We start from the raw sequence: 144,179 nt of genomic DNA on the forward strand, positions 1-144,179 counted from the left end.
CTGTTCTCCTGGCTTATCTGCAAACATGCCAATTAACTAAGTGTATTTGTTTCATGAAAGAAGTGCCTTCCCTAGTTTTCTTAACTCAGCCAGACACAGTAGAAACCAAACTGAATGTAAATGAACTGTGTGTAAAGTGTGATGTAGAACTAGAATTCCTCTTTTTCTACCACTTTACAGTATTCTGTCACTGTCACCAGAAGATGGTGCTGATTCTTCACAAATATCAACTGAAACCTGTGTTAGCTCCTGCTGTGTGTAGTGGTGGCTCTGGTCCTGCTGGTATCCCCTCTATCTTATCTACTCAGAGAGCGGTAGCTGAGAGTAACGCAGCACAGAAAACCAGCAGGATTCTGGACGACAACCATCATGTACCAGGAGGTTTTTCACTTCAGTCCAGCACTTCAGCAGGTGTTTTCACTAATTAGTTCGTCCTCTGAAATCACACGATGTAATGTTTGAAATAAAACATGCAGCTTGTCAGCAGTTAGTGGCACACGGTACTTTAAAGACTTCTCATTAAACGATCAGAAAAAAATGTCTCACTTCTGTAATTAATACAAACATCAGTAAAAGGAAGGGGAAAAAAGCAATGACACACAGTTTGGCAGACAGTATAAACCAACTCCTTTTTTCTGTAGTATTTTTGATGTCACATCACAAACTGTTATATTTCAGAAAAACATAGAGACCCAGAGTGTCTTTTTATACTTTTAAGTGGAGTATCATTAGGCAAAACATTATAATATTTTCAATAATAGTTTACTTTTCTGTTCAGCATCTCATTTCTACAATTATAATAGAATACAATTATACAATTTTTTTTTTTTACTTATTACTTGTTAATATATAATATCAATGTACACTAATCAACATTCACACAAATGTAAATGTACCCGAGTTAGCTGAAAGGGTTGTTTATCGTCAGTCTCTTCGCCTGGTGTTGTTAGGCATCATGGAATAATAAAAAAAATAATGTAGTTACAATACAGGTAAACAACATGAGAATATCCAAATAGCAGATGATGCAGTATGAGTACATTACTGGTGGATAAAAATAGCATCAGTGTTGACATTGTTTGTTCTCAATTAGCCATTTCTTAACATTACACTTAAATTAATAATATAATGAGCCCTCTGTGATTGATTGTGGTACTGAATTTCATTGATGTGATGCTCTGAGGGAAAAGACGGCCTGGCTAAATGCAGTTTTTCTCAGTGGGATTGTGCAGTCCCCCTAGCTGCACCTCGAGTAGCTCTGTTTGTGATTTGAAATTAATGAAACCAGACAGAGGAAGAGGAGCTAAAGCATGCATAATCTTATGAACTAGGCAGACATATTGGTATTTGATGTGGTTTTTCCAGCTAAGATTATATTTCTTCAGAATATGGCAATAATGAAAACTGAATGTCTTATTGTCTAAAGTTTAAGGTGCTTTAAAGGTATAATATGCAGTATTTTACTAAAAAAGCAATGTTCAGACTAATACAAAAGTAATTCCTCTCAATCATCATTTATGACCCACTAGAAGTGTGTGGTGGTGTCTGTATCTGCAGAGACCCTGCCGTCTGCCTGGAGTTTCTCCTATATTATCATTTTGCTGTGTGCGGGACGTTTCTGGGCATCAACGAAGAGCCTTTGGGCTTCACGTGGGTGTGTAACCCCCAGCCAATAACAGCCACAGGTTGTGCAGCCCGTTCTCATTTCCAACCAATGCTTAGTCACGCCCCTTGGCTTCTGATTCCGACACACAGCCGCAGACGGGAAGAAGCTTTGCATTCACACAAAATCCAGCAATGGTTCTACTTCCCAAGGTGTGTGTGTGTGTGTGTGTGCGTGTGTGTGTTTATTTGTGCTTTAGAACATAACCGCCATGAAACAATCAGTAAATAACATTTTATTTTTCTGATCCACTGCTGTTTTCTTGCTAATGCTGCTCCATCTTTATTCACTCTAGCTCACTCGACCATCTCTCTCTCTCTCTCTCTCTCTCTGACCAATAACATTGATTTATGAAAAAATTACAAAATATGGAGATTTAAGGTTTCTGTCGACAGCGATGATATTAGACTGTTAAAGGCAGGACAGGAAACAAAGAGTACTCTGGGTTGTTTGATAAACTAATTTCAGACTGCAATATACATATAGCTTAGAGCAATATTGTAATTTTAACAATTATTGACTATGAGTATGAATAATGATTTTTCATTTACTCATGGTTTGGATTTGACTTTAATCTATGTAAATATTCATGATATGGACATTTCTGCATGTTTGCACTGATCATACTGTATTTTTTACTTTTTTGATGATATCAACCAGTTGAGGTGGAAGAAACTGTTTGAAATTGAGAAAATATGGACAAAATAGACATTGTACTATAGTGACAAGTTTCTCAATTAGTGGTTCCAAGGTCAAGAATGAACTTTGACCCTTAGCAGTTCTAACTATCTAAAAGATCTAAAAACAAAAAGTTGTACATATGTGATGACTGGTGAGAAGAAAGAGGTTTTTAAAGTGTGCAATTTTGATAAATGCCTAAGCTTTTCTTTAATGTCATATGATGTGTTAGTGACTATGAAAACAGTCCTTACCTAAAAGCAAAAGTGCCAAATCTGTTCCCAAAAGTGAAGTAGTGGCACGTTGACATTTCACAAAAGCATTTCTCATATGAAGAGCGGCGTTCATCATCACTTAACATGTCAGTTGAAATGTTAAGAGTTTGATTGTGCAGCTACAGTATGTGTTTTACAAGAGTTGCATCTCATCTTTCTTTATTCTGTGTCTTCTCATGTTGTTCCAGGAGAAGCATTCTGACATGAATGATGTTTTATCAGTGAAGAACAGGGGATTAAAGCTGGTCACTTCTGACCTTTGGGCCTGGAGTAATTTCCCCCAACCGAGACATTACTCTAGTTTGACAGTCAAACAGAAAGACATTACTGTGATTCATCAGCAAAGAGAGTAAACCACAGTGACTAATTTGAGTCATTACAACAACTCTAATAACAGCTGCTCTCTACCATTAATTATTAAGGAACTCTAATTAGTTTTGGATGCTTGTTGGACAGCAGCTTTTCTATTTTTATGTGTCACTGTAAATGATAGGAGGAAAATAATAAAAACATCACAGCTAATGTTAGATGACTTATAGGAAAAATGGAAAGCCGTCCTATCAGATGTTTAGTGGGTTGGTAATGTCACATGAGCACATCACCTGCCTTGGATTGGTTTTGTAGTGAATTATTCAATTAATTAAAATCAATAATTATGTAACACAGTATCCAACATAAGTCCTGTATGAGGTTTAATTGGACTCGGACAGATACAGCTACGAACGTGGGCTGTTTTTTCTCAGGTGGTTGAAGGGGTGGGTCGGAAGGTCGCTGGTCCGATCCCTGGCCCCTACAGCAAACTGGGAAAACTATTTATTTATGGAGCTGGCTTTGTGCACAAAGGCATGTTTGAATAAACTGTTGCCACAAAGTTGGAAGAACACTGTTGTCTAAAATCCATTGTACGCTGTAGCATTAATATTTCCTTTCATGGGAACTAAGAGGTCCAAACCATCACAAACAACCCCACAACAAAAGTACACAAACATATGTGGACTGACCAGATAGCCTATATGTAGGATTTTGGGGATGATGTACAGCCTTGCTAGCCTGGCTCCGCCCTCCTACGTACTTCCGCTCAATTGTCATTTTCCTTCAGTCAGTCCCTCCAGGATGTCGCGATGTCGTGATCGTGCCAATTCACGCAAATTCAACCAATCACCTCGAATTTGGTGCGACTCACAATTTTGACCAATCACCGCAACTTTTCCGCAAATTTGACCAATAACCTGAAGTTTCCCGCGACTTCAACCAAACCCAGCAGTACCACGTGCACTCTGAGAGCCAATGACCAAGCGGGAGTGAGAACCGGTTGATCATTTCCTTGTTTGTGATATGAAGACGAGACGTGTGTGACTCGAACATCTCACATTTACCAACAAAACGTACAGCGAAAGACCGTGCAAAACATTTCAGACCGTCCTGCCAACCTGTATACATTTTAACATCAATGTACGCTGTAACAATTTAAAAGTCGCTGAAGTTGCTGCCGTTTCAATCCCGCTCTCTGCAGCGGGTGGGGCTGCTGCTCCGTTCCCCCCGCGACTGACGTGCGCAGGGGCGGTTCTACATTGAATTACACCCAGGGCAAGACCCCCTTCGAGCGTGCCCCCCCCAACAACATAAATGAAAGAGAAAATTATATTTCTCAATTGCACAAATCCTTCATTAGAGCATTTGAAAAACACACTTAAGAGAATCCAGTTATTTAACTATTGCAATTACAACAGGAAACACACTTTTTAAGGTGAACAATCTCCACAATGAACACAATTCTGCACAAAATATGACAGTATAGGTTATCAGAACTTAAAATAAATATATACTATATACATAAATGTTCCAACAATATAGAACAAACAAGATTAAATAATAATAATCTTAATTAAACAAGATTAATAAATTAATAAAAAGGTATACTCCTCATGAATCATAAAACAAGCTATATATATATATATATATAAATTTTTTTTTTTATCATTTCAAGAGGTCCTGTGCTTTAATTTGAAGAGGTCTATCATGAGTTTTTGTCTGCCTAAGCAGATAGAAAAGCTACAATTCTCGTTAAGAAAGTTTGCATGATGTGCAACGTTTATATAGGCTACTAATCAATCATACAGTAAAGAATGCCTACGTCTTTTATTGTTGTAGTGTTTTGTCCACCACTCAGTTTTTGGCTCAGTTTTATCAAGGGGCAAAGTGTTTTAAGGGGAGTTGTGCTTATCGCAGGTTCTAGCCTCACTCCCTCATCTCTGTCTCTCTCCTCCTGAGTCTCCTCCTCACTGTGCATGCCACTGCCACTGCTATCGACACCACCACCACTATCATCAGCCACGGGAGCTGATGAAGTTCCTGCTACTGCCGAAAACATGTCTTTTCGCTTTTTTCTTTTATGTGAGCCGCTTGGGTAACTTTGTTTCATTTTCGCGTTTAGACCATTGACATAAAAGAAAGGTTTAGACTCGTCTTGCTCCGTCTCTGTGTACTTCCGAGTTCTCCTGTCACCGTGTGTTTATCTTTCGCGCCGGCCCCGCACCTTTACGGACTAGTCCATTTCATTGTGAAAGTAGGGGGTGCAAGCAGGGCGCCTGCAGCTGCAAGGAGGGCACCGATTTGCCAATTCCCCACATTGTGATACAGTGAATCCCCCGAACCTCCCCCCCCTTGTCCGACCGTTCCATTGGGTGACCCAAAGGTGAACTGTCCCCCACGCACCCCTCGTACGCACACACACACAAACACACACACGGTGGGTGCAGGAAAAACCGGAGATGAGACGATGACCTACGCTCGTTATTGTAAGTGCAATGATAAGTTAAAGTCTGTATTTTATGTGTGTCCCAGTCCAGGCCAGGATAGGAAATTAACTATCAATGTAAAGATCAACAAGCCACTGACAGTGACACATATGTTCAAATTTGATTGATTCAATAAATTATTATTTTTTGTCTTAAATCCACCAGCCATTTTTCATATTATACCAACATTTACAGCATCCTGAGCCTTTTTGGTAAGGTTACTAGGAAATCTCAGCCCAGAGTAGTTTTATTCTCCCCAAAACAAGTTTCCTTTTGATTTTTAAAGAACTATACAAAAAAACTAATCGCAACTTTTTTTGCAACTTTCACTGTCTCCCGCAACTTCATTGCAACAAAAGACATCACAACTTTTATCGCAATTTCTTACAAAAGCTCCCGCGAAATCAGGCATTGGGCCGCAACAATCTCAAAAAAAGGCAGCGAAATTCTGGAGGGACTGTTCAGTACTACGTCTGGGTTTGCGGTGTATTCTTGGGTTTTCTCTAGTCAAATCTTTACCGGTCCAATCAGCGAACAGAGGGAGTGGCTGAGAACAATGACGTTGAGGTTCGGTAACCTTAGGTGAGTTCCGTAATGGTGGCGGAGAAAGATGCGAGCGAAGCCATTCGGTCTGTTGTGGCAACGCTGCCGAATATCCAGAAGTTAAAGCCCGAGCAAGAACAATCTTTGCTGAGTTTTGTTGGTGGCCATGATGTCGTGGCCTTCCTCTCCACGGGGTTCGGGAACAGTTTGATTTTCCAGCTCGCTCCGTTAGTGGTGAAGGAGTTGGCTAAGGCTAACGCTAGCAATGCTAAGCCGACGTCACGACCAAATGTTAGCGGTTGGTTATGGCAGATCCAGAGTGGCTCTGGCCAGATCCAATAGTTTTAAACTTCAACAGAGTACCCGCCTTCAAGGAAGACTTGTCAATGGAGAGTGGCCAGACTCTCTGTACAAATGAAATGTACGAGTCTAGGAGGACCAGGCTACAGCCTGGCAGGAAGTGTTAGCTATTTAGCTAATTTAAAGTTTGGCTGGAGTCAGTGGGCCAAGCAGGTTCATTCATCATACTATCTTTTCCTTTGTTCTATTTCAGTCCATGAAGGCAGTAAACCTAAATGTTTCTTACCTTTGGTGACAGTCTGTGTGGATTGACAACCAAAGCACACCGTTGGCCTGATTGCAGCTGATGGTCGGCACTCTTGGAGATGTTATGGTACCAGAGGACTGAGTGTGAACTGACATTATGCCAAAGATCGCTGCCAGTTTTGTTTTTCATTTCACATTTACTAAAAAAAAATTGACGTGTTTTCCCATAAAAATGGATGCTGCATTAAGGAGAAAGAAAACGAAACAAAAGCACACAAAGTCATCGGACTGTTGAACCAAATCATGTGATCGTTTTCTGCTGAAGACAGAAATCAATGACCTATACCACATTTCTTCAGATTAATAAAAATAAATTTTTATGGCACTGGTCTCTTTATGGCTGGCATATTTGAGCTCCAAGCTTTTGTTCAGACCTTGCACCAAGAAATGGATCAGTGTATATGGGCTAACTGTGGTACATCATAGAGCTTGTCCAGCTACCCAGACATTTTGGGTACCTGGGAGGAGGAAATGTGAAGAGTTTTCTGGACCACTGATCCCCAGGCTTTTTCCACCCTGCCTCTCTGAGGTAACATGATGACGAATCCATGTTAGCAGGTTTTTTTTCAGCGGTTAAACCTCTCAGGATCAACAAAAATACCTTTCAGAGAGCCATTTAGAATGAAGAACAAGCTAAAAGCATGAGTAGAAAAGTGAACTACTTGCAAAGTCTGTGTTTCCATCATTAGGAGTCAGAAGTGAGCGTCAGCATATTTTGTTTTACATGTTTCCTGAGTTGAGATTACAGTTTGAAGAGGGGAACTTTTGTCATATTATAAACGTCTAACTTGGGCTCAAAAGCTCAGGAGAGTCTATAACTTTTCTCATCAGTTAACTTTAGGAAAAAAAGTTTGACATTTTGGTAATTACTTATCACATGGAAACGTCTTCTGGACATAAAGGATTAAGTAAGCTTGCCTGTATTTGTCCACACTTATTATTGGCATGATAATTACAAAAGCTTTGTATATGGCAAAGCTTGGCTAAATCTGATCAAATCCCTGCATCCAACCACCACCAGTATCAGATGTGTTATCTATCACACATGTAAATCATGCAGTGGATGCTTTGAATTCATCTCAAACCTGGTAGTCTTTTTTTTCATTATTTAAATGTGTTTATTCCACAACAACATCCCTTTAAGCAGCCAATTGTCAACACACACGTAGTCTTGCATTGCCAGACCTTTCTCCACAGCGCTGCTGAGGAGGGTCTGGCTAGTCCACACAGCATCCCGGGATGGGAGAAAAACATGCTCTGGTTTATTGACATTTTTTTCAAACCAATCACAATCGTCTTGGGCGGTGCTAAGCGCAATGACGGTACCTCTGCAAAATAGCCTCAGGAAGGAACTTGTTTTAGTGGAACGTGTACATTCAAAGGTTGTTTTAGCCTTTATATATAAAGTATATATAAATTATATACCTCAATCATCAGTAACGAGTTGGTAGAATTGGACAAGCAATTCCAAGGGCCTGCATCCATACAGTGCAGTACTGTCAATACAGTAAATAGTCTCAAAGGTGGTACATGGGACCATAGAAACAGTGTCTGATAAACAGTAGTACATTACAGTAAAGGTAGTACATGGGACCATAGAAACAGTGTCTGATAAACAGTAGTACATTACAGTAAAGGTAGTACATGGGACCATAGAAACAGTGTCTGATAAACAGTAGTACATTACAGTAAAGAATGATGATGAAATATTACATCCATAGATAATGTAGTCTAATTGTAATGAATCTCGTTATCTTGAAACTTTCATGATCTAAACATATTGAATATTGGAATATTGTTTGTCTGTTTCCATACAACTATGCATTAAGAGTAATGCAACAGTTACTTATCATTTTGAGTAGTTGTATCGATTGATAGTTAGATCATTGTAATGGAATGAATAGACAATCATCTGAAATGTAATGTGTGAATTGCTTTTTGAAATAGTAGTACTTTGATGTTAAGTTGTGTCATATTGAACAGGTGATCTTTGTTAAATGAACAGATGATCTTTGGTTTATGGGTATTGTATCCAAGCAATTGAAAAAAGTGTTAGAGTTTTGAAAATTGTGTATTTTGATCATTGGTTGTGATTTTTGTGTCTAGAGTTTTGAAAAATGACGTCAAGGTTCTGAAATTAGTACCAAAGTGATTGTAAAAAACTGTATTTGAGAAAATGTTTGAAAATGACAACCTCCTTATCAAAATGAAGCCTGGTGAAGACATTCAGTCTTCCAGCCTGTTTGGATCTTTTCTTCCATGTGACCTCCCTTGTCACTTTGAGTTGCCACGTTATGGCTGTGAAAAGCCTGGAATAGTTCAGACATTATTGATTTTTTTCTCCTCTCTCCCTATCTTAAGCGGCAATCAATGGCTTTGTATCTCCGTCTGACAACGACAGAAACTTCAGATTGCAATTGATTTAAGTCCCAGTAGTATGTAAGATACTACAAAGATTTAATAGTTCATCAGTTTGTTATATAACATGAAACTAATTGTGCCCCTTGTCCAAAAATCCTGTGTGCAGGTTGACACTGATCCTGAATCAGCTAAAGGGAGCTGACGTCACTTTGTGTGGCTAGTATCAAAACATACATACTAGTGAATACAACTAGTGATTGTTATCATCAGTCGGTTACAAGCCTGGATCAACGGAAGAACATTTCCAGGATAAAGCCTGACAGCGGAATTAAGGAGACAAAGTATAAAAGTGCCAAATTCCTCATAAGGAGGCAGGTTTTGGGTGGTGGATGAGTCAGGAGACTCAGGAGACGTGCACATCACGTGCATAACCGGAAGTGAACATCTGATTTGAACCAAAACCACAATCTTTTTCTAAACTTCACTAATTAGTTTTGGTAACCAAATAGTCTTTGTGCCTGAACCTAACCAAACAGTGACTGTTTCACAACGTTAACGTGTCTCAAACCGTGACCATTACATTCTCTGTTTAGATATGAGGAGAGAAAACGCTCGTGTGGGTCGTATTAGAGGGTAGGAATAAACTACCTAAATTGCCGGTGGGTTTGGAGGACTTGTTGGTTCCATCAGAGATAAATGCAACAACAAATATCATATAGAAAAATGAATATCATATTATTTATCAAAGACAAACTCAAAAACCTAATGCCAGTGTGAGCTGTTAAGCAATATTATATGTGTGGTTGTGTGTGTGTGTGTGTGTGTGTGTGTGTGTGTGTGTGTGTGTGTGTGTGTGTGTGTGTGTGTGTGTGTGTGTGTGTGTGTGTGTGTGTGTGTGTGTGTGTTTCTGTTGGTGTGCCCTTGTGTATTTGTGTTTTTGGCACATGTCTTTGCATTCCTGGAAACACACACACACACACACACACACACACACACACACACACACACACACACACAGGACACGTGCAGAGAAGCAGCAGAGATGAGAGAAATTCTTATCATTGCTGCAAAAACTGTCACCGAACTGTTTCTCTACACTGCAATTACAGAAGCGAGAACAGCGTGCATTATTTAAGGACAAATGTAAGCAGTGTAGGCAGACAGAAGCAGAAAAGTCCCGAACCCACAACCCTTAATTACTTCACAGTGACGCACAAGAGCGCCTCTGAAGGACGCCGGGCTGGCTGACAGAGTGAACTTGTCCAAGTGTATGTTATTTACCGATCCAGTGAACTCAGAGCTGCGCCTTTTGTCCTGGGGGTTCAAAAGGAAAAGGGCGGAGTAAGGTACTTCTCTTCATGAATACGTTATTATTCAAAGCAATGTCATTATTATTCCTCTTATTTGATAGTCTGCTCTTTAATATTCTTTTCTCTCAGTTCATAAAAGTTGAAATATTAATCCCAGTGAGGGAAGATCAAAGCTGCTTCATCATCCCTTTAACACGCTTGAAATGTTCTGCATCATGACAGACAGTTTAAAAACGGACTTCTGCAGCCCACGCTGGAAATATCTTGTGTTTTCAGAGTACCGGGCAGCCTTTAAGGTTTTTAGCATTAGAATGTAATGGTAGGAACTGACAGGATTTTGTATTAATCATCTCTTCCACCCACACAGGTTTGATGCTTTTTTTTGTTTCCCCCTGCATGTTAATGATGCAGATTGTGTCGAATAAACCAGGAGAGTTTAAAGAGGGTGTAGAGAAGGGAAAAGTATATATGTGACAGATCAAGTGAAGGGATTCATTGTGACAGGAGGCAATCAGCAGCTGCTTGAGCGCCTAAATTGTGCCGGGGGGGGTTTCTGCAAAGCTGGTTGAGAGCAAATAAAGAAAGAGTGAGGATAGTGAAAGAGGTCAGAAAAGTTGTTCGGGCATGTTATGAAATCTAAAATTAGGATTTCATTTTAGAATGACCTGCACTGTTTGGACTATAGGACGTTAGAAGCCTGATGCGTTCTTTGCACTGGCTTCCTGTCCCTCAAAGAATTGATTTCAAAATACTGGATGTAAATCACCAAACAGTTTTGGGCTAAAATACATTTCTGATCTGCTGCTACACTATGAACCACCCAGACCTCCCAGGTCGTCTGGGACAGGTCTGCTTGCTGTCCCCAGAGTCAGAACTAAACAGGGGGAAAGTTATTCTCGTATTTTATCTGTTTTTATATCTGTTTTGTTATTGAAGTTACATTGTTGAAAATTGGAACTGTATGACAATCTATGTAAGCATATAATGAGAATTAAAAAGTCCAGTGTGACTGTGACTGTAACCCAACTGTATACTACTGTCTACACTGCACTATATTTCTTGTCCTGTCTATGCAGCACCCGTCTATACCTGTCTACTCTATACTTTGTATATCGCATTGCACTTTTCTGCTCTTTTTGCACTTCTGGTTGGACGCAAACTGCATTTCATTGTCTTTGTACTTGTACTCTGCACAAAAAGTTGAATTTAATCTAATCTAATCTAACCGGTCGTTTTTGGAACGGCAAGGATTGCCGGTGGATTACGTGTACATGGCAACGGCGTATACATTGTCCCATACTAAAATCTTGTATTTTCTGTTTTTATATGTATTTGCTATTGTTTTTAACTGCTCTTTAATGTTTTATGTAAAGCACTTTGAATTTACAATGTTGCTGAAATGTGCTAAATAAAGCTGCCTTGCCTTGCTTTGCCTTTCACTCGGGTCTGATATTGGCCGGGTGTTGTAACTCTTTAAGGTCATTGATACAGAAAATCAATCAGTAAATCAGTCAGATAATTCTGAGCATGGTGTGAACAGAGGAGCTGCCTCCTGCTGAGTTAAACACATCTTAATTACACCTGGACGCACAGCTCATTGACCCTTGAAGGCTCTGATTTATCTGCAATAATCATCATCAACCTTACAGGCAGCTCGCTCAAAGTTGTACACTGAGTCTTGTTTTGTTTTTTAAATCATGCTATTAATTCTTTCTTTTATAAATTGTCTTATTTTCTGTTTTATTTGTTTCATATGTTTATGCTTTTATGATTTATGTTAAGCACTTTCAATTGCCTTTGTGTATGAAATGTGCGGTATAAATGAACTTGCTTTGCCTTGTTTAAAAGATAAGAAAAGACAAACTGGTACCACGTTCTAATAAGTTTATAAGTTGTAGCTAATGGCTTTGTCAGTAAATAATGTCTGAGTGCTTTGTAGATCAGTTATAAGCTGTTAGGAAGAAAACATTTTGGTTGAAATTTTGGTGAAAAATCCCTTTGATTAATTTGATCCCCACCTGCTGGAAAATGGCTGCAGAGACTCTGGACCTGAATCGAGTCTTTAACAACGTATTAACAAGCATGTTTGAATGGATTACAAACAGGTATACCAGCTCTGTCACTAAATAGAAAAAATCATAGGCGTAATTTACAATAATCAAAACGGGCCAGTGCATCCCCCCCAAAAAAAATAAAAAAATAAAACTATTATAATTTCCTTTACATAAATAAAGACATTTGTGCTATAAATTGATGCAGAAAAGGCACAAATTGTTGCAGAAAAAATTCCCAGAATGCAGAAAATGAAGTGATACAGATCAACTTTATTGGTCTCACGCAAGGAAACTGAAGAGTCAATAGCAGCAACATTGAGCAGAAAAAACATTATGCATGTTGAGTGAAATTATTACATCATCTACCAAACACAGTCAAACTGCAACAACGTGAAATCACTAACCAACAGGTGTAAGATCAACACATACAGCATATACAGTGTGTTCTAACACATGCAGCCTAAAATGAGAATAGTAAATGCTTTGTGAAGAGTTTATGTTACAGTATGTCCATGCACCTGATATGTCCATGTACTATAGAGATGTCCTCTGGGAGAAGTTTTCTGAAGAAGAATTCACTTAAAGTCCCCCTACAGACACATTTTTAAAGTACGTAAAAATACTCTACGCGATGATTAATATTTTGTCCAACATGACATGCCGACAAAAACGTAAGAAATAGGCTTGTGTACGTTTAAAAGTAGTTTTAGTCGTGCGACAGAAAACTCAGATTGGACAGATAGTCTAGCTAGCTGTCTGGATTTACCCTGCAGAGATCTGAGAAAAGGTTAACCATGGTCCTCACATATCGACCGGAGTTTAAACACAACACAAAACACAAAGGAAGCCCAAGGCAACGGATATCCGGCCTAAATGAGTGAAATCCAGCAATCCCAGAAGTGGAACGTCAAGAATATAGACTACACACTCACTGACAGTCCGCTCTGCGCTGAATGTTTCATGATTTTTTTCTGACTTTTGCATATTAGACCCAAGTGAAAAAGTGCCCAGACATCTCCTTCTTCAGGAGAGAAATGTGAAGCGCCTCTCTAGTGACAAACTTTGCACAGATACGAGTCAGTATAGTCTATATCAGACATTGTAGGGAATGTAAACATATGAAAAAAAAACATATCTCAGAGGAGGGGATGTTAAACTTATTGAATGTGGCACACAGTATGTTGTGCAGTTTGAGACGGAGGAAGATCCCATGAAAGCGCTCCACACCGACGACAGTTACATCGATGACTCACTCAGTCATTAAATTAGATGCGACAGAAACCTGTGGATTCCAATTCAGAGAGCAGGGTTGTGTTTTAAAGACATGGCTTTATATCTCAGCAGTACAGTAATGATGCTCATTAATCATGGTCTTATTCCACACAGATGACTTGAGACTCCAGATACAGCAATTATTGATGAGTCACCACAGGAATTAACACCCGACCCTGATGGTTCTTCGCTGCCGGAGCCAACTGGTACGCCATCTAATGACCAATCAAAAACCAGCACTGAAGAAGACATCCTTGGATTTCTGTGTGTGTGTGTGTGTGTGTGTGTGTGTGTGTGTGTGTGTGTGTGTGTGTGTGTGTGTGTGTGAGAGACAGAGAGAGAGAGAGAGAGAGAGAGAGATACAGAATAGCTCTGATGTAATCCTCTTATATCTCCTCATCTTCCTTCCTTCCGTCCGCCTCAACTCTCCATTTGAGGTGTTTTCCGGAAAGAAGATGCTCTTTGCTAACAAGACAGCTCAGCAGCAGTCGTATTGGTGTTTGTGTGTAATTAAGGCCGGGCTGTGCAGATAGATGCCTCACTGCCACTGAACGGAGATCCCCCCCACCTCTATCAGTCTGCCCTCTCTTTTCTTTACTGCTCTCTTCCCTTTTATGTAAAACTCCTAATTTAACCAAACAAGATCTCAAACTGCTTCTCAAAAAAACAATACAGATGTAGACCGGGGAGTAATTATGCTCCAGAGATGTACTGTTGCAACTAGAGATGCAAAGATGAATCGATTAATTGATAAGTTATCAACTATTGAATTAATCGCCAACTATTTGTAAAAATCGATTAGTCTGGTTGAGTCATTATTAGGGCTGTCAGTGTTAACGCGTTAAATGCGATTAAGGGCCGACATGATGCGATTAATTTTTTTAATCGCATTAATCACATGCCGGCATTTATTAATTTATTTTACACTTCACTCTGCTTTGCGTCGTGCCTAACAGGCTACTATTTTGACCCTTTGCAGCACCGTTACTTATCATCAAGCTGCCACTTCCTCATAACACATCCTGCTGCTGCAGGCTGCAGGCATGATGGAGAAACACAGCAGCAATAACTCTGAATGGAACTTTTTATTTTCCAAAACTCCCGGACGGCTCGTAGACAAGTCCAAAGCCATATGCACGTTGTGTAAAGCTGAATTAAAATATCACGAAGCACATCAAGCTTGAGCTACCACCTACGAGCTAAGCATAGTAGTACAGTTAACGTGATGCTACCCGCTAGCATGCGGACTAACTGCAGACCTGTCAGCATCGTAGAGGACTCAGGTCTTAAAGACGTACGACGGTTGGCGTGTTCTGACCTGTCTCGTTGCCGTCGAGGGGGACAGTAGTTTTCACGGATACACAGCCTTTACGACACGGAGAAAGCAGCCACACTGGAACTGCTGCAAGGTGCTGCCAACGCTGTCTCATTAACCGCTGATCACTGGACGTCAGTGAGGAATCAACATTATTTAGGAGTTACTAAACACTATATTGACTCTGGTAAGGATAGAGATTTTTAGTTTTTTAGTTAGGTACTTGGAGGAATTGTGCAATAATGACAGATTCACACATTTTTCTTTTGTTTACAGTAAATTAATAATTACAAATCTTAAAATCAAGTTCATAAAGTAGCTTTCTTTGCATTCATTTGATTCAAGATACACTGGTAAGAATTGCTTTCAATTGTTAATATGTACTTAAAAACTGTTCTGAAATGCAAAATAATAGAATTTTAATCATGTGATAAAATATGTGATTAACTATAGAACTTGAATGGTTTGACAGCCCTAGTCATTTTTTAGAATCAGAAAAATCTGAATAAAAAAAACAGCAAAGTAAGTGACACTTACGTGGACTTTGCCTTGGTATTTGGTGCATACACAAACATATTGAACATTAAAAAGAATAAACAATAAATACTGAAAGAGAAACAAATGTATACAAAATAGCTGTTTAGCATAGAAAAAGGAGGCCAAATGGGATGAGTGCAGAATGTAAAAAAAATATGTATTAAGTGCAATAGGCAGATGTATAGCCCAGGATGAAGGTTAGTGCAAAGTGTAGTGCTTAGGTGTTTGGTGGGGGGGGGCATTGAAAGTCGATGACAAGATTCTCTGATTCCAGCTTCTTAAATGTGAATATTTTCTAATTTCGTCACTTCTCTGACAGTAAACGGAATATCTTTGAGCTGTGGACAAAACAAGACATTTCTGGCATTTTTTAGACCAAACAACTAATCGAATTACCAAGAAAATAATTTACAGATTAATCGACAATGAAAATAACGAGTTAGTTGCAGCCCTAGCTGTACCTTAACAGAGGAAAATATATTATATAATCAGAATCTATTACTATAAGGAAGGAAATGAGCTGGACTATAATCCTCATTCTATTACCTTTACCTGAGCAAATGACGGATTTCATAACACCACCTACTCTCACTTATGTTACATGGCATTATTGGATAAATCTTTTGGACATGCGGGGGGAAAAAAGCGCGGCAGTCAAGCCGAAACCAAGCACGCTATTTTTAACTTTGGAAACATTTTGGAGATAAGAGACCATGATATGAGGTTTTTTATCTGATACTGCCAGACAAAAGGGGCGGAGTGCCATCATGGACCAGGCCGGGGGAAAAACCCAACATTTGAAAAGATAAAAAAAGAAGAGGAAATGAGAACTCCAGAAGCATGCACATAACTAATACACACACAGAGACTCACACGTATACACACACCTTGATTAGATGCCTCTTGAACTAATAGCTATTGGAGATATCGGGGAAAAAAAGAACTCATTAGCGGGCAGGGTGACACAGGGCAGCGTTTAAGCTGATTAACCTGATGGGGAAACCACAGAAAAATTGAAGGAAAATCCTGAATAAGTGAGTGCAGTCGATACCATAGAGGACACACAGCGGGTCACTGCATTGGTTCGCTCAGTATGAAAATGATGTGAATCATATGCTTTGGTCTTCACATTCTCCAGCTCCAAACCTACTCCTGTGGGAGATTTTGGAGCGGCTAAGACAGCACTTTCCACCGCCGACATCAAAACACCAAAAGAAGGAATATTTTGGAAGAATGCTGTTCAGTCCTCAAGTAGAGTTCAGACACTTTGAGAGGATATGACAAGGATCTTTGAAGCTGTTCTGGAGACTTACTAAGAAACTTAATGATTTTCCTTTTTTAATTAGTCTCCCATCTGTGTCTTACATAACATAAAACATTTTTTTTACCATGATGGATTTTGATACCATGCTGAGGAAGATTAAAAAGCAAAGGATAAAGATAAGATGAAACTTAACTTATCCCGAGAGAAATTGCTGTGCAACAGTTGCAATACAAAGCGGGAAGAGTGCAAATATAAGAGTCTAACATAACAATCATGCTTGGATCAGGTTAGTCCATTTTATTTGCATGGCCCAAAATCACACATTTGCCTCAGGGTCTTTCACAACAAATGACTCCCTCTATCCTTTGACCCTCTGTTCCAATAAGACAAAACCTTTGACGAGAGAAAAAAAAGAAGTAATAGAGGAACAAAGCAGGGATCCTGCTGCCGCAGCCCCGCCATCAGAGGGGTCAAAGGGTACAGATGACCCCGGCCCAGGCTCGGTGAGAGGGGGGGCCCATGCAAAGGTCTGGGGTTGAACCTCTAAAACGGGATCAAGTCGCTGACAATACAAGTTATATGTATTTACATGATAAATAAATGTATTGTTATCATTAAAACACATTTCAACTTGCAGCCTTGCCTTTACTTGCTTTTGTTTTAAAGTGCTCCGGAGCAAATTTCATTAATTAACAACTTATTAATAAGCATGTATTAATGATTACCAACATGTATTACTGCTTTGTTACCAAATAGAAAGCATAAACAACAGCCAAAGGGAATCTCCCTTCATTCAGGGAATATCCCTTCTAAGCCAAAACCTATATTCTTATTATTATCTTACAACTAATCTCGTTTTGCCAGACCATCCTCCAGCGCTGTGGAGGAGGGTCTGGCTAGTCCACACAGCATTCTGGGATGGGAGAAAAACGTGCTCTGGTTTATTGGCATTTCTTTAAACCAATCACAATCGCCTTGGGCGGTGCTTAATGTCGGAAAGAGAAGATAGGAATCTGTATTGTCATTGCACATCAGGTATACAATGAAATTGCAGTGCTTCTTATTCATGTTGAGTAAAATTATTATGACCACCACATAGTATATGAAGAAGATGGATCTGGCAAGATATTTCCAGGTTCCATCAAAACTATGAGTAAGTGCAGAGCAAAAAACGTTGATATGCGACTTTGTTGTTCTGAAGCCGCCTCCTCAGCTCCGTGTCACGTCACATATACCCAACACATCTGTTACTGCTGTTTTTCCTTCCTGCTGTTTGTTGTCAACAGTACATTCTCCTCTATCAGCAGAGCAACAGGTGGGCTGCAACTGCTGTCAGGAGATAACTGAATCTGGATCCTCACAGAGACACACGGAATACCCAAGTGGGTAAAAGCCAACAAATTCAACTATCAGGTGTTATAAATGATTATTTGTTTAAACCTACATTGTGTAATTTTTTGAGTTAATTCTTAGCAAAAACCCCTTTGTTCTTTCACGAATATGTGCTCATTCATGTGTAATTACTTCCACCAACTAATCAAAGTATTCTCGTAAGCGTAGAATCTGACATTTAGAATCATTCACAATACATACGAGCGAGTCGCTCGAATGACGGCCGCCATGTTACGCCTCCATCTTTAAAATACATTAGCCAAAGAGGGACATACCTCCGCCTTTCGCCCTCTTACACTCAGTGGCACCGTGATGAATGCCAGGGGGAGATTACTCGCCAGAGAAGCGAAAAAGAGAATTAAAAACAACAACGCGACAGGCAAAGCAACAAGACCAAAGTTAATATTGGAGTGGCTAGAACAGCTGGGTGTCAGGCTACAATTTCACCGCTAGATGGGAGAAATTCTTACACAATGTAGCTTTAAGTTAGTTGCTGTCAATGAAGTTTTATCTTTTGCGGATATTTGAGCTTTATTATTTTGATGCAAATGGCCAGATCACAGTAGTTTTACATGTGGACATCTTTCACATCCTCCACATCTTTTGGATGTATTTTTCAACACTGTTAGTAAAGGGTCGGCAGGGTGGCTTTAACCAGTAAACAGGAGCTTGGAAAGTCTGTTTCAGATATGCGGCTCCATCTGCATGGAAGCATTTACAACTCGAAGCTGATACTCTGCTGTCTCTTGGTTGTTTCTCTCACAGAGGGCATAATTAAAGGTGCAGTAGGTAAAACTTCGACACACACCTGGAGCCGCGTAGGTTATTTGACTAAAACGTTAGTAAGTTGTTGTTGTGAAGTATTCATTCATACCTTTATTTAACCAGCTAACAGTTATTTTCTAAAGAAAACATACACACCCACCTACCCACTCCAGCTCAGCTCCTCTTCGCGGCAAAACTTGCCAGAAGCGATTTCATTGGTCTGGTAGGAACAATGACGTCACATTGGAATGCTGATTAGTTAAAGAGATTTTAAACGTGCAGTAGATAAGACTTATAAAACTAACTTTCTGTCATATTTGCTGAAACTGACACTATGTTCCAGTAGAACTACATGAAGCAGGTAATAAAAAAAATAATCCAGCTCCTCTGGCACCACCTACAGCCTGTAGTGAGATTTGTAAAAATCCACAGCTCCCTGTTCAGATGCACCAATCAGGGCCGGGGGGGGTGTTTAACTGTGTGTCAATCAGACACACACTGCTCAGGCACACACATTCATTCTCCCTTGTGGGGGGAGGGGCTTAGGAGACCGTTTTGGGCTTTAGCTGAAAAGGGGGAGGGACTGAGAAGTTGTCGATGTTCAAATTATTTGGCAAAGTCCTGGATCTTCGCAATCCTACCTACAGCACCTTTAATCTTATATAATATATTTGAATTGGTAAGGGAAGTTTGGGGTCCCCTGATCGAGCTGCTCCCCCCGCGGACGAAGATGGATGGAAGATAGATGGATGGATGGTAAGGCTCCTGAGTAAGAAGCTCTGAGTTTGAATCCTCTGTCATGGGCCTTTCTGTGTGGAGGTTTCATAGTATTTCTATGCCTGCATTGGTTTCTTCTGGGTTAATGCAAGTTAGGTTACATGGAAACTTTAGCAAATTGTATTTTTCTTTGCCAATATACTGTATCTCCTGTGGGGTCCAGCACAAAATGTTTCTCGGATGTGCATTGTTTTGTTCCTCCAGGTAAATGGAAACTCTAAAATTGGCTGTAGATACAAAATTGTGAGTTCTTTCTTAGAAAATTGTTAGAAAATGGTAAACTCTGCAAAGGTGTAAAAGAGGGCGCTTGTTCCTCTACGTCTTTCTGAAAATTGAATTAATCATTTTTCCTCAGGATATCCAGACAGTTAGAGTCAAAGTCCTTTTATTTGGTGAGCGGTGTCCAATTATTTATCATAAAGATGTGAGTGTCTGGGGACATTTCTGAGAACTGTCCTCACTGATTTTCAAGGTGGAATAGCTTTGCTATAATCATTTTTGCTAAAAAAAAATGGAAGAACAAAACATCATGGTAAATTAGTGGCAAAGAAAGAGAGCTGTCTTTTCTAGTTTCTGTTTCAAAGCTGCACTAGTCAATATTTAATATTAACAATGGGTAAAAAAAAATGGTAACACTTTACTTGAAGGTGTCTACATAAGAGTGACATGACACTGTCATGAACACATGACACAGTCATGACACATGAACCCTAACTCTAACCCTAAACCTATCCCTAACTTGTCATGACAAAAACCGAATGACACTTAATGACAGAAGCGTTATGTCATAAACGTTTATGACTTGTTTAGAATGTTTGTGACACGTTCATGACAGTGTCATGTCACTCTTATGTAGCTACCTTCAAGTAAAGTGTAACTAAAAAAATACTATGTGACAGAGTACGCTCATAGTGATGAACCCACAGAAAATGATGTCCCAAGGCTGAAGTTTCTTTCAGCTCTACGGAGCATTTTAGCATCTTTCAACTCGTTGTTTTGGTTTTACAGTTACAGTTCCACTGTTTTGGTTTAATCTCACGGCTGTTATCAGCTCAGATAAACCCACTGTACACTAATTGTGCAGTAGGGATAAACATTTTCTATCCTGGGGTAGCTAGTTTTCAGTTTTTTCTTCTGTTTTTTATATTTCTTGGGGAAAAGGAAATAGAGTGGATTTGTACTTTCAGGAATCCCATTTTACCACTTTACAGCAACCAGCAGGTATCCAAAGATACATCAGAAACCAAGAATAAAACAACATATCATATAATAAAAAGAATGAAACACAGAAAACAGTCAAATCAGAAAAGGTTACATAGAAACAGGAGGAGGAGAGTGAAATTGTCACACCACTACTACGTATTAAAAGCCATTCTAAACAAATAGGTTTTGAGTTTGGATCTAAAAAGAGCTACATCTGTAATATCAGGGGGTAACTTGTTCCAGAGTCTCGGGGCAGCAACTGCACAAGCCTGATCACACCCCCACTGTTTATACCTTGACCTTGGGACTTCTAAAACCAGTTGATTTGAAGACCGCAATGACCGGTTGTGCTCACGCAGGGTTAAAATCTTGGACAAATACTCCGGGGACAGGCCATTTAAGGCCTTGAAAACAAACAATAAAATCTTAAAATTGATTCTAAAAAACACACGGCGCCAATGTAGGGTGTAGAGAACGGGAGTGATGTGTGCACATCGAGATGTATTTGTTAAAAAGCGAGCAGCAGCATTTTGCACAAGTTGAATCGTGAGATGGAGGTTTGATTCAAACCAACATAAAGAGCATTGCAGTAATCCAACTTTGAACTAAAAGCATGAATCGCCTTTCCTAGATCATACCTGTTAAGGAAGGGCTTAACTTTAGCTAGGAGACAAAGCTGGAAAAAGCTAATTTTAACAACGTTGCTGATCTGCTTGTCAAATTTCATGTTGCAATAAAAAGTAACCCCCACATTTTTGACAGCTGGCTTAAAGTATGAAGACAGTGCTCCCAAACTCAAAGCTGGACTGTTTGGAGTGCATGAAGTACTGAAGATGATACACTCAGTTTTAGCTTCGTTCAAGTTAAGAAAGTTTTGTGAAAGCCACAACTTAATATCATTAAAGTGCTCATATTATGAAAAAAACACTTTTTTCTGGGATTTGGGGTGTTATTTTGTGTATCTGTATATAACCTGCCTTCAGTCTCCGGGTGAGCTGTTCAAAATCTGCAGGGCTTTCTACGTCACTAGCTGAAACGAGGGGGGTAACTCGTTCTCAATGGCAAAACACTGCTACAACACACACAAGTTCAACATAATCTACAAAAGATCTACTTCCATGTCCCTGTTCTGCAGGTATTCTACGCAAAGTTGGAAGTGCGCCCTCGTTTAGAAGAAGACTCCTGGCTAATCCTGCCTTGTACAAACTGAAGTTAGAGAAACAGCTAGCTAGATGATGTGATCCTTACCTAGCTACTGCGCATGTGCAATTCACAACAAAGATGGAACAGAAGTGCGATGTCTCACTCTGTAGCTAAAACAGAGACCTGAACACACAGGGTGAAAAGAGGAGCTGCAGCAATGTGCAGTACAACAAAAATATGGTGTTTTTTGACAATTAAACCATGTAAACCTATTCTGGCACAACCTCTAAATACAATTATGAACCTGAAAATGAGCATAATATGGACACTTTAATACAACTAAGCAGGGAGTTTAGTGCAACACTGTCATTCGGTTTCATAGGCAAATAAATTTGCAAATCATCTGCATAACAATGAAATGACTGCTTTCCTACAATAGCCCCTAAAGGCAACATATACAAGGAAAACAGGAGAAATTTAAGATGGCTCCAGCTTGTTGCGCTGCCACCCAAGTGGCCAAACAATCATTTGGAGAAAAAAATTGGAGAAACAGATTTGAAAAAGCCTATTTGTTTTTACATGCTCCGTTTGTTCAACCAGTTTGTAATTCTAGGGTTGCTGTGATTTTTGTTTAACGACAAAGTCGACCAAACTATATTTCAAATTACATTTATTAGAGTTTTGAATCAGCCCAGTCTAAATATAATCTGTTTTCCTAAAAGGTTGTTATTCATGCTTGATAGTACACAATCTGAGAGCAGTTTGGAGCAAAATTACCTAATGTCCTCAACGAACTCTACACCAAATCCACCAGAGCAACAAATCAGAGCAGGGAAGTGTCTCCTGCCAAACTCTTATGGGTATCGTTACAAAAACTAATAAAGCCGTGGTTGTGAATGAAATAGCCAGGTTGTTGTGAATGACATGATAAATTGGAGTCACAGTCATTAAAAGTGGGGAGGGAGAAACATGAGTCATGCAGCCTCGAGCACACAATCAAAGCTTCCTGCTCCTACGTCTCCGTCTCTGCTGATGGACCCGAAACAGCTCTGATTAGGATCAATGCGGTGAACTGGGATAACGCAAGCACAGGATTAAGCATAGGCTATCTATACAGCAGCAGTCATTTGTCCATCCATATTGTGTGTGTGAACACTCATCCTCTGCATTGATAAAGTGGTTGTGTAAGAGGTGAAATATCATATTGTGGCTGCTGGGTACATGATGAAGTTCAAAATAATTATACCTTTAATTTACAGGTTAATTAGGATGCTATTAGAGTTTTAGTACACATGCAAGCACACACAATTAGATACTTGTTTAGTCATTCAGCATAAGGCTTTATGTACCATTAGTTAGGTGAAATAACAACAAAATGTGATTCTTCTTATCCTGTGTGTTACGAATGAGATGACCTGCAAATGATTTCAGTGGTTAAAAAAATAAATCACTATTTCCCGTCCAATCACAACTTCATTAACAACACAGCTGGTAATCAAACAGTAGTTTGTCCATTTGGCCCTCAGTCCCTGCACAAAAGATTAAAAAAAAGTGAATTCTTAAAGCTAAAACAACTTTCAAAGGGATGAACCTGACTTTTTATATGGGTGGGGGGGTTCATCGCTGTTTTGACAGAATAACATGGGGGTTGAACGCCAGCGTTGTTTGGTTTTTCTTGACCATTTACATCATGAAAGGTGAGTCACCACGTTTAAATGCAGCAGAGGCTGCAAATGCCATTTTGAGGTTATAATGGCAAAGTCATACATTGCAAGTTACTGCTGATCTACATGGAATACTAAACAAAGCAATGCTCTCAGACTGGCTGGGTGACTGAAACACATCACTGCTCTTATTTAAAGTCGGCTCCTTGAGGCTGTAATCTAATACAGATGTTCAATCAAGTGTTTGTTCTGACTAAATATATATGACAACAATCTTATGGCAGACACCAAAATATAATTCCCTAATTTTCTTAATGCTTATAGGCTAAATATGATCATAGAGCCTATATAACTCATTAGAATTATAGATAACTTCATAGAAATACGTTTTAAACCCTCCAATCTCCATCCAAGTAACGAGTAATCTATTACTTTATGGTATTGCTGCTGCTGCTGCTGCTGCTGTTGTTGTTGACTTTTTGAGGCATATTTTCCCCAGCAACTTTTACGGGATGACTCACCCAAGGCAGCTTTTACGCATGACAAAAAGAAAAAAGAAAAAAAATCAAAGGATAAGGTGGAGCGAGCAAATGGCAGGAGTCAGATAAAAAGGTGTTGTTGCGCGGGGGAGCGACTAAGCTATTTGAGACGGGGAAAGGAGCACATGCTGCCGCGCATCGGGACCATGCAGACCACCTCCAGGATGCTCAGCGGCGCGCTCCTTTGCGCGCTGCTGCTGCTCTCCAGCACCGCTGGAGCCCAAGTGTTGGACACCGAGTCCGAAGAGGAGCTGAGCCCCAGAGCACTGCGGGACTTCTACCCAAAAGGTCCGAACCTGACCAGCGAGAAGCAGCTGGTAAGCTTTACTTCACTTCTGCAGCGCGGCATGCATTTAAAAACGATGCAACTTTAGATCTGTAGAGTTTTATTATTTTATCAAATTCAAAAATCAAGTCTGAACTCAAGTCTCTATAACCACATTACATTTAGTAAACCAAACTCAATTCAGAAATGCATGCATTTAAGATTTTCATTTTCATGTCATAAAAAATGTGTCCTGTGCAGATAATGATGTTTAACATTTGTGTCATTTTAAACAAAATATAAAATAAAATATGCAACTGTTATAACTATATTGCATTAGGCTAAATAATAAAAGTAGGCTATTTATATTATTTGTACACTCCTTTTGCATTTCGGTTAATCAGCTACTTGTTTGTCACTTTATTCTATTTGTACAGTATGTCAGTTGCTACAGTAACAAAGGCACATGCATTAAGCACTTTGTTTTGTTTTTTGGTTTTTTTTTACTGTTGTTTTGATCCGTGTCCAGCTCGGAGCTCTCCACGAAGTTCTTGAAAAGCTGCAGGCTAAACGGCTGCCTTTATGGGAAAAGAAATTTGGCCAAGTCCCAACGGTATGTTTTAAAAACATTGTATTGATTGATATTGTATCGATGCATGTCGCAGCAGGGAGAAATGAATCAATCCTCTGGTTCCCCCTCAGTGTGATATCGGGGAGCAGTGCGCCGTGAGGAAAGGCGCTCGGATCGGCAAGATGTGCGACTGTCCCCGGGGAGCTTTCTGCAACTTTTTCCTGCTGAAGTGCTTATGAGCCTCGCCGGATCTGAATGTAGCATTGAGATGGGAAGTTAAAGAAAAACTGTCACTCGATTCCTTTGTAATTACTGTCATATTTTTTTATGATACAGCTGAGGAGCAGGTGGGGTGACTGCCCAAAACTTACGAAAAAGAGTAGGATATATTTTAAAAGTAGGCTATATTATATCATAAAAACCACAAGGATATTACCGTGATGATGAGGATACCATAAAGAACCATAAAGTTAAATATTCAGAACCACTTCATGTCCGTAGGAAAACCACAGGATTATTGTTGTGATGTAACCCACAATGCACAATAAACTAACCTGAGGACCACATACACACTGTAAAGTCTTAACAGCAATATTATGGGAACATTACCTGTAGTGATTCTTCATCTGGGCAAATCCAAACTCTATACTGACTTTTGAACTATTTTGTTTCGGATGAATGTTTGTGTATCAAATCATGACAATATTATTATGAATAAACATCATTATTGTTTTGTACAGCAGTGGAGTGACCGCATCTTTTTTTTTTATTATGTGAAAACACCACAGACCAGTGCGCTTGGAATCACTTATGTAATGCGCATCAGGGGCGGATCCAGACGTTGGAAACATTCAGCAGCCCAGACCCGAGGGGCAGGGGGGGTCCAGGGGGAATGCTCTGTATTTTTCAAGCCCATTTGATAATAGAATGTCTAAAACTCTGTACGTCATTTGGTATAGTTGCCAAGGAAGTAAAAGAATCCACCCCCCCCCCCCCCCCCCCCACCAGGCTCTTGGTGAGCGGCCATCTGCCGCTGCCGGTTGGGACACGGAGACGAAAAGATACAGATATACAGAAATATGGTTCAAAATATTTATAGCAATATGAATGGCGATGTTTCCCCAGTAACAGAACTTTTGCTCTATTGATTTGCCGATCCAGTCAGAGAGACTGAGGGGAAATGATTAAAGTAAGTAGATTCTAGTTAAAGTTATCTTAAAACCCCAAAAGATTCTGGGCTTTCGAGAAAACGTTCAAGGCTGGAGCCCCAGAAGCCAACCCCCCCGCTCCGCTCCGCCCCTGATGCGCATGTTTTCTGTTTGAAGATGATGTTATGGAGCTCAGTCAATATTTGAACAACGACATGGATGTGACTGCGATCTGTGACGTCACACCTCTGGTGAACGGGGGGGGGGGCTGCAAGCAGTAAAGTGCAACATACACATTAATGCAGCAGGAACTGCAGCAGCAGTGAACATTTGACTGCACTGCAAAATACTTTTACTTTACATTTTGCTGATAATGCTTACATGTTTTACATAAGGAAGGTTTTGAATGCAGGACTTTAACTTGGAGTAGTGGAGTATTTTCACTGTGTGTATTAGTACTTTTAAAGGATCTGAATCCTTCTTCCATCCCTTCTGTGTATCCCTCTGTCCTCACGTTACATTGAGCTGTTTACTTCTTGTCATAGAGTATTATCATTTGTGGCACACGGACTGAAACTATAAACCTTTCAGGAATCAACTAATAAACACCTATCATCATACCTGAACATTTGTTGGTTGAAATTATTGCCTTAATTTCCCTCTAATAATATTTTCCTTGACTTTGTTCTCACTGATGTCTTGGCTTTGGTTTTGACTTGACATTTCGAGCCCTCTGTGTTTTTTGCAGCCTGGGCAGCATCTTCATATTCCACATCACTGTGCTCATCTCGTATCCACCCTTCCACTATGCTACCTGTCAGCTGTCATCAATAATGCAGAGGAGACAAGTACAAAATGTTGACTTAGTCCCTTCTTGCTTGGCAGTGTGTGTGTGTGTGTGTGTGTGTGTGTGTGTGTGTGTGTGTGTGTGTGTGTGTGTGTGTGTGTGTGTGTGTGTGTGTGTGTGTGTGTGTGTGTGTGTGTGTGTGTGTACACCTGGGATGTGTGTGTTTATGTACACTTGGGATGTGTGTGGTCACCATTCGGGAAGTCAACATTAAGGCAGACTGTAGTTTGCAGTTTGTGCTGATCAAACTAATCACACGTTTCCCTGTTTGTTCCATTATTTCCTGGGAAAGCTGTCATTAATATTTCACTAGTCTCACTTTGCCAGACCTTCCTCCACAGCGCTGCAGAGGAAGGTCTGGCTAGTCCACACAGCATTCTGGGATGGGAGAAAAACGTGCTCTGGTTTATTGGTATTTCTTTAAACCAATCACAATCGTCAATGGCGGCGTTAAGCTCCGCACGGAGCCACGGTGCTGCTGCTAAATAGTCTCAGGAAGGAACTTGTTTTGGTGGAACGTGTGTACGTTCAAAAGTTGTTTTAGTCGTGCAACAGAAAACTCAGATTGGACAGTCTAGCTAGCTGTCTGGATTTACCCTGCAGAGATCTGAGGAGCAGTTAACCATAGTCCTTATAAATCCACCAGAGTTTATATTCCAACACAAAAAAAGCGGAAGGTAAATTTCCGCTGGCAACAGACCAATCCCGGAAGTGAAACGTCGTGGATATAGACTAATATTTCACTGACAGTTTTTTTTTGTGATTGACATTTTTGACAATGGATTTTAGAAAGACATAGGAATATACACAGACATAAAACAAGAAGTAAAGGACAATATACACTCATATAACTAAATACATCAGGCTTTAACTAGTGAAGAAATCAAAAAACTAAAAAATAACAGTACAGGTTTTTCAGGTAAAAACGTAACTCCAATCTTGGCCATTTTTTCCATGTTTTAAATTCAACGGAAGGATTGAATGCACAGATTGACACCTCTCCACTTTCATAAACCATTGAAAGCATTCATGGTGGTTGGTCTGACAAAAAGACTGTTTATCTTGGTTCCTGAACAGCAATACTTTCTCCAGACAGCTAGGATTTGTTATAGATTTTTATCCTCATGGGAATTACTTCCTATTCCAGTAGAGATTGCATGTGTGGATAAGGGCACACAGTGTGACAGTTCAAACCTGCAGCAATCGCCCATTGGGAAAAACGTTTGTTTGCACATGATAATTAGACAGATAAGTAAAGAATGACAGATAGACATGGTGACAGAAACACCGACAGACTGAGAGAGAGAAAGCGGTAGACGGTGATTGAGAGTGTGATGGATGGAGATACAGAGCAGGTGACAAATGATACAGTCTGAAATAGAGATTGCTCCCGGAGAAGGACATATTTGGCTGTAAACCGCTCAATACATCAACACCAGACAATGCTTGAGGCAGTGAAGTTGATTGATAATGTCTGAACACTCACAGGGGCGTAAATACAGTATAGACAGCGCAGGCAGTGCAGTTGAACTGGGGCCTGTGGGGTGGACAGAGCAGTGTTGGGCAGAGAGTGAGAGGGACTTGCGAGTGATTCAGATCACCACCTCTCACCTGTGTTCAAAGAACTCACATTAAAGCTATAGTGCGCGACTATATTATATTAAAGGAGAAATCTGGCGCAAAATGAACCTAGGGGTTAATAACACGTGTAACGAGTCGACCGTTCTCTGGGACATGTTTTCATGCTAATCGAATGTGACCAGTTTTAGCGCAAACCGCTAATTAGCTTATAACGCTAATCGTCGGGGCACAGGTAAAGTAAAAAGAAATCTCTATTTCTATACCACTAACAAGGCTCAAAATAGCACCACACTTCCATGGTAGCATAATGAGGGTCCCTACAAGTAAACCGAAGCATTGAGAACTTTGTAAGTGTACAGACAGTTTATTAAAAAGATAGTTTATAAAGACAGTAGCGTTCACGTATACAAGCAGGCACCATCTTGGGAAAACAGTCATGACCAGTCGAACGACGAACGGCGTGCTTGAGTTATGTTACTGGTTACTGGTTGCACGGCGTTCGCCGTTCGACTGGTCATGAAGTGGAATTGTGGGTGCTATTTTGAGCCTTGTTAGTGGTATAGAAATAGAGATTTATTTTTACTTTACTTACTTACCTGCGTTATTAACCCCTAGGATCATTTTGCGCCGGATTTCTCCTTTAATGAACGTCCGTTACATTCAAGCCATTGCCAAATGAGTTGCTACAAAGCTAATTAAGCCTATCAGCTCCTCAAAACCCTCTCCTTATTTTTCAGTATGGCTATGTTTACTTAATGGTGACTTTCACGCACAGAAGCTCGAGGGATGCGTTTTACGTCACAGCTGAGAAAGCACAACAGTAGTGTTCAGCTTTGGAGACAAAGAGGTCTGCTGCAACAGGTGAAGGCATGGCTGAAAACCAAGGGAGTAAGCGAGCATCCAGAAAGCGTACCTCCTATGGGGAGATTCTGAGGCTAACAAGCCATCACCTTCCGCTAGCATTCCATTGACTCCCATTCATTTTGGCGTCACTTTCACAGCGAATAACTTTACATATGAAGCGTTTAAAGACTCTATTTGCCCATTGTTTATTTCTAAAGAAACACGACAATGTATAAAAGGCTCCATTACCTTGTATCTCACATTATGGCCCCATAGCAACCGTTTTTGTAAAAACAGGCTCTTGTGTCATGACCACGCGACTTTCTGTCGCACAGTAGATAAATTACCGTATAGTACAGGAGAAGCTCGCAGGCAATTGGGGGGACGTGGAGGCATACAGTCAAGGGAGAAGCCCATAGAGAGACCATGAAAGCATCGGAACAAAATATTTCAGCAACCTTTTGCTCCTGCTCTTATGCTCATGGACAGCGCTTACTCACGCTCTCCGTCTCGCGGGCGTGCAAACTCATCAGGGGTGAAAAAGGTGACAAAGTGAAAACAACTCTCCCTCAAGAATCCCAGTGGGAGCTGTGTACAATTCCCAAATTTCAGTTTATACAAGACGTTAAAATAAACAGGAGCTCCTCTTGAATACACAAACGTGACGTGTCAACTTGCCATCGCAGCGTATTTTAAAGTGCTCATATTATGCTCATTTTCAGATGCGCAGTAGCTAGGTAAGGACTACTAGCCAGTCAGAAGCAGAGTATGAGGGCGCGCCATGCTAGCAGCTAGGCGAGCATTGTAACATGTGTTACAAAGTGACCACGTTTGTCTCTGAAGTAAAGGCTGGACTACAATAGAGCTGTTTGGAGCAGTTTGTGAACAGTGTTTTCTGTTGGAGATGGTAAGTCCCTTTGGGGTGGACTTTGGGCTTTTTCACTTTGTAAACCTATAACGTGCACAAAAAACATATATAACACAATAAAGGAAAGGGAAAAAGCCAAACAGCATAATATGAGCACTTTAAGCATCGAGCATGTTATAGATGATATCAGTGCTCGTGTTCAGATTGTCTAATGAAGTGATAAGAATCACTGTGCAGTTAAGTGAACACAGTCTGCTGAACTGTGTTGAGGCCAAAGGCATCCTGCTGACATAAACGGAGGGGGAGTTCAAGCATGAATGCCTCTCGAAACACTGAGTTTCTAATTACTTGATCGGCACTGCTAGCATCTATTTAACTGTCTCTAATGAGGAACTGGCTCATCCCGTTCAGTTGCGTCTGAACTTGCCAATTAGCGCTAATTAGAGGCAGTATGTGACACAATTCAACTTGTGCATTCAAGTAATATTATGTTCTTCAACTTGTCAGAACCTTCCCGTGGGATATTAGGTAATTAAGTTGGTGACAGAAAGTATTATTGGCCGTTTCTTAAAAGCTGCTACACAAAATCACCACGCTGTTATGAAAATGCTGTTTTTCTGCAGGGAGAAATACACTTTGCTTGGTTAAATTATCTTTATTTAAACAATATATAGAAACAGGACCACTGGTGTAAGCATACAGTAACGTGGAGCAGTGTGGATACTCACACTTCAATGCAACCCTGATCACCTTCAACGGAAACTGGAAAAAGAAATCACAGATCACGGCAGCACTTTACCCTCAAACACATCACAACTTAACGCACTTTATCAAACTGTGTTCAAAGGGATTTTTTTTTTTTTTTTTAATTGTGGCACTCTTATATTTTCATCATTGTGTGGTTCTCAGTGTTTTTTTTAATCCGTGAAGTTAAATAAAGAAATTAAAATAAGAGCAGTAAGCTTTAGTACTTCTGTGTACAGTATAATGGGTACTGTAGTTGGCCAAGTATTTAAGAACGCTGAAAACTGTAAAGTACACCTCAACTTCTCCTTAAACATATTGTGATAAAAACTAAAACATTCCTTATGTGTAGCATTGTTTGATTGCAGACACTCAGCATGTTGCCATTTTTAAAGAAAAAAAAAAAAGAAAAACAGAATCAAACATGGATGTCACCAAATAACTTCAGCGAGGTCATATCCTGCTCTTTAACGAAAACAAAAGTGTGGGTCATTTAAAATAAGAATGCAATCCGAACCGGTTCCAGAAACAATCCTAAAATGCAGGGGTTAATAGGTACAATTAGAAAAACAAATGTTGATATGTTGACATCTAACAGTCACTTATGGATGAAAAACGGCAATATCAAAATAAAGTCTGGATTTATAACTCATACTTAGCTATTTTTGTGTTCCTAAGTCCATCATGTTTAGAAAAAGTTACTGTATTTGCTTTGTTTTGTTTTTTGCACCCTGCTGCCAAAATCTAGACCCTGGCAAAGTGACGGGTAATCAAAACTGTAAAAAGACAAGTTAGTGGTTGTTTTGCTTGTAACTGAGCAGTGGGAATCTGAACAAACCAAAAAGCGACAAAGTCAGGTTTTTAAACTATGTTTTGGATTGTTACACTAGTGAAATCCCCAGAACAAAACCTGCCACAACAGGAATGAACAAAGGGGCAAATATATACACGCTACTCCTAATATGATGGCCAAAACTATTTTGTTGGGACAAATAATCACATCAAAATAATGCAATACATTATCCTCCAATACTAAGGTAGCATTTTATCCTTCCTTTGTTTCGAACTCTTAAAACTGTTTTGCCTTTAGACAGTTGAGCTTTTTGCCAGTTTATGGCTGCTTGCCTGTTAAATGGTGGCACATGCTCCAACTCCATGCACTTTGTTAAACTGTTTGCCTTCTATAAAACTTAAAAATGTAGCCAATACAGTATTAAGATTCTTTTTTTTGTTGTTTTGGTGATTTATTCCAGATATTTGCCTAACAATGTGCCACCTGTATTATAATACCAAAGTATTGTGGAAAACGCATCGTGATAGTTTTGCTCTGTGTCACTCAATGATTAGCCTAGTTATGAGGTTCAACTGCATTACAGTCTGGTCCCGACACGGTCATAAATTCCATCAGTAGCTCCATTCAGTAAATGTCACATGTCCATGCTTCCAACAGGCCTCACAGCAGGGCAAATGTCACAAATTCTCTGCTCTAAGAAGAACCATCTTCCAGCTGCTCGTCCTGAAATGGGTAGCTGAGCGCGGGAGGAAAGCCCTGACTCCGAGGCTGTTCGTCCAACAGCATCAAATCCTCCACGTCTTTCTCTTTGTACCTCCGTCTGCAGATCTTTACTGTCACTTTTCGTCCCTGAAAGACTTTGAGGGCCTCTTTGGAAGCCATGGCTTTGGCAGCGGACTCATCACGCCCATATCCAGTCCCCATGTAAACTGTCTGACAGCGAATCTCACACACATGGCCTTCCTTCTGTGTGCGTCCTGCAGGGAGGCCAGCGATGTCCTTCAGTGGCACAAACACACAGGTCAGGGTCTCTTTACAGGACTCTGCACAGCTACGAAGTATTTCAAAATGGTCCAAGTTTGGACCGAAGCCCCCTGCTGACACTAACTTCCAGGCCACTGCCTTGTAGAGGCGGTTGAAGAAGGGCTGGTGCTCTGCTGGAGCCTGTGGAAGAGGTCCTGATTTCTGCCTCCCCACAGGTCGACTGTCGAGCTCATTAGGTCCGCATTTGGCTCTTTTGACACAGCCGTCAGCATCAACCTCTGCAAAAAAAGAAAAATTGAATAGGGAATCAGACTCGTCTTAGGTGTGGGTGTAGTAGGAAAAAAACCTGAGTGTGAACCTAAATGTTATTATTATGTATGTATGTTGTCCTTCATAATATGCACTTTTTTTAATGCTATGAATCATTAGGAATGAGCTATATGGGAAAAAAAACTAATATTACAATATTTTAAACCAAACACAAAACATCTATAACATTACATTTTGTGGAAGACTATTTCTGCTTTCCTTTGTTGTTGAGACTCTGTCAGAAGTGTTTGCTCAATCCTATTGTGGTTTTTCAGACCATAGCGTGTGGTGATGCTGGATTGCATCGTGTTGAAAGGGGCTTTTAATATTTTGTCCACCCACATATACACAGTAAATGGGAAAACAAAACATCTGAAACACATTTTAAGACAATGCAATCTGTCACTTTATCTGTTTTTGTATGTCACTGTGTATTCCCAACAAGCTACAATTATTAAGTAATAGTAGTGCAAACATTGAGTGCCAAATTTTCATCTTGTGTCCACCTGAACTGTCCCTGGTTAATCAAATAGATTTCAGCCACATCATACATTGTAGCTGTGAAAGTAAATGCAGTAGTCAGCTTTCTTAAGTGTGTATTGCATTACCAGCTGTGGCACTCCGCTTTCCTCTGGCCAGGATACCATCTTTTGTCGTTTTGTGAACTGGGGCATCTACAACAACTATGCCCTCACCCATCTCCTTGATCTTGTCCATTACAGCCTGTGGATAGCTGAGGGATGGAGAGAATAAAGACAAGTGGAGTCCTCATCTGCATGCCTTGATATTTGCTTTCTGGAGTTTATCGTTCTGCTCGGTCAGTGTGTCTTACCTGCAGCCGAGGAAAACGTGATTGGCCCAGACCATGGACAGAGAGAGCAGCCTATCCAGACTGCTGCTGGGGACTCCGGGCTCCACTGTGGGGAAAGCCTCCATGTTTCTCAGGATGAACTCTCTCCGAGCATCCCACTGTTTGTTGCTCTCACAGTAGGTCCTGAAAGTTTCGACCCATTGGGCCAGCTGTGGGTTCTGGCCCAGATACTCTGCAACGATGTCCTCTTTGCTCCTCTCCTCTGCCATCCCTGCAATAACAAACACTGGATATAAGAGGCATAGAACACCATCACTGGCTCATGTATTTGTGTGGTACCTAAGTTAATACAGTTAGCTCGAAGCTGGCTAACTGTTCTAATTGAACCCAACAAGTTTGTAGAAGACTTGATAAATCGGCGTACCTACTATGTATTGCTTCTAGACCGCATACAGCTGGTGTTGTGTTGCTAACTTGTCTGGTAACGTTACTAGGCTAATGAAGCTAGCCAGTTGTTTTCCAGAGTGCCACTGACAAACTGACTTTAGCAACTAACGGCAAGTTAAGCCAAACGACTGGCCAAGTAACGCTAACGTTAAGTTACTAGAAGACACGCTGATAATTACAACATGCTATCAAGCTTGATAATAATGCACATAACATGCTATAACGTAACATAGCGTGTACCGGTAGTATGGAATAATCATTTTAACTACGACATACCAGCTCCTTCCGTTGCGAGGTGTTGCTAGCTAGCTACATGACCAAGTGACGACGCAAGACGGTCTACGCTGCTTTTTTTTGCGGAAGGAACTACATTTCCCAGAAGCGCAGTGCTAGCCACATGTTACAACTACGCTCACTTTTGTTTACATATCTGACAAATGGAATTATCTTAAAGGCACAAAAATAATTCCATTCTGGCAGAGCTCATTTAAGCCCAATTTTACAGTCTATGTTTAAGAGTAACATAGGATGCTTTGCTATCGTGTCTTAGCGCTGCAAAACCGGATAATATGATTAATTATAATATATATAAAAAAAAATATATATATATATATATATAATAAATTTCTCTAATGTCTTTTATTTTTTTCTGAATATATTTATGCAAGATTTTAAAGAAACCCTACTTAACTTTCCAACTAGCCAACATTTTCAAGCGAGGTTGGAGCAGCGAGACCATGGATGTATTAAGAGAACGAGAGAGACGGAACGTAGTTTACGTCTTTGCCCCGTGATGCGCTGCGTCGTGACGTAGCCAACCTGCGACAGCTCGGGCGGCAGTTTGTTTTGGTGGCTGAATGAGATGCTCACACCTGCATTTTCAACGTTAATCAACTAAAGGCGAATTAACATGATTCACGAGCTGCTGCTGGCGTTGAGTGGATACCCTGGGACGATTTTCACATGGAACAAACGAACAGGTTTGCAGGTAAAACTGAAACGCTACAGGCAGCTCTCGAAGCAACGCTTCTTGCTAGCTAGCTGTAATACTTTCTTTCTTTTTTTTAATCTTTTAAAACATGGTATTTTTTAACAGACGTTGCATATGTCCATCCCAACCGGCACCGTCAGACACCGCCTACCAAGAGCCTGGGTCTGCTGAGGTTTCTTCCTAAAAGGGATTTTTTCCTCGCCACTGTCGCACTATATGCTTTCTCTTGAGGGAAATTACTAGAATTGTTGGGTCTTTGTAAATTATGGTGTGGTCTAGACCTACTCTATCTGTAAAGTGTCTCGAGATAACTCCTGTTATGATTTGATACTATAAATAAAATTGAATTGAATAGAATATGGAAATGAGTTTTGTCATTGCTGGCAGTGTAGTTATACATGTATGCTAGTATAAATTATTTTAAGGAGAGGCTGGTTCAGCAATTAGCTAACGTTAGAAGTGATATTTACACAAATATACAAACAATATATTTGTTCTGTTTATATATTGAATATATAAACAGTTCCAGGCTAAAAATTGCACTTTTCTCCATTTATCTGCCTCTTAAAGTATCTTCTTTAAATATAGCTAGATGTATTGCTCGTTTTCTTATTCATAATAACCAAGACTATATGGAAATGAGGAAACATTTAGAGTGAATAGATATACATTAAGTAATTAAGTTCCGTTATATAACATTACATGTAGAAATTTGTAGAGCCTAGAATTGAGTTACGAATAATATTTATAGAGTTCTAATAGTGTCAAACATATGTATACATAGCTGACTGTTAACACTCTTCGCACCTTTTTAGCTCTGCTCTTTTTTTGGCCCTGTTTTGGATTTGCACTTTACCACTCACCTTTTATCAATTTTATGATCCTTACTGTTTACTTTTGGCATGTTTAGATTTGGGTTTTTGCACCTTATTGATTATCTTTATTGTTGATATTGTTTTATTTAGCACTCTATTCATTTGCACTGTTTCCTACGTACTACACAACTGCTGCACAACAATTGCCCTCGCCCCGAAATTAATAAAGTTTTATATATACACAATGTGGAGCCTCCAGTTCACCTAACCTGCATTTTTGGACTGTGGGAGGAAAGCGAAGCTGGGAGAACATGCAACTGTCACACAAAAGTGAGGTGACAGTCAGACAGTGTTAACCACTGCAGTTTCTTCCTTGATTTTAGGAGAGACACCACCATGACAGCATGCAAGGATGGGCTACAATCTTGCACAAGAGATCATTTTGCTTGCAAGGAACAGAACTGTTGATATGTTGATTCACAGCAAGTTAGACCAATTGATTCACGGGAAAGCCTCACTTTAACAGTGGTGTAACACAGGCATTCTACAGTGTTAAACTTGACTAGTCTATATGTTGAGGACCAAAAGTGTTTTGCCTTGTGCACCACAGTTACCATTGTGTATTGGATGCCTAACAGTGTTTCTTTTTGAACATGAAAAGTGCAACTTTGTTCCACCCACAGGTGTCCCAGGACCTTCCCTTCCTTCACCCCAGTGAGTCCAGTGTCCTCAACCGGCTCTCTAAACTGGGCTCAGATTACATGCGCTTTACAGAGTTCATAGAACAACACACAGGCCATGTGCATCAACAAGTGAGTAAAGTCCCTCGATGCCATATACCATCATTTTAGATTTTTTAGCTTTTAGCTACACATTTCAATTCTAAAATAGCACTTTAGAGATTCACCTTTTAGTATGAATACAAACTTTTTAGTTAATGTAATACAAAATATGTTCAGATGTATCTCTACTGTTGACGTTTGGCTGCATCTGTAGAGTTGTTTCAGAAAGATATACAGACGTTCAGTTTGTTAAAGAGTGCTTTAGCCTTTCCTGTCTAAGACAGGGTTTCTCTGTTCATAAAATGGATAAGTCATGCTTCCTGGATTTTTCTCACCAATTGTTCCTTCAGGAACATCATACGAACCAGCCTAACCAGACGGGACTTCATGGAATTTACTTGCGGGCTTTCTGCACAGGGCTGGACTCGATCCTGCAGCCATACAGACAGGCCCTGCTGGACCTCGAACAAGAGGTAAAATAATGACACAGCCAACAAGAATAAATGGAGAAGCATCATGGCTCTTTAAGGGTGCTCTTTTAATGTGTGTGTGTGTGTGTGTGTGTGTGTGTGTGTGTGTGTGTGTGTGTAGTTTCTTGGAGATCCACATCTGACAATATCTCATGTGAATTACAAGCTCGATCAGGTAAAGCATGAATTAAACTTCTAAAGAGATCATTTTAAAGACATTTTTTCCTTTTGAAAATATACTGAAGACACTCACAGTGGAAAGTCTTTCTGCATTTAAACATATGTTTGTCTAACACTGTACTTTTTCTTTAAGTTCCAGTTGCTGTTTCCTTCTGTGATGGTGGTTGTAGAGTCAATAAAATCACAGAAGGTAAGGATTGTTTATCGAAGTAGTTCACCAGCAAATGTAAGTTCAGGGCGGCGTACAGTGCTGCCCATGTCGCACATGATTAGAGGATCAGAATCATACTTATTACCAAAGTAAGTTTTCTCTTGCAAGAAATTAGCCTGGGTGTAAGCGGACACATTGGTCAACCAAAAAAGGCTGCGACAGGCCTCCACTTCACAAGAAAGCCCAAATAATAAATTGAGCAAAAATGATGGGGACGTCTGTAACCGCAGGGACCCTGGTTAAGGTGAAGAAAGTGAGAAAACACACATTTTTTATTAGGTGGAAAGCAGAAATGATATGCCATTATGTGTCAGTTACTGCTGATTAATTAATTATGTCATCTTGTCACATCCTCTTGACTATATTCATATGAAGGTAGCCATCACAACAGTGATTTTAACACATTTTATTTTGCAAAAATTGCCAAACAACTTGCAAACACAAGTATTGTTTTAGGGTGAAGCTCCCTTCTAAGTACATTTTATGCAAACTAAATGAACAAAGAGACCACCAAAACATGACATAAAAGCTAGGGTGGCACTGTGGGAGCTTCTGAAAGAAAATGAAATGGGAAACTAAATGTACTGATCTAGAGTAACAGCTGGGTAGCAGAACTGACTGCTGTGTACTTGTCTGCTGTGCGCTGCTTTAGATCCATGGCTGTCAAATCCTGGAGACGGTGTACAAGCACAGCTGTGGGGGGCTTCCTCCTGTACGCATGGCCTTGGAAAAGTAAGTCCCTTTGGGAAAGCCCTTAATGCAAGTTTCAAAGTGGTGTTTACATTATTGAGATGAGATATGTACTTAATACAAAGCAATATGTTCTCTTGTAATGCTTAAGTGATATAGAGACTCCAAGTAACCCTGTTTCAATAGATGTTGGGTGAAGGGTTTTTAAATACTTTCTTTTTGTTTAAGTTTATTTTGAACATGTTAAAAAATTAAAGATAAATAGGAACATGTACTTTTCAGTACAAGCAAACAGACCCAGCAAACATATCTTTCAAAATGATTGTAAATGATTCAAATGAGGATTTCCATGTTCAAAAAGGAGTAGGAAGAAAAAACTTTTTACCCATATACACATTATATATTTTCTTTTTCTTTTCCTGCAAACACCTACTCGTGCAAGTGGTAGGCCTGCATGATTCTGGGGAAAAATATGAATCACGATTTTTTAGCTTAGAATTGATATCACGATTCTCTGCCACGATTGTTTTCTCACGGAGTGTGATGTTTATTTCACACATGAACCATGACAAAACAAAACAAACTGGCAGTACCAAACATAGATTTTTTTTTTTGGCACCTATAGCACATTACGCATCACCACAAGCCTGTAAACACAGAGGCTTCAATGAATAAAGAAAATAAAGTACATAATACTGACCATTTAAGTACAGTAGGCTACCAGAAACAGTGACATATAACACATTGAACTAAATATGGCCCTGATACAGGCTCTATCTGAACTCCTTGAACATGTCTTAACATAATTGAAACATGTTAATGTCAAATGCTTTCAATAAATTAATTGAAGGAGAAAAAAAAAATCGAAGTCATTTAAAAATGAAATAAAACAGGTGGGAATCGAGATTTTATAACGATTTATCGTGCAGGCCTAGTCAGTGTTATATCAAACCGAATAATAACCCATCCAAACTAGACATAATATACAACCTCAAGAACAATACAGTCAGTACACAATACCATCACAGTCCGTCTCGTACCCAATCAATATATTCATTTTAAAGTCTCTTGAAGTTGCTCATTGTTGTGTGTGATTTCATCAATAGTAAATACATACTAATTTACTTAATTTTAAGTTTTCCATTTGGTATGGGGTGCCATGAGGTGCAGGTGTGTCCTTCCTTCACTGCAGGTGCTTTAACTTTGTAACAATCTTGCAGAGTGGTAGTCCATGGCTATTTGACACTTTATTAAGTTTAGATGTTTGCATGTGTGTTGAAATGACACACTGTTTTATGTCAGCTGTCTATATTAATTTCTTCTTTTTTGCCTCCTCCTTTTGATTGTGGTGTCCCAGCTCAAAACCTGTCTGAGGAAGTAACTGTAGCTCTCCCCATGTCCTTTCAAAGAGATTTTGTCACCACACCCTGCAAATAGTTCAAGAAAAATGACTTTAAACTAGATTAAGTAAAATAAATGGCCCTCCATTCCATTATTATAAGTTATTTTTACGCTACCCATCACCATTTCTTATTTTGGAGAGTTATGGGGTGGAATTGGGCAAAGCTCAAATATAGTGTATGATTGATTTCTGCTTTTTTGTAAAACATTTCTTTGCACTGTTTTAAGGGCATTTGAGCTGCAATTGTCATGCACTACAATGCATGTCATAAAGTCCTCTGTATTGTCATATCCATTTACATTGTCACACTAAGATACAGAAATCTTTTTGTGTGTGTCTTTATGTTGTTTTATACATTCTGCAGGATCCTCGCTGTGTGCCATGGTGTGATGTACAAGCAGCTCGCAGCTTGGATGCTGCACGGATTACTGCTGGACCAAAGTGAGGAGTTTTTCGTGAAGCAGGGGCCCAGTGCGGGAGGAGCTGCCGCCAACCAGGAGGAGGAGGAGGAGGACCTGGGGCTGGGAGGCTTGAGCGGGAAACAGCTCCGAGAACTCCAGGACTTGGTGAGAACTACAGTCAGACACACGGGCCAAGAGATCAGTACGTATTTTTAAACCACGTTTTTAATAATGTGCTTCTGTGTTGTGGTGCAGAGGCTGATCGAGGAGGAGAACATGCTGGCCCCGTCTCTGCAGCAGTTCTCGCTGCGGACAGAGATGCTTCCTTCTTACATTCCCATCAGAGTGGCTGAGAAGATCCTCTTTGTTGGAGAGTCTGTCCAGATGTTTGAAAACCACAACCACAGCCCATCTAGAGCTGGTAATCTATCGTGCTGTGATCTAAGTGAAATCTTGTACTAGCACACTCAAATTGTTGTTTATATCACTTAGAGCAGGGTTTTTAAATCGTATTACTCAAAGGTCTTTTGTACTGATACCGGTAGCGGAAATTCAGTACCGGTACTACAGCTGAAGATCTTTACCCAAACCCCCGTCGAGTTCTGGGCTCTGGAGGACTTATTTTATTTCTTTGTTCCAACCTCCAAGTGGCCTATAGCCTACGTTAGTCATGAATAAATGATGTTAAAAACTGTATGAATGACTCATTATTGACAAAAAGCTGTGCGCACATTTGAATAATGTCGGGCTGTAAACGGATTCAGACTTTTAAAAAGCTGTCAATCAAAATGTACTTGTCGTGCTCGGGTCGAATTCTGTCGGACCGAACTTTTAAGGCCCGATTACGGCTCTAACCGGTACCCAAAGGTACTTTTTTCTGTATCTATTTTCTCTATCTACTTTTTCTCTAACAAAAAAAAAAGATTTAAGTTAAAAAAATAAGCCAATCCAATGTGTCCAATTTTACATTTTGTTATTTATTTTGAACATTTGACACACCACACAAAATAAAACCCGCCCCCCAACTCCCTCTCCTCTCCCAAACCTGTCCCTACAACATTCAGCCTTTCAGTCTGGCACCAGGGCATAAAGAGCACTGATGTGCATCTCTCAGAGGAAGTGCCGTCACACCGCTACCATATATTTAAAAATGTATTGATCTATAGAACATTTATTTAAAAATAGAAAATGTTCCACTTCATAACATATTGTCAACATAACACGAGGTGTGGACTGGGTCCTGATTGACTTTCCGTTGCGGACCTTGGTCCGGACTTTGAGAAGCTCTGACTTAGATTATACAATGCATTATTGTTTTGTTAGGCTCCATACTGAAGCACCAGGAGGACATGTTTGCTGCCGAGCTGCACAGACTCAAACAGCAGCCTCTTTTCAGCCTGGTGGATTTTGAAAATTTGATTGATCGCATCAGGAGCACAGTGGCAGAGGTGAGCTCATACGGTTATTAATTCTTTTAATCTTTTAATCAAAAAAAACATTCACGTAAGTTACCACGCGCCCAAGGTGACAACATTAAATACCGTCTCACTGACTTGCAGCATCTTTGGACGTTAATGGTGGAGGAGTCAGATCTGCTCGAACAGCTCAAGGTTTGTATTAATCACACTCGGTTCTGGGTCATAAATCTGTGCAAAATGAACAGTGTTGACGTCTGTATTCTCTTCCAGATTATTAAGGACTTCTACTTGCTGGGTCGTGGCGAGCTCTACCAGGTTTTTATTGACCTCGCGCAGCACATGCTGAAGACTCCTCCAACAGCCGTCACTGAGCACGGTACATTTGAATATGCAAACCGTTTCGAGTATTTTTATTCTTTTAGAGAAGGTACAATATACAGTGCAACATTACATTCTCAATTATAACAAGACATAATTCTATTAACCCCATCCCACCCACAACAAACCCTTGAAAGGAGGACAGCTAAAGAAACAAAAGAAAAAAGCATACTTCTATTACTCATGATAGCAAATAGTGTAATCATTGTGCTTTACAATTCTTAGCAGCTATTAAGAGGGAAGTGTAGTAAGTCTTTCAAAGTAAGCCAGTAAAGGGTCCCTTTTTTTTGTAGAATTTTCTGGTTGATCCTCTTAGAAAGTATTTGATTGTTTTTCTATTTTAAGAAACATCATAACATCAGAAAGCCATGTGGAGGCTTTTGGTGGTGTAGATGATTTCCATTCCATAAGTATTCTCCGTCGTGCTATTAAGGTTGCAAAAAGATCTGTTGTTTTTTTTTTTTAGTGGTTTTCCTTTTATTGTTCAGTAGTTAAATTTCACTGAATGCAGAGGTGTCAAAAGTATTCACATTCATTACTCAGGTAGAAGTAGAGATACTAGGGTTTAAAGACTTCTGTAGAAGTTGAAGTATCAACTCAAGCTTTTTACTCAAGTAAAAGTACTGGTTTCAAAACTACTTAAAGTATAATAATAAAAGTAATTAAAAGGGGGAAAAAATGCCATTAAGGACAAAAGCTTAGGCCACGCCACAGGGGCCTATAGTGCACTACCCCACTACCAAAACATGTTCTAAAGGCCATAATGACTATAATGTTATATTAAAAATGTTAATGTTGAAAAATTTGGGATGCACCTGTTTCAGCCGCATTTATGCCCATTGAAAATGAACGCATTTTTGTACAATGCAAATACATTAAGAACCATATATGTGTACTACCAAACCACTGAGCCTTAACATGTGTTTCATGGAGCGGAAGATATGACTAGTTGCCTTTAAGTATTGTAATGGTGCAAAAAGTCAAACTTCAGAGGCATGTTATCATTAGCCTTTACTGGAATGTAAATGTACACCCAAGCTTAGCTGCAGGAATCTGTGAGGGCAACGGATGTAAGATAACAAAACTGTACAAGAAAATGGGTGTACCCAGGGCAGACTTAGTAACAATTACCCTTGTATGGTTGTCTATATAGGAGTAACGAGGCTATTTTCAAAATGTCAGGAGTAGAAAGTACAAATAATTGCGTGAAAATGCAAGGAGTAGAAGTAAAAAGTCTGCTGTAAAGTAATGACTCCTGTAAAGTATAGATACCCAAAAATGTCTACTTAAGTAAGGTAACGAAGTATTTGTACTTTTACTTGACACCTCTGACCGAATGCTTGTGTAGTTGCTGCTGCTCCAACATTCCCGCCTGTAACAGCCGGCCCCTTAATGTCGAGAAACCTACATGTGAACAAGCAATGGAGGCGAAGCGGAGGGGGCCAGATTGGGTTTGATTTTTATTGTACAGCAGCAGATACCAACTGCAACGTTTCAGCACCAGCCTGCATCACGGCTGCAGGCGTCTCGCACAGCAGTTTTCATTTCATAAAATGCAGTTACACTCAGGACTCGTTAACTATTTGTGGTGACAGAGCTTTGTGTATTTTAATGTGACGTGTTGTCTGTTCCACAGACGTGAACGTGGCCTTTCAGCAGGCGGCTCATAAGGTCCTCCTGGACGACGACAACCTCCTGCCTCTGCTGCACCTCACTGTAGACTACCAGGGCAAAGACAAAGGTGTGCTGCTGACCAAGGCTTACTCTGTGTTCATTATAGAATCTGTGTAGGACACTGAAGGAAAAAAGAAACACCTGGGTGATGTGTTCACAGAAATGAAAACAAATGGAAACCTTTTTCTCTTAAGATGATGCTCTTGTTTATTAGTTGTTTAGCGCCATCCAGTGGTTTTATGATAAAACGGTTACAAAATGAATAGAGTTAGCACTTGAAAGACATTATTTGCAGCCCTATTTCTAACATATCACACACTATGTTGTAGCTTATGTTCTCAGCTGAAATCAGTTTGTATTAAAACAAATGTTACAAATTAGTCATTACAGAAACCAACCAAAGCCTTCAGCCTTCCTCACACACTTCATTCATCCAGATGGCTCATTCTCCCTATCTCTGTGATTGAATGCAGTTAAAGGCAGGGTTGGTGACTATTTCCAATATACACTTTTTATATATTGTTTGAAATGGTCTTTACACACCGACAGCAACAAAAAATGTATGGGCTCTAAAAAAAAACCCAAAAAGGAGCGACAAAGATCCATCATCTGTAGCTGCTGTATCCTGTAAAAACGCCCACCAATCACTGCCGCTCTGCCCAGGCAGGGGGAGGGGTTAGACGGAGCCCCGAGGAGATGCTACTTTTAAATCTTTTAAACATAATCAACCCTGCCTTTAATGGTTATTGTGCCTGGCTGTTTTTTTTTTGTTTTTTTTTCAGAGGCGACAGGCTCCAGAGATGGAGCCACTCCTCCACAAGACACCTCCCCTCGTGAGGTCCCTCCCACAGGTTGGGCGGCTCTCGGTCTCACCTACAAGGTTCAGTGGCCGCTGCACATCCTCTTCACTCCCGCCATCTTGGAGAAGTGCGTACTCATTTGGCTCCCTATTATTGTGTGAATGCTAATTCAGTTAGATTCCCAGACTGGGCCGGCCCTTTTTTTGTGGCGTTTTCATATTCTTCCAGATTTCAGATTCTTCCAGAGCGTTTCCATTTCCCAGATGACTTTTTTATCACTTTATTCGACATACTATAATATGATTTTTTTCAATATACTATGATTTTTTTTTTTAACAGTCTATGTTATGACTTTTTAATGCCTTTTTTATTTTTATGCCTATCACTTTATTCAACATTTTATACTATCACTTTTTTCGATATACTATGACTTTTTTTACATATTATACTATGACTTTTTATGACGTTTTACAATTTTTTCGACATACTATACTACGACTTTTCTTTTTAAAAAGAAACATAATATATTCCACTTTTGTTTAATACATTATTTGAATCATTCAACATTTCAGTGAAATTCATACTAATTAAAACCATTCCCTCTTTTCCAACCATTCTCACTACTACACCTTCTTACGCAATTATGCCAGCAATCCAGTTTAGCTTTTCAGCATTCACAAGCATTTTCTGCAGGAAATGCATTTTCTAGTTTAACTATCTGTTTCTATTGAGTACAGCTGGTGAGCATCCTCTCATCTCTGTGGTCAGGTACAACGTTGTGTTCAGGTACCTGCTGAGTGTGCGGCGGGTGCAGTCACAGCTGCAGCACTGCTGGGCTCTCCAGATGCAGAGGAAACACCTCAAGTCCAGCCAGACAGACGCTGTTAAGTGGCGACTACGCAACCACATGGCGTTCCTGATCGACAACCTGCAGTACTACTTGCAGGTAATAATTCAGTGAAAGAGGCACCACGAGCCAGATGTATAAACAATATGCAAGTGACACATCTGCTTACTTGTTTTGTTAAAAAAAATGTCCCTGTTAGGGTTTCTTCTCATAGGATTCTTTAAGCACTTTGTAAATTGTATTTCGATACAAGTCATTGTACACTCATTATTGATTATTTTTTCTTAAGTTTGGTGATGATTCATAGGAACATGTGATGCTATACTGACACTGTTGATGCTATAAACAGCTACAGCCTTATGTGATGGTTGTTTGTAAGGACGACTGCTCTTATTGGAGAACTTGATCAGTGTTACAAAGACGGTCATTTGTGCTTCTTTGTTGTTCTTTTCATTGACTTAAGGTCCAGATTTGACAACTAATGGCCTACAAGTTTCAAAATTCTTGAGCTTTATAAACCAAAACGATACGTGTGTACACATATCTTTCTTAAATGTCGTGAAAAAAGTCCTGATGTATTTTTTTTTATAGTTTTATGCACCTGGCCCCAGACATGGCTTTTAATTCACGCGCAAATCTTAGCGTGTGAACCCGTATGATTGGAGCATTGCATTAGCTGTTCTCTTGTTGGTTGTCTCCAGGTGGACGTGCTGGAGTCTCAGTTCTCTCAGCTGCTTCAGCAGATCAACTCCACCAGAGACTTTGAGAGCATCCGACTGGCCCACGACCACTTCCTCAGCAACCTGCTGGCCCAGTCCTTCATCCTCCTGAAGCCGGTATCAATCACTGAGCCAAATTTAGTTGGAACCTAACTGGCTGCTTAAATTCATCCACTTTTCAGAGTCTTAATGAAGTCTTAATACATGCTTCTGTCGTCAGGTATTCCACTGTCTGAATGAGATCCTGGAGCTGTGTCAAACCTTCTGCTCACTGGTCAGTCAGAGTGTGATGTCACTGGATGAGAGGGGAACTGCTCAGCTGGATATCCTGGTCAAGGTAGAGTCGCTTAAATCTCCTTATTTGTCGAATGTTGGAACAGATAAAGATATGTGTTGTAACAGAGACACATTCTAATTTCAGGGCTTTAGACGGCAGTCCTCCTTGCTGTTTAAAATCCTTTCGAGTGTGAGGAACCATCAGATAAACTCTGATCTGGCTCAGCTGTTACTGCGACTGGACTACAACAAATACTACACCCAGGCTGGAGGCACTCTGGGCAGGTAGGACACACAATACGACCATGCACCATTATCCTCTCAGCTTAAAAATGTATTTAGGTAACTTCTGTCATTATCGTGTCTCAGAAAATCCAACATACCTGACACTCTTGAGACAATTCTTGGAATTAATCCAAATATTTCAAATTTCTCTTTTTCAGTATTTAAGAAGAGCGCAAAGGATTCAGATATGGAGACGTTTCCATCTAAGCCCAGAAGAAACTCCCATCAGTCTTGTCCTTTGCTCTAAACAAAAATACTATTAGCGTGGCATGCCTGTTAAAATTATCTTTAAAGGGTTAGCTCACCCAAGTTATACAATCCTATTTTCCTCACTCATCTGTTGAGGTATTTAGCCATGCAGATAGTTTTTGATTTACAGCCAGAGATATTCAGATATGTTCCTCTGAAACCTCTGCCGCCACCTCAATAAAACAGGAGGATGGGATTGTGTTTGTGGCGCTCTTGTCACTGCAAAATGGACAAAAAAACCAACAGCAAAGTTTGCTCAGACACAATGTCTTCACTGTAGACCGATTTGAGTGGGACTATTTCTTTGGTCGGAAGTAGTTCCAGTGACATCTGATCATTGAGGTCTGTGGATTAAACACATAAGACAAGCCTAGTTTGATTGAGCCTCACAAACTCGAGCTTCCATAATATTCAACAATTACAGCCTGGTTTAAGAACTGTTTATTTTATTTAAGCAATAGTTTAACATTTTAGGAAATCTGCATCCAGATGTAAAGCATTCTACCACTCTCATCTGTTTAAATAAGACGCTACAGAGGTCAAAGCTCCAGCAACACCTGTAGTATGCAGAACAACTTTACCAACACATCTCGCCTTCATCCGGGCCTCAGCTGGCTGAGCGTCTCCTGCTTGGAGATTTATTTTTAGCACCAAACATGAGTGCTTTCGATTTTTTTTAATCTAACTCTCGGCAAGAATGTGAATTAGCGGATTTCTCAAAATGTTGAACTATTCCTTTAAAGTACTGAAGTAGTTTCCCACGATACATTTGCTTTAGTTCAGACTTTAAACAGAATTACTTGAAAACATACCTCAGGACATTGTTTCTACAAAGATGAGCTGCTGTTGAATGTTTAAATGTCATTTTTCAAGGCTGTGAACTTTTACGTTACGTTCACTTCCGCAGTATAGGGCTGGAAGTAGAAACCTCAGAGACAGATCCCAAAACCTAGCACGTACACCTGACACTGTCTAGATTAGGTGGGAAATGTTATTTGTGTTTTGGGTGAGCCGACCCTTTGGCTAATTGTCCTTGTATAAACTGTAAATATTGAAAACCTTGTTACTTTGTTTTTTTTCTGTAGAGAAAATGAACTTGAACCCGTTAAAATGAAACAAGGGTCACAATTTATTATCCCATAAAAACAGACAGGATAACGTTATATACAGAAAAGGCATGCAACAGAACTAATGCTGAACATTTAACATGGTCGAAGGCATTTTGCACACGTGGAGTCAGATTATGAGGAGGAGGTGGAGGAGTAGTCGTGGCGATATTGAGGCTTGCTATGGAAACCCAGGCGCTCCCCACGGATGACGCTCTGGATCAGCCACTCAGGAGACACCAGCGGGACTTCCTGCGATGTCACGTTTTTCTCTACCAATGGCGGACAGGCACGGTCTGTCACCACAACATCATACTTGCCCGCAGGAATGTCTGCAGATGGAGGGGAGAAATAAAGTTCCAGCATAATATTTATTATAATTTGGATGTCATGTTGTGGATCCTGTGGTGGGAGTCGGTACCTGAGCCATCTTTGTCCGCCTGGAACTGTCGAAGAGAAGAACCTCCACCCAAGGTTATCAGCTGTGCCCAAAGCTCCACTGGCTTCTCAAACACCAGAAGGACCCGCAGAGCTTTGAACGGGCTGCAGCGTGGATGCCTGATTGAAGAGAAAATATATATATTAAAACAGAAAATCCAGTCGGCTTTAACTGAGCACCTATTTCAGAAAACAATTGCTTAGCTCTGTGACTTGAATGCTAACACAACCCAACTCTCTACCAAATCCATCCAGTGAAACCCAAAGAATGAAGAGAAGGAGGTTTATCTGACCATTCTACTATGGTCTCATCTGGCCCCACGCCGGCAGGCAGCAAGTAGTTCCTGTAGTTGAGCAGCTTGTTCTCTTTGCAGCAGTCTCGCACCCAGATGTGTGACACACATGGCACACCGCTGGCCAAACACAGCAGGTACTTCCTTGTACGACAGTGCTGGTCTGCGATGAGCAGGCTCTGGTAAGCTGCCTTACACTGAAAAGAGATGCATGGATAGCAGTGTCATATGCTGCAGCTTGAGCTGTGCTTCTACGTGATATTTAACACAATGGTTAAGTACATCAAAAGGATCGTTTGAAGTGGGGTTGTATGAGGTACTTGTCCATATTTTCAGCCCTTTACCTTGCTGTCTGACAGCCCTTCACAACGGGGAACTGAAGCTGTTATAATCGCTCTCTTCAAAGCCACCAGACTCCTTTGACAAAAACCTTCATTTCACCTCACAGAACACGGGAGTTGCTGCTCGGTTTTATTATTAGTTTTGTTAGTTCCTAACCCTTATAAAAACACCAGTCGCAGTAGACCAGCCACTCTGTTCTGTCAAAGGAGTCTAGTGGCTTTGAAGAGAGCAGAGATAACAGCTTCAGTTCCCCGTCGTAAAGGGCTGTCTGACAGCAAGGTGAAGCTGTGAAAATATTCTAAAGATAGTGTACCCTTAAACTGATGTCGATTTTTAGGTGTCTAAAATCCGTTTAGCAGCTGCCCCCGTCCACAGCAGGACATTGCTTAGCTAACGTGTCGGTCCTCCTGCCTGCTTCTCCAAACTGACAGACTGTAAACACCATGCAGTGAGAACTGTACGATTGTTTTCACAATCAATTGGAATAATAAATGATATAACTGGAGGGAGAAATACTTATCAGCAAAACATGTATGCATGTATCACATTGTGTCACGTACTTGCATCACAGCTCTTAATACATTTTGGAAAATACTGACTGCAGACTGAGACTTTAATTTGAAGTTCTACATTATACTGTATGTAGCAAAAGAATAATTCATGGCTATAAAAATGTTTGAGGCCATAATTATAACAAACGTTGGGCATTCATCAGTTTTATAGTCGTTTTCAGAGCACTTACTTGTTCTTCATTGAAGTCTGGCAGGACGAAGCCTCCACCTGCCTGCAGCTGGGACTCTGTGTATGCTTTGTTATACGGACCTGTCTGCACATAATCTGCGGGGGGGGAATACAATAGTTATCGTTGCTTTAATCGTAACAGGAAGGGAAGTTTCAGCTGATTCAGCATGCTGCCGGTGGGGTGTGTGATTAAATCTGTACAATTAATTCTCAGAAATAATTGCGAGTCAAATTACTTCTTCAAACTAATTAACGTTTTGAATGAATCAAAGGATACGTACAAACAATACGTACAACACAAATACACAGCCTATGAAGTAAACAACACCTCTTTATCATTTTGTTTTTAAGTGAAGGGTGATGGTTATTTAATCGGCAGGTTTTTCAGGCAGATTTCGGGTCAGAAACACGAGCAAGTTCAATTTCTCTGGGCTTGAGACAGCTACAGCCCAGGATGCTTGGAGTAGCTATGGCAACAAGTGAAAGCTGCCGCTAGCATAACATTAGCTCAATAGTCTGACCAATAATCACTTTTATAATTAGAATGTGGCATATCTAAAGAAAATCAACAATTACCATCAATAGTAATACCCCTTAGGACCTTATAATGTGAGCAATGAATGGCGGTTAAACAAAGAAACCGCCATTACGTAAAATAAATGACAATTATATAATAATTGTTACAGGCCTATGCATGATAATCCTCAGTGTGTCATCGTCTGCCTCACCTTCCTCGTCATCGCTGCTGTGCTTGTTGGTCAGCCGGTCGATCTCAGACGAGGTAGTCAGCATGAAGGCGAAGCCCATGAAGAGAGTCGTGTTCTGGGGCAGCGGGCCGTGAGTCTCCCCCACATCACAAGACTGACCGGGGAGGTCTGTGCCACTGCCAGAGGTGTTACACAGTCCGACCCGCTGAGCTGGACACACACACACACACACACACACACACACGTTAAAAGAGAACATAGCAAGCGACGGAGTCAGATTCAATGAAAGTTGGACCTGTAAAAGTTCTGTTCAACCGAATTACAAAAAACACATTTTCTCTCTCTTACCACTAGTGATATCTGGCCCTGCACTTTGTTCTATCTGCTGAGGTTTTGAGATCTGACAATTCTGAAATAGTTCCTATTAAAGCTGCTGACTCTGTTCTTTGGATGATCCAGAGAAATACTACAAACACTATCTGCATTGAGCAAGAGGTTGCGTCAAACTAGAAGTAAGTGAGTAGATTTTTTTTCTGTAATTTAGCTGAACCGACCTTTTGAGCATCAAAAATATTCACTGTCTGTATTAAAATGATTCCCAAAAAGCGTGACTTTACAGAAATACACATTTGATCTTCCCTCCACCCGTGGACCAACACCATGGTAATACTGTTTATTACACGTTATTAATTACCAGTCAGCCTCAGCAGCAGCCAGCACACAGCAGCAGAGGATGGACACGGACTGTCCTAAATGTTTTAGCTACGCTCAGTACAGAAATCACACATTACTGACTCCATATCACACAAGAACAACAGCTGAGATCTGACAATGAGCATTTCATGTAGTGGCTAAAACAAGATTTAAAAAGTCACATTTACACAGAGTTAAAAAGGTTAAAAATAAGATTTGCTAAAAACATTTAAAAAGTGCATTTAACACTTGCGAAGTGATACAGACACTCATTAAAACCTGAGACGAGAACAATACATTATGTTTAAAATCTAAAACTGACTTAAGGCTTTGTTGATGGATATAATTATGTAAAAGCTTAACTCTGAAGTATGTAGTCAGGTTGAAAGGTTGTTAAAAACTCAAAACATAAATAAAGATAAGAAAAAGCTGAAAAACTTCCATATGTCAAAAAAACTGACGGGAAAGAAAAACTGCTAACTATGAAATCCAACCCCCCACCCACTGTTGAGATGCGGTGATGGTTTTGGTCAGCGGGTCTCCATACCAGCTTTGACCCCCGAGCCCCTGCGGCCTCTCTTGGCCGGCGTCCTGTTGTCCTCGGAGGCCATCAGCTTCCTCTTGCCGGAGGGGCCGGGGGTTCGGGGACTGCTGGAGGAGCTGCGGTTGGGAGTGTTCTGACCCTCGGGGCCTCCTCTGCGCCTCCTCTTCCCCTCCACCAGGTTATCTAAGTGGAGTTAATAAGACGGAGCATTTGGAAACAATGGCTTTCTGAATATGTGATTTATAAAAACACATTCTGAACACACATTAAACTGAAAGTCAACATTATAAATAAAAGGGCAGCTGCGGTGGTCTTACCGAGGCTGATGTCGGAGGCTTTGGTCAGGGGAGTGGAGGGCTCGTAGGGCCCGAGGCTGTGCTGCTCCCTCAGCTTGTTTCCCTGCTCCAGAGACAGGATGATGGCGGTCCTGTTGTACCACTGCGTCTGTCCGTCCTTCTCCACACTGTAGAACAGCTCCTGCCCCTCTGTTTTATGGCCCCTAACAACACCTAAACAGACACACACAAGAGACAGAAGACTATCAGAACTTCAGGTTTGAGACTCGATACAATTATTCTTTTCTTTTTATATTGGCGTCTTCATAAAAATGACTTTATGGAACATGCTGAGCAGCAGATAAACGTGATGCCAGAGTGGCTTGAGAGGTTTTCTACATTGTGAAACTGCTTGCAATGTGAACACTTGTACACTTGTACCTGATACAAGCCCACTTCAAAAGGTCCGAACTATCCCTTTAAAGCTATAGTTTCTATAGCGTAGTTTCTGCCGCCCCCATGAGGAATTCTAAGTAATGACAACAACACTGTCAATGCATCCACATGTTAACACCCCCCCCCCCCTTCACACAGTTGCTAGTAGCCAAGGAGGACACAGAGGATTAAAATAACATGATGGACATGACGCCACAATCTTCTGAACACAGCCATACTGAGAGATACAGAGAGAGTTGTGTGGAGCTGATGGTCTTAATTAGCTTTGTAGCAACTCATTTGGCTTGAATGTAACGGACGTTCATTAATATCAAAAAGTTACGCACTGAAGCTTTACGTTACTCATTTCTCAAGTTAGTTAACCCTACCATTGATTAGGCAGTGGAGTCATCTTGCTAACCCTAAAATCCCACACCGAGATACAGTCGATGGTACACATCTTGATATAGTACATTTCCTGGAAGTTCAATTAGGGACCCATTAATACATAGAATAACTTGATGAGAAAGTCTGTTTTTGGCTCATCCAACGATTTAAAATCCCTGAAAAAAAAAGGTGGAGGTTAATTTCATTACTAAATTGCTCCCTCACCTATGCTGAAGTACTCGTCCTCCAGCAGAGCGGTGACCTCCGTCCCCAAGGGGATGGGATCACACAGCAGGATATCCTTCCCCGCCACCTCGCACTCGTAGCCGTCATCAAACCGCAGGCGGAATCTCCCCTCCCCGATGTCCTTGATGATGCGGCCGGAGTAGAAGTAGCCGTTGGACGACCACTTGGCCACCACCCGCAGGCCGACGAAGCTGCTTCCGGCCGAGCTGGCCTCCTCCGGCGATGACCTGAGGGAGTCGGAGTGGCTGGGCAGCTCGGCGTCTGTGGGGCTGACGGGGAGGCGCGGGGGGAGCATGCGGGTGTACAGCTCATCCTCTGAGGAGAACTGTGGCTGGCCGTGAGCACCGAGCCTCTGCAGCGAGCCAACACCACCTCCCCTTAGAGAGAGAAAGCGAGTCTGTTCAGACAGCAGGCAACGTCAGACGTTGATTTAAAAGGCTTCCTGTTGGAATAATTCACTTTTCCCTCGACGTCTAGCATCTCAACTGGAAAGCTTACACTCTAGAATTACTAGTCAGTTCATTGTTTGTGCGTTCAGTCTTCCAATTCATTCAATAAACATTATTTAGCTAAACAATGTGCAAATAAATAACTAATTTCCTTCTTTTTCTGCCATGTCAAAATACTAGTATTTTATGATATTCCTTTCTGATTGGCTGACAAGAAAGCGCAAAAACATGTTTAAAGCAACAGGTAAGCAATCAGGTTAGCATTTCAGCATAACTAGCTCAACCATGGGCATACAGAAGCTTCCCCATGCTTTGTGCAACTGCTTTGCCTTAAACTGTGAAGTATCTGCAGGCAGGTGATGTAAAGTACTGAGGTGATCTTTGATGCTAACTCAGTTCTTGTTGGTTCGTGTGGTTTATTTTGCGATAAAACTGTAAACAGCACATTGTGCAGCTGTACATTAAGTACACTGTTTTTTGATTGATAGCACATTTGGAAAAGAAGGTTTTATGAAATCAGAATATTTTGACTTTAATGCCGACATTAGTTTGGAAACGATTTGTAAATTGGTGGACTGACAGAAAATGAATCAACTAATTTTGATAACTGATCATTTGTTCAAGTCAAGAGGATTTTGACACGTGTTATTGTTAAATTGAATATCTGGAGTCTGAAGTTGTCACCTTGGCTTCAGGGAACTAGTGAGGGATAGTTTTCACTAGTTTCATTTACAAAAAAGAAACGAGAACATGATTTATTCATTAATTGAACAATCAAATGAATCATTAGTTGTAGCGCTGAGTGAGAAGTATTAGCAGAGTAGTGAAAAGATGAAAAGTAAAGTGTTAGTATAGATAGTGTAGGTAGTGTGGCTTCCAGCAGTTTGCCTGTTATCGCTGCCTCGTCCGTGGTTTCTTTGAGTGCAGGCCGAGCCTCAGTGAGGACTCACCTGGACATGGAGGAGCGGGATGGGGGTCGGCCCCTTCTAGCCCTTCCTCTGGGGGTCAGCGGGACGAAGGCCCGGGACCCCAGGGTGCTGTCGCCTCTGTGCATTGTGACCACTGACCCTGCCCTTTGACCCCTGTGACCCCTGTGACCCCTCTGTTGCTGCCCGCCTCCCCTCCTGGGACTGCAGACAAACAGAGGAGACCAATGGATCCGGTCAAGTTGCACAGGCATTGATCTGGGGCTACTTTCAAAATCCAAAGCACCCCGTTGAACAAGGGGTGTTCAGTGTCCCCAGATTCATGTCTGCGAGCAACTTGTACCTGAAGCAGGCAGGGATCAGTAAATCACTGAGAAGTTAGGGTGTTAGGGTGTGAGAAAGTAGGGCTGCACAATATATAATCTTTTATCGTTATCGCTGCGATATACAGTGGGGAGAACAAGTATTTGATACACTGCTGATTTTGCAGGTTTTCCCACTTACAAAGCATGTAGAAGTCTGTAATTGTTACCATAGGTACTCTTCAACTGTGAGTGACGGAATCTAAAAACAAAAATCCAGAAAATCACATTGTATGATTTTTAAGTAATTAATTTGCATTTTATTGCATGACATAAGTATTTGATGTATCAGAAAAGCAGAACTTAATATTTGGTACAGAAACCTTTGTTTGCAATTACAGAGATCATACGTTTCCTGTAGTTCTTGACCAGGTTTGCACACACTGCAGCAGGGATTTTGGCCCACTCCTCCATACAGACCTTCTCCAGATCCTTCAGGTTTCGGGGCTGTTGCTGGGCAATATGGACTTTCAGCTCCCTCCAAAGATTTTCTATTGGGTTCAGGTCTGGAGACTGGCTAGGCCACTCCAGGACCTTGAGATGCTTCTTACGGAGCCACTCCTTAGTTGCCCTGGCTGTGTGTTTCGGGTCGTTGTCATGCTGGAAGACCCAGCCACGACCAATCTTCAATGCTCTTACTGAGGGAAGGAGGTTGTTGGCCAAGATCTTGCGATACATGGCCCCATCCATCCTCCCCTCAATACAGTCCTGTCCCCTTTGCAGAAAAGCATCCCCAAAGAATGATGTTTCCACCTCCATGCTTCATGGTTGGGATGGTGTTCTTGGGGTTGTACTCATCCTTCTTCTTCTTCCAAACACGGCGAGTGGAGTTTAGACCAAAAAGCTCTATTTTTGTCTCATCAGACCACATAACCTTCTCCCATTCCTCCTCTTCCTCTGGATCATCCAGATGGTCATTGGCAAACTTCAGACGGGCCTGGACATGCGCTGGCTTGAGCAGGGGGACCTTGCGTGCACTGCAGGATTTTAATCCATGATGGCGTAGTGTGTTACTAATGGTTTTCTTTGAGACTGTGGTCCCAGCTCTCTTCTGGTCATTGACCAGGTCCTGCCGTGTAGTTCTGGGCTGATCCCTCACCTTCCTCATGATCATTGATGCCCCACGAGGTGAGATCTTGCATGGAGCCCCAGAGTGAGGGAGATTGACCGTCATCTTGAACTTCTTCCATTTTCTAATAATTGCGGCAACAGTTGTTGCCTTCTCACCAAGCTGCTTGCCTATTGTCCTGTAGCCCATCCCAGCCTTATGCAGGTCTACAATTTTATCACTGATGTCCTTACACAGCTCTCTGGTTTTGGCCATTGTGGAGAGGTTGGAGTCTGTTTGATTGAATGTGTGGACAGGTGTCTTTTATACAGGTAACAAGTTCAAACAGGTGCAGTTAATACAGGTAATGAGTGGTAACAGGAGGGCTTCTTAAAGAAAAACTAACAGGTCTGTGAGAGCCGGAATTCTTACTGCCTGTTAGGTGATCAAATACTTATGTCATGCAATAAAATGCAAATTATTTAAAAATCATACAATGTGATTTTCTGGATTTTTGTTTTAGATTCCGTCTCTCACAGTTGAAGTGTACCTATGATAAAAATTACAGACCTCTACATGCTTTGTAAGTAGGAAAACCTGCAAAATCGGCAGTGTATCAAATACTTGTTCTCCCCACTGTATCACGAAAGACACTTTCAGCAGAAAACTGAACTTTAAAATGTAACTGTCACTGTTTTTTAGTGCTGCCTATTATATTTAATTCAATGTTCAATCAGTTCAATAAAAGAATGTTGGAAATTTTCTTTCATTCATTTTAAATTCAACAAGCATTTTTTTGTGTATTTTAGTAGAAAACTGAAAGCAGCAGAAATGCAGAACTGAGTACACTTTAATATCGGTTTAATTTATCGCAAGTAATATCGTTATCGCGATATTCAACAACGTTATTGTTGTTATATATTTTCCTCATATGGTGCAGCTCTATTTGAAAGCCAAAGAAGGTGAAGGAGTGACACAGGAATCAGCATGCAACTAGTATAGACAGACAAAGCAGAGAGACTTTATTGACCGGACTGAAGAAACATCGTGAGCATTTGATTGGCGGTGTGGAGGGGGAAGGTGGTACCTGAAGGATACGGCCCCTCGATTGGGCGGCATGATGAAGTCCGGCCTGGTGAAGCCGCTGCTGCTGGTTCCTCCGGAGCTGTGCTGCAGGCTGGAGGCCTTGGACGACAGAGAGCTGATGTCAGCCAGGTCACCAGAGGTCAAAGAGCTGCTGCCTGTGCGGCACGGGGAGATGTCGCTGTCCAACACCTGGGAGTCCACCACTGGCTCCTCCGTCTCCTGGAAACATTTAAAGAGCAGCTATTATACTACTTTTCTGGTCTTAGTTTTTGATTCAGGACTCCTATAGATATAAACTATGTAGATCGCCGGAAACTCTTCCTGTCATCTGTGCACTTTCTGCAGCTCCTCTGAAAGCTTGGTTTAGGTTCCTCCCCAGCCCTTTGCCCCAGACTCGAGTCACCGACCTCGCCAGACTGTCCGATGGCCGATAATCGGGTTGGTGTGTCAGCACCTTAACTGTGTCTGTCTGCTGTTTGCTGCTGTGAAGCTAGTGTACAGTTAAGCAAGCTGAATTAACATTTAAGACTTAATGCTGAAAAAGTTCACCTTACAGCTAGAGACATTTTGATAACTCTTCCTGTCAAAGACCAGAGGAAAGGGAAATCTGTCGGCTACCTCTGTGACTTTGCGTTCCACCTCTTTGCCGTCCTCATAATACACGTCTGTGATGATCCGTGTGACGGTGGTTCGCACTTCCTGGATGGTGCGCACGTGTCTGCGGTGGGCGGGGGCTGCGGTTCTTCTAAAGGACGGAGACTCTGGTTCACCCTTTAAGACAAAAATGCAAGAGTGTCAACGGGACAATATTCACAGACGTAAGCAGAATTTTCCGTCACCATAAACAGGTGAATGTCCCTACCCTGCCAGCTGGGGAGCGCAGCCCCGGTGCGTCGAAGCTGGTCTGCTGAGAAACTGTCCGCTGACGGAGCTGAGACACACAGGGCAGAGTGATCAACACCACTATACCTGTAAGAGCCATTTTCACATGTTTTGGGTGTAGGACACAAATTGTCCACTGGTGTCACTAGTGTGCTTTTGAGTGATGTCTATTTAGGTAGGAACCTTTCAACAGGTAACATGGGGTGCTGTTAATCGGAGGAGCACAAATAGTTTTTGACCACAACGCTCATGTGGATGTGTAAATGTTTATTGATGGAGTTTAATGGACACATGGGTTCAATGTCAATGACTATTGGAGTCAGTGATTTCAACAGTAGGCTACGGAGCGGTGTAAGGTAGAAGAGAGCGCGTCAGCTAGTTTACTAGCCATAGACTGTTTGTTTCAAGTCCGTATAGCAGCCCCTCAGTGGCTTTACGTTTTTAGGCTTAGCCATTATAACAATAACCATGCCATGAGATGTTTTAAAACACATCTCAAGACGTATTTGTTTTCAATGGCTTTTGGTTGCTCTTAGAGGTTTTTAGCATTTTAATAATTATTTATTTGTATTCAGTTATTATTAAATTCTTTTATTCTTACATGTTGTACTATATTTTCTTGCTATTTTATTTTTGTGTTATTTTAGGACTCCTTTTGCTTTGATTTTACTTCTTGTGCCATGCACTTCAATTTGACCAGCACTTTGGTCAACTCTGGTTGTTTTAAACGTGCTATATAAATAAACTTGACATAATAGAGAAACATACCATAATAACCATTTTCAGTAAGAACATGACAACTTTGCAAAATTCAAAAACATGCTCTACATCAGCATTGTTTATCCTTTGTGCTGTGGCGAGCTCCAGATGTGCGCAGTAACCGACTAACCTTGTTGGACGGACTGGAGGCGATGGTCTGCTGAGGAGCCCTCTGTCGGCCATCGGTCCTGTTCGGGGTGGGCGGCTCTGGAGCTTGAGGGGGTCCTCGCTTATCCCCAGACTGCTCGGTAGGGCCGGGAGGATCCTTATGGCTCTCCTGCGGTGCTGCCAACACTTCCTGTTGTGAAGGCTCCGATTGGCTGTTTGGGAGGCTGTTGCATCCCAGCGAGGACGCCTGGGAGCTCCTCTGTGGTGAGGCAAACAGCTCCTCTCTGCAAAGATGTTACAAAGGTACAAATGTGACGCTGTGGAACATCTGGTAGAGAGTCAACAAAACGGTGTCAAGATATGAATCTGCTTGAATCACAACACCAGGAGCCATGTGTCAGTAGGGTTGGGTATCGAAACCTGGTGCTAATACAGCACCGGTGCCTAAACGGAGCGAAACGCAACACGGATTTCGGTGCCTCAAGTCGATGCCACTTAAACGCCTTCTGCGCTTCTCTCTGGTGCTCTGAAACGGACGTTAGAGGCAACAGGAGCATCGCTGAATGTGGCGCTCGTTAACACTACACTTGACAGCAGGTAACGTTAGCGTACCGCTAGCTAGTAACTGGCTTAAACACGGTGAAAATGCTGACAGCTAAACGGTGTAAAGTGTGAATGTATTTTACTGTAGAGCACGTGTCAAACTCAAGGCCCGGGGGCCAAATCCGGCCCCTTGCAAATTTTGATCTGGCCCGCATATCAATTTAGGTTCACAGCAAATTTTGGCCCGACTAGTTGTGCGCCACACCAAAAAAATGAGGAAACTGTTTTTCATACTGTAATTATGCGACACTGCCATGCAGAATTTGACAGATTTGCCGACTTTGAGAAGCAGAGAGTTTTTTTTAATATTCAGGCTGTGAAACAGGTTGTGCTGAGTCAGCTGGGTGGTAGCTGCTTTTAAGAATGTAAGGTTTGTTTTTCATGACTTGCTAAATTCGACGGCTAAGAAACTTTTTTGCTGACGTTAGGGTTTTATGTCGACCAAACTGTATGAGCCATGCAATAAATTATACAAAGTTTACTTTTTTTGTTAAATGAAAGCATGTCAATAAACTCAACATGTCTGGCCCTTATTGTCATTTCCAGTGTGGCCCTTAGTGAAACTGAGTTTGACACCCCTGCTGTAGAGGATTCCAACACCGGGACCTCATGGCCGTAGAATAAACAAGCCGTTCTTAAATGTCGCAAACTGATGTTTTGTGATCTTTTTTAAATAATCTTTTTTTTACAAGTATCGTTTTAGCACCAGTGTCGGGAAAAACCCAAATGATACCCAACTCTGTGTCAGAAATCAAAGCCTTTTCAATATGACTTGTCCTCTGGTGCCATCATCAGGCTAAACCTTACATCACTTGATGATGGTAACAAATATAGAACAAAACCTACCTAAATAAATTGTGTTGCTTATAGACTTTTAGTCTTGTTAGTCTCTTATTTATATTGGCATGCAAACAGCACAGTTCTCTAAACTGTTTACTGCAAGTGGATTAAAGAGAGAATTCAACTGTAGAAGACATTTAGTAAAACAACCCCACTTTATCAAAGCGGGAGGACAAAACTACACCTTACTGCTCCTCGTGTCCCAAGAGAATATGGAAAAAATAACCACCCACCCCACCTCCAGAAAGTAGGTCGGTCGGTCGGTCTCACACACACACACACACCTTTGGTGTGGGAGATCTGGGTTCAATTCCCACTGCGATACATCAACCAATGTGCCCCTGAGCAAGACACTTAACACATAGATGCTCCAGAGGCGTGCGACATATATAGCAATTGTCGCTTTGGATAAAAAGCGTCAGCTAAATGACATGTAATGTAATGCATGTCATTCCCCATCTCTCTTCCTTTTCATGTCTTCAGCTGTCCTGTCAAAATAAAGGCCTAAATTGCCCCAAAAAAAATCTTAAAAAAAAAAAAAATCTAGACTGCGAAGCTAACAAAAGTGGGTCAACACTGTTGTGAGCATATGGCAGGCTTTTCCCCTGGTGCCTTCATGTCTGTTATATATTGCAATCCCAGGTCCAGGTGTGTGTGTGTGTTATTTTTATATTTATATTTATATATAAAAAAAAAAACACACAGACACACACATATACATCTGGGTACAACATTTGGCTAAAATGTGGGTGGAAACAGTCTGACAAAGTCTGACATTTCTGCTCGATTACAGTAGTGCTAAAAAGTACTTGCAGGATTCAAATGAGAAACTGGAAAGGAACTGGAATGAAAGCCACTGACGTTTTGGCCCTTCACAACTACATTTTCACCCAGTTTCCCAGGTTTATTTTTGTTGTCACAGTAAAAGAATCACATCTGGCTCCATGAGATCACATTACAAATAGCATTACACTAAAAGATGCACTCCTGGACTGTCACAGTGAGTGCACTTACCTGACCGATGTGGTGTTGCCTCCAGCCTGGCTGTCCTCCCTTGGCTCCTGCTGTCTGTGCACCTGTCTGACACGACTGAACACTGACGGGCTGCTGGGACATCAAACATCAGTGTTACACTCCTATTTTTTTTTACAACCAGCACAAAATCGGCTTACAAAGCGGTTGAATAACCTATTGATCTAGCAGTGTAAACTGCAGTGCCAGGGGTAAGTAAACTCTGAAGATGCATTAAACTGCCACTAGTCTATATCCACGACATTCCACTTCCGGGATTGGTCGTTGCCGCAGGAAATTTCGCCGGATGTCACTCTTTGTGGGTGGATGTCTGTTACCTTCTGCTTTCTTTGTGTTGGAATTCTAAACTCCAGTCAATTTCTGAGGACTATGGTTAACTGCTCCTCAGATCTCTGCAGGGTAAATCCAGACAGCTAGCTAGACTATCTGTCCCAATTGGAGTTTTCTCTCGCACGACTAAAAGTACACTTGAACCCACACACGTTCCACCAAAACAAGTTCCTTCCCGAGGCTATTTTGCAGCGGCACCGGGGCTCCGTCCGGCACTTAGCACCGCCTAAGACGATTGTGACTGTTTTAAAGCCAGACCCTTCTCCAGACCCTTCTCCGCAGTGTGTGGAGGAAGGCCTGGCCATGCGAGACTATACTCCAGCTAACAGATGTGCTCCACCAAACACAAATTAAAACTAGTAATCGTGTAATGGTCAACCACCAGAACATGGCACCAAAATATGCCGTCACTCCCGAGTTTTAATCAAAATCATTGGTGTCAAAGTTATAAATTGAGTTGAGAATTTTGAAGTAGATTAGTTTTTACATTTCATCATTATGACATACTAACTCATTGAGGCAATATGTGCCAAAATGCTGATTTATAGATTTTAGAGCTCAACCGATGCTAGATATATTTGACCAATAGCTTTATTTGAGTGTCTGATAATAATATATCGGCCGATATATCGTATATTTAAAAAGACAAAACATGAACAGATGAGAAGTCAAGATACTGTATGTAAGGACCGAGAAATATTATAGTGTAAAAAATAAACTGGTCAGTGCACTCCAGTGGACAAACCCAAGTCACTTTCATCAGACATTTAATTTTGGCCTGTCATCAAGTTACTCACAAAATGTATTAAAAATGAATTTCGACAGCTTATTCTGACCGGTGACAATCAGCGCTGGCTGAGAAGCTGTTAACCAAAAGATGTGTACACTGCTCTCTGCTTTTGAGTTTGCGTTGGAGGTTTTTGCAAATCTGTGCATTTTGACAGCCTCTGCCTGAACCAGATTCACTCAACAGCGCGCCCAAATAATGTTTCACATTTACACTCTGTAATTGTAACTGCACTGCAGAGCCAGCTGTGGTGAAGGAGGCTGAGAGGACAAAACACAGTAGAGTTCAGTAAAATAAAGACCATTTTTAGCTCATATAGATTCATTAAAATATGCCCGGTTCAATCAATCAAATAGGATCGGCTCGGACATCTCTACCTCAAACATATCTCTGAGCTGAAACTCATCAGCCAACGTGCACGCATTAACTGAGATATTTGTGATAAGCCGATAATACCAGCCATGCTGATCACATCACTTGGGCTCAAATAGATTTATGAATGAAAAACATAAGAGCCACTAGAGCAGGTGCACTTTTCATCAGTCGGACCTTAAACTAGCCATAAATCTCACTGCTGAAACAGTTTACAAGAGACATTTATAAATATCCCAATACATCGGTGCCATTGTGTGTGAAGCGACACTGTAGAGGCTGAACAGCCACTGAAGAACGTCCTTCAGCTGCTTTTCATTCCCAAGAGACTGAGGGGATGGCAGTAACACACTTATGAAAGAATTCAGTTAATGTGCATAAAGAGAGAGAGTGCCAGGTTACCTGGTAACAGCCTTGGCAACAGTGGTAACCTTGACAACAGATTCATCCTCTTCTGATAGTGCTGGCTCTGGGGAATAGAAATTAGACATTTATAACTGAGGGGGTGATGAGTGCATTCAACGTATGGCTGGCAATGAATATCCTAAAGTTGAACATATAGATTAATATAAAAAAACAGACATTCGTATATGAAAATTTACATTTAAATATTGTATATTTTAAAAAAAAAACGGCACTGCGTGGCTGTCTGCCTCGCACATTCGCCGGGGCCTGGGCCACTGCTCCGGTCGTCTAGTAGAGTGTACAGAATTCACAGCGAGCGAGTTGGCGTGTTGATGAAGTTCTATTATGCTGCCGCTACCGAAGGTAAACAAACAACGAGGGCGAAGAAGAGGACCAAAGGCAGCAACGAAAACGTCCGAAAGATCCAAGAACCTGTGTCTAAAAGCAGCTCAACTGGAGAGACGATTAGATTCTGTCGGTAAGGGCTGCCGCTGAAATCGTCAGACAAATTCAAGGAACGACGAGAGACTCGGTTGTTTATGACCAAATCACAAACTGGCTCCGTGATACGGTGTAATCCACGCCGTGTCCTGCTTCCTGCACGCTCCAGAGAGACAGAGGTAGAGAGGACTACAGTGTTTAAATTAAGTTACATAGAACATTGTTTTATTACTTTGATTTGTAATGAGTCGGTATGTAGGTTGTTGAAAACACGTTTAATAAATAAACATACCTATACAAGTAGTTATGTCTCCTGTTGTATTGGTTTGCCCTCTTATGGACATAATGCGCAAAAAATATATATTTGAATAGATTCGAACCTCTGTGTTTTTTTTTTTTTATATTCAAACGCCATTTTTGGCCAGTTTTGACTGCTCTAATCCAGCGTCACTCCCAAGAAGATGCACACGCCCAGGGTTGAGCACTGAAAGTGTGGGAGGAACAGCACGCAAACAGCTCTTACTCTGCAGGCTGAAGTGCTCCGAGCTGCCCTCTTCGACGGGGGTCACCAGCTTCATCCTCAAACTCAGCTTCCCGTCTCCCTTTTCCGTCGTGTCATCCCCGCTTTCCCCCGACACAATGTCACTGGCTGCCATCGCCCCGTCTGCAGAGACATTCCCCACCACGCCTGACTTTTCGGAAAAGGAAGTGATCTCTGGAGAAAAAGAAAAACATTAAAGAAGCTCAACATCAGATCACGTTATGCTACTTGACATTCAGTAGACAAGTTGTCCGGTTTGTCCGGCACAGGAACCCACCGATGGGAGTGCTGTGCCTCAGCCTCTGCTTCAGCTGGCTGATTAGAGGGGGCGTGGCACCGACAGCAGGACCAATCAGCTCCCCTTCTTTAGGAAGTGTGAAGTGGAAGGAAATTTCTGTAATAGAAAAAGTGACATTGGATTCACATTCATTCAGCGCATGGCTCCTGTGAAAGCCAGATCAGTCTCAAAAAGAGATGAGGTGTCTCTAACACAGCCATTAACTCTTACCTCTAACGTATCTATGCAGACTAAAAAATCCATTAAAAGAATACTTGTTGAATCCCTGTAATAAGTAGGATTTGAGGGAGTGTACTGCCACATATTTTCTATACTGTAAGCTACAACTAAATGAAATTATGCATTTCATTAATTAATCGAGAAAATAAGCGACAGATTAATCAACAATGAAAATAATTGTTAGTTGCAGCCCAATACTTTATGTCTGACTCCAAATAAAGTGTTTGGGGTAATCTCTTGTAATGTCTTCTTACAACCTCTTCGATTGTCCCAAACCCAGGTTAAGAAACGCTGCTTTTAACTAAGTAGTGGATATCACACTTTGCTGACTGTGACTTGCGGTATATCTGAGCCCATCTTACCTCCCGAGCTATCGCTCAGGCTCTTGTCTTTGAGCCCCTCTGGTTCAGGCCCCACCCTCTCAGTCTGGGAGAGCCTATCAGGAGCCGGGTGCACCTTCTTCGCCTGCGCCTGGGACTCGTGGCCGTTAGCGGAGACGGACACGTTGCCTCCGATTGGCTGGGAACTGTTGGTCTCCGACTGCGACGACACGTCTTTCTGAAGAACCTGGGAGTCTCTCTCGCTGTCTGTAACGACGATGACACTGTCCTCTCCTCGGTCGCCGCTCTCCCCCTCCACGGGCTCAGGAGACAGCAGCTGGCTCTGGGAGAGGGCCAGAGCCATTCCTGAGGCCCCGCCTCCCAATGCGCTCTCCCCCTCCTCCATCACCACCTCCTCTTCTACCTCACCCTGCAAAGGCTCGTCCATCGCATCCTTGACTGTTTGACTGTTGCCAACCGTTCCACACTTCTGTGACAATGATTTTACAGAAGGACTCTTTGCAATTCCTCCTTCCTTCCTCAAGTCTACAGAACCCTTCACCACATCCACAGCAGATGTGTTAGAGATCATAGACTGCGAGGACAAACTGCATGGTGTAGTGTCTGGGGGAGTCTCCTGCACACAGCTGTTAACCGTCAGATCGGAGGGATCAAACTTTGGTTGAGAGCAGGACACAGCGTCGGCAAAGCTCGCCTCTTCGCGGTCACTCTTACCGTCTTTTACATTCACATCTTGTACATTCAAAGAGGTCTTTTTGTGCACGTCAGACTGCTGCGACAGATTGGTCGCCTCCTTCTTGGCACATTCGCTGCGATGCCTTGGTGATTCAGCAGAGACGGAAGCTTTAGAACTGGTGGCAGTTTGTGACTCTGAAGAGACGCCGTTGCTCTCGCTCCTCTGGTGCGAAATCACGGAGTCGCTGGTGTCGACACCGGGCGGCTCCTCCAGTTCCTCGATCTGAGTGGCCTGGCTGTCCTCCTCAATATGTTCCGAGGTCTTCTGGGCTGGGCTACTGCTCTGCGTGTTCACAGAGAGCTGCAAAGGCAAAGTGAAAGCAGCTGACTCCAGCTGTTGAGACGGTGTCTCGCCAGGCAATAATGCCATCTTCTTATCGGACTGTTGTGGTGCCTCTTGGCTCTGCGTTGGGACAAACACATCCTGAGAAAACAGAAAAACACACACGCGGAATATCATGAACTAGGGCTGAAACTAAGGATTATTTTCATTATTGATTCAACTGCTGATTTTTGATATTTTTTGCAATTAACTAAATATTTTGGGGAATTAACTGATTAATCTCTTGGCTAAAAAAATATTAGAAAAATAGTTAAAAACAAATCCAAAGATATTGCAACTTACACTAATATGAAGAAAATGTCCCATATTTTAAGAGGCTATAACCAGTGAAAGTTAAGCACTCTTTACTTGATAAAATATTCATCAATTAGCGAAATCGTTGACAATTTTCTGTTGATCGATTAGTAAACAAATCGCTGCATCTGAATCGCAAACCAGGAGGCAAGTCAAAAACACGGAGCTTATTTCATCATGTGTAGGGCACATTGCCTGGGTGGGATATGGGCTCAAAAAACACAATTCAATGATTTTAAAAACATATTGCCATGTAAGATAAAGGCACTTTAATTTGGGAACCTTCTGGGATATTGTGAGGGTCAATATTCACAACTAATTCATTTTTTTTAATTCATTTAAAATGTAGTGAGGTGCCATGTGCTGCAGCCCTAAAACAAATGAATTGATTCAGATAAAAAATGTACACACATGAGAGAACTCTGGCTGGGAGGGTATAGAGAGTGTTCGCTCTAACACAAATCCAGGGGAATTCTGGGATACAGGAGTAGAGGCGGACGGGTGTGGCTTGGAGGCTGCTTCTGTTTCCATCGGCTCTTCATTTTCTCCGGCTCGGTCTTCTGGGGGCAGTGAAGTATCCATCGCTTCATCAGCACCTGACAAGACAAACTCATTTTAGCTCCACTTACCAGCTGACTTGCTCTTTCAATTCAAATTCAGCCATCAAAATCATTCACCGTGTTCATTCTCTGGTCCAGTTGGTGAGCTGGGAACAATTAAAGGGGTGTGGCTGAAGTTGTCTGGGGTGGGGGCAACATAGTCGACAGAGCTCCTGGAAAAAAAGGGGCAAAAAGAACAGAATATCAGGTCATTATCTACGTTTCGTTTGTATGAGGACAGTAAAGCGTTCATTATACTCGCCATTCCCGACCTGTCACGCGACAATGTGCCGTCACGGGAGCGCCATAACTATTTCTACTCGGTCGTGGTCGCGACACTAGTTGCAGTCTTCTCCTGAACAGAGGTGTCGCAACTGAGGAAAGGCTACCGACTTTGCTATTTCTACAGACTAGAAGAAGAAAAAGGTAAACAACGACAGAACTGGCAGCAGCATTGACGTCAATGTCAACGGTGGCTAAGATGAGATGAGTGAGAACAGCTGCTTCTGAGCCTGCTTGCAAAGAAATGAAGAAAAGAAGGTGGAATGTGCGTCCTTTAAATAACGGCAAACATAAATATGGTGAGTTCAATATCCTCGTGAAACAAATGAGGATGATAGACAAAGAGAAGCACTTTGAATACTTCAGAATGTCTGCACAACGATTCGATGAGCTACTTCGTCGGATCAAGCCTTTCATTCACCATAAAAGAACTCATCTTAACCCAGTAGGTTTACAAGAGAGACTTGCAGTCACTCTGAGAGTCCTGGCATCCGGTACCAGTCAGTTTCCTCTTTGTCGTGCGCCGCTGATAAAAATAGAGTGGTGCATGACCTATTGTCGCGCGCTTTAAATCCTGGCGCGCCAGCGAGATCTACGTCATTTTGACGTCACATTGTCGCGCAACAGGTCGGGAACGGCGACTGTAAAGAGGCCTTTAGGATGTTAATGATTAACCGTTTAACCCTTGACCAACAATAAGAATTCTGACCTATTAAAAACAGTATTATTAAAACTAAAATAAAAAAGTTGCCAAAAAACGTCTTAACAAGCTGCGTTCTAAGCTTCTTTTTACTGCTGAGCTCGTGGCTCTCTGCTGGAGGGCGCTGCTATATCGATGAGCACTCCGTTGCTTGCTGGTCGGTTAACGGTTAATGATCGGTTAACAGGGTTCGACAGGATGGATAGTGGACAGGATAACTCAATATGAGAGCACTCCTGTGACTTACTGGGACAGACTTTCCTGCACCAGTGTTCCCTGTCCAGACAGATGCAGCAGTCGCAGGGTGTGGGCTGGTGTCGAGGTGGGGTGAGCCTGCTGCTCCGGCTCAGACACTGTGCTGTCCACTGCAGCACCTGAGAGTAGCACAAAGGTGTATATGTACAGTCATGTGAAGAAATTAGGACACCCATGCTAAAGTTGACTAAAAAGAGGAATATAAAAAAAATCATCTTTTGGAAATTGATCTTAATGCCTTAATTAAAGAAATGAGGGAAAAATCCAACCTTTAAGGACACCAATTTTGTTTGTGAATGAATAATGTATCATAAATAAATAAATGTTCTTCCTTAAAATACAGGGTGCATACGTGAGTACACCCATATGTTAAATTCCCATAGAGACAGACAGATTGTTATTTTGAAAGGCCAGTTATTTCATGGATCCAGGATACTATGCATCCTGATAAAGTTCCCTTGGCCTTTGGAATTAAAATAGCCCCACATCATCACATACCCTTCACCATACCTAGAGATTGGCATGGTTTTATGTCGGTTAGCCTAATAGCTGGTTTGATTTGTATTGAGAGATGATTTTATGGAAAGTACCCCGTGTGTGTGTGTGTATTATATATATATATATATATATATATATATATATATATATATATATAGAACATGTAGGACAGAGAGAAAGACAACAGTCCAACTTTCAACTTGTATAAACCACTTTCTGTTTGACTGACACGACTTACCTGGCTGTGAAATAGAAAGAATTGTCAGCAACACTCTCCTATTACCTGCAACCTTGAAAAGACCATACAGGTTTGCATATGCATAAATGTACCTGTCTTGTCAGCGTCGAACATGTCCTCCTGCGAGGACAGGATCTCACAGTCCTGCTCGCCATGCTCACCAGAGGCCTGTGAGTGCAGAAGAGCCTGGACGCTCAGCAGCCTCCCCGACGGACCTGGAGGCTCCAATGAGCTGCTGGAGCTCACCTCAGATCTGGATGAGGAAAGAAAAAAAAAAACGCTGCTCATCCCAAAGCAGTATGTGGAACGTTAATGAATGTAGGATTTAAACACCATATGGAGCTGTACCTCACTGCTTTGTTGTCCTGACTCTCTGAAGTCCTGGAGCTGATGTTCTGCTCTGCTTGCGATGAAAAGAAGGTGTAAGTTAGATTGACTCCTTACACTATTTGATGTCAGTATGAATGCTCTGATCAGGTACTAAATAATGAACGGTTACAGCCAGCCGCCATGCTTCATCCAGTGGGATTAGGAATTTATTTCTGCTCTAGCCGACACACACATTGTGCATTTGTTCATTCCACCAGCAGCCTCACAGTGAGTGAGTATAAATATGTTGCCTCGACAATGAACATTTCAACACTCTTATACTTTATAATGTATGCATCTTGAGCTGAGTAAATAGTTACCAGAGAGATATAAAACAAAGGAAGCATGGGGGTGGCAATAGCTCAGCCCGTAGGGAGTTGGGTTAGGAACCGGAGAGTCGCTGGTTCAAGGCTTCACTCTGAAATCTCTCCATTAGTGTGTTTAGCAAGTATAGCTCCTGAGCATGTTTGTAATTCAGGCCTGTGTTCAATGTGCAACTGCAATAACAGAGTGAAAATTGTGAATTTCCCCTCGTGGGATAAATGAAGGCATTCTTCTTCTTAAGATGCACTGGAGCTACGGATGACTGACAAATGACAGGAAATACCAACATAAAGTCATAGTGAGGTGTTTCTCCAGAACATCTTCAGTGCTCCTTTCTCCAAGTCTCTGAACTCTACTTGAGGAACGAACACATTCTACTAGGAGATATTCTCCAATTTGGTGTTTTGATGATGGTGGGGGAGAGCTGAGAACGGTCTGACACGTCACTCCACAGTCTCCCATAAGTGTTCAGTAGGGTTGATATCTGGTGACATTGAAGGCATCATTTGTATACTAATCAAACCATTTAGTGACCTGTTGGGTCCTGTATGGAAGCATCTGCATTTGTTATGTCACTCACTTATTCAGGATGATCCTTTAATATGTCACCCATCAGTAGATTAAAATTGAATTTCTTAAATCACCCAGAAACCAGGTCTGACTGCAGCCTTTTGAATATGTAAATCATTCGAGACGTGCAGGTTAATATTCTCTGGATCAATTCAAAAGGAGATTTTGGGACTAAATAACATCGAAACATAGAAGGTGTAAAAGAAACGTCTTAATACCTAATTTGGTGCGTCTTTCGCTGTCTGGCTGCGGTACAATGTCTTCTTCTCCCTCCTGACTGTTCCTCGCTTCGCCTCGCAGATCCTGACTCTGAGAAAGCTCGAGAAAACCAAACTGAGAGGTTCCCTCTGAAACACAGACACACAGATGTCATCAGACTTAACAACACGTGATGTAATATTAAATTCTATACTGGACATGGATGTTATTCTTCCGTAACATGTGAGATTCCGTAACTACCCTCAGACTGAATACAGTGTGTGGTAGAATCAGCTCCAGAATCCATATCAGTGTCCTCTGCTGCACACCTGCAAGAATAAGAACCAGAGTGAAAACACTATATCACTGCCTTACCCTGAGCATCATCAATCAGTAAACATGTCTGGTCCCCACATACTTTTTCTTGTTCGCTGGAGGGCAAATGGTTAGAACTTGACTTTCCTCCTGGAATGCAGAACTGGGGTTGTCCGCCATGAGAATGCCTAAATTAAGAAAACGGGGTTGTTTTTGTTTTATACAGGATTAGTAACATAAATATGAATGCCATATCCATGTTGTTAAAAAAAGCACTGACCTGGTTCGGCTTGGTTGTTACTCTGGGAGCTCTCTGATTGGCTATCAGTCTGAGATAATCTGCTTCCTAACGGGGAAGATATCAGTTCCTGGACGAGAAAAAATCTTCACTAGTTGCACAAAGCAACACACTAAAATATATGAAACTAATTCAAAATATAAGGGGGTAAAAGCAAATCTGCTGTCATGAGTCAGGTTCCCTTCAATGCATTGGTGAGCCAAAAGAGAAAAAGTTCAGATTTAGAGGCAGTGGTGAGCAAAAGGTATGCTCGTCTACTAAACAAACTTTTTAAAGCCATACAGCTTATAATAAATGGCAGTGGGGGACACAGACTTGATGAGAGGTGCCTGGGTGCTTTGTCTCAGTCACTATACTCCAGTCTAATTTGCTCAAGTTGTCAACCAAAATACTAGAAAAGATTTTGTCATGTTGGCAGAAAAGCTGATCAAACTTAAACAAATCAAATTCTGTCTGGAAAAGATATATATTGAACCTCTCTGCTAACTCACTAGCAGGGGGAAGTGGTCTAAAGTTCAATGAACTCAGAGATTCCGATATGGCTGCAGGATCTGGGCCACGTGAGCGCTGCCACTTCAGATCGCCTGAACAGCCAGCCACCTCGGGCCTCTCCGTATGCAATTTGCACGGCAGCTATCTGAGCTCCAGTCTTCCCCACTGTCCAAAGACATGTAGGTTATGTGAATTGGGATCTTTTAAATTGCCCATAGGCGTATTGTAGCTGTGAATAGTTGTTTTCCTATATGTGTCGGCCTTGTGATAGACCTGCAACCTGTCAACTAGGGGTGTGAATCTTCCCTGGTCTCATGATTCGATTACGATTCTCCTGTCAACTATTCAATCCGATCCGATATCCCGGTGCATCACGATGCGTCACCTCCTCAATATTATTATTTATTGCTACACATGGTTTTCATCAACTAATTCAATATGAACTCCGTATTTTATTTTATCTGCTCTTAAAAAAGACACATCTTCAATGTAGCGGAGTCTGAGCACAGCAGACAACAGACGAAAGGCAAAAACAAAAAAAGCAGCAACCGGAAAATCAACAAGTAACATCAGCAGGCAATAATCGATTATGGTCCGTCACTGCATCGATGCAGAATCCTCCACGTCCACATCGCGATGCAATTATTAATTTCAACACCCCTACTGTCAACCACATTAAAACATCAAGAACATGTCTGGCAGCTTGTCCAGAGTGTACCCTGCCTCTCGGCCTCTCGTCCAATCTCACCAAGTGACCCTGAATAGTGGATGGCTGGCTGGATGGATGGATGGATGGCTGGATTGATGTCTCCATCTGTGGACAGGTTGTGCGCAGGATGGGGTTAGAAAACCCAAAATATATTTGTGGGAAAGTGTCAACAAGCTGGCTGACCAGCAGTGGTGGAAAGCAACAAAGTACTTTTACTCAAGTACAATTTAGAGGTACATTATTTGAGTATTTCAGAAGAAAATATTGAACTATTTATTCCACTACATTTATGTGACAGCTGTAGTTACTTTTTTTATTTTAAAACATTACACACTAAATTAAATTTAGTTTATGACAACTGGATTATGTTATCAAATATAATTAATCGTTTTTTATTTAATCTACCTAACGGTATGTAAATAAAAATTTACTCATACAAAAAATCATCAGCATTAATATAAATAACATAATAATAACACTAACCAGGGCTGTTTACTTTTCTCTAATTTCACTTAAGTCAAATTTAGCAGCAGGATGTTTACTTGTATTGGTGTTTTTCCACACTGCGGCATCGATATTTCTACTAAAATAAAAGAATTGGAATACTTCTGCCACCACTGCTGACCAGTAACGTTACAGTTGTTTGGCTTGTTATGCGCTCTACAAACATCAGTCTCAACCGCTCCAGCAGAAGCTATAAGCTAGCCCTGGATGTTAGTTACTTGGTAAGATCAGTTTGCAGCTCACCAGAACCGGACTGCGGGAGGTGGGCTGCAGGCTGGACAGGCGCCGGGCCAGCAGAGCTCGGTAGCTGCTTTCGGGGTCGTCCTCCAGAGCGACACTGTCCGGCTGTGAGTCCTCCACGATCAGACACGGGTTCTCGGGCTGAGGCAGGCTGGAGTCCAGTTCACTTCCACCGGGATCCATGAGGTCAGGCCGTGGACCGAAGACGGGCTGTTGTTAGCTAGCCAAGCAGCAGTAACACAACGAAGACATGCATGTGAGTCTACTATTGTTACCTGCAACTAGCCGGTGTTAGCTAAAGCTAGCAGCTAACGTCAATGCTCCGGCCAACAACAAAGAGTCAGTGTGCTCCGCAGAAAACTTCGACACACACCTGGAGCCGCGTAGGTTATTTGACTAATACGTTAGTAAGTTGTTGTTGTGAAGTATTCATTCATACCTTTATTTAACCAGCTAACAGTTATTTTCTAAAGAAAACATACACACCCACCTACCCACTCCAGCTCAGCTCCTCCTCGCGGCAAAACTTGCCAGAAGCGATTTCATTGGTCTGGTAGGAACAATGACGTCACATTGGAATGCTGATTAGTTAAAGAGATTTTAAACGTGCAGTAGATAAGACTTATAAAACTAACTTTCTGTCATATTTGCTGAAACTGACACTATGTTCCAGTAGAACTACATGAAGCAGGTCATTTAAAAATCCCTACAGCCTGTAGTGCGATTTGCAAAAATCCACAGTTCCCTGTTCAGATGCACCAATCAGTGACAAGGGGGGTGTCTAACTGCGTGTCAATCACTGCTTATGCACACACATTCATAGAGCTCAACAGTCCCGCCCCTCCTCCGAGAGACCTCGGTTTCCGGAAGTAAATTTCCCATTCATTTCTCCCATTGACGTCTGGAAAAATCTGTATACATGGATTTCTTTGCAACGTCATCACTGCTTGCGCACGCAACCAGGGGGCAGAAAGAAGACGTGTTTCGTGTAGCTAGTAGTAGTAGCAGCATAGCTTAAGTCAAAATGCCAAGGAGTTGTTGCGTGGTTAATTGTACAAACAGAGCCAGTGACGGGTGCCTGATGTTTAACATACCTAGGGGGAAGCATGCTTTTGCCAAAAAACAGCAGAGGTTATGGCTTCAAGCCATAAGAAGGGCAGATTGGGGTCATATGCAAGAATCAGGCTCCCATTGTATCAATCACAGAAGTTGCAGCTTGTTCAGTTGTTCAGCTAAGTGATATCTACCTGTCAGGGCTGTAGTACTCGAGTCCGGACCATAGACAGTTAAAGGTCCAGACTCTAGATAAGTTTAGACTGCTAGCTAAAGCTACGCCGATGTTTTGCTAACGTTAGCGCAACAGCGTTAGCCTAGCCTGCTAGGTAAATATTACGACTGCCTTCGGAGTTTCTTATATCTGCGTCCACGTTGTCAGCATAAGACCTGTGGCATTAGTGCTCCTTTTGTACCATAATTTTATTGAATGAAATAAGCTTCGCTCCTACGAGATGGGTGGGGTTTTATTACGTCACACACAAAGCTAACTGGCTATAGTTAGCCTGTACGTATGCTAGCGGACATTAGCTAACGTTGCAGAGACAGTGGCAGTAGAGTTTCGGCAAGCTAACCACGACAGTGTTGTCGCCCTCTCGCCCACAATCAACCTCTGCTGCTAAAAACAGTCAACCTGCAGTGATGTTTTAAAAATGGAGACACACATATCGTACCTTTTCCTGGAAATCCTGGCCATTATTTTAAGGCATAAACCAACCATAGGGGTACACTCAGGGGTAACCCTGCTGCTAACATCGGCTATTACATTAGCCTAAAATGACAATTACAGCCATACATATATATCACAGTAACACTTCTAAATTAAAGACAGACAAACAGATCCAACTAAAATCACGTTTTATTGAGTCAGCAGTTATATACAAACAATAAGGAAAGCTTCAATACTTAAGGTTGTTGCAGTAGCGGACCAGCTCACCAATCTGGCTTTCTGCCCCTGGTATGCGCACGCACCCTGTAATGTTTGTAAACAGGAAACCCGTGTTTTAGACCATGCCTTAGGCTAACCAGACGGTATGTGACTCATAAGCATACAACATATAATTTCAATTGAAAAAACAAACAGAAAATCCAAAAGAAAGTCAAAGGTACAAGACTGTGTACATATTATCATTATCGAGCGAAGGAACTACTCATCCCATAAACCACCGCGCAACACAGAATAAAGGAAGCTAACGTTAGTTTAGCTAGCAGCTAATTCGGCTAACCGCTAGCTGAGTCAGCATGTAATAACTTTAAAAGACCCTCAAAATAAAACCTGAAAATAACCGTTAAAATATATAACAGCTGTTACGTCAGCTGTAGCCTGCTTTTCCCAGTGTTTAGTTTGAGTTAACGTTATTTTAGACTGAATCAAGCTGTCAGCTAGCGGTTACCAAAATAGCTGTTAGCTAAACTAACATTAGCTTCGCGGTGGAGGCTAATGGCAGAAGCGTGGAACAGATCGTGATTCGTGCAGTGTTGTAAATCCTCGTAAAACAGGATTATCATCTTGCGCATGCATGTGGGGGGAGGGGCTTAGGAGACCATTTTGGGCTTTAGCGGAAACGGGGGAGGGACTGAGAAGTTGTTGATGTTCAAATGTTTTGGCTAAGTCCTGGATCTTCGCAATCCTACCTACGGCACCTTTAAATTAAGAAGAAAATTTTAAAAAGAAAGAGAATTCCAATAAATAAATAAAAAAAAACTTTAATAATAGCCTAAAGAAAGAAAAAATGTTATCAGTATTTTTTTTTAATTTAATCTATTTTTTTTTTTTTTAACTTTATTTATTTGGTGCATGTTTTCTCGTCATTCATATATCTCATTTTATATGGAATGGTAAATGCACCTTGTGTCTAACTGCTTAATGTTTATTGACAATTGTATTTTATATTTTTGCTTTTTAAATTAATTAAATATCAGTATTTTGTCATTTTTTACACTGCATATCATTAACGCATCCTGATACCTTCAACAATAACACTTATTGTAATTTGAAATAAATTAAACAAATTGCAAATTGAATTTTCATTTATTTCCATGAATATGTCATGCAGTCTGTAATCATTTTTTAACATTGTGTTTTGTCCTTGCATCTACTGCATTAATACCCACTTGACTATTGGTATTTTCTTTTCTTTTTATTATAACGTTCCTTAATGGTTTTACATAATATATTACTATGTACTTTTACAATATGTAATCATATGAAAAAGAGAAATCTAGGACATTGCGTCCCGTAGTGGGATCTCAGAGACCTTCAGTGGTCCTTGAGGGGGCTTTCAGGGACTCCAGTAAAATAAGATATAGGTTAACTTTCACCATCATTTCCTCAGCTAAGACTCTTCCCAAAGATTTCTCTTTTCTCCCTGCTGTTACCGGCTCCACTCCTCCTGCACATCATCAGCTATCTGATTTCATATTTTAATCATTACTAAGGCAAATTTGACAGAAGAATCTTTACATAAGGGAATCTGGAACACAGTCTGACTGCATGTGGGTTTGAGGTGTAATGAATTTGCATCTGGGCATTCTTAAATAGGCTACTTGAAGGAAAACACTGACTAGTTTAGAGCAGGTTTATCTCTACTTCTCAGTTTAGGATAACTATGCAACACTCTCTTCTTCTCTTCTAGAAAGTGAGATAGAAGATAGATAGTTATTGTTGATTTTAAGTGATTAGAAATGGCAAACAAGCACAGGTTAGATAAGATTGCATTTCGTAAAGAGCTTTCACTGGTTTGACGCTCACATTTTGGGAGATTAACAGGAGGCCTTTCAAATATTAACATCACTTTGTCATCATCCTTTGACAGCCTCAGTTTCCATGGAGACACCACATTTCCTGTAACACCGCAGGCTATGCAAATGCAGATCACAAAGGTATTGGCAGAGAAAGTATAAAGAAGTGAGCATTTGACTGATTGGGGCTACTGGGAAAGTGAGTTGCAACACAGCAAGTCTTCAGAATGAATGAGACCTGGTTGAAAAGAGTCACACTGACACTTGGATTGTCTCCTCACCTCAGAACCATCTTCTTCAAGAGTCAAGACCCCAAATAAGAGTCATCACAAGTAGGCCTACAAATACTTTTGACTGAAAGACCTAAAACTATATAAATACATTTAGAAGGGCGCTTTATGTATCAAATGAAATCCTGTGAGAAATATCACAGCCACAGGAATGATATTAAACACCATGAAGAAGGATAAGGTAAGTATAATTCACTACAGGCAGACTATACCTTCCTAAAGAAGCAATGAAGAAGTGATTCTTCACAGGGATACATTTGCAATTTTCTGCAAAAAAAATTTGAATGATTTCAGCTATTCAAAGGCTCATCTCTGCATTTCAAGCGTCTGGGTCATTTTCTGCTCTGATCCAAGTCACCTGAAGGTGTATCATGCCAGACAGAAGCAGCCAGGGCCTGACCACAGCTCTGGTTTACAGGAAAGCATTAGCAGGGATATCAGTGACCAGCATTTCAGTATGAGAACACTGATGAGGTGGAGACATCTTGGCTGGCAACAATGCAATAATGAATATACAGTACCTTATTCTGCTAAATGAGCTAATGTTGATCTATCCATCCATCTATCCATCCATCTATCCATCTATCTATCCATCCATCCATCTATCTTTCCATCTATCTATCTATCCATCTATCTATCTCTCTGTCTCTCTATCTCTCTATCTCTCTATCTATCTATCTATTCATGGTACACACAAAAAGATCAGGGAATGTAATTCCCAGACCCGGTTGGATGCTGGTGTGCATCAGCCTCCTACAGCCAACCTTACCGACTGGCACCGCAAAGTTCAGCGTAACGTCGTCATTTCTGCAGGTCGGGCTGCCACCCACATTAAGAAATGCGCAGCCACTACCCAAAATGTCTAATCATAGCCACCTCTGCCGCTGACAGACACTGAAACACACACACAGTGGAAGCATTATGCTGCTCCGCGTCCTCATCATCACCAGCCCCATTTACTACTCTTATTTCCCCCTCGCAATGCAAAGAGAGAAAAAAAGAAACAAAAGCTTTACCTTAGGAATCAATATGTCCGCTCTTGGGTTTTTCCAATTTCTTTCACTGCCCCGTCGGTTGCAATAATAACGCGTCCAACATCGCTCAGTCCTTCCGTGCCTCTGTTTTGTTGAGAGTCAGGGTGTGGAATACACACGCATGGCACGTAAAGATGCTAAGGCATTTTTTAATGTAGATGCCATGCTCATTTCCTCTGGAGTCACACTCAGCTGCTTCACATGGATGATGAGCAGTAGCCTATTACATTTATTTAGAAACGCAAAAATTTTGCTTTTTTTTTTTAAATGTTTTTTTTTTTTTAAGTAGGCTACCCCTGGTTTATGTTGAAGTACTCCTGGTTTGGAAACATTGGACTATAAGATAAAGAATATCACCAAAAGTATCTTTTAAATACTGTTATATGTGTAATGCCTATAATGCTATAAAGTTTTCATGCACTGCTCAATGTGTTGTCAATATAATGCCAACTCACAACTTTTGTGTTACAGAATGAGCTCATTTAAATGTCTTTTTTTTATTTTGGATATCAGAGTCTCTATTTCAATATATAACTTTTCAAATGAAGCCAATACAAGGGAATTTAATGTGCTTTCAATGTTAAAATGTGATAGAATACAGAAGACATATATATACATTTGTTACATTTGTGTGGATCTGCCCGTGGATCTTTTAGTTTTTTTCAGATGACTATATATTATTTCTAATGTGAAATTCAATCTATAATTGAGTGTAACGTGAAGACTTTAATATTTATAATAATGCATAGATGCAACTTTGGGAGACAAAGAGGTTAATCAAGACAGACAGAGCGATAAAAAAAAAAATATTTTATCACGTGTGCTTGTTTTGAAAGTTTGTAAAGTTCAAGACTTAATAAAAGAAAACTGAGTTTCTGTAAGAGTTTTCTAAACACTTCCACACTCAAAATGTTGGTCTGTTCAAGTTATTTTATTTTATACTAAGCCATGGCTGTGAAACATCATTACATGTTAACACAATATGCACAAAGTCAATGAACTTCAGTGCCACATTAATGACTTTCGTATTTTCAATTTTCACTATATCATTTTCTCCCTTCATATACTTTTACAACCACATTTATATAAGACAATTCTATTATCTTTAATCTATAACGATATTTCTTCAGCATTTCTAAAAAAAAAAAAAAAGCTGATATCTTTGTTTGAAATGATCTGTAATTGGGTTCTCCACTTGCATTTATTAGGAATAAAAAAAAATCTTCTCTTGTAACTTCCTTTCTTCCCAGCAGAGGCCAGTAGACACTCTGGAGTGTCTGAGACTGGAGTGCTGACTCACTCCTGGTAACAACACATCTTCCTGAGGAGAGATTTACACACAGAGACAAGTCCAAATGACCCCCCCCACAGTGAGCCATCTCCACTGCAGGAGGTGTCACACAGCTACAGCCACACCAGCAGCACCACAGCCTCTGTTCTGTAACATGTAGAGAGAAACCAGCATTTACAGGAACAGAGGGACGATAATAACTATAAAATGTTGCCAGTTTATTAGGTACAAGCTAAAACGAATGCATTCTTTAAACAACAGTCTTGTAACAAATCCTCCTACATTAATCAATCAATCAGACTTCATTTACATAACACTTTTCATACAATAACACACACACACACACACACACACACACAAAATCCATCCCCCCAGCCCCATTTACCCACCTACCACCCCCCCTAAATCGACAAAAATTATTTCATTAAAAACAGTAACTGAGCTGAGGAAACGCCATCATGAGTGAGGAAACACCAGAGGCAAGACACTTCAAACCAAAAGATACTTAAATATATAAATAAACACATAAAAAACGCAGTGGCTAATAAGTGCATGAACTGTAGATTGTTAGAAAAGATACACAAAATACAGATACATAAATAAGTAGAATAAAAACAATTAATAAAATAGTCGTTATAATGTTCAGTTCCTGTTGAATCTGTCTTAGAGAGGTGCTGGTTCACCTGTATGAGGACTTAGGAGGATTTCAAATCTGTTGGATCAGTGATTCTCAAAGTGAGGTCCCTGGCACTCCGCCAGAGGGTCTGTGAAAAGTTTTTATAGTCATTCTGTCATGGGGTTACCCCATGCCTTCAATTAGCCAGTGGTAGCATTGGTCCTGGCATGCTAAGCTAACCCTAGCATGAGCATTACTGCAGCAACCCTAACCCTACTGCAGCAATGGCTGCTAAACTGGTGGATGCCTATGTGTCTGCTCACAAGGGACAGGGATCTTACCATTACGCGGGACAATGCAGATTCCAAGGGGGTAAGTCTGAGGGTTTTTTGGAAGGGGGTGGTTCAAGTAGCCATACACAGAGTCAGGCCAGCTATAGGAAACCTTCACAGGTAGATCAGACTAACCACAGGGTTTGGTCAGGTTGCAAAGCAAAAGTAGTGTGTTACAGCTGTGGTGAGGCAGGCCATACACGCCCCTTTGTCCAGTTAAAAAGCCCACAGCTACAAACCTGTGTTATGTTCCAAGACCTAAGTTTGCATTTTTCTCAGAAGCATCTGATTCGCTAACTGTTACAGTCTTGGTAAATGGTAGACCCCTAACTGCATTGTTAGACACAGGTTGTACCCAATCTCTTGTCCAGGCCAAGTTTGTGCAAAGAGAGCTTTGGAGTATAGAGGAGACAGAACCAGTTGTTTGTGTTCATGGCCACAGTTCTGAGGTGCCCACAGCAGAGGTTTATTTAGAGGTACACAACCAACCTTACCTCATTAAAGTAGGAGTAATTCCAGAGTTGCCATATCCTGTGTTATTAGGAACAGATTTTCCCATTCTCTTGGATTTAATTCAAGAGTGTAGGGGGAAGTTGTGTGGAGTTATCACTAGGTCTAAGGCAAAGGAACTCTCACCTTTACCGGTGTTCGTGGATCCAGAGGTTGAGTCACATTCAAGAGTGCTACAGTCAGTTAGACCTGTCTCGCCCTTGCAACTGCCTGAGTGGCTCAAGTCTACACCGGTGGAGGTAGGGAGTTCAGTTTTAGAGGCAGGTACTGCAGAGAAGCAAATAACTGATACAGACAGCCACATGCCCTCTAAGCAAGTTACAGACCCAGTTGACATGTTGCATCTTATGCCGTTTCATGAGGAGCAGATAGAAGCAGGGTCAGGAGTCACACAGGAGGACAGGTTGGAGTCACGCAGAGAGCAGGTGTGGGAAGGGTTAAAACCGTCAGCTGAACAGCCAGAGCAGGATGTTGAGGCTCCAGAGCTAGCTGAGGAAGATGTTTCATTCCCCTGTGACCTTGCTGTTCATCAGAAAAATGACCCCACACTAGCAGAGTGTTTCAAAAATGCAAAGACTAGTCATGGTTCACTTGCTGAGTTTTTGGTGGCTGAAAATGGTGTGTTGTATAAGCAGTCAGAGTATGGGAAACAGCTTGTTCTTCCTGAGGAATCGAGGGCTGAGGTGCTCAGGGTAGGTCATACTGTTCCGTGGGCTGGTCATTTGGGCTTCATGAAGACTTTCATGCGAATAAGAGTCAGACAGGCAACAAGTTTATTTTAGTCATTTGTGACTATGCTACTAGATATCCTGAAGCCTACCCCTTAAGAGAAGTAACAGCTAAACAGGTAGCTACAGCATTGCTTAAGTTTTTCAGCCAGGTAGGAATCCCCAGAGAAGTTCTTACTGATGAAGGTCCAAATTTCATGAGCCACACACTTTCTCAAGTCTATCAGCTGTTAGGTATTAAGAGAGTGAGAACCACCCCTTACCACCCTCAGACTGATGGACTGGTTGAGCGATTCAATAAAACTTTGATTGGTATGCTTAAAAAGTTTGTGTCAGACACAGGAAAGGACTGGGACAAGTGGATCCCATTTTTGCTCTTTGCATACCGTGAAGTTCCCCAGAGTTCAACAGGATTTTCCCCCTTTGAGCTCATCTATGGTCATCAGGTCAGAGGGCCTTTGGATGTTCTACGTGAAATGTGGGAGGAGTCTGATCCACCAGAGACTATGAACATTATCTCCTTTGTCCTAAAGATGCGGAAACAACTGATGAAAACCACATCCATGGCTCGTGACAATCTACTGAAATCCCAGGCTAAACAGAAGCAGTGGTATGATCGTTCAGCCAAGAGAAGGAGTTTTGCAGTGGGTGAACAGGTATACTTACTGCCAACATTAGAAAACAAATTGCAGGCAAAATGGCAAGGCCCGTATGAGGTCAAGCAGAAGATGGGTGAGGTGACTTACCAGATCTTCATGCCACAGCGGAAACAAACACTTCAAACATTTCACATTAATATGCTGAAGAAATGGGTCCCCCGGTTGGTTCCAGAGGCATCTGCACCCCAGGGTTGATGATCTCATTGAGAGACTAGGCAGTGCCAACTTCATCAGTACACTGGACCTATGTAAGGGGTACTGGCAGATCCCACTCACCGAGGGAAGCAAGGAGGTGACAGCATTCAAAACATCTTTTGGACACTTCCAGTTTACAGTGCTCCCTTTTGGCCTGCATGGGGCCCCTGCAACATTTCAGAAGATGATGGACAGGTTGCTGAAGGGCACAGAGTCCTATGCTGTGGCCTATTTAGATGATGTGGTGGTCCATAGTTCCAGCTGGGAGGATCACCTGTCTCATCTGAAGGAAGTGCTAGGGAGAATTAGTGATGCAGGCCTGACCATCCGCCCGGACAAATGTGCACTTGCCAAGCAAGAAGTACAATATCTGGGTTATGTGCTGGGCAAGGGAGTGATCAGGCCTCAAGTTGACAAGGTAGATGCTATCTTGTCAGCGGAAAGACCTCGAACCAATTCGCAAGTCAAGTCATTTTTGGGCTTGGTGGGTTGGTATAGGCGTTTTGTCCCAGGATTCTCTACCCTCTCAGTTCCTCTTACCAACCTGACAGGCAGAAGTCTGGCACAACCTCCTCAGATTGGCCAACACTACGTTTCTGTTAACCCTTTCCTTGACTGGGTTACAGGTGCATTGAATCAGCGACAGCGACACAAGATATTGAACCTGTTTTAAGCCCTTTGAACCGGTAATTGTCTGTCCTTTGTCACTTGAGCCCCCCTAAAAAGGGTCTAAAATCGCCCATGCCGAGGGACATATGAGGGGGTCCCCGGTATATTCTCTATCTTGTAAGGGGGGGGTCATTGGCTGAAAAAAGATTGAGAACCTCCTTGTTATATAATGGATCGAAGTGTGGGAGTTGCCATAGTCAATGTCCAAGTGCCACACCCCCTGCACTATAATCATCAGGAACAAAAGAACACAGAAACGTTACAAAGATCGAAGTACTGCATCCATTAAATGTAATAAATCAGAGGAAACGACACATTCTGAATAGTTAACAAAAGTCCTGCTCAAGCAATTACCCAATGAGAATTGTACACCTGTTCTGTGTGTTGGCCTTCTGTCTTCATCCACTTTGACTCTGATGAAGACAGTTGATACATTAGTCTGTTAAACTTTCCTCTGCACATGGGCCTACTATATATCCTGAACTTTTGCACATCCCTCGACATTTTTGCACATCCTGCACTAAACCATACAGCTTCTTTTTTTATGTGAAACCGTTATATTGTACATGTTTGTTTCTGTATTTATTGTTTATTTCATATTAATGTTTAATATGTTTATGTATGCACCAAACACCAAGGCAAATTCCTAAGTGTTACTCACTTGACAATAAATCCTTTGCCGATTCTGATTCAATTTGCTCAATTAAAGGCTGCAGTGCTCCAGTCCCTTGTTTTCCTTTGGGAGTTTGCTGTCCTCAAGCTGAGAGGCACCTGATTCAGCTGAATGCTGGAAGATACAGAGAAGAGAACACTGTTCCAACAGCCTAATATAATAATAATATCTCCTGGGAGGTGGGCATTTTATCAGAATACAGTATAGAAAATCTGCTTAGAAATATAAGAAATGTTGGATAGGATATAACATCATAATGCAATTCTGCTAAATAAAATATCACATTCATTATTCATTTCACTTGTTTTCATTTTAACCAAATTGTATATCTGAATACAACATACATTTTCCATAGGATTAGTCTGCCACTTTTTAATTTTTTTTTAAACAGTTCCACTGCTGGTTCCATGGTATCAGAATTTTGGATTATAATACCATGAAGACATATGCAACATAAATTGATGCAGAAAGTCACACATTGTTGCATATAAATTCACCAAAAGGCTGGAAATGAAGCATTTGACATTTTTCTGGAGGAGGACACCCAGACCCCCCCGGTTATAATGTGCCCCCCCCCCCAATGTTCAAACAAAACCTATACCCCTGAAACGTATCCTTTAAATTATATGTATAATGCTTATAATGCTATGAAGTTTTCATGTACCGCTCAATGTGTTGTCAATATAATGCCAACTCACAACTTTTGTGTTGCAGAATGAGCTCATTTCATAAATGTCTTATGAAGCCTAAAATAATGTGTTTTTTCTATGCTGACTGTGAGCCTTTGTTGTCAGTGTTACTCTGTGCACAGTTGAAGCTTGTTTTGCTCACGATGGGAACAAAGAGGTGTCAGTTTAGTAACCAAAGCACATTGCCTGGTACTTGCAGTGACACTGATATATATAGAACCCTTTGTATGCCACAAAGCGTCTTTTTTTTCCAGCCCCTTTTGAGAAGGGATACTATAAGTGGCATTGATTACAATCAATAACCCCAGATTATTATGTTTCAAGAACATTATTTGCTGTTAGCGCTCGCTATAGTTTTATGAACGTTTTCACACATTTGAGCATGAAAGTTTATTCTTGACCTTTGGGTATTTTCAATCATTGCCTTTGGACTTTAAAGCTTTAGTGTGTAACTTTTTAATATTAATGAACGTCCGTTACATTCAAGCCGTCGCCAAATGAGTTGCTACAAAGCTAATTAAGACTATCAGCTCCACACAACTCTCTCTGTATTTCTCAGTATGACTATGTTCAGAAGATTGTGGGGTCCGGTGACTTTCCCGCGCAGAAACTCGAGTGAAGATGATTATCTCTTCTGAAGAGTCCATCATGTTTTTTAAACCTCCGTTTCCTCCTTGGCTACTAGCAACTGTGTGAAGGAGGGGGGGGTAGGGGGCGGTGCACGGTCACTGAAGGCTTGTATCATGTGGACGCGCCGACATTTTGTTGTCATTACTTAGAATTCCTCATGAGGACGACAGAAACTACGCACTATAGCTTTAAGAAGGAAAAAAAAAAATTGCACATCCAATGATTGTGACATCTTAGATGCAGGTGCATTGGAAAATATCACCTCCGACTTGAAAAAGGAAGATCCTGCCCTCTGCTCTTGCTCTGCATCATAATTAATTGGCAATAGTAGCGTTTCGGCCCCTCTGAACCTTCGTCAAGAGTATTTACAGTCTTAAGTAAATGTATGTAAATACTCTTGAAGGTCCAGAGGGGCCAAAACGTTAGTATCATCAATAAATGGTGATGCCGAGCAAGAGCAGAGTGCGGGATCGTTGTTTTTCAAATCATTGCCTTTTGAAAATAAGTTCAAACGTAATCAATGAATCAATCCAATTTTATTTAAAGTGTAAAATCACCATTAAACATGGTCTTAAAGCTATAGTGTGTAGTTTCTGTTGCCCCCATGAGGAATTTGAAGTAATGACAACAAAACTGTTGGCACATCCACATGATACAGCTTTCCGTGATTGCGCACCCCTTCCATCATGTTTTTTTAAACATGATGGAAGGGGTGCGCAATCACTTCAGGAGAGGTCATTATCTTCATCTGAGTTTCAGCGCGGGAAAGTCGCCGGACGCCACAATCTTCTGAACATAGTCATACTGAGAGATACAGAGAGAGTTGTGTGGAGCTGATAGTCTTAATTAGCTTTGTAGCAACTCATTTGGCAACAGTTACGCACTGAAGCTTTAATTCATTTTAAAATTAAAAGAACACAAATAACACACAGCAATAAAACAATTGAGCAACATTAAAACAGGTATAATAAAACAATGTCAGTGTTTTCCCTATGTTTGTGGAAGACTACGGTGCGCATATTTGGACGGGGGATTAGGGGTCTTTCCTCCAAAAAATTTCACATCATTTTGGACCATTATTGTTTCCATATCTGTGTCTAAAACGTTGGAAAACCTAGAGCAGATAATAGATAAATAACACTCAAAAAACTTAAAAGACAAAACTTGCTAAAGAAGTCCAACTACAAAAATAAGATCTGAGAAAAGTATTTGAGTGGGTTTGATGTTTTTTTTCTTTTTTTAGGTGCTTTTTTCGCTGGTTTGGGCACATTTTTGCTGCATTTCACATTCTTTCAGCTTAGGTGCTGCCAAAAACGGCTCGGCTGCTACACCTAAGACTTATAATGTAAAACCAGCGACATAAAACAATAAGTTAAAAGGTTTTGTTTGTGAAGGATGCAGAAAGGATGGTGTGCTATGATTGGCTATAACATCATGAGTAGAGGTAGGTTTTCAATCTAGATGATATGGTCATCTTCACTGTCTTCCTGCTCATTTTAGCTGCAGTGACAGTAGGCTTCAGCAGTGTCATAAATGAAATATGATAAAATAAATATACATAAATTCTCATTCTTCACCTCCCTCTTTTCCTTTTGTCCAATGATATGCTGTGACGTCAAGTAGCCACATCACCTACCATCCAATCACACGTTCACCGTCCAAAGAGCCACACCCACCAATAATCCTCCCAGCTCATCCTGCACTGTCATGGTGCTTGCTCCGGATGCAGTTGTCATGGAGATGGAAAAGGGCTTAGCGTCCACGAGTGGCACTGTTACCATGGAAATCCCCATTGCAGCAGCTGCCTCAGTGGAGCGAGCAGAATCGGAGGAGTGTTTTCAGCATCATGGACAGCAGCGCCGCGCCGGAGCTGCATTCCAGCACAGAAACTATCGCATGCTGATTGTAATCGGAGAGATTTCCACCAGCCATCACCTTGACGCCGCCAGGGAACAGATCACACAAGGTAAGCCAACAGAACAGAGGAGTGGTCAGCAGACTGGTAGCAGAAGTGACGTGAGCCGAGGCACACTCACTGCAGCTGGAAACATCCTGTTGTTCTGTTAAACCTGTTCTTAAACTCAAGTGTTATCAAATCTATTTCAAACAAACATCATGGTAACTGAGTTTGTGTTCTCTACTGTCCTTTGTGTAAGAGTTAAAGGGTCCATCTAGGGACGTGCATTGCAACTTAGCTTAGGCTACAAATATTGTGGTGTGTGGCATTTAGGTCTATGCTACATAAATACACAAAAAAGAATCATACTTGTAGCTGTTTAACTGTGCGTTCACATTACATTCTCCAAACTGTCTGTAGTTTCTTATAAGCTGTCCAGTAGTTGAAGTATTCTTATCCTATACTTCAGTAACAGTACAAATACACCAGAGTCTAAAAAAACCTCCATGACGGGTAAAAATCATGATTTCTACCAAAGCGATGACAAACGCTGCTTGCTCTAACTATTGACATGAAAGACAGATAGATAGATACTTTATTGATCCCCAAGGGGAAATTCAAGGTCCCAGTAGCTTAAGACATCACACACAACATTCACATACATCACAAACAGGATGATAAAAAAGCAAATCCACATGAATAGCATGGACAATAAAATAACAAATACTAAATAAATAAATAAAATAAAAAATAAAAAATCCACATGAATGTGGATTTTTATTTTTTATTTTATTTAAGCAAGTGAAGAAAAGTGTAGCAAGTGTCAACAAGTATATTTGGATTTTTTCAGGATGACTGGCTTTGGAGAATATAATAATATATCTGTACATTTTGGTGCAAACAAAACCAGCAACCATTCAGTAAATGACATCCACAAAGGGCTTCCGTTTATTATTAGCTGTACAGTAGTTGTAGTATTCTCATCCTTTACTTAAGTTAAGCTTGTGACTGATTCTTTTAAAACCAAAAGCTATTGTTGGAATAGTATGGAAATGTATGAGTGTCTTCATGCAGCTGGTATGTTTGGACATTAGACCGCAGTGTCTTTATTAATGCCCTTACTTTATACATATAATGTGGTATTAAAGCTGGATTTTCAACAAGGCAAGAACAACAAAACAGGACACTATGCACATTTAGAAATAGAAATGCTTCATTTCACATAGGAGATTCTCTGAAGACAAAGGTGCTGTCGAAGAATCTCTGTCAGACACTTGAGATCAAATTTTGTGCATAATGTACAGTATCGTCCTCTATCGATGAACATAATTCATGCTGTTCTGTTTTTAAAACAGGTTTGCGTTCCTGGAACGTTGATCTGACCGTTTGTGACCTGAACAAGGAGCTGCAGCTGTTTGAGACCAGACACACCGCTCAGTTCTCTTCACAGGTCAAAGGTCAGCCTGAGTTCATTACTGTATAAAAGCATGTCTTGTTTGCAGCATTGACTGTATTTTGCAGCATGTACAAGTTGTTTGTGTGACACGTATCTCTGAGCGTTTATCTCTTTTCGTTGCTTGGTGACAATTACTGACAGCTCTGTTGTGATGGTGTCAGAGTCTAGCTGGGGGTAGTTCATGTGTTGCTATCATCTTATCCATGTCTGTGACTGACTGCAGAGAGACCACGTACTGGTGACATGTGTAGATTAGAGCTGTAATCGGGCCTTCAAAGTTAGGAACGACAAGGCCCGAGCCCGACAGAATTCGGCAAGAGCTCGACAAGTACATTTTGATTGACAGCTTTTTAAAAGCCCGAACCCGTTTACAGCCCGACATTATTCAAATGTGCGCACACACACAGCTCTTTTGCCTTTTGTCAAGAATGAGTCATTTATACATTTTTTTATATAATTTATCCATGACTAACGTAGGTTACAGGCCACTTGGAGGTTGGAACAAAGAAATAAAATAAGTCTTCCAGAGGCCAGTCTCTGTTTCACCTCCTCAGCTTCCATTTTTGCACTAATCGAAACGCATCACCTGACCGCTCATTTACCGCGCAACCCGTCGGGTCCCATCGGGTTCGGGCAAAGATCTTCAGCTCTAGTGTAGATATCTCTTTCTGTTCCTGATATGTGTTAACTACCAGCTGGGCCACTTTCATGTTTTAGTGAGCGTGAAGAGAGAGACTGTAAATTCTTATTTGTCCCAGTTTTCAATTTAAAGGAATATTCTTATGTTTCGAGTATCTAATACTCATCACAGAGGTTTGAAAGGTGTGTGGAGTCAAAGACTGACACAGTTTCACAGTATCAGTGTCTATAGAAACTTCTTAATCTCAATCTGTTGTGTAATCCACTGTATGTTCCAAACTTCTTATTTTTTACCAAAATATGGATACATACACAACTTCTGTTTGTCTTTTCAGTGGTTTGCCTTTGTTGTTTGCAACTGAAGACTGTGTGTGAAAATCTATGGTGAAAAGGTAGAACATGTGAAAAAAAGGCCGCAACTAACGATTATTTTCATTGTGGTTTAATCTCTCGTTTATGTTTCTCGATTAATCGATTAGTTGTTTGGTCTATAAAATGTCAGAAAATGGTGAAACTGTGGATCAGTGTTTTCCCAAAGCCCAAGATGATGTCCTCAAATGTCTTGTGTTGTCCACAACTCAAAGATATCACAGAGGAGTGAAGAAACTAGAAAATATTCACAATGAAGCTGCAATCAAATAATTTTTACTTTTTTCATAAAAAATGACTCAAACCGATCAGTCTATATCGACGACGTTTCATTTCCAGTATTTCCAGCCGGAAATTTGGCCGACTGTTCGTTACCTTCCTCTTTCTTTGTGTTGGCGTTCTAAACTCCGGTGGACTTATGAGGACTATGGTTAACTGCTCCTCAGATCTCTGCAGGGTAAATCCAAGGGAGTAAGCAAGCATCTGGAAAGCGTACCTCCTATGGGGAGATTCTGAGGCTAACAAGCCATCACCTTCCGCTAGCATTCCATTGACTCCCATTCATTTTGGCGTCACTTTGACAGCGAATAACTTTACATCTGAAGCGTTTAAAGACTCTACTTGTCCATTGTTTATTTCTAAAGGAACACGACAATGTATAAAAGGCTCCATTACCTTGTATCTCACGTTATGGCCCCGTAGCAACCGTTTTTGTAAAAATAGGCTGACGATTGTGTCATCAACACGCGATTTTCTGTCGCACAGTAGAGAAATTACCGTATAGTCAGGAGAAGCTTGCAGGCAATCGGGGGGACGTGGAGGCATACAGTCAAGGGAGAAGCCCATAGAGAGACCATGAAAGCATCGGAACAAAATATTTCAGCAACGTTTTGATGGATTGGAAATACTTCGGTATGTGGCAAGTGAATTCATATGAAGTAACATTTATCCACGAACAAACAGATTTCCCTTGGCACAGCTTCCAGAAGACTTAGAACTTTCAGACAGGTTGCTCACGTGACATCTACGTCGTCAAGCTCAGTTTTGAGGCTGCGCAGTAACGCTCAGCCATCACCGGAAAAGTGCTTCTAATTAACTTCACTGGTTTCCGTCAAAATGTGTCAATTTCTTTCACTGTCTACGGGTAAATCCAGACAGCTAGCTAGACTATCTGTCCAATCTGAGTTTTCTGTTGCACGACTAAAACAACTTTTGAACGTACACATGTACATGTAACTAGTTGATTCATCTTTGCAGCTCTACTGCAGTGAGACACTCTGACACGCTGTGGATCCAATTGCATTCAATCTAAGTTTTACAACAACACGTCCTTTCTTCTCTGCATCTTCTTTGTCTTCTTCCTTCACACATGCATGAGACGGTTCCTGGGGAGCGAGAGACAACGACGCAGCCCGCATTGATCAGGCTCTCGTACATGCAGACTGCATTTCAAAGTGGGAATCAATAAGGGCTGAATGTGAACACTATCTGCAGGGGGAATATAAGAAACCCCTGCGTGGTGGTGAATGGAGCCAGTGTTGATGTGAATCTGGCTGGGATGTTACTGCAGTGAATGTGACTGCCCTCTGGGTCGCTGCTTACTGTAGTACTCACAAAGAAAGTACTACTTTGTTTCCCGCATTTATAATAACTATTCAGCATTTTCTGAAGCTGAGTGGGATCAAACAGACAAACAGCGCAGGAGAGAAGATGCATTGGCTGAAAAAATGGAACTGAGTGTTCACTGAGGAAAGTTTTTTTTTTGGCAGTTAGATCTTGGTGCACATCTATCCTCCCACACAGTTCTTTGGCTGGAAGTGTTATATAAAGAGTAGAAACAAGGTGTTTGTTGACATCAATGCAGTGTTTGTAATATACAGGTATCACAAATAACAAATGGCGTCAAACCATTTTATAATCAATCAATTGTTGATAGAAATCTATCTTAAAAGGTATAGTCCAGCGATTTAGTATTGCACTTCAATAAAGCTTACAGATCCTTATGAGAGACAGATTTGAAGAAAAAAAAGATGTTCAAGATTGAAGTAACAGATGATAAGATATCTTAATTTATGATCCACATGGGTTAAACTCCATATACACTGGATCCTACGTTTCCCATAATGCAACAAATAGCATGATTTTGTTTCTCCCTCCTTGCCCAGGCTGTTCTCATTCATAGTTCATAATTATATCTACAAAAAGTAATGCACTGTTTATTTTTTACATAACCCAAGTAATTGTGAGCCAGGACGTGCAGGGCTGACGCGACCGAGGAAGTCAGGCAACGTAATATAAAGAGCAACAAGGTTATTTGATGCTTCTTAGATCGATGCAGCTCTGCATGATTTTTTTACATTATGTCATTGTCTCACTATCATGATCCACTCAGGATGCACAGCCTCCTCCAGATCTCACATTTCTGTGACACCACGGCAACATCTTTTCCCTGTGAATCTGTGCTTCTCAGCTAGAATATTTAACCGTTTTATCACCTTCCATCTGTCAAATGTAGCATCCATTAAAGACCTTGTTTTGTATTTTGGCTGTCTTGACAGCAACTGCATGAATATTTCTCCATAAATTATCCTTTATGAAAATTATTTCCAGCATTTTCATTCATTTCTTCTGTCTCACCTGTCACAGATTCATCCTGTTTCTCTGCTGCCTGAACCTCCTCCCCTCCGTCTCAGTCAGCGCACTCTTTTTTTCTTTATCTCTCTCTTTGTCCTGCTGTATTTTTCTCCCTCCTGATGTGGTGATTTTACTGGAGCACAGAAAGAGGCTTAGTGCTGCTGGAGACGCAGGGATGCAGTGATGGCTGGCTCCAGGCTGAGCAGACATACTGAAAGGCAGAATATGTTTTCCTCTTGGTGGTTTTAACCCTGCCCCTGCCGGGACCAATGTTATTTCTAACTGTATAGTCATGTATTTATACCTGTGTGTACCTTGTGTAATATTCTCTAGACATGCAGAGGCAATATTATCAATATTTATATACCACAAATCGTACTGGTTGCAATGTGTGATGCAACTGGTGCAGACAAAAAAAAACATCTTTTAATTTATACAATGTCTGTCCTGCATTGTTGTAGGAGTAATTATTATACATCAGTATTACTTCTTGAGATAATACCTCAACAATTCAAAGAGGAGTCAAATTCATTGTCTGTTAATGAGGTCCCTATGCAGCTAATAAAATAATTGTACTACTTTTATTTGAGCCAAACATAACACTCAAAATGTAAATGCACTTAAAGATCCAATATGATGCTCGTTTTCAGGTTCATACGTATTTTGGCTTTCTACTAGAACATGTTTACATGCTTTAATTGTTTTTTAAACACGTTACTTTTCTCATACTGTCTGTCTGAAAATCCCTGTATTCACCCTCTGTCTGAAATGCTTCGTTTTAGCGCATGTCTCTTTAAGCCCCCCTCCTGAAAAAGCCCAGTCTGTTGTGATTGGTCAGCGTTTCCTGGTCTTCTGCATCTGCGCTCTCGAAGTCGCTGCACCATCATTGCAGCCGGGGAACGATTGTAACGACGGCTGGGTTAAAATAATCATTTCTCCAATTGAAATCGATCTTTGTTTGAGTGATCTAATATCGATTAATAACATCCAGAAATCTATATTTTAATATGGTAATTATGTCAATATAAAGTTAGACATATTTATTTATACATATTTGACAGGTTGCTTCTTGCTTGTAGGCTACAATTTACAGCATAAGCTTTCTGAGAATCTCTTTTATATCCAGGCTAAACTGGTATTTTAACTGAAATTTCCCTAACCTAATTGATATCGCATTGAAAATGTAATTGGGACCTTGTGAATTGAAATCGAATCGGGAAATCATTGGCAATACCCACCCTACTTTTTACCGATAGTATAGTTGTGACATTACAACCGTACGTTCCTGACGGTTCGTTTAAAAGCACCGTTTCTGAATACAGGATGTGTGCATTTCTCTGTGGATTGACAATTTTGATACTTTCACAGTATTTATTTAGCACCTCGACATGCACCACTTTTTGCAATATGGTACCATTAAAGCTATAGTGCGTAGTTTCTGTTGCCCCTCATGAGGAATTCTAAGTAATGACAACAAAACTGTCGGCCATAGGCGGAGTTTGACATTCGAGCCAGGGGCTAGCAGATTTTAAATTACATTGTAACAATTTAACAATCCGCCCTTATGAAATCCAATCACGGCACGGCTGTCTTGGAACACAATAGACAGACGGTGGCGGAATGCCCAGACACTTAAATTCAACTAAAATGTAACAGTGAGCAATCAGTGTTCGACCTACAGTCTGTTGAGACGCCTCTCCAAACGCAGAAACGAAGCGCGGTCACACCATAAAACATTAAGACACGTTAAGAAAAAAGATCCGTTTTTTGCCGTAATCCAATGACACGAAGAAAAAAAGTAATCCACAGCGATCAGTAGATCCACAAAAAGGGTCACGGTGTATCCAGCAAGGCCGATACGAGCGTCACATTTACCAGCCAGCTCCAAACAGGTGAACGAGGCCTCTCCACTTCGCCGTTTAAACAAAGTGGAATAAAACATAGGCTATAACAGTCCAACTCTACGCAAAATGCACAATCAATTAGTAAGCTGACAGCAAATTTATATAGGCTACATGGCATTTAGGCAACCTTTATTGCAACGTTGGCACGGAAAGATGTCTAGACTAGTGCAACAGTAATTTTCATTTTTTGCGTCCTGCATATGCGTCGACAATGGTCTTAGGTGAGAGGCAGAGCCCTGAAAAAATATATTTTTTAATAAAGCAGTATATGAAATCAGATGTATTACCTACCACCATTTGGTTGTTTTGTGTTATTTAAAATATTTATAAAAGATCTGGTCATGCCAGACGTAATTATTCCACTCATTTTTGAAACGGTGCAATTTCCCAGTTTCAGCAACCAGGGGGGGGCAGTGCTCCCCCTGCCCCCCACCCCCATGTAACGGACGTTCATTAATATCAAAATGTTACGCACTAAAGCTTTAAGAAACCTGGATACTGTTTACTCACAGCAATAACATGATTTTTTTGAACGTCAGATAAACTAGAAGCAAGTAGTGAGAGATTGCTGTAATAGAGCCTGGTTTCTGCAGAGCAGACAGATTTCTTGGCCATGTACAGGTATAAATTGAACAGGGTTTCTTATGGGCTTTTACATGCATGCATTTGCATGACAAAGATGTTAGAGCTGTAAAGTGTCGCTACGACAGCGAAGCAGAATGAGAGGAATCATTTTTACTCATGGGACGTCTATATCCAAGTAATTCAATCTTAAATCAAAGTAGAACAGAAATGGACAATGAGTTAAATAGCTCAGGTTGCATACACTAGCTGACTAGAAGCCTATTTATAAAATTCAGACAGATGTACATTAGGAAAACTACAATATGTGGTCTCTCATTACAGAGCCAAATACAAAACCTAAAAACTCTAAAATGCTTCAGGCAGCTTTGTCAGAAATACACTTATGATTTGTATCAAAAATAAAGACAGGGTTAGGAGTTAAATCTAATTACTGACCTGCTGTATGTAAATGCAAGTTTGTCAGCTTATTGCGGTGGAAATAAACAGGACAAATTGTATCACACAACACCACACAGATGCTATTGGATACTATTGATTACTATCTTTGTCTTTGATTGCTGTTTGCTCTGCCTCGCTGCTCACAAAGACTTAAATCTTATCCAGCTACAGTTGTTGAAAGGCACTGCAGTAAACTATGCGGGAAAACACAGAAAAGGAGGCATCGCATGAATGTACTGAGATGTGTGTAGAAGCCTACGGCAAACACAGTATGTCCCTCAGGATTACTGACATACTGCTGCAGTGGCGCACAAGCACACACACAGACGCACGCACATACGTGCACGCACGCACGCACACACACACACACACACACACACACACACAGCTATAGGATTACATTTCAGTAATTTGCAGGATTTGTCTAGACATGATGTGGACGCTTCAGACAAACACAGAGAATATCAACCGTCCACATTTCCCATCTAAGTAATTTAATATTATATAAGAGATTATCCATGCATTGCAGTGTTCCAGGAAAGTTGCATTACTGCACATTATAGAATCCACGCTGCACTGTTTTTTGTTCATTCAATCAGTTATCAGTTATTCTTAACTAATTCCTGCCTATATGGTGTTTTCTTACCAGCGCTGGGAAAAATACACAGAACATTTTAACCTATGTTAAGTGCATGTACTTTATATTTGATCAGTCCTTCCAGAAAAATGTGGAGTTTTTTTTGTGATTGTTGCGGGCAAAAATCCTTGATTATGCGGCACGTTTTCTTAAAAAATGCGATGTGGGATATTTATGCAATTTTATGCGATGAAATTGCAAAAACTGTGGCGTCATCGTGGCTTCATCGCGGGGTTTTCATCTTCATCTTCGATGATGTTCACGTCGCGTAATTACGTCACTTCATAATGTTCCCATGGCAACAGGGGAAAACCGCTGCTCTTGTGTGAAGTAAACGCAACATTTTTCAACTTTCTGCTAAGATATATGTGACTTTTTTGCAACGAAAATGCGGGGATTATGAAATCATGCAATTTATGCGGCGAAAGTGCGGCGTATTTGAAAAAATGCGGCCCCCGCATAAATATGCAGACAGAAGTACATTTCCAGGATAACTGCCTGACCTGCCGAGCATGAGCCACGCACCAGATGCCCCTCCACTTCCGCTCTCTGTGTGTTGCCGTTCTCAAACTTCCTTCGTTTCGGGAACAACAAACCTTCAAGTAAGCAAGCATTTTGTAGGAAATCAGTTGCTTCCAGGAGGCGATTTTATGATTTGTGGTGCTGCGTTCGTCAGGCCGTGTTTCCAGATTACATTGAGTAGGCTCTTATTGACATCAGTGGTTTGAGTGAAAATGAATGAACCGAGACAGTGATCAATGTTTTGCGGCAGGAGGGGGGGGGGAGTGCTCTGACGTGGAGAGGGTAACTGTGGACATTACGGCACCAAGAGAAGCTGTAAGAGCCACTGCATGGTGAGAGTGGCCAATAAAAAGATTTTTTCAACCTGCTCTTTCAAGAAATAATATGTTCTGATGCTGCACTGGTTTTTTTTACGCCTGAGTGGATTTTGTTAAAGCCCACTGGGAAGTTCAGTTCAGCTGGTGGAGGATGAGGTGGGATGAGACAACTGTGTTGCTGACATGCAAAGGTCAGATTGGAAAATTGATCAGATCCAGGCAGTAAAAACATCAATTCAGAAGAGGGTCCACCCTCGAATCGAAGGTCAGTCCTTTTGAACCGTCCTCCAGGGACTCCTTTCATACTACTGATGCTCCGAGGGGTTTAGAGATTCACTCCTGATTTACAGGAAAACCTCTCACAGCACCCATAAAGTGTTGGCAGGATTGGCTTGCCTGCTGTCTGTAACAGTATGACTCCTCCTTGTCTGTGCCTTGATTACTAATGTGCCACTGGTGGAGGAATGCACAGCCAGCATGGCTAACTGACACAGAGAACAGAGAAAACACTACATGAACATGAAGACAGTTTGTGATAAAAAAAAAGAAAAAAAGAAGTGATGACATGAAAGATTAGGAAAGACGTTTATAAATGGTTTGGAAATATTTTCAGAATGAAAATTTCATTGTGTTGTCAATCTAAATTGGTACATAGATCTTAAAATAGAAATAGATGAAGCTGCCTGTCAAGCTCATCAGCAGAGAAACACAGAGACTGTCCTCCCCTGAAATAGTGGCGGCGCAATCTAGTGGCCTCCCGTAATTATTCTGAGAGCAAAGTAAGGCTATGTTTAGACGGAAACAATCTGAAGAGAAAACGCAAAAGTGGCATTGTATTATCACTTTTTATTCCACGTTTAGACGAGCGTTTTGGGGGGGAAATCTGCGTGCATATGGTGACACGAAAGTGTGTGAAATTCGATATAGTATGCACACCAGGCGGCTAGGTGGTAGTGTGAAGCACTGCCACACAACACCACCAAGTCCGTGCACCTGCGTAGAACCTTCCTCCTCCTCTTTCCCTCTCCTCTTCCTAGTAGCGCAAAACCAAAACATGGCGAAGCGAACAACAAAAGCTGACAATTTTGTCTGGACAGACGAGGAGATGGCACAATAGGGCGTGGACTGGGAGCCCTGCCAGTCAAAATATATAGACAGCAGTATCCTGTACCTGGAGGGACGTCATATCTACACAAGAAAGACGCTATCTGTAAAAGTCAGTACAAACATATCATCAAAGCTGAAAGCCATCCGGACCAAGTATAGGCAGGCTGTGGATACCCAACAGCGTAGTGGCCATGGGCGAGTAATCACAAAATATGGGGTGGGTTGCCAGCCACCACAACAATAGAGGCTGCAGACTTTTGCGTTTTTACTAGGGCTGTCAAACGATTAATTTTTTTAATTGCGATTAATCGCTGAATTTCTATAGTTAATCGCGATTAATCGCATGTTTTATCACATGAATAAAATTCTATTATTTTTGCATTTCAGTACTTAACTGTTTTTAAGTACATATTAACAATGGAAAGCAATTCTTACCAATGTATCTGGATCGGGAATCAAATGAATGCAAGGAAAGTGACTTTATGAACTTGATTTTAAGATTTGTATTTGTTTATTATTTATTTACTTACTGTAAACAAAAGAAAAATGGGTGAATCTAGTCACACATTTGAATCTAGAGTCAATATAGTGTGCAGTAACTCCTAAATAATTTTGATTACTCACTGACGTCCAGTGATCACCTTGCATCACTTTGCAGCAGTTCCAGTTTGGCTGCTTTCTCCGTGTCGTATAGGCTGTGTATGGTGAAACTACCGTCCCCCTCGACGGCAATGTATAAGACGGTTCAGAACATGTCAACCGTAGTACGTCTTTAAGACCCAAGTCTTCTACGATGCTGACAGGTCTGCAGTTATTTGCCACCCATTTTGCAAGAGCGGTAGTAATGTTTTTGGATTTGGTTTCATCCACAGGTCAGCAAGTAGCACTCTCCAAAATACTGCTTTGTCTGAGCCTGCTAGCATCAACCTGAGTCACGTTAACTGTACTACTATGCTTAGCTCGTAGGTGGTAGCTCAAGCTTGACGTGCTTCGGTGATATTTTAATTCGGCTTTACACAATGTGCATATGGCTTTCGACCCGTCCGGGAGTTTTGGAAAATAAAAAGCACCATTCAGAATTGTGTTGCTGCTGTCTTTCTCCATCATGCCTGCAGCCTGCAGCAGTAGGATGTGTTACAAGGAAGTATGGCAGCTTGATAATAAGTAAAGGTGCGGCAAAGGGTCAAAATAGTAGCCTGTTAGGCACGACGCGAAGCCGAATGAAGTGAAAATAAATTAATAAATGGCAGCATGCGATTAAAAAAAATGAACGCGTTATGCTCGGCCCTTAATTGCATCGCGATTAACGCGTTAATGCTTACAGCCATAGTTTTTACCTTTTAAACGGGAACACAACAGTGGAGCGTTTTTAAGATTTCCATTCTGGTGGGTTGTTTCACTTTTTTGCATTTTTTTAAAAAACGCTGTCACCGTCTAAACGAAAGGCACATCTGATAAAATATTTTTACGTTGTCACCCGCTAGCGTTGTCGCGTAAACAGGGCGATGAAGTATGAGAGCAGCAGTTTTTGCGTAAGGAGGCAGGGTCGGGTAGGGGATGTGTCAAACAAACACGGGACTTGGTTAAGTTTAGAAAAAGATAAAATATCAGACGTTACGTCACTTTCGGTGATGCATGGGATGCAGAATGTGACGTAGTTCTTTTTGTTACGTAAAGTTAGAAAGAAAACTTGCTGTTTACTTTCAAACAGGACACAAAGTCCTGTGTTTGTTTGACCCATCCACCACCCCAATCTGTCACCTTATTTCCTGCTTTGCTCTCATCATAATTACTACGGCCACTAGACGGTGCCACCCCTATAAACGTAAATATAAGTCGTAACTGCTGCTTGAACACACGACTTATGTAGTCGTTTTTCGGAGGACAGTCTCCTTCTTCCTCGGAGTGACAACTAAAATCCTGAACTTTTTTCCTGTCACATAAAAACCTTCCGCAGCCTTTTTTTTTAGCTCCCGGAAGCCACTCACAGATTCCCTGAGGAGCAATATGGACATACTCTTCGGTCTGTTGCGTCATGTTGAAATGGATACAGTATGACTCACAGGTAATCAGTGCATCCATCACTGTACGTCCATTAGTGTCTCAGTCCTCAGTATCGCCTCTTCACACAGCAGACTGGTTCCTGATTGACTGATGAGGCCCTGGGACAGTCTGGCATCATGAAAGATCACGTTTCCTCCCAGGAGAGGAGGAGGAGGGTGGCAGTAATGGTCTCCATGAATGCAGCTGTCGCCCACACGGTGCAATTAACAAAGACTCAGTGGACCTACAATGCAGACTGATGGCTGATAGACAAAACCTGCTGGCATCAAAACACCCTCAGGGGGCATGTAGTGGGCAGTAAAGCTCAGTGGCAATAAGTCAATATTATTGTTTATTCACTGGAATACTATTATGAGATGATTACAGTCAAACACTGTCTATTGCCTTGAACAGCTGTATGATTGTTTTATGTAATTCATTTCATGATACATAATGATATTGGGAAAATATCTTAATTAATATTGTGATATTGATTTCTACAATTCAGCCCAGCCCTAGTTTTTGACAGCAATGTGTCAGTGACTAGTAACTAAACTAAAACGCTTTTGCAACTAGTACATTTTTTCCCCCCAAATTCTTTTATGTTGTTTCTATATTTGTTGATGCAAATGATAAACTAATTGAAACCGAAGGGGAAAATGCTCTGATATATTTGTAATATGCAACTGCTATGCAACCTTTGGACTGGTGATTAGCATGGTTTAATTTCCTGTGGGTCATTAATCTTGTCCTCTTTAAGTGCCAACTGAAAACAGTATACACCGGGCAAATTGATTACTTTTGGCAAAGGAACCCAGAAACCAGGCAGTATTCATATGTTGGGATAACAGACCTATCTCCACAGCGCTGTGTAAGGAGTAAGGTCTGGCTACGCCACAGATACATTCTGGGATAGGAGAAATAAACACTCTGGGCTGTTTGCATTTCTTTTAACCAATCACAATCATCTTGGGGCTAAGCTCTGGACGCAGCGACGGTGGCTACTTAAACTAGCTAGATACATAGTTAAACGTCATTTGCTCTTCCGTGTGTACTTCGTCCATAGCAATCCCGCCAATCGGTCCCAAAACGTCCCAGTTAGAGAGGTAATGCCGTTAACATATTGTTTGTAAATCTTTACAATCATTCCCCGAAAAAAACCAAGCAGGCCTGCCTTGTTGCACGATTAAAATGTTCAACAAAACGTACTATTTTCTGCGTGTGACGTTTGTGAGCTTAACCTCTATAATAACCTCTGAGCTTGCTAGCTCAGAGGTTATTCTTTTTGTGAAGGGACAAAGCCGGACGTCTGGCTGGTCAGGCTTACCAAAGCAATTAACATTCATCCTCTGGGAACCATGAATATCTGCACAACATTTTAATGGCAATCCATTATCATAGAGCCACGCTGCATCGCTAAACAACGAAGAAAATTCATCTATTCATTACAGTAGCTTATGAATATAGGGATGTTCACATCGCATGTGACATACTGCTCAATTTTCCCACAAACGCAAAAAGGCTGACTGGGTGTTCACAGAATGTAATGGACTTAACATCAGGCTAAAGCTGACAGGCAGAGACAGACGTGAGTGAAGGCTGCACCGGAGAAGAGGCTATCAGGGAATATTAAAGACCCTTCAGCCTTCACACTTACACACACTTACACACACACACACACACACACACACACACACACACACACACACACACACACACACACACACACACACACACACACACACACACAGCTATATTCTCCTCACGTACATACAACATGCTGGCAAGGAGATTAAAAGGGGAGAAAAAGGGCAGCGCAAACAATATTTACAGAGTAATGGAGGTAAATGCATCATGAGTGGGCAGTGTCAGTAATAGTTCCTGTTTCTTAACATTGCATTACTACATTATTAACTACACTTACAACTCATGTAATGTCATTTTTGTGTTTTCTCTACTATTCTACAAATATTCTTCAAAAGTTTTTCCCTCTGTTGGGGATTTCAGTATCAATGCTGAACCAACAGTAAAGGCTTAGTATGAGTTCCTCTCCCACACTGCACATGCTTAGCCTGTTTCGTCCATTGATTTGTGGCTGAAAAGGGCTCAAACATTCAGCAAATCACAGAGACGTGTTTTAAAAAGTGCAGACCACACCAACGAACAGGAAACTGATTGCTATGCAGGGGCGACGACGTGCAATCTGTGTCCTTCTCAGTTATCTAATGAGTAGTTCAAATTTTAATGACACGCCTTCAAAATTTCCAGCAGTTATTCTGGGTGCGGTTCAGGAGAACGTGTGCGGATTATTAATTCAGCAGCCATTATTGATCTGTGCGTCAGCTTTTCTGCAGTCAGGGCTGTACATCAAGAAGGAGGGTCCCCTGCTCCAGAGCCTTTCATCTGGACCTGACAGTACACACCCACATACCAACACACATGTGCACATGTGCACTAAAAGATGTGAAATGACTGAATGTAATGTGAGCTGCACTGTGAAAGAAGAGAGTCTGTAGGGATGTTTATAATGTCCTTGTAGTGGAGGACAAACACAGAGTTACCAGTTCATTAGGTGCATTTATACACTCAGGCTCTTCTCACCAACATTCGTTCAAAAAGCCATGAAAAGTTAGGCCCTGTAATTCTTAAGCATTCCACGTTTTTTTTGCTGTATTCACTACATTGACGCTGTATAAGAACGCGAAAGGAAGAGGTCGGGGGGGGGGGATGGGTGGTTGTTAACATACAGGACTTCAGGGCCGGGGGGGGGTGTCTAACTGCATGTCAATCACTGCATTCATTCTCCCTTGTGGGGGGAGGGGCTTAGGAGACCGTTTTGGCCTTTAGCGGAAAGGGGGGAGGGACTGAGAAGTTGTCGATGTTCAAGTTTTTTAATTTAAGTCCTGGGATCTTCACAATCCTACCTACAGCACCTTTAATCGTAATGTCCGCTGTAACGACCAGCAGCACGCGGTGCTCTGTACCCGGCTCAAAGTCACCTATTTTGGGGTAACTGAACCACCAGCTACCGCTGATACAACGGAGGTTTGTAGCCGGTGTCACGAAGCTCTGTAGCGGCAACTGCCGCTTGGCGTCATGGAGCTCGTAGCCAGCTGGCATCACGTGACCACCCGATGTCAAGTGACCAGCCGGCGGTCTCCTAATTTCGTAGGATATCATACGTCTTGGTGTGCATACATTTTCGTACGATATCATACAGACCCGTTCATGAGAATGCGTTGAACTTTTCGTGCATATTGCGCCGAAGACTAATGCGCTATAATTTGTATGTCTTCAAAGTATTTCTTGCAGTATGCCCCACATTAACTGCCGCTCCATAACGCTCTGGACGGCGTAGGGAGGAGGTCAGGGTGGATGGGTGGGTCATAAAATATGGAACATTCGCTTCCCTGGGCAAATACAAGTTAAAGTTCACTCAGTCACAGCTTTGCAGCATTGGCACATCAGGATGAGTTCAAATAAGTCCCCTGGTTGGCCGGTGCTAGATTTGAGTCAAACCATCGCTGTTAAATAGCTTGGTTTTCCAGCTGTTCATACCAGACTCTATATCGAACTCACTAAACATTGCCCCCATGAAATTCCTGCCCTGCCACACTGGCTCATAATTGTATTTTTTACAGCTCAGACAGAAGAATACTGCTGCTGCCTTTTATATGAACTGCTGCACACAAGTCACAGAGAATACATCGCTCTGATTAAAAGCATCCAGTCCTGGTGAAAAATTCACAACCTTTACAGAAACACATATGTCTACAATGTGATCTTGACCTGTGTGTGTGCGATGTGTGTGTGTGTGTGTGTGTGTGTTTCCATGTGTGAAAGAACTGCGTGTGATGTAAGGATTGGAAGAGGGAGGAGAGGAGGGCTGGATTATCTCAGACATTCAGGGGAGAGAAAAACAACGCTTCTGTAGAGAAGGGCGCGGCAGGCCGGGCATCCGAGCTGTACGGCTAACAGCTGTGTGACATTTAGAGGAGACTGCCGGTCATCTGAGATGATGCTGCATCAGTGCTGCTTCAACAGAGTGGATATGATGCATTTGAGTTTTACTGACAGGCTTTTCAAAGAGGCAGTTAAGTGCATAGCAACCGTTGGGACTGCTCTTTTAAAATAAAAACCAGACATGAAGAGGGAAACTTTTATTTTTCCTGTTGTCATGTCTCATTATATTAACGTTTGTACATGTTTTTCTGCTCCATTTGTGAGCTATTGCTGTATCAAAGGGATTTATTTTTTTTAAAGTTATTTCAGGGACAAAGTGATAAATGTCTGACTACTTCTGACAGAGGAGGTAATTGAAAACACTGACATGCACCTCTCTGTCTCTCTCTGTTAGTTATGATTCATGGTTTACAGTAGGTCAGGTTGGCAGAACTAACAGTCTATTTCAGTTTGACTCTCTGTCACACCCAGCAGCTGCTGTTTGAGTCACAGCTGTTTGAAAAGTCCCTATTCCCAGAACAGATAATCCACTATCTTTTCACGGAATAACAACATCAGACTATTATTTGTCTGGTGAAGCTAAATTTGTACATCCTCCACCTCCACAGTAAACGTTGTTTACTGTTGGTTATTCTGCCCCCGATGGTCCAAAGGCTATGGATTAATGCAGTTTAACAGACAAATCTAAATATACTGTATTTAATCCAGGCCATCCATTAGAGCTTTCAGAGACCAAGGATTCATTTAATGGGTGATCATTTACACTATTCATTTGAGAATGTGCATATGTTTAGGGCAAATGAATTAGCTGCCTCAGGTTTTACCAGTTCAAGGGCACACATTATTATTGCAGGTTTACATTTATTAAAACTTAACCCTCGGGCATTCCTTTGAAAAAGTTGCTCCGATATCCTAAGAGGACAAAATACCTGTGAAAAAACTGCCGTAAAATTAAATATGAATATTTTCCACTTTCGCTGAATTAAATCGTATAGCCAACATCAGTCCTGATCATTACTCCCAAATATTCATTTATTTAAAAAAACAGATATGATTTTTTTTTCTGTTTACTAAATGAGTGTACTTGACTAAGGGGAAAAATATTTTCACATTCTGAATCAACATGTCAATTATTAGCTACAACATTGATTTTGATGCATTTTTAGTTTTTGTGCAGTGTCAGATTAAAAAAAAAAAATAAATAAATAAAAATAAAAACTTCCCTTTGGACAAAAATGTCCCCATATATTATTATTTTTCAAGTACACTGAGTAAATGTTTTCACCAACTTCAGTCCTGACTAAATGTTCATTCATTTTCTGAATTTTAACACTTTAAATGCCAATTTCTTTACATAATGCCACTGATTTTTATGGAAATAATAAAAAAAATTGAATTACTTTATGTATGCTAAATGCTAGGGTTTTTTTTCACAGTCTGGAATATGTCAATTATGTCGATTAGCAGCAAAAAATGATTTTAATGCATTTGTAGTTTTTGTGCAGTATCAGATCAAACAAATACAACTCCCTCTTGTTACCTTACGAGGAAAAAATGTGGGGGGGAATCCAAGTAATTAAAAAACAAATAGAGACCTTTTTTGTTTCTGGACACCATTTGGTGAGGGGTGTGTTGAGGGGACTCAGTATTTCTAATAAATAATACAAATATTTAGCGCTCAGATATCAATGCGTCATATTATCTTCTTTACGAGAAGTCGACTTTGACTGTTAAATTTAATATCGCCCTTTTCTGATTCACGTGAATGCTGCTGGATCACTTTGCAACCTCCGAAACGGAAATGTACGAGTGGTTCCTGAATGCAGCACGAGCCGCCAGATAGCACAGTGTAGGTGTGGAGCTGTAGGCTACCAGGCCGATCTTGCCTTCGCCCTCATCCGCAGCCCAGCAGCAGCAGCAGCATCTCCGCCCCTCCCTCCGCTCCATCCACACCACTGAAGGACGGTAAGACACTTCACCGTTTATTCCCACTTTAAACACCCTCACACCCCGCAGACTAGGTGGTAGAAATGTGCTTTTATTTTTTTCTGCCGGAGGATAATGATGTTGTTATAGACGCGTAAAAGCCGGCGGAGATAGACCGGACTGGTGGTCTGATGAGGCGGCTTGTTTTATAACACCGCATCGTTAATCTGGAGCGCCACACTGCATGCAGATTGGTCGGAGTCACTGGACGAATCTGACTGCAGGAAACCAGGAATTTATATTTAACCTACATTAACTGCATGTGAGGATTCGTGTTAAATAATCGGTGTTTGCGGAGGCCGTGGACTAACTACATATGATGTGAGTAACATTAGGGTTCATGATTATCAATGTCATTGCATATAGTTGTTTACATATACAGGTAGCCCTACTATCGAACGAAGAGCTCATTTGGTCTAATTGACTGAATAGTAGCTCATGCATATGGTGCATTTTAAGTCACATTGACGGTATTAGGCTTTCTGTAGGGCAGTAGCCAGGATTTTAGGAGGTCATGAGTCCTGATTCCTCCCAGCACACCCTCAGGTGGCTAAAGCCAGGAAGAGACAATTTTAGGTTTAGTTTCATTTAAATGTTTGTATTAATATATCTTGTAAATGTTGTCTTCCTACACGATGGAAATTAATGGTTTCACAATGCCAAGGAAATATATATATATATATATATATATATATATATATATATATATATATATATAATATTTTTTTATTTTTATTTTTACCTTCATTTATCCAGGTAAGTCGATTGAGAACAACTTCTCATTTGCAATGACGACCTGTCACATTCACACAGTTCCACATTCATACCTGGAAGCTGCCCAGTACAACCACAGTCTGATCTGCTGGCCACTGAGCAGCTCCACTGGAGCGGTTGGGGTTAAGGGCACCTCAGTGGTGGTAATGGATCCATTCATTTTGTTGCTATAACTTTCGTTTGGCCTGAAAAACAAACACCGTAGAATATTCACTCTTATATAATCAGCCTTAAAGATATAATATATAACTTTTTTTCCCCGATTATTTTAAAGCAAACAAGTGTCTATAAACGACTAGACCTATATTAAGCTGAGTTGTATATTTACATTATCCTCTGCTGATAATTCGGCTCACGGTAAAAACCTCCTGAACATCTGGATGTTAAGTTATCAGAGAGAAAAAAACTGAGCAAACGTTAGCAGCAGCCCCTCCGCCGAAAAGCTGAACAGTGTCAGAGAAACACATTTTTAACGTGAAACTGCTGTATTCAGTGTTTTTACCGGTTTAAATCAGCGGGTTCATTTCTTTGGGCGAGGACGAGACCTCCGCTGATTATTCGGCTCACGGTAAAAACCTCCTGAACGATGAACACTGAAGGAATCCTATCCAAAGAAACAGCCTGCAACGACGGCAATGCTCCGTCTTTTGTTATAGTTTGGATTGAGAGACCCCTTGCGGCAGAAAATCACATATTGTTGTTTGAATTGTTTAAAATCGTAGAATGTAAACTCCCTCTCAGATTTAAAACAAAACCAAATCCGCCCTTTCAAACATTGCTTGATTCACTTATCATATAGGATGATAAAGTATAGGTTACAGTTAGTGGTGTAGCTTTCAGCCTCTCTGACTCATACTCACGCTTTAACCCACAGTTTGTGTACATTTGTCAGCACACTTGTCTCGCATTGCCAGACCTTCCTCTACAGCGCTGCAGAGGAAGGTCTGGCTAGTCCACACAGCATTGAGGGATGGGAGAAAAAACGTACTCTGGTTTATTGGCATGTCTTTAAGCCAATCACAATCTTCATGGGCGGTACTAAGCGGAGCCACGGTGCCTCTGCAAAATAGCCTCGGGAAGGAACTTGTTTTGGTGGAACGTGTACGTTCAAAAGTTGTTTTAGTCGTGCGAGAGAAAACTCAGATTGGACAGATAGTCTAGCTAGCTGTCTGGATTTACCCTGCAGAGATCTGAGGAGCAGTTAACCATAGTCCTCACAAATCCACCGGAGTTTTAAAATTACAACACAAAGAAAGCGGAAGATAATGGACATCCGGCCGAAAAGGACACACGTTGAAATTTCCGGAAGTGGAAGGTCGTTGATATAGACTATTAGCGCACTAACTGTTCTCAATTCAGTTGAGTAAATTTGAGTGACCTGATTTTTAAAGGTGGGAAAAAGCAAGGTATCTTCTGACCTGAAGGCAACAGTTAAGACTCGTTGATTGTGAGGCCGAGTCTCTGTCTGGTCAGGCCGCAGCAGCTCATTGGTTCATGTGAAACCTTCGTATGGATGTGGATTAGTCTTTCCTCTCTGAATAACCCCAAACTTATGCAACAGACCAGACGAAATGTCCAAAAAATAGAAAAGCACATTTGTAAGCGGTTGTAAGCGGTTTTAATCCAGAAGCACACAAAGTGGAATACGTTATTTCTGTTATGTTTTATGATGGAAATGTAATGTGTGTCTGTGGTCGCTGGTAAAGATCGACACGTATGTCATTAGTCGATTCATTATTTGGTCGATCGATTTGAAAATACCATGACTAGTTTGATGATGAATTGTTTAAGTTTACTAAGCAAGAATGCCAACCATTTACTGCTTTCAGTTATTCAAATATGAGTCTCGAATGTGCATTCATCCATTTTATATCATTTAAATGTAATACCTTTGGATTGTTAGGGCTGCGACTAACAATGTTTAAAAATGTATTTACTTGATTGATCATTAGGTCAGTCAGTAGTAAAAAATGCCCATCAAAGACCTCAAGTTGACGTCTGCGTTGATTAATTGACTAGTCGATCAAAAAAGAAACACTAAAGAAACACTTAGAAAACCTTTTAATTATCAATTAATGGTTTAAATCTTAAAGCAAAAATGCCGCCCGATGGCTTGTTTTGTCAGACCAACACATCACAACAGTCAAAGATATTTAGTTTACTATCACGTAATGAATGCAGTAAATACTTTGAACTCGAACCACAGAATGATACGCCGATAATCTAATAATAGTTACCATTTGATAATGATTGGCTGATCATCTTTTTACCTCGAGTTGTTTGAGCAAAACGAGCCATTTGAAGACGTCACCTTGGTGTCTGAGAAATTGTACTGCACATTTTTCACAATTTGACAATTCTGACATTTTATCAATTCATTCACCAATCAAAACGATGTAAATAATGGTTAGTTGCAGCCCTACGTCCGTTGTAACTACATCGCTCGGTAAACCCAACTGGTTGTTTTATTATTACTACTGGAAGCCATCTTTGAAATGTCCTTGAGCTGGCTTCACACAGACTGAAGCATTTCAGCATGCAGGCTGAGCTGAAGGACAGAGCCGCCCGCACAGCTCAGGTCATCTGTAATAATGTTTCTTTGAAGGACCTCGGTTCATGTCGAAAGCCGACTGAATGAGATCAGACTGTATTCTCTGGATTATTAGATTCTCCTTTAGACAAACACACAAACACATCCATAAAAACTGCTCCCCCCCGACCCACACACACACACACACACATACACCACCCTGTAGTGTGCTCTGTGAACTCCCATAATGCCTCAGGGTGGATGAGGCAGAGTGCTGAGCTCAGCGGGATCAGGCAGGGAGGAGAGACTGGATGCCCAGCAACAAGGATAGTCGTTTGTGCTGGTTCGGTTGAGGTGTGGTCGCTGACCGACTGGTGATACATTCACTCCACCTGTGTGATGCTCAAAATCAGCACAGGCCTGCTAATTCTTAAAAGAAAAGACTCTGAACCAACGGATGTACTGTATTGCAGGAGGAAGAGTGTCTTTCTAGAGCGTTCAACATCCAAATATACACATAGAAATTTGTGTAAGAGACTCATTTCTACACCTACGGGTGAGGTTGCAAAAACGTGCTTTCTTGCTAAAGAAGTCAGTGTGCTTCAGATTTAGTGCTCGCCTTTTTGTTCGAACAGCAACTGAATATTCAACATTGTGTATATTCTATACTTATTGTAACCAAATCTCCTGAAAAAAACCAACACCAACAAGTACGGTGTGTGTATCAAAGCCTGATATACTGTATCTTCTCCCTCTGAGACATGCTAAAAACACTTAAATGAGCCACACTGGTTTGACATGTTCTTTCATCACCATGAAAACACACACACACACACACACACACACACACACACACACACACACACACACACACACACACACACACACACAAGTTCACTGCTGCCACAAATACTCACTAGAGCGCCACATGTGTTACATGAATCCACCACTGGAAATAGTCATCAACAAAAGCACCATTTCCTGTTTGTTTGATTAAAAACTACAGTGACCAGCTGAACTTACTGAACCTTTTTAAAGAATAAAACTATATGTTTGTGAGCGTTTTTTAAAGATGTATGTCCTTATTCAGGAACCAATGGAATAACCACATACTGTAGGTTAAAGTTACAATCTAGAAGATCTGTTTCATTCTCTTTGGCACTACCTATGGCATCGAGCGGTAACTGCAGCTGTGTTTTTGGATCTCCCTTTCACTTGTTTTGGAAGTTTCGGCGTCTGTAGTCGTCACTCTTTTCTTCGTTTGTTTGGCCATACTAACCTTTTACTCGCAAGGCTAGAATTGCCCGGAAAAACAGCACTACACTTTACACACAAATGAGCTGAAGAGGGAGTCTGTTGCGTCAGCTTTGCCTAGCGACTCGCGGAAAACACATCACTAACTGTGTATGACTTATGATTTTTCCCGGGAATGTCGCCACAGACCTGTTCATAACAATGCAAATACAAGAGCGTTGCTCAGTGGACCATTAGTCTCGCATTGCCAGACCTTCCTCCACAGCGCTGCGGAAGAGGGTCTGGCTAGTCCACACAGCGTTTTGGGATGGGAGAAAAACCTGCTCTGGTTTGTTGGCATTTCCTTAAACCAATCACAGTCGTCCTGGGCGGCGCTAGGCGCCGGACGGAGCCACGGTGCCTCTGCAAAATAGCCTCGGGAAGGAACTTGTTTTGGTGGAACATGTGTACGTTCAAAGGTTGTTTTAGTCGTGCGAGAGAAAACTCAGATTGGACAGATAGTCTAGCTAGCTGTCTGGATTTACCCTGCAGAGATCTGAGGAGCAGTTAACCATAGTCCTCAGAAATCCACCGGAGTTTAAAAGACCAACAGGTGACGGACATCCGGCCAAAATGAGGGACATCCGGCGGAATTTCCGGTGGCACCTGAACAATCCCTAGTCTCAAAATAGACTAGTGGACCATAGGGTCAATCACAGTTATTTTACTACATTCGGCGATTATGATCTTCAAGATTATAACTATAACTAACTAGGGAAGTCAGAAAGTATTTAGAGACTAACACATTGTTGGTTTGCTCTTCATGGGATTTAAGAACAGTAAGAAAAATATAGAACAAAAGCATTCTTTCCTTTGAGGTGCTCCATCGCTGAATATTCAGTGTTGGCGGTGCTAATTGGATTCGGCTGCTGCTAACAAGATCAGTTTCTTGGTTACCTGAAGCAAGGTTTATTTTTGCAGCAGGTGATGGCAGAAGAAATGAAATATACTCAATCTTATGTTTGCTGTTTTGACACCATATTTGGGGGTGAAAGCTTTCACAGAGCTCGGTTTGTGCTTGCTCATTCTGTGAGCTGTGATTACAGTCTGATCTGTGTCTGTTCACACTGGAGCTTTCCATGTTACCATCGCACAAACAGACTATCGTTTGATGGATCCCCTTCAAATTGTCCTGAGTGCACCCTCAGCATAAATATCAGGCATGTTTGTGTTGAAGTAGCTCTCTTTTAAAGGTCGCACAGTATTGTGTATCCATGAGAGCAGCAGTATCTTATTATGTTATTGTGCAAATACAGATACATCAATTAAAAGTTAGTTAAATTGAGTAAAGCAGTGGGAAAGTGTTGTGCACAATCTGATCACGATTGTTTTGTGGATCGTATTCTGTAGTTTTTCGACGACTGGCTTGACCTCTGTGAGTTGATTCTGAAAGCATTATGTTCGTTTGGGATGAGGCAGGCCTGCGCAGAATCGATCACCTGCGATCGCCGCCCAATGCATGTCGGTGAGATTTGTGTCTGACTTGATCACGACTTGCTCTGACGTCATTCATGCACACGTGGGCAACAATAACCACACAAGATCAAGGCAGCCGCAGGTTTGAGACGCAGGCAGCGCAGTTGCTCTTCACCGACTACAAGACTTAGGGCATGCTAGGACACGCCTGGCTCTTGGCTGATCTAACAGCTGATTAGTTCAGAATCGACTCAACATGATGACGTTTTATATAAACTTCTTATTGTTTTTTAATTGGAGGAATTTTAATTGCTATCGGACTGATTCAAAGGCTTATTCTGTACAGAACATATGTTGTGTGGTTAATAGTTACGTTTAGAAGTCAGAGAGACTAAATCTGTTCAGATTATGGATCATCTATAGTCTGTTTTTTATTAACATCAGCAACAGATCGCATGTAGAGCATTTTTACAGCTACTCTGTCATAATAAAAACAAAATGAAAAAAAGTATTATAATGAACCAGCAGTCATTTTGATGTGAGAGTAAATAGATAACAAAGGAGCACCGAAAGGAAAGGAGGATGGTTCAAGGTTTGGTTCCTAGGGAGTGAAACCAGTACTCCAAATCAAGAGACAAGGTCAGATGAAAATGGTAACAGATCTCACAACAGAAAGATTTATTTCAAAGATTACTTGAACATTATTTCATAATATATAGGATTCTTAAATAAATTTAATCAAATCACTAACTTTCAGATTGGAACAACTAATAGCACAGAAATTACAGCAACATTAGTCTCACATTGCCAGACCTTCCTCCACAGCGCTGCAAAGGAGGGTCTGGCTAGTCCACACAGCCTTCCGGGATGCTCTGGTTTATTGGCATTTCTTTAAACCAATCACAATCGTCTTGGGCACCACTAAGAGCCGGACAGAGCCAGGTCGCCGCTGCAAAATAGCCTTGGGAAGTTACTTGGTTTGATGGAACATTTGTACGTTCAAAAGGTTGTTTTAGTCGTGCAACAGAAAACTCAGATTGGACAGATAGTCTAGCTAGCTGTCTGGATTTACCCTGCAGAGATCTGAGGAGCAGTTAACCATAGTCCTCATGAATCCACCAGAGTTTAAAATTACAACACAAAGAAACAGTCTCGGATGTGGAACGTCGTCTATATAGACTACAGCAACATTGAACCTCAATAGCCATTGGATTAATTCCTTATACGTAATGCATCATTGGGTCAGTAAAGAAAAATCACGGCAACATTTTTGCTGAATTTTTCTTAACGACTCTACTCAAATTGCAGAATTTATGCAATAAATCATACAGCACTCACACCAAAGTATTAAAGGCAGAATGAGTAGGATTTGTCGGTTGCGGTTTGTGACGACAACATTCAAAGTTGGCTCCTCCTTCCTGTCTCTTTGAGGGTTATGGTGCTCGTCAGCGAGTGAAAGCCAACCCCAAAACTAATCGTTTTGGAACAAGCTTTGTCCGCTTGGCCTTTTGCCTCACTATAGCTGCATTTTTTCGGCGTTGTGTCCCCCATTTTTTTAGCTTTCTTTTGGATGCGTGTTTACGATCTGGCACCTGGTCGCTACGTTTTTATAGGAGGTTGACTTCTTGTGAATATTTTCTGGTTTCTTCACTAACTCTTGACAGTACACTGAATATCTTTGAGTTGTAGACAAAAACACAAAACACAACTGAGAACCTTATCTTGGGCTTTGGGAAACACTGATCAGCATTTTTCACAATTTTCTGACATTTTATAGACCAAACAACTAATCGATTAAATTGAGAAAATAATCAACAGAGTAACTGTTAGTTTCAGCCCTACTTTCCAGTTAAAATGCTACACGAACTTAAGCCTAAATTGTCTAAAGTCCAGCCGTGATGCCTTTCCTGGAATTTATCATCTTCATTAAATATAGTGGTTATAGCTCTATAAATTAAAGTGCGATAATAATGGAGCTTTGCTGTATGTAAGTCAGTTGGTTGCAGCAGCCACACTGTTATGTAGCTTTTAATATCATGAAGTGCTACTGCTGCACCAAAGGCTCTAATTCAGCCCTTTGATTATTTCCCTGAAGGCTCACCTGAAGGCTTCATCAGTGTTAATACATCAGATGGTGAAAGCAGTAGGTACAAATCAATGGCATGTCAGTTACGTCTCTCTAAGGAAATGTACACTGAAATGCTTTTTTTTCATAAGAAGTCTGACCCTGTTGCTTGGAGTCATGATTCACTTTAATGTTTAATTTCCTGCAGTTGCAGTAGTGATTCAGTGTATTGAGCTAGTTCACGTGTTCTGTGTAGTTTATGTGTTGTGTCCAGTGACTGTTGTGTCTGATGGATGAGGAGTTAATGGATGAATCAGGACAGGAAACAAGTGATTTAACAGTGTACCCATCAATCATGTTCCCTCCTAAAGAAGAAACATCGACTCTGCTTCAGTGACTCATAGTTGGTGTGTTCCCTTTGTTAGCATTGCTGGAGAAAGCTACTTTTCAAACCAACAACTATGTAATCACATCACAAAACTGCAACACTAAACTCCCATATCACCCTCCAACTAAACCGACTGAAATATCAACAACTATTGATAACTTTGGTACCAACGTGACATTATGACTTTGCCAACATACATGCTACTTTCCTAAAGCCAAGAGGCATGTTATCTGTACGCATTTTCAGCTGTCTGCGTGTATGTCTACGTTGTATACAGCTGACTGCAGTTTGCAACGTCTTCCTAAAGCCACGTGGCGTGTGGGGGTTGGGTTGAAAAGAAAAAACGGTTTGGATTAGGAAAAGAAGAACGGGGTTGGGTTTAGGAAAAGAACAAACGAAACATCACACGAGGGACACAAAGGAAACGCCACGCGGTACGCGATACCCGCTCTCCTGGGTGAAAGTCCTGTGTTGGGATTAGAAAAAGAAGAACAGGGTTGGGTTTATGTTGAAATACGGCATCAATTCACACGCAATCGCTAGGTAATGTAAGTCAATGGAGGCGAAATAGTGAGTATGCGTCATTATAACACGCAAATCATGGCATATGAATTGGTGTGTCATACATACGCTACTTCATGAGATGAGTCTGTTTGTACAAACATTCATGTTTTCCAGAGAATGAATCTCACTGACTTTGGTGATCCCCCTCACATTTTCTTTAGTGCCAACATGAGGTTCACATTTATGATTTTAAGTGAGATGTCTTTATATTTATTAGATATATTGCCATTGAATTTGGTGCAGACATTATACACAAACATTTTTAATTTGTCTAATACTTTATGTCTTTACTTGCATTCTCATTCATTGGGCTTCATGCTAAATAGCAAATGTTAGCATGCAAACATGCTTAAGCCAGATGGTAAACCTTATACCAGCACAGCATGTAAGCATTGCAATTGTGAGAATGTTAGCATGCTGACCTTAGCATTAGTTTAAAGCAACACTGCACAGTTTCACAGAGCTGCTAGCATGGCTAAAGAGTTCGCTTTTATAGGGTTTAACACATTAAAAAAGAATGTCCAAGATTGGTTATTAGCATGTGTACAGTTTGCATTGTAAGTAAGTAAGTGTAGTATGCTTATAGTGTACAATAGGGAATCGATTGGCACCTCACAATTCGATTCTGAGGCCAACGAGTCGATTCTAAACCGATTATCGATGCAACAATTTTTTTATGTACATTTCCAATGCGTGATTTTAAAATATATATACATATAAATCTGACTTTGTTACTCAGAGTTTGCTAATCACTTCCTAGACAAAGCAGCTAGACAAAGCTTAGATTATGACATATACAGTATTTGTCACACACAAGTTTTAATGAAATATTTTGTCTACTGAGTTTTTTGTTTTGTAGTCATTCCATGATTAAGTCCTCTTCTCTCCCAGTAATCTTCCATGTCAGAGGCTCAGTCATGTTTAAAGGTGGATCATTGGCTTCTTAGAACATGAAACATGAGGTGGTCAGATGTAATGTGATAAAGTAGATGAACAGGCTATATGTGTTTTGCCTAATTATTTTATGTATGTCTTATTAGATCATGTGTATATATACAAAAACATTTTTTCTTTTTTCCTTTTGGCCATTTTTGTGTGTGTTTTTTTCTGCACTCTTGCCTAAAGTTGTTGTCCATTATCCCATCCTCTTTCAGTCACTCGGTTTTCTGATTTGTACTTGTCTGGAGACAGTAACTTTTAAATAAAAATCAACACATTAAACATTTTTTTTTTTACATTTTTAAAATTGATTATTAACTTATCAGAATCGATAATCAAATCATTCTAGAGAGAATCGCGATGCATCTAAGAATCGATTATTTTTCCCACCCCTAGTGTACAATATGTTAGTATGCATCTCACAGTAAATCCTATGAAAAATCGAGGAAGGGATGAAGTGACCCTGCCCGGAGGAAGCCCGGGGCCCCCGTCTGGAGCCAGGCCCAGATGGAGGGCTCGTCAGCGAGCATCTGGTGGCCGGGTTTGCCACGGAGCCCGGCCGGGCACAGCCCGAAAAAGCTACGTGGCGGACATCTCTCCATCCCATGGGCCCACCACCTGTGGGAGGAACCGCTGGGGTCGGGTGCGCTGCCACATGGGTGGCAGTGAAGGTCAGGGGCCTCGACGGACCAGACCCGGGCAGCAGAGGCTGGCTCTGGGGACGTGGAATGTCACCTCTCTGTGGGGGAAGGAGCCGGAACTTGTGCAGGAGGTGGAGCGCTACCGGTTAGATCTGGTGGGGCTTACCTCTATGCACAGTCTTGGTTCTGGAACCATACTCCTGGATAGGGGTTGGACTCTTTTCTTCTCCGGAGTTGCCCAGGGTGTGAGGCGCCGGGCGGGTGTGGGGATACTCACAAGCCCCCGGCTGAGCGCCGCTACGTTGGAGTTTAACCCGGTGGGACGAGAGGGTCGCTCCCTACGCCTGCGGGTTGTGGGGGGAAAACTCTGACTGTTGTTTGTGCATATGCACCAAACAAGAGTTCGGAGTATTCGGCCTTCTTGGAGACCTTGAGTGGAGTCCTGCATGGGGCTCCAGTCGGGGACTCCATAGTTCTGCTGGGGGGGACTTCAACGCGCACGTGGGTAATGATGGAGACACATGGAGAGGCGTGATTGGGAGGAACGGCCTCCCTGATCTAAACCAGAGTGGTTGTTTGTTGTTGGACTTCTGTGCTAGTCATGGATTGTCTATAACAAACACCATGTTCGAACATAGGGATGCTCATAAGTGTACTTGGTACCAGAGCACCCTAGGCCAAAGGTCAATGATCGATTTTATAATTGTTTCATCTGATCTGAGGCCGTATGTTTTGGACACTCGGGTGAAGAGAGGGGCGGAGCTGTCAACCGATCACCATCTGGTGGTGAGTTGGGTCAGGGGGTGGGGGAAGACTCTGGACAGACCTGGTAAGCGGTAAGTGGTAGTGCGGGTAAATTGGGAACGTCTGGAGGAGGCCCCTGTCCGACAGACTTTCAACTCACACCTCCGGCGGAGCTTTTCGTGCATCCCTGTGGAGGCTGGGGGCATTGAACCCGAGTGGACAATGTTCAAAGTTTCCATTGCTGAAGCTGCGGTGAGGAGCTGTGGTCTTAGGGTCTTAGGTGCCTCAAGGGGCGGTAACCCACGAACACCGTGGTGGACACCGGTGGTCAGGGAAGCCGTCCGACTGAAGAAGGAGTCTTTCCGGGATATGTTATCCCAGACGACTCCAGAGGCAGTTGCAAGGTACCGAAGGGCCCGAAGGGCTGCAGCCTCTGCCGTGAAAGAGGCAAAGTGGCGTGTGTGGGAGAAGTTCGGAGAAGACATGGAGAAGGACTTTCGGTCGGCACCAAGGTGCTTCTGGAAAACCGTTCGCCACCTCAGGAGGGGGAAGCGGGGAACCATCCAAGCTTTGTACAGTAAGGATGGGACGCTGTTGACCTCAACTGAGGAGGTAATAGGGCGGTGGAAGGAGCACTTTGAGGAACTCCTAAATCCGACTAATATGCCCTCTATGGTAGCGGCAGAGCTGGAGGATGAGGGGGGATTGGCATCAATTTCACTGGTGGAGGTTGCTGAGGTAGTTAAACAACTCCACAGTGGCAAAGCCCCAGGAATTGATGAGATCCGTCCAGAAATGCTTAAAGCTCTGGGTGTGGAGGGGTTGTCTTGGTTGACACGCCTCTTCAACATTGCGTGGAAGTCTGGGACGGTGCGTAAGGAGTGGCAGACCGGGGTGGTGGTTCCCCTTTTTAAAAAGGGGGACCAAAGGGTGTGTGCCAATTACAGGGGTATCACACTTCTCAGCCTCCCCGGTAAAGTCTACTCCAAGGTGCTGGAAAGGAGGGTTCGGTCGATAGTCGAATCTCAGGTTGAAGAGGAACAATGCGGATTCCGTCCTGGTTGTGGAACAACGGACCAGATCTTTACTCCTGGATCCTGGAGGGAGCCTGGGAGTATGCCCAACCAGTCTACATGTGTTTTGTGGATCTGGAGAAGGCGTATGACCGGGTGCCCCGGGAGATACTGTGGGAGGTGCTGCGGGAGTACGGGGTGAGGGGGTCCCTTCTCAGGGCCATCCAATCTCTGTACGACCAAAGCGAGAGCTGTGTCCGGGTTCTCGGCAGTAAGTCGGACTCGTTTCAGGTGAGAGTTGGCCTCCGCCAGGGCTGCGCTTTGTCACCAATCCTGTTTGTAGTATTTATGGACAGGATATCGAGGCGTAGTCGGGGTGGAGAGGGGTTGCAGTTCGGTGGGCTGGGGATCTCATCGCTGCTTTTTGCAGATGATGTGGTCCTGATGGCATCATCGGCCTGTGACCTTCAGCACTCACTGGATCGGTTCGCAGCCGAGTGTGAAGCGGCTGGGATGAGGATCAGCACCTCTAAATCGGAGGCCATGGTTCTCAGCAGGAAACCGATGGAGTGCCTTCTCCAGGTAGGGAATGAGTCCTTACCCCAAGTGAAGGAGTTCAAGTACCTTGGGGTCTTGTTCGCGAGTGAGGGGACAATGGAACGGGAGATTGGTCGGAGAATCGGCACAGCAGGTGCGGTATTACATTCAATTTATCGCACCGTTAGACGAAAAAGAGAGCTGAGCCAGAAGGCAAAGCTCTCAATCTACCGGTCAGTTTTTGTTGAAGGCTGGGTCATGACCGAAAGAACAAGATCCAGGGTACAAGCGGCCGAAATGGGTTTCCTCAGGAGGGTAGCTGGCGTCTCCCTTAGAGATAGGGTGAGAAGCTCAGTTATCCGTGAGGAGCTCGGAGTAGAGCCGCTGCTCCTTTGCGTCGAAAGGAGCCAGTTGAGGTGGTTCGGGCATCTGGTAAGGATGTCCCCTGGGCGCCTCCCTAGGGAGGTGTTCCAGGCACGTCCAGCTGGGAGGAGGCCTCGGGGGAGACCCAGGACTAGGTGGAGGGATTATATCTCTAACCTGGCCTGGGAACGCCTCGGGATCCCCCAGTCGGAGCTGGTTAATGTGGCCCGGGAAAGGGAAGTTTGGGGTCCCCTGCTGGAGCTGCTACCCCCGCGACCCGACCCCGGATAAGCGGATGAAGATGGATGGATGGATGGATGGCATCTCACAGTAGCTCACGGTTTACAAACCAAAGTTCATTCCAATCCATCCAATAGTTGTTGAAATACATCACTATGGAGGTGTTGGTTTGGCAGACCAACTAACTGACAATCCCCAGAGCTACATTGTTAGCACTGCTAAAAGTAAATTAAAGCATATGGACAAAGTAGCTACCATGAATAAAGTAAACATCCTAAATTGATCACTTGACAGTGTTAGAGCGCTCCTGTAACAAACAGTAATTACCACTCTTTATGTGGTAATAATTACAGCCAAATAGTGCCAATAACCCCACTCCTATTCACATTCAGCTTTCCCTGCTGTGACTAATAACTAGGGCTGTCAAAATAACGCGTTAATTTTGATTAATTAATCTGAGAAAAAATAACGCGTTAAAAAAATTAACGCAGATTAATCCATTCCATATTGACGTTTGCATACAGATGAAAATCTGGTGCCACTGATATGTCTGCGCTTCTCTCTGATGCTCTGAAACAGACGTTACAGGAAACACAAACCCCGCTGCATGTGACGCTAGTTAACACAATACTCGACAGCAGCTAACGTTAGCCTACCGCTAGCTAGTTAACACTATACTCGACAGCAGCTAACGTTAGCCTACCGCTAGCTAGTAGCTGGATTAAACACGGTTAAAATGCTGACAGCTAACTCTAAACGGTGTAAAGTGTGACTGTGTTTTACTGGAGAGGATTCAACACCGGGATGTAACAATCTGCAGCTGCCGTTGGAGAAATGCCACAGACGGTGCGTTCAATGAAACTGGTAAACTACAGCCTCGTGGTGCATTTGAAGTTATTGTAAATGTCCTTTTCCTATCTGGTTGTTGTTTTTGTTGTTCAACAGCAATTTACTAGTGAAATAAGTTATTGTTATTATTATACATTATTATTAAATCATTTAATTTTGACCATATGGCCTTAGCAATAAACAAGCCGTTCTTTAATGTCACCAACTGTTGTTTAGTACCCTTTTTTTTTCTTTTCTTTTTTTACTTTCTTAAAAAGTATCGGTTCAGGCACCGTTAATTATGTATGCGATTAATTTAGATTAATTAATCACAGAGTATGTAATTAATTAGATTACATTTTTTAATCGATTGACAGCCCTACTAATAACCATAGTCATTTAGAGGAAAACTTACTGCTTTTGTTATATAGGAAGGGTATCATTTATCATGCTGCCATGCAAAATGAACTAGCTTATAGGTTATAAACTCAAGCTGCAGCCAGCTGGAAACCAAACAAGCAGCAACCTGCCAGACAACATAAGCAGCCACTAAATGGTTTGTTCTCAAGAGCTTCTTTTTTTGTGGTTACATTCTCCATTTACAAAAACATCTCAATAAACTAAATCTATTAGATAGAATTTAAATTGAAACATAAGCCCCTGTCTGCACTCTCTTCTCATTGAAGAATATGACGGCTTGTGTCCAGAGTCAGCGCTTCTTCTTTCTTGATGTTTCTACAGGCCACATTTTCCTGTTGTATTTTTAACCACTGTGAGTGAGCATTAGGATACTGTGGAGTCACACAGAGTGACATATATGGGACATGGTCTACTTTTACCACACAAATAAACACAAACACACAGCTGACATCTCTCTCTCTGCCTCAGGTTGCATGACAGCATGTGGAGCTGTGGCAATGAGTGGGCAGAAAATGTGTCGCCAGTTCGAACAGGAGCGGCTGCGATGCAAACCGTTTCCCATCACGCACCAGAGGCACGAGTGTGTGGGCTCGCTTTGCTTTTCATTTATTCCTTAATGCTATGAAACACCCACTCACTATCATCACAACTCACTTAGATTTTCAAGTGAGGAAAGCTTTTCTTCTGCCCCATCTTACTTTGTAAAGCTCGGTGAAACAAGACAAAACACATTTACCAGAGGATTGTGTGTGTGCATATACTAATAAGATACTGAAAGTTCATTCTTGATCTTGGCAACAGCTTACAAAACAACGACGAGGCCCATTTTGTTTTTGTTCGGAAGCTTTTGTCCATATAATCATGCACATATCCTCAAGATGGAGTTTGGCTAGTTGTAGGACGGAGTAATGAATTTGTAGATGTTTAAATTTCCATTTCTTTTTTCAGAGCGGTTTAAGGATTTGTCGTCTGGTATGTCGGCTTAATTAATCAAGACTGAAGGTTCATTCTTTCGGTCAAATCACACATTCTCTCATGAGGAAAAATGGAAATTTGAACATCTACAATTTCTTTAAAAATTGGGCAAACTCCATCTGCTGATCAAGCGATATGATGGAAAGCACATAATTGAAAGGTCACATATTAAGTTGTGACACCTGTCATCTTGTAATTAGGAGTTATTTTCTCATACACATGAGATAGTAAATCATAATTATGAGATATGGAAGTCATAATCCTCCAAAGTCTACTTTTCTTACTTTGGAGAATGCACTGCACCTCCATAGCAACCACAGTAGTTTGCTGATGCTATATATATATATATATATATATATATATATATATATATATATATATGTGTGTGTGTGTGTGTGTGTGTGTGTGTGTGTGTGTGTGTGTGTATATATGTGTGTATATATGTGTGTGTGTAGTCTTAACAACCCAACACCACCATTTGATATTCCCTGGATTGCAAACACCAAAGAATACATAATTTAGGAAAAAAACAAACAAAAATATAATTTTGCAACCCTTCATATATAGAGAAAAATTGAAAATAAAATACAGATGCAGTGTTCGCAGAATTGGCTTCAAAAGCTTTTGAAGGTCTTCATCGTGATGGAGATTAAACTCATAAAAAACAAACAAAAAAACAGCTACTGAGCTTGCAGGTCAGATCCATCTCCATAAAAACTAAGCATCCGTTGAAAGCACTGGAGAAAGATAGTAAGTGGATCCTGAGTCGATATTGTTTTGTACTATAGGGCTATAGTGTTGTACAGTACGTTAGATTGCATCTTTACAGCCGAAAGCCTGAAGCTGTTGAGTATAAAATCATTTCTTCCCCTCCATCATATTACCCCCAGGCAACACTGACCAGTTATTATCCATTTGTCATCAAGGGAACAGCACCGCTCTAATGCACCAACCATAATCTCAGAGCCAACAGGGCTGACAGAGGGTCATAATTTTACGAGCATCCATCCTCCCTCGGATAATCTTCAATTATTAGTCCGTTGTATTCAGCCTGATGAGAGGCACGAGCCACAGAGGCCCAGACTGCATTTGTTTCCATGATAACAGTCTGAATGATGTGTGGGCACACAAGTGGCTTAACAGGAGATTGTCCCTGGACAGCTTGAAATAGGAAAGAGAAAAGCGGGGGGGTTTAATAGGCTTCTCAGACATTCAGAGCGTTTCAGTTGGCTGGAGTGGCAAGGAGCAGCAAGGAATCATGGGCCACGTGCACAACGGAGCCCCCCCCTCCACTTTTTTCTTTTACAAAAGAGGTGCATACTTGTTCTCCTTTCTTGTTGTACGATTTGAAGGTCTCCGTCCCAGCAGCACTTTGTCTTTCAGATGTCTTTCTTCCTGGGGTCAGCGCTCAGATTAATGTGATGTCATAACCGTTAGGCACTAAAAGAGATGAGATAGTGATGAATGCAGTTCATTTTAAGGCCCGTCTTTGAGGTCACTCAGCCCTCGCTGGAATATACATAGCTGTGTGTTTGGAAAATGGCTGATGCCTTGAATTCAATACCAAACATTACTTTTTTATATCAAAATGTTATTAGAAAAAGCACTTCCTATTTTGTCTGACAATAGGACAAATGTATATCATCCTGACCTTGGTAGGGAATCACTGCCTTAAGCAGGAACACTGCGCACTATACCATCTTGACTGATCACGGGATATCAATAGGTTAGAATGCCCTTTCATAAATAAATCCAGGTGCATTGCATGACAGAGTAAAGAAGTGAAATCTTTAAATTGTGTGTGACAAAGTGGATGAAATTCCTGCACCCACCACGTTGTCATTTTCAGTTTTATTTTTTTAACCGCTGCTTTTGTGTAACATTTCAGCACTTACTATCTCGGGTTTGTTTGTGTTAACATTTTTAAATCTTTACATCGAGTACTGGTTTAATTTTCAAGATATTTCAAAAATATATAACCTTATATATAAATATATGTGATAACAGGACATCAGCCATTATTTTGGTGGTGGTTAATTCTAGATCATATGATCACGCTAATAGCTAGCGAGTTGTTAGTTAAAGGGCTAACAGCTGGTTTACATTAGAGTTGAATCAAAATGTATTTTTGAAATATCTGTATATATGAAAATAAACACACAGAAACACACAGAAACTCTCCGACATACACTGTATATATAAAGTACATTTCTGGAGTTAATTATTAAGATATGTTTGGATCAAATCAGCTGTACCGATGACTCGGCGCTATGCTAAAAATAGCTGCTACATGTGAATTTCCCAGACGTACAGGAGCTAAATCTGTCGATAGAAAAATATTTTTTTTCAGCAGATATCATAGTTACAACACGATTGAGCTAGCAGTGTTTATACAACCTATTCTCACTCCGAACTTGTAAAATACGGACGCTTGGCCAGTGGCTGTCAGCGTCAGATACGACGCAAAGAGCACCCTTCAGCGTGTGTGTAGAATGCACCGGGCAGAGCAGCAGCTACGCAACGCTTGAAGATGATGTAGTATTAACAGCGACAACGGTAGCGAGTAGTATGAAAGCCCGAAATTCCACATAGAGAGGGTGGTTGGGGTGGTGGATGGGTCAAACAACACAGGACTTTCACCCCGGAGACAGGGGTTTGTGTCCCACGTGTCATTTTTTCTAAACCCAACTGTTGCTTTCTTCTTTTCCTAAACCCAACTGTCCCGTTTGTGTCCCGCGTGTCACGAAACGTACCTTTTATAAGCCCACCCACGATCTTGTCCTTAACCTAACTGTGTCAAAAGTGAGGCCAATAGTCCCGACCCAGTGCGTTTAGATAAAGCGTGTTTAGATATGACGCTAAAGGAGACTTTTAGCATCAATAACAATGCCAAAGGCACCTGACCAAGCGTCCGTATTTTACGCGATGGGAGTGAGAATGTGTTGATATTTATTCAGTTTGGGAAATCCTACGATCTCTACAAAGCTAACGTTAGCTTGAGTTGGCTGGCTGACTAAACAGGGACCTGAAATTGTCTCTGTTGCTTGGAGTTTGCGGACAAACTTTCTCCTTTTGGAATGGAATAAAATTGTCTGTATGACTGTTACTACAGCCAACAGCACAGCATATGTCAGGCATATTGTACTGTACTAGTGTGTTTCGCGTCTCCGTCTCCTCTTGTAGTTTTGGTTACATAGGTCTCATACATAGATACTGTATATATGGGTCTTGTAGCCTACATCTCGTAGCTGTGACCGGACACAAAAATGGCAGCAAATGTGACATTGGGTGGTCCCTATAAATAAAGGTAGCTGCAGTTTTCTGCTTTAAGGGAGGAAAGAAGTCACGCTGATACAAACACGTACTTATGTACACAGAAAGAATCGTAGAGAGTATAGACAAGAAGCCGTGCTGCCACAAATGTGCTTTTTTCATTTGGTATGAGTTGATTATGTTGTTTTGCTCAAGTTTTTTTTTTTGATGGTTTCAAGTTTTTATTTTATTTTAATTCTGTCTCATTTAAACATGTATTTGGCCACACTGTAAATAAATACGTACTCGTTGGAAGAAGTTGGCAAGGAGTATGCCTTCCTTTATTTGACCTTCTGGCTACGCTACAGAGCAATAATGTCGCTCTACCTTCAAAGCAGTCTGGAAGTCCAACAATGTCATAAATCCTTAAAAAATTTGTTAGAATGAATTGACAAGGGTCCAAAATTTAAGTAGTATTCCATCTGTTTTAATTTAGACGGACCAACCTTTAAAAGTACTGTTTTCTATATTTTTATTGTCTTCCTTTGTTTTCATAACATAGTATAACTTTGTACAGCACTTTGTTCAGCCTAGGTTGGTTTTAAATGTGCTCTATGATTAAATTGACTTGACTTGACTTGTTTTGACAGACTTGGCAACTATTTAACAATCCCAATTATCGCTCCAACCATTGTTGGCAGTAACAATAATATAATATCTGCTGACTGAGTGAACACAGCTGCCAGTGGTCTGCAATCACGAGAGCCAATCAGCTGGCACTTTAGGTTTTTAGAACATCCCTGGTAATAACAGTATGGACATCAAATTGACAAAGTGCAGTAATATGAAGCAAAATGTTTAACATGTTTTGGTAGTTGTCAGGAGGAAAGCACCAACTGCTCTAGGGCTGCAACTAACGATTATTTTCATTGTCGATGAATCTGTCGATTATTTCCTTGATTAGTTGTTTAGTTTATAAAATTCTATAAAATGGTGAAAAATATCGATCAGTGTTTCCCAAAGCCCAGGATGACGTTGTTGTTTTTTTATAAAGAATTACTAAAACCGATTAATTGATTATCAAAGTAGTTGCCGATTAATTTAATAGTTGACAACTAATCAATTAATCAATTTATCTTTGCAGCTCTAAACCGCTGGTGACTTCTGACCGTTCACATCAATAAAGCAAATGTCCTTCATTCATGAAAAAAACCTGGATGTCAATATTGGTGTTGTTTATTTTCTCCCAGCAACAAATCAGTTCCACTCAACTTGTTTGATCAGCAGCTGGACAAATTCAGATTGTGAACCTATTTGAGAGGAGGATGTGACAGTCAAACAGCGTGATTTAAATGGGCCACAGCGAGTTTACTCACTAAACATGCTGCTGATCTAACATTGGTTGTTAGTTTGCACAAATTAGCTCATGATTCCGACGGCTGAGGTGTTTTCGACGGCAGATTCGTTCCCTCAAACGCTGGTAAAACTGTCACAAGTGACTAATGTACATTATCTGTGACCTGTATGTGGATGTAAGATTCTATGACCTAACGTATAACCCCTGAATGTTAAGTCATTTACTCTCCCAGTACCTTGCCTTCTCTTCCAGCTGGGGAAGGAGACATAAACACCCAGCGACAGGCCGAGGAAGAGACCAGCAACATCTTTCATGCTAAATATAGATCCCCTGATGATGTGCCTGCATGCTAATACTGCTGCTGCTGCTGCTGTTGCTTTGGCACTCGCCTTCACCTCCTGTACTATGTGATGCTGCGTGCATACTGTCATGCAGTACGAGCCTCCCCTCCCTCTCGCAGAAATGCTGCAATGCGTCTCCCTCAGCCAAGACTGGGTCAGTGTAACTTAGCTAGCAGCAACGGTCAGAGAAGCATCCCCATAGCAACAGCCAATGAGGCTTATGACTGAGGGATTATTTTGTGTGTGTTATTGTTGTGATTGTATATGAAAAGAGCGTATTTCCAGGATTAAAGTTGTCACGGGGGCTTTAGTTAGAACCAGGGGAGGAATAAAACGGCAATTGAGCAAAAGAGGAGACAGGGCAGGGTTGAGGATGTGTATGCGTGGCTGTATGTGTTGACAGATGCTGGAAGACAGGGTGTTGTATTGTCATTAAATGATGCTGGTCTTGAGTATTTTCATACTGGGAAACATTTTACACACAGTGTACAGCAATTCTCCTTTAGAGTTTTGTCAGACATCCTATAGAGTTTTTATTATTCTGTTACATCATAATCAGCAGTATTAAAGCAAGCAGGTAATTAAAGCTAAATGATGGTTTCACAGAGTTAAATATTCAGACACAAGTCTCTGCCTAACATATTTGGTGTCTTTAGAAACTTTTAAATCCCCACTAGAAATACAAAATAAAGTTATGTGGGTTTGTAAAGCATTAGTTTGTAATGACTAGCCCACTGGGGGGTCAGTATAAGTGGGTTGAATTGCATTTCAGGGCTCATACTTAAAAATGTTGGGCAATATTCACGTTCCCTCCCTTAAAGGTCCCATGGCATGACAATTTCACTTCATGAGGTTTTTTAAATGGTGATAGGTGTAAACCGAGCCCTGGGTATCCTGCTCCGCCTTTGAGAAAAAGTAAGCTCAGATGGGCCAATCTGGAATCTTCCCTATATGTTGTCATAAGGGGAAAGGTTACCTCCTCTTTTTCTGCTCTGCCCATGGCAAGCTGGTCAAGGCTACACCCCCACCCTCCACCTTGCCCCCCCTCTCTCCTCCTCATTAGCATTTAAAGCTACAGACACAGAAATGGCACATCCTAAGGAAAGCTCATTGTGGGACTGGCTCTAGTGGCTGTAATTCTGCACCAAGGCTGAATTTCGGGAAAGAGACTTCAGATACATTATTTGGGGACCACTAAGGCCTATATAAAAGAGACTTCAGATACAGTATTAGGGGACCACTAAGGCCTATATAAAAGCATCCAAAAAGCAGCATGTCATAGGACCTTTAAATCATCTGCTTCTACTTCAGGGTCCATGATTCCTTCTATACACCAAAATATGGTTTGAATTTTTAACTACTTCCACTTGAACATACATGGAAGCATGGTTTTACAATTGTGGGTCTAGATTGTGGACTCAGATGTTTTTCAAATTCTTTAACTTTGTCATGACTGCTAGAGATGTCAGGATGTGACGTCATGCTCTTCATATATATAGTTATTAGAAGGGAGATGTGATGCCAAAATGTGCCCAGATCATTACACCTAACCAGTAGCTTTTTGAAGTGTTTATAGCAACGGTTTGACATTTTAGGACATATGTTTATTCAAGTTTAGGCTTATTTGTTTTCTTGCCAAAAGTTTGATTAAAAGATCTCATATCTGCACTCTAAATATGAAGCTAGAGCCAGCAGGCAGTTACTGTAGCTTAGCTTAGCATAAGTAGTGGAAGCAAGGTGAAACAGCTAGCCTAGTTCTGTCCAAAGGTAAAATAAAATCCACCTACATACCAGCAACTGTACATTTTGTTAGTTCAATTCAAAAGACAACTAGTTGCTTTACAAGGTGTTTAATGCTGGAACTATTTCTTCTCTACGTGTCTATTTAGTTTAAAGACACAAGAATCATATTGATCGTCTCATCTTCTTCAACTTTCAGAAAACGAAAATTAAGAATATTTCCCATCAAGATGTGGTTGTTTTTTTTTACTTATAGGGATTGTGTGATTGTATCTCTATTTAAGTGTTAAGCAACTAGAAGCTATTCGCCCCATCAGAAGAAGGCCTCTGTTACTTCGTCATCATTTGGTCTCGGTGTAGTCATAAGGTTTATTTTTTAAATCTCTGTCTCCTGCAGGCCAGCGGATTCTCCAGTATAAGAGTGATGTCCTCGAGACAACAGTGTTGGTGAACCCATCAGAGGAAACCGCTGCCACAGAGGTAAGTCACACCTGGACAACATGGACAAAACACAGCAAGTTGATGATGACCCAGTGCTCTGAATCCTGCAGGATAATTTATTTAAATCACACCGAGGAGTGTGTTCAGTCTGGATCAAACTTGGTTTTACTTATGAAGAACACAGCAACACCTATTGTTCACCATTCAGCCCCAATGGGAGGTCCATGTCGCTCCTGCTAGTAATCATCACTCAGTTGATTAACAGGAAAACACTCACACAGTGGGAGAGGCAGACACTTCTTTGGGTTATAAATAAATCCACTCAGATGCTTCAGATTTGACTGTCAGTGTAAAAAGAAATAGTCAGTTGTCAGCTAAGCTTTTGACTGCCTTAACCTGATCTAGTTTTTTATTATTATTTTGTCTAGTAGTATGACAGTTTATCTGCAATACACCTGATTCTTGAACCTGACCAGAAAGACACTGTACTGTAATTTTTTAATGCTGCAGTAACTTCGTCAGACACAGTGATTTATCTTTTACAAAAAAAGTGTCGTTTTTAGGTTTTCATTCATCGTTCACATCGTGTTATTACCATTGAGTGAGTCAAAATTGAGTTGCCTGGATGACATCAATTTCGGGGACAAATTGAGCAGCTCTCAAACTCAATAGCACTCAAATCAAATGAAATATTGCAACTCAGTGGATTCATGATACATGCGAGATGATGTGAGCCTTGTTCATTGGGAACTAAATTACTTGCTTTGTCACCCCAAAAAGATTCTTCATCTTTCCCGTACAGTACATTTGACTTTTGTGTTCTGATGTTGATGACTTATGGAAGATGTATTATTACAAAACATTAATGTTAGATATTATAGTGTTGTTATAGTTGGTTATGCTGTTCCCTACCCAGATTCACTCTCTGATCACTGACTTTGCTGGGAATAAGTTGCTGATCCTAAGTGGCCAGAGCTCGGAGCAGGGAGGTGACATCCTACTGCAAGGTGGAGCATTCACCTGGCAACACTTCTCCGACATCATCTCCAACCCTCAAGTGAGCTGGGTGCATTTTCTCTCCAAATAAATCTTTTCAGTGTATGGATCAAATGTTATAAAGCTTACATAGACAGTTGTTTTAGGTTGTTTTTCATTGTTACTGTGTTTCCAGGTGATTGAACTCCTGTCCAAGGCCTCTTCAGAGCAGCCGGCCAGGCTTACTGTTTCCTGTCAGGGAGACGGGGGCTGGAGCTCCCTGGGTCAAAGCCAGGAGCAGCAGTCACTCCAAAATCTTCTGGAATACCGCCTGAACCCCGAACCTTACCTCCCCAACATGGACGGAGTCACAGAGTTCACTGAGTATGTCTCCGAGACAGTGGATGTGCCATCATCCTTCGACCTCCTGGAGCCCCCAACCTCTGGGGGTTTTCTGAAGCTGTCCAAACCCTGCTGCTACATCTTCCCTGGAGGCAGGGGAGACTCTGCTCTGTTCGCCGTCAACGGATTCAACATCCTGGTGGATGGAGGGTCTGATCGAAAGTCCTGCTTCTGGAAGCTGGTTCGCCACCTGGACAGGATTGACTCTGTTCTGCTCACCCATATTGGTGCGGACAACCTCCCTGGCATCAACGGGTTGTTCCAGAGGAAGATTGCAGAGCAAGAAGAGGAGCGTAACCAAGGATCTGGCTCCAGCAGCAACGGCGAATGGATGAAGAACCTGATCTCTCCTGAGCTTGGGATTGTGTTTTTCAACGTCCCAGAGAAGCTTCGGATGCCTGAGTCCACGCTGAAAGTGAAACGAAGCATTGAGGAAGCATCTCTTACATTGCAGTACCTCAATAAGCTTGGTATCACACCAGAGCCTCTTCACAGGGTAGTCAGCAACACCATCGAACCCATCACACTATTCCACAAACTTGGTGTGGGGAAGTTAGACATGTATGTCTTAAACCCTGTAAAAGAGAGCAAAGAGATGCAGTTTCTAATGCAGAAATGGGCTGGAAACAGCAAAGCCAAGACCGGGATTATGATGGCCAATGGAAAAGAAGGAGAAATATCTGTCCCCTATTTGACATCAGTTACCGCTCTCATAGTTTGGATTCCTCACCGTCCAACAGAAAAGATAGTTAGGGTGCTCTTCCCTGGAAATGCACCGCAGAATAAAATCTTGGAGGGCCTCGAGAAACTGAAACACCTGGACTTCCTGCGATACCCAGTGGCGACCCAAAAAGACATATCATCTGGTGCACCTCCTCCCATCATCAAACAGACTAAAATAAAATCAAGAACTGACAGCAAAGAGAGTCTCAAGTCTTCACCCAAACCTCACTCTAAAACAACAAAGAAAGAAGCCAGTGGACAGGAGGAAGAGTCCAAGAGTGAAATCACTAAAGAGAATAAAGTGGAAAAGAAGGAGGAGAAAAAGCTCAAAAGTGAAAGTTTAAAAGCCACCAAGCAACAGAAAAACAGCGAGGTCGCCCCTGTGGCAGGCAAGACAGAGAAAAAGAAAATATCCAAGGAAAAAACTGCCAAGCATGAGAAAGCGTCCAAGATGGATGAAAAGAAAGACAAAGAAAAAAAAGAAATTAAGAAAGAAAAACGTGAAGCAAAGAGAGAAGAAAATATAAGAAAAGAAGAGAAAAAGGAAAGTAAAGCCAAGGAGGATAAAAAGAAGGACTCAAGTAAACCGGAACTGAGAAAAATCACGAAACCTGACCTGAAGCCACTCACCCCTGAAGTGAGAAAAACTCTGCATAAAGCTAAGACTCAGGCTAAACCCAAGACAGACAAAAACAAAGTAGTGAAAGAGGAAGCAAATGAGAAAAAGCCAGTCCCAAAGAACATCCCTGAGGAGATCGCAGCAGCAGCTTTGGCTGACAGGTCCATTGTGTCCTCCCCAGAGGACCTCACTGAGGACTTTGAGGCTCTGAAACAAGAAGAGCTGTCCAAAAAGACTGAGCCAATTCAGAATGATGTGATGTTTGGGTATTTGCTGCACACAGATACTAAAGATCCTTCCTTAGTTTTCCCCGATGAGACAGTCACATCCCCAGCCACTGAGATACAATCTGCTTCACCCAAATCCCCCATCAAACAGGAATACAACAAAGACAAGGGCGTTTCAGTACAGGCTACAGCCACTGAAAAGAAGGAAGCAAGCGATGCCTTTGACAAAAAGTATGAAAAGGAGCAAATGGAGAAATATGACAAATACCATGTAAAGGACCACATAGGAGACAGATCAAAGAAGAGTGACAGCTCAGAGGAGGAGGGTGATGTCATTGAAAAAGCTGAATTTGAAGGAACGGAAGATGACGAGGTCCTGAAATATAAAATGGAGGAGGCGAAAAAGGAAAAAACTGGAAAGGTGTGGGACACCAAGCCAACTGAGCAAAAACCTTTGTCAACCACAGCCCTGTCTGGGCAAGTAGCAGCCTCCGCCTCGGAGCAATTCTCCTTCATCCAAGACGAGACCATCCCTGGTTACTCCGAGACTGAACAGACCATCTCTGATGAGGAGATCCACGAGGAACCAGAAGATAGGATCCCACATTTGCGCTATGATGTGGGCTCCTATGACATCTCTGTCCCTGATGTCCCTGGTACCTTTGACTCCATGCACGGTATAAAAGAGATGAAGTGCTCCGCTGTGTCTGACATCAAACCCAAAGCCTTCATGGGAGGGCACGAGCCTGAGCTCGCACCTTACCCTGCCATCATCGCTGCCCCTCTTGCAGAGGAAGAGCATATCTCCTCGGCAACATCCATAACAGAATATGACAAACTATCATCCTTTGCCACATCTGTAGCCGAGGACCAGTCGATAGCCTCTGTGACAGCGCCACAAACCGAGGAGGCTGGGAGGAACTCTCTCCTGCTTGACACAATCAACAGTATCCCCTCACGGGCCGAGGCTGCCCATGGGAAGGACTATCTCCACTCGGCAGGAACCATCTCACCCACATCCTCTCTGGAGGACGACAAGTGCTTCAAGTCTCCTTCCTCTGACGAGTACCAGCCCAACATTCCCGAGATGGAATCTGGGGATGCAAAGATCAAATCAGTCCACGAAGAAGAAGAGGACGAGGAAGACGAGGACGAGGACCAGACTCCGAACGTTGACATCCCTCTGGGTAAACTCCAAGAGGGCTACGAACACGCATCCTTCATGATGCTCCAGGAAAAGCAGAAATCTCCCTCTGCCACTTTTTCTCCTCCTCCTCCTCTCTTCTCTACCATGAAGTCCTCTCCCACGGAGGCTGTCAAAGAAAACCAATCTCTCTTTAGCACAGAGGGATTTAAGATGGGTGCGGATATAAAGCCTGTTTCACCCCCTCCATCTTTTTCCTCTGGATTAGAATTGGAGTCCCACTCCAGGCAGGAGAGTGAGGAAAGATGTCTAAGTCCAGATGACAGCACCATGAAACTGGCCTCACCCACACAGTCTATACCTACAAGCAGTGGCTACTCTCCAACAGAGGAGAAACCCTTTAAGACAGAAGACAAAGATGAAGCAGGGTTCAATGTTAAAGCTGACACCCAGAAATCAGTCATTATCTCAGACAGTACCGCCTATATTGGGCTGGTAGGTGACAACACAGTGTCTGAAGAGTCTCAAGAAGAATCCAATGAATCCAATGAAGAGGAAGACTATTACGCCAAAAAGGATCTACAGCCCGCTGTTAAGGCCAAGCTTATGGAGGCAAAAGAGGGGTGCTTCTTGGATGACGACTTCGCCTCTGAGGCTAAATCTGCAAAGACAGAAACAGAAGTCAAGAGCTTGGAAAAGACACTGTTGTCTTTTAGCACAGAGGAAAAAACAATACCTCAAGTGATGTACTCAGATGAAGATGAAGACGATGATAATCAAAGTGGGGTAGGGTCTAATAAGCCCTTATCAACCAATCAAAGCAAAATAGACTTAAAAAGTGAAAGCACAGAGGAAACAGATGTTTCTTTTAAAGAGACAGAGAAAAATGTTCATTTCAGTCTCTATAATTTTCCAGAGAAGGAGACCAAAGAAAAGGCCATGTATATAAGACAGGACACCCCCTATGTGCATGGCAAAACATTCTCTTACAGTGACATTTATGGCTCAGTGGACTCAGATTCATATCATCAGGAGTCCTTAGACAAAGCGGAGAAGGACACCGCAAAGGTTGAAGTGGATTCGCAGAAACCCGAGTTCCCATCCCCGGTAAAAGCCACGGACAAGATGTCAGAGAAGGAGGGATTTACCATCTCTTATGGAAAAGAGTCCTCCTCCTCCTCATCGTGGCTCGACTCCAAGAGCACTTCTGCTGTACCTCCATTCGAAGATGTCAAAGGAAAGGAGACATTTGAACACGGTACAGGTAGCCAATTCCCTTCATTGGCTGATAGACCCGAGGCCTTGTCCTCTTCTTTATCATCAGAAAAAGACGCCTCTTCTAAAAATCAGATTGACGGCGGCCCAAAGACCCAGACATACTCCTCAATGACAGCGTTTGATGTAGACAAACCTGCCGCCACAGGCTACGGCGAGAAAGGAGCTAGTTTGGAGGTTGATATGCGAAAACTAACAGCAAGGGAGGAGGAGGACTATGATGATGATGAAGTTGTCGAAGAAGGTGATGAGGATGAGGAGGATGAAGAGGAGGAGGATGACGACGAAGATGCTGTTGATTCTGATATGGAGAAAGGTGCCAAAGAGAAGTCTGAGAAGGAAGTCAAAAGTCCAATCAGTGAAATGTTTGGCTCAAATAGGCCTGAATTTATGGTTTCCATGGCTGGATACGGCTATAACAGCCAGGGGAAGCCGAGCAGCTCACTCGCAAAGGCTGAACACGAAGTTAAAATTGACTCCTTATCCTTCAGTGGAAAGCCAATGGATTTAGGAGCTACAGGTCTCTCTGCCTACTCCTCGGGCTTTGACTACTCATATGGAAGTGGTGAGAAAGACTCATTTTTAAGTCAGACCACAGACAAAGGTAAAGAGGATTTCACTTTGAAATCAACAGAGGACAGTTATTATCAGAATGACAAGGCTGATCCGGATTTTGAGAAACAGAAGATACCAGACCTGAGTAAGAGATCACTGGACACAAGCTTTCAGTACACGACCACCGCTGCCCCTGGGTACTCCTCCTCTTCGGCCTATAGCTACTCCTCCTCCACCTCGGGCTCCCTCTCCACCAGCCGTCAGTTCGGAGAGGAACTCGAGACCCCTGCCGAGCCTCTCTTTGAGTACTCCTCCTTTAAAGAAGAACACTCACTGGTCATGGATCCTCCCTACTCTGGCTCCGCTGACACAAAAGACGACTATCTAGAAGTGTCTGAAAAACAGATCACAGCTACAACCATGGCTGAGTCCACTTCCAGTTTAGCTCGCTTCTCACCCCTCAGCCCATTTGAGGAGGTCAAATCATTCCCTTCGCTCTCCTCTGCTGCCTTTGCTGAGGACAAGAAGGAGTATACAACTTCAGCAGGTGGAGTAATGGACAAAGGCCCTCAATCGGACTGCTTCTATAAGCCTGGATGGTCGGTAGGGTCCAAGCTGGACATGACTGTTGCGTTTGGGGCCTCAGCAGGACCGTTTGCTCAACCTGCAGAGCTGTCCAAAGACAAAGAGGCAGCCAGCGCCGCTCTATTTGGCATCACTTCCTCCCCACGCCCAGACACAGAAGGCAAGCATTACTTTGAGGAGACTGACAGCAGTGAGGAAGAGGATGAGGAGGCTTACATGCGTGAGATGACCAGGACACTTTCCAGCGGCCAGTCTGGTAACCTCTCATTTTCTGACAAGCATGTTGCTCCAGCTGCCACTGAAAATACAGCTGGTGCACTCCCTGATGTTCTTGGCTCCTACATGCCCTCGCCTCTTCAGGCCAGCAAGCCAGACCCGGTCAACGGCCCAATGGAGGTCAGCTCAAGCAGCACCCTCCCTGCTGGAGCAGCAGCCAGTGGTGCATCTTCAGGCCCAGCCAAGGTGGAGCCCAGAGAGGGAGCAGCAGCTTACAGGAGCTCTTTTGAGTGGGAGATGTCAAAACCCCAGATGGGGATGGTGCCCGGAGACTCCCCTCCCCATTACCGCCATGATGACGAGTTTGAAGAGGAGTGTGAGATGGAGCCGGAACACCCTGCCCGGCCGCTGTCACTCTCTTCAACCGATCAGCCGTTCCGCTCTCCGTTCTACGCTGAAGAGTGCAGCCAAGGGGGTCAGGATGACGACGATGACGACGACGATAGCGATCAGGATCTTGCTGGTGACGTGCCCATGGGAGCCACCTCCTCTTACACCAGCCGCAGCTCTCCTGGATATTCCTCCTCCGAGTACAGGCAGCCCAAACACGATCTCTCGCCTTCCTTCATAAACCCCTGCATGCGGCAGCTATCCAGCGACGAGGATGACGAGGAGCACGGGCGCAGGAGTGACCAATCGCAGGAGGCTGATGTGCACGATCTGTCGGTCAAGAGAAGGGCTAACAAGCAGCCCCATCATCACCAGTCTCACAGCAGCTCTCTGCAGCAAGCTGGCGGCATGTCGGCAGGGCTGGGTCTGGCCACGGAGGACACACCGCCCACCTCCATCAGCGAATCTTTAGCCTCTCAGTCAGACTCTGATGTGCCTCCAGGCACTGAGGAATACCCCTTGGTCGCTGGCGAAGGCAACATGGACTCAGATGAGGATGCAGACTACATGCCTGTTGATAAATTATCTGCCACCGGGGGAGGCAGCCATCAATCCTCTAGGAGGCGCAATGACCCTCCTCCTGCTCCCTTCATGGACCCTATCCCTCACCCCCCACGCCCAGACGTTTGCATGGTGGATCCTGACTCTTTGGATAATGGCGTAGTCAAGAAAGAACCAAAAGCCAAGAGCTTAAAGAAGACTTCGGGAAAAACCAAATCAGCATCACCGGCTAGGCGCAAGAGGTCTCCCATGCCTGTCAAACAGACGCCGTCTCCTCGCAGCGCCTCGCTGAAGAAGAAGGAGGCAGACAAGAGCTCACGGATGTCTCGTCTGTCAGATGGACAGGGCTCCAAAGACGATGATCTCTCCAGGTCGAGCTACAACCCGGGCAAGGGGCTGACTAACGGTGTCAAGAGTAGTTCAGGTGCGCAAACGTTTAAAGATAATCTTGAAAGCTTTTCGGATATAATCGTTAATACTACAAAAACATTTTGTAAGATAAATGCTTTTACACATAGTGACAGTTTGGTTTCGTTCTCCCATCCAGGTTCTCAGAAGTCCGGCTCTGCAGCGGCTCCTGGCCTTCCTATATATGTGGACTTGGCCTACATTCCCAACCACTGCAGTGCCAAAAATGTGGACCAAGAGTTTTTCAAACGCATTCGCTCTGCATACTATGTGGTGAGCGGGAATGACACAGCAAGTGGTGAACCCAGCCGAGGAGTCCTCGATGCACTGCTGGATGGCAAAGCTCAGTGGGGATCAAACCTACAGGTAACATTTCCAACTGTACTTAGTTTGATGCTGAGGATAACTCAGTTTAAAGATTTTGTCCCTGTCGGCCACCATACTTTCTCACTCACTCGGCTCAAATCAAAGTAAAGCAATTTCCCTTCATGCAAGACCAAGACAGGGGACTTTTAAAGCCAAAGCGGAGAAATTATGAGGCAGGGGATCCAGGTAAGAACCAAACTGAATTCAAAGACAAAACATATCGAAATAAACACATTTATACAAGGTTAATCATAGGTAAGGAAAACACTTGTTTTTTGCCTTTTGCTCCCAAACGCTTTACGTTAAACAACAAACACAATCACACACTTTTCCTACAGCTTTTGTTCAAGTTTAAGCTTATGACAGGATGATTGTAGAATACTATGTGATAACTTGCAGAACCTAAATCTAAACTTGTATGTTAAAATTTTCACTTACATCTGAGCTGAATTTGAAGTCACAGAAGAAAAAAAAACACGAGAGCTTGTAGAAAAACTTGTTTTCTGAATGTGAAGTCACAGAACAAATAATCACAGATTGATGTTTACATAAATACAGTGACAGCTGCAAACTTGTAATGCAACATTTACTCTTATTTTCATTTTTTACTTGTCCATTTTCCAGCACAACCACAACTCGGTGAATACAACCTCTTGAATCGGTCACTGCAACTTCACATATGTTCTCTTGACAAATGTCCACACTGTGTTGAAACCAGGTTTTCTATACATGACGGTGCCGGTGCAAAATAGCTTCAGGATGAGAACTTGTTTTAGTGGAACATGTTTACGTTCAAAGGTTGTTTTAGTCAAAACTCAGATTGGACAGATAGTCTAGCTAGCTGTCTGGATTTACCCTGCAGAGATCTGAGGAGCAGTTAACCATAGTCCTCAGAAATCCACCAGAGTTTAGAACGCCAACACAAAGAAAGAGGAAGGTAACGGACATCTGGCCGAAAATGAGGGACATCCGGCGGAATTTCCGGCGGCACTGGACCAATCACGGAAATGAAACTATCTATATAGACTAGTCGTGACATTTCCTGATCTCTTTTTTCCCGCTCAGGTGACGCTGATCCCCACCCACGACACGGAGGTGACCCGTGACTGGTACCAGCAGACTCATGAGAGGCAGCAGGAGCTCAACATCATGGTCCTGGCCTCCAGCAGCACCGTCGTCATGCAGGACGAGTCTTTCCCCGCTTGCAAGATTGAGTTTTAAGACCCTTGTTTCCTCTCTCCCTCCCCCTGGCCTCCCCAGTGTCGATCTGGTTTTAATTGCCCTCCTCTATAGCCTGATATGCAAATCTGCCTCTGCTTTGGGCTATTGAGCGAAAAGCAGAAACAGACCTGGATAACTGTCTATTCTTTTCTAGATTTTTATTCATTTATAAGCTTGTCGTGGCTATCACAATTTGTATTACAGAGGTAGTTTTCTGACAACTACGTCCTCCATTATTACTATTATTATTATTATTATTATTATTATTTCTAGTCCTTCTAAAGGGAGTGCAGTTTTTTTTTCTGCTCCTTAACTCTTTGTTTGTCCAAACCCTGTGAGACAATGGAGTCTATGTTTATTGGCCGAGACAAAATGCCCGTTGTGTTCATATAGAAAAACAATACAAAATTGATATCTAGTTGCTTGTCTTCTAATTGGCATAAATCAAAGCACAAGTTTGCACACTTTAAAGCCAGCAACAAAATATATTCTTCCACTGAATCCCGTCAACCCGTTCACAATAAAGGTGATCAATTGAATACATTTGCTGATAGAAAATCATCATTAGAGGCTAATTGTGATCACTTTTACTTTCCTCTGTTTTCCCTTTCTGTCGTTCTTCTAAAACAATGACAGTCCCAGTGTTGAACTTTGTGCCTCCTTCTGACATAGTGAGATATAAAATGTCTTTTGAGTATATTTGCGGTAGGATAGGGATGACCATACTCATGAATCTGTATTGTAGTGAATTATGATATTACTACGGTTATCTCAAAGTGTAAACCAATCGTTACAGTAAGAATAAGAATTTATCGGTGGCTGTTATTTCTTACGGTGGATTTGACGAATAAGATTCTCTCTATAATAGTTTCTGTGGTCTTTGATGTATCTTTTCAGTGTATTTCCAGTTAACATATCGTTGCAGAGGATCGTGAGGAGGAACTGAAGGCAGAGGCGGTGATACAAGTACAAAATCATCATCCTGATCTTTGGATTTCTACCTGTTTCTATCTTTACATACAGAACAAGCACTCGAAGCTCATAAGAGGGAAGTCGACAACCCTCATAGCGGTTGCTGCGTCTCAAAGATCTTATTCAAAAGCTGGGTTAAAGAACAAAGAATGTATTCCGCTACAACAATAGGAACATGTGGTTTGCGAGGAGCAATTGTGTTTGCCTGGTGAACAAAGGTGGTCGGTGCGATTGATGGTTCGAGGTTAGACTGTCACCCACATGTGCCTTTCTGTCGTGCTGTCCTGGAAAGGGAAACTAAATGTGTTTTCGTCGTAGAAATTCAAGGTGGCATCATGCAAGTGTGCGGTTCATCCCCCGGCTCTGTGGCGGAGGCTTCGGCGAGCTGGTCTCCTCTGTTCTTTTGTGAGTTTTTGTCAGTGAGAACGTCAACAAAGGTCCGAGTTGTACATATCGAGCGTAGAAATGGCACTTTTTAAAAAAAAAAGCACCAACTCAGTATTTCAGCTGTTGCATTTTCCTGGAGCTGCCACTTGAAGAAGCACAAACAGTAACCAGTGTGCAAAACTTAAAGCAGTCTTAAATTTCCGCAACATTAAAATAACAATTACAGCATTTGCACTGAAAACCTGTGCTGTTTTCTCATGGTTTAAATATTCCAGAAAATATAGTTTGTCTTGAGTTTGCAAAATATTTTTTTTTTAAGCCACAATCACCTTAACTTAATGCATCGTGCTTTTAGATTGTATCATTTAACTTGCAACTTCCTTTCCTTTCAGTGGTAAATCAGTGGATGTTTTTAGGTAACACTTTATTAACTTAGTATTATGTGTAGACGTGCTTTTAGTTTGATATTAATGATTTTATATTTTGATAAGTTTTGAGTACTTTAATAGATTTTAACCGGGAACAAAACAAATTACAGGACCAACACACCTCACAAGGGTTGCTATTTTATGATCCACAGTAAAAAATCTAGTTATTCCTCTGTATGATAATTTATTCCCTCGACTCTAGTCGAGTGATGCATGTACAACAGATGCATGTACATAAAAGGTGATAGCTCTTTAAAAAAAAAAAAAAGAAACGCAGAGGGCTGCAGGGAGCCCAAACTTCAGCGGCTCCAGTTGATTTGAATGTGAAGATGCAGATTACCTTTACGTTCTCCGCGGAGGACTTTGATCTCCTGGTTGCCTTGGTTACTGTGCATCATATGGTACATCTGACTCATCGGTCACACCGGCGGTAACAACCGTGCTGTTGTAGCCCGCAATGCATTTCGACTGTGCAAGGGAAGAAAACTTTGTGTGCAGATTATAAAACACCGCAGTTTTCTTCCTTTGGATGATAGTTTGACAAACATTACGATTTCTGTCTGCAGATTAAAATGTTGTCAGTATGATAAACATGTTAGAGACAGAGAGGAGAGGAGACAACGAGTTGAGGTTCCTATTTCCTGCTGATTTCAAAAGAACGGCTTCTCTGATGAAAGTTGTCCGTGACGCGCGTCAGTGTTAACCCACACTCTGTGTAATCTGCATTCCTATTTAATACTGCATCACTGTAAAGGCTAATAATTAAAAGGAATCACCACTACTCATATGAGCAGACCACTCAAAACCCAGACTGCCAGACACTCATGTCAATACATTTGTATTTATAGAGGATTTCCTATTATTCACACTCTTTTCCAGACAAAGCTTAATACACACGCACTCACTCATTTTCGTATCGTGCAAAAACAGAAGAACAAAAAAAAAATATCTGTGGCATTCAGACTCATCTGCCGTGAAACAAATCATCATGAAGACGGTTGGTTTTCAGTGAGCCCTGCTTGTACGTGCATGTGTACCTTTTGAGTTCTCCTGTATTGTAATAGCTGAAGAAAAAACTTCACATAGAAATGCTATTTTAAAAGATGTATATTTAAGAAGCTAAGCTATGCGGTACTGAGGAGCCACGTGTAACCTGGCTGAGCTGTACTGTCAAGAAAGCCTCGTGATCGTTTTTTTCCCTCCTTTCTGCTTCATGGTTCTACTTTCATCTCTTGTTTTAAGTGCAATATTCTCTTTATCTCTCTTTGAAATGCTTAAAAAAGGTCAAATAGAAAACAGATTTATTGTTAAAAAGGCAAAAAGTGTGGTGAAGACCAATAAAAACATAATTTACTGAAGAAGAATGTCTCCCTCTTTTCTTTTTGTATCGTCACACCACGTAACTTTTATAAAACTGATCAGGGCATGTCACTAGGCCACTGGTTCCCAAACTTTTACGCTTGTGACTCTTTATAGCCAAGAAATGTATCTATGTGCAGTTTGACCAAAGCATGGTGTTTTATTTTAACAGTTTTAGAGGCCTGAAGAGCTACAGAGAGTCTACAACCATGCTAACAGCTCTGTGAGGTTGTACTGAGCTAAATGCTAACGTCAGCATGCTAACTGCTGGACCACCACGGGACCTTATTTTGAAAACATTATATATGGCACTGAACGGGGAAAGACAAATAATTCTTTGATCCCGTTGGAATTTTGCCATTAATTACACATATGATGTTTGTCAATTTATCCTTTTTGTTGTCCTCAGGTCAAATTTGACACGTTGACAAAGTTTTTCATATCAGAAATATGGGTTTCTTTCAACCAAGTTGCCCCAAATGTAATTTGGATGCATGGATGTACGTTGTATGGAAGCCATTCAACATTCTTCGCAGGTAAATTAATAATTACTTCCACTGAATTTTGGGTGTTTTATTCAATTTAATAGCATTTAAAAAAAAAAAGAAGTATGGTTTTACAATAGTATCCTGACTAAACTTTGACATAAACCTAAGTCTGTGATTATCCATCAACATCCTCTGATCTTAACTTTTAGTCAAAATAATTCATAATTTCTGTGATGTTTTTATTTAAACTCAAAAAATTAGGTATAATGTCATTTAAATTAGGTTTATTCACCATGAATAAAAAAAGCGTTGAAAAAAGTGACAAAAACGTTTAAAACAACATCAGAAGCATAGAATCATTTTTCAATTTTGACCCGGAAGGACAACAAGTTAATGGCTGACGGGAAAACAACCCAAGGGTTAAAAGATAATTTTGCAAGTCAAGAAAGTCTGTCGTAAGTTTGTCGTAGTACCATTTAGTTTAATTAATTCTATCTTTTAAATTGGCAAATAGGATTCATTAAAAGAATTGTCTCTCGCTGTTGACTTCTGTACATTTTTCTTTCGAAATAAGGTCCGTATACAGCTGAGGCTGATGGGGATGTTATTAGTTTTTAATATTTGCAGGAATACAAATCAAAGCTATACACAACTACAAACTTGAATCTCTTGGTGACTCTATAGGAAAAGTCAGGGGGGTCATCAAAGTCATTAGGATTCATCTTCTGGGGATCATGAATGTCTGTACAAAATGTTCCAGTCCATCCTGTAGATGTTGAGATATTTCCCTGTTGTGGTGTGGAAAATCTGTCCTGCCGGTAGTGTTACAGGAAAAGTCGGTAGATCACTAAACTCACTGGGATTCATCCTCTGGGCACCATAAATATCTGTGTCAACTTTTATGGCAATTCATCCAACAGTTATTTAGATGTTTTACTAACAAAACAAAAATGTAATTCTCAAGAAAAAGTATCACCACCAGTATGAGCCCAGTCATTAGGATATATCCTCTTGGGACTATGAATGTCCAACAGACAAACAAATAAGAAACAACCCCTCAGATCTGTCTTCCGACCCACTGTGGGGCCCCGACACACAGATTGGACACCAATGATCTAAGCTTTGCAGACACAAGTTTTCCTTCCTCTGCCTCAGTGTGTAAGAATGATGTAATCCAGTGGGGGTTGAACCCCACAGCGAGGTCCAGACACAGGAACAGTTTGTGCTTTGTTCTGACTCTGTTAAACCCTTTTGCAACAGTCTGACAGTCCAAAGACATGCAGGCCACAGTGCAAAGCGTTGAGCCCCCCCGGTGCTGATATGAGCTGTTTGTCATGCAGAACAAGCCTAACTGACACGGCAGTGGCTTGTGGAGCGCTTTTCGTTTCAACGATCGGTCTTTGTGTAAAGTTGGAGGACGGAGCCGGCTGGAAGCTGGAGGACAATCCCCGCTGTGAGAAGCTGCTGAATGGATGCTGCAATGACATCACCTCCTGGGTGACATGATCAGGGTGAAGAACAGTGGAAACAACAGATGTCGCACTTTCCCTTTTCTTCAGAGGTGGAAATGAACAAAGTAAATCAAGTCAAGTAGAGGGCTGAGTATCATTTAAAGATGTTAAATACAAGTACTGATTTTCATTCATATTTTGCCTTTGGTGGTAAAGTACTTTTGAGGTACTTTACAAGAGTATATTTCCATTTTAAACTTTTACTCCACTACATTTCAGAAAGAATTTTTGTACTTTTTAATTCACTACATATTATTCAACAGCTGTAGTTACTTTGCAGATTAACATTTTCCATACAACACCTATAATTAGCTTCTAAAACAGGGTGCATTGTTATGGAAAAACTAGATAAACCACCTTGGTTAAAGGCGCTTTTAAGACATTTCTGACTAGGGTTGGGTATCGTTTAGGTTTTTTATGATACCGGTGCTAAATCGATACTTTTAAAACGGTGCCTGAACCAATATATATATATATAAAATATGTATAATGTCTATAATATAAAATATAAAAAAGGAGCACAAAATGACAGTTGGCGACATTAAAGAACGGCTTGTTTATTGCTAAGGCCATATGGTCAAAATTAAATGATTGATTAATATTGTAATAACAATAACTTATAACAATGATTTATTGATATAAGTGATTTATTTCACCAGTAAATTGCTGGAAAAAACGACAAAAACAACCACCAGATGGGAAAAGGGTATTTTACAATAAATACATTTTAACCATTGGGTTTAATCCAGCTACTAGCTAACGGTAATTTAGCGTCCCGTGCAGCGATGCTTCTAAAAAAAAATAAAAATCAGGCAACAAAATGAGGAACCAAAATTTTCGTTCTTATTCGGTCTCGTTACTACCGTTTACGTTTCGGTATCCAACCCTATTTCTGACTGACTGAACAGTAGGCAAACCCACATGTTCAACCTCTGTGGGGT

At 41.6% G+C, this 144,179-nt stretch overlaps 5 protein-coding genes across 17 annotated transcripts; 3 read left to right on the forward strand and 2 right to left on the reverse strand.

Moving 5' to 3' along the window:
* Positions 1-24,266: 24,266 nt before the first annotated feature.
* Positions 24,267-25,842, forward strand: cart3 (cocaine- and amphetamine-regulated transcript 3). The gene is made up of 3 exons (XM_078258268.1): positions 24,267-24,476; positions 24,954-25,037; positions 25,127-25,842. The coding sequence occupies exons 1-3, from the start codon at positions 24,285-24,287 to the stop codon at positions 25,232-25,234; spliced, it is 384 nt and encodes a 127-aa protein (XP_078114394.1). The 5' UTR covers positions 24,267-24,284; the 3' UTR covers positions 25,235-25,842.
* A 5,075-nt stretch (positions 25,843-30,917) lies between these two features.
* On the reverse strand, positions 30,918-34,736 carry cdkn2aip (CDKN2A interacting protein). Of its 3 annotated transcripts, none has more exons than XM_078254584.1 (4): positions 34,647-34,736; positions 33,945-34,194; positions 33,721-33,845; positions 30,918-33,081 (listed from the first exon to the last, which is right to left on the reverse strand). In XM_078254584.1, exons 2-4 carry the CDS (start codon positions 34,190-34,192, stop codon positions 32,513-32,515), a joined length of 942 nt encoding a protein of 313 aa, XP_078110710.1. In that variant the 5' UTR covers positions 34,193-34,194; positions 34,647-34,736; the 3' UTR covers positions 30,918-32,512. The 3 variants fall into 3 exon arrangements, with proteins under 3 accessions (XP_078110710.1, XP_078110719.1, XP_078110702.1); XM_078254593.1 differs by lacking the exon at positions 34,647-34,736 and adding an exon at positions 34,352-34,640; XM_078254576.1 differs by lacking the exon at positions 34,647-34,736 and adding an exon at positions 34,348-34,640.
* A 449-nt stretch (positions 34,737-35,185) lies between these two features.
* Positions 35,186-48,020, forward strand: tubgcp4 (tubulin gamma complex component 4). The gene is made up of 18 exons (XM_078254705.1): positions 35,186-35,358; positions 36,860-36,988; positions 37,309-37,431; positions 37,550-37,603; positions 37,742-37,798; positions 38,472-38,551; positions 40,276-40,477; positions 40,568-40,733; positions 41,636-41,760; positions 41,872-41,922; positions 42,001-42,106; positions 43,745-43,849; positions 44,565-44,709; positions 45,351-45,528; positions 46,131-46,265; positions 46,369-46,485; positions 46,570-46,709; positions 46,868-48,020. The coding sequence occupies exons 1-18, from the start codon at positions 35,281-35,283 to the stop codon at positions 46,872-46,874; spliced, it is 1,998 nt and encodes a 665-aa protein (XP_078110831.1). The 5' UTR covers positions 35,186-35,280; the 3' UTR covers positions 46,875-48,020.
* A 43-nt stretch (positions 48,021-48,063) lies between these two features.
* Positions 48,064-73,600, reverse strand: tp53bp1 (tumor protein p53 binding protein, 1). Of its 11 annotated transcripts, none has more exons than XM_078254622.1 (30): positions 73,452-73,600; positions 72,961-73,177; positions 72,253-72,318; positions 70,995-71,082; positions 70,818-70,902; positions 70,661-70,728; positions 70,420-70,548; positions 69,287-69,338; positions 69,031-69,191; positions 68,195-68,321; positions 67,044-67,138; positions 66,778-66,962; positions 65,016-66,153; positions 64,414-64,530; positions 64,119-64,310; positions 63,152-63,218; positions 61,243-61,335; positions 58,808-59,069; positions 57,899-57,967; positions 57,655-57,807; positions 57,038-57,255; positions 54,565-54,744; positions 53,145-53,542; positions 52,140-52,331; positions 51,826-52,005; positions 50,607-50,795; positions 49,880-49,974; positions 48,796-48,992; positions 48,486-48,622; positions 48,064-48,396 (listed from the first exon to the last, which is right to left on the reverse strand). In XM_078254622.1, the coding sequence occupies exons 2-30, from the start codon at positions 73,138-73,140 to the stop codon at positions 48,200-48,202; spliced, it is 5,310 nt and encodes a 1,769-aa protein (XP_078110748.1). In that variant the 5' UTR covers positions 73,141-73,177; positions 73,452-73,600; the 3' UTR covers positions 48,064-48,199. The 11 variants fall into 11 exon arrangements, 10 of the variants coding, with proteins under 10 accessions (XP_078110748.1, XP_078110739.1, XP_078110768.1 ...); XM_078254613.1 differs by having other exon boundaries at positions 73,448-73,600; XM_078254642.1 differs by lacking the exon at positions 73,452-73,600 and having other exon boundaries at positions 65,016-66,132; positions 72,961-73,441.
* Positions 73,601-129,744: 56,144 nt separating this feature from the next.
* Positions 129,745-138,093, forward strand: map1aa (microtubule-associated protein 1Aa). The gene is made up of 3 exons (XM_078258281.1): positions 129,745-136,522; positions 136,646-136,872; positions 137,938-138,093. The coding sequence occupies exons 1-3, from the start codon at positions 129,760-129,762 to the stop codon at positions 138,091-138,093; spliced, it is 7,146 nt and encodes a 2,381-aa protein (XP_078114407.1). The 5' UTR covers positions 129,745-129,759.
* The last annotated feature ends 6,086 nt before the right edge of the window (positions 138,094-144,179 follow it).

The sequence above is a fragment of the Sander vitreus genome, chromosome 1, assembly GCF_031162955.1.
Source record: "Sander vitreus isolate 19-12246 chromosome 1, sanVit1, whole genome shotgun sequence".
Classification (NCBI taxonomy): Eukaryota; Metazoa; Chordata; class Actinopteri; order Perciformes; family Percidae; genus Sander; species Sander vitreus.

What these genes read in the sequence shown, in the direction of transcription:
- cart3 (XM_078258268.1), top strand. Translation starts at nt 24,285, where the DNA reads ATGCTGCCGCGCATCGGGACCATGCAGACCACCTCCAGGATGCTCAGC. An exon ending in TGACCAGCGAGAAGCAGCTG is followed by an intron (nt 24,477 to 24,953) that starts GTAAGCTTTACT and finishes ATCCGTGTCCAG; the next exon opens with CTCGGAGCTCTCCACGAAGT. An exon ending in AATTTGGCCAAGTCCCAACG is followed by an intron (nt 25,038 to 25,126) that starts GTATGTTTTAAA and finishes GTTCCCCCTCAG; the next exon opens with TGTGATATCGGGGAGCAGTG.
- cdkn2aip (XM_078254584.1), bottom strand. Translation starts at nt 34,192, where the DNA reads ATGGCAGAGGAGAGGAGCAAAGAGGACATCGTTGCAGAGTATCTGGGC. An exon ending in CACGTTTTCCTCGGCTGCAG is followed by an intron (nt 33,846 to 33,944) that starts GTAAGACACACT and finishes TCCATCCCTCAG; the next exon opens with CTATCCACAGGCTGTAATGG. An exon ending in AAAGCGGAGTGCCACAGCTG is followed by an intron (nt 33,082 to 33,720) that starts GTAATGCAATAC and finishes CTTTTTTTGCAG; the next exon opens with AGGTTGATGCTGACGGCTGT.
- tubgcp4 (XM_078254705.1), top strand. Translation starts at nt 35,281, where the DNA reads ATGATTCACGAGCTGCTGCTGGCGTTGAGTGGATACCCTGGGACGATT. An exon ending in TGAATTACAAGCTCGATCAG is followed by an intron (nt 37,604 to 37,741) that starts GTAAAGCATGAA and finishes TTTTTCTTTAAG; the next exon opens with TTCCAGTTGCTGTTTCCTTC. An exon ending in CCTTCATCCTCCTGAAGCCG is followed by an intron (nt 46,266 to 46,368) that starts GTATCAATCACT and finishes TTCTGTCGTCAG; the next exon opens with GTATTCCACTGTCTGAATGA.
- tp53bp1 (XM_078254622.1), bottom strand. Translation starts at nt 73,140, where the DNA reads ATGGATCCCGGTGGAAGTGAACTGGACTCCAGCCTGCCTCAGCCCGAG. An exon ending in GTTCGACGCTGACAAGACAG is followed by an intron (nt 68,322 to 69,030) that starts GTACATTTATGC and finishes TGCTACTCTCAG; the next exon opens with GTGCTGCAGTGGACAGCACA. An exon ending in GGACGAGTACTTCAGCATAG is followed by an intron (nt 52,332 to 53,144) that starts GTGAGGGAGCAA and finishes GTGTCTGTTTAG; the next exon opens with GTGTTGTTAGGGGCCATAAA.
- map1aa (XM_078258281.1), top strand. Translation starts at nt 129,760, where the DNA reads ATGGACGGAGTCACAGAGTTCACTGAGTATGTCTCCGAGACAGTGGAT. An exon ending in CGGTGTCAAGAGTAGTTCAG is followed by an intron (nt 136,523 to 136,645) that starts GTGCGCAAACGT and finishes TCTCCCATCCAG; the next exon opens with GTTCTCAGAAGTCCGGCTCT. An exon ending in AGTGGGGATCAAACCTACAG is followed by an intron (nt 136,873 to 137,937) that starts GTAACATTTCCA and finishes TTTCCCGCTCAG; the next exon opens with GTGACGCTGATCCCCACCCA.